Source organism: Orcinus orca, chromosome 19, assembly GCF_937001465.1.
Source record: "Orcinus orca chromosome 19, mOrcOrc1.1, whole genome shotgun sequence".
Lineage (NCBI taxonomy): Eukaryota > Metazoa > Chordata > Mammalia > Artiodactyla > Delphinidae > Orcinus > Orcinus orca.
In genome coordinates, this window is record NC_064577.1 from 47,059,144 (window position 1) to 47,168,961 (window position 109,818).

The 109,818-nt window shown below is 46.1% G+C and overlaps 4 protein-coding genes, 1 long non-coding RNA gene and 1 pseudogene across 9 annotated transcripts; 1 reads left to right on the forward strand and 5 right to left on the reverse strand.

Annotated features, from left to right (window-relative positions):
- Nucleotides 1-1,195: 1,195 nt before the first annotated feature.
- Nucleotides 1,196-14,125, reverse strand: HEATR9 (HEAT repeat containing 9). Its single transcript, XM_004271817.2, has 15 exons — nucleotides 14,038-14,125; nucleotides 12,854-12,903; nucleotides 11,081-11,262; nucleotides 10,691-10,817; nucleotides 10,408-10,464; nucleotides 10,157-10,213; nucleotides 9,412-9,469; nucleotides 8,893-9,023; nucleotides 5,047-5,229; nucleotides 4,561-4,653; nucleotides 4,353-4,472; nucleotides 3,216-3,289; nucleotides 2,689-2,740; nucleotides 2,161-2,247; nucleotides 1,196-1,935 (listed from the first exon to the last, which is right to left on the reverse strand). The coding sequence occupies exons 1-15, from the start codon at nucleotides 14,123-14,125 to the stop codon at nucleotides 1,561-1,563; spliced, it is 1,734 nt and encodes a 577-aa protein (XP_004271865.1). The 3' UTR covers nucleotides 1,196-1,560.
- Nucleotides 1,868-52,888, forward strand: LOC117202088 (uncharacterized). Of its 2 annotated transcripts, none has more exons than XR_007473575.1 (7): nucleotides 1,868-2,373; nucleotides 2,622-2,752; nucleotides 3,174-3,305; nucleotides 25,337-25,463; nucleotides 25,840-25,925; nucleotides 36,866-36,910; nucleotides 52,208-52,888. It is a non-coding gene; the product is annotated as an uncharacterized LOC117202088 (long non-coding RNA). The 2 variants fall into 2 exon arrangements; XR_004484265.2 differs by lacking the exon at nucleotides 52,208-52,888 and adding an exon at nucleotides 40,249-42,906.
- Nucleotides 16,692-101,962, reverse strand: LOC101273776 (C-C motif chemokine 5). Of its 3 annotated transcripts, XM_049702285.1 has the most exons (4): nucleotides 101,956-101,962; nucleotides 22,589-22,700; nucleotides 21,104-21,215; nucleotides 16,692-17,162 (listed from the first exon to the last, which is right to left on the reverse strand). In XM_049702285.1, exons 2-4 carry the CDS (start codon nucleotides 22,662-22,664, stop codon nucleotides 17,075-17,077), a joined length of 276 nt encoding a protein of 91 aa, XP_049558242.1. In that variant the 5' UTR covers nucleotides 22,665-22,700; nucleotides 101,956-101,962; the 3' UTR covers nucleotides 16,692-17,074. The 3 variants fall into 3 exon arrangements, with proteins under 3 accessions (XP_049558242.1, XP_004271750.1, XP_033287426.1); XM_004271702.4 differs by lacking the exon at nucleotides 101,956-101,962 and having other exon boundaries at nucleotides 22,589-22,753; XM_033431535.2 differs by lacking the exons at nucleotides 21,104-21,215; nucleotides 101,956-101,962 and having other exon boundaries at nucleotides 22,589-23,160.
- On the reverse strand, nucleotides 44,782-50,055 carry CCL16 (C-C motif chemokine ligand 16). Of its 2 annotated transcripts, XM_033431537.2 has the most exons (4): nucleotides 49,792-50,055; nucleotides 48,434-48,674; nucleotides 46,022-46,274; nucleotides 44,782-45,604 (listed from the first exon to the last, which is right to left on the reverse strand). In XM_033431537.2, exons 3-4 carry the CDS (start codon nucleotides 46,207-46,209, stop codon nucleotides 45,493-45,495), a joined length of 300 nt encoding a protein of 99 aa, XP_033287428.1. In that variant the 5' UTR covers nucleotides 46,210-46,274; nucleotides 48,434-48,674; nucleotides 49,792-50,055; the 3' UTR covers nucleotides 44,782-45,492. The 2 variants fall into 2 exon arrangements, 1 of the variants encoding a protein (XP_033287428.1); XR_007473571.1 differs by having other exon boundaries at nucleotides 46,022-46,142; nucleotides 48,434-50,055.
- Nucleotides 50,768-54,312, reverse strand: CCL14 (C-C motif chemokine ligand 14). Its single transcript, XM_004271819.3, has 3 exons — nucleotides 54,160-54,312; nucleotides 51,451-51,565; nucleotides 50,768-50,992 (listed from the first exon to the last, which is right to left on the reverse strand). The coding sequence occupies exons 1-3, from the start codon at nucleotides 54,245-54,247 to the stop codon at nucleotides 50,848-50,850; spliced, it is 348 nt and encodes a 115-aa protein (XP_004271867.1). The 5' UTR covers nucleotides 54,248-54,312; the 3' UTR covers nucleotides 50,768-50,847.
- Nucleotides 59,912-63,599, reverse strand: LOC101282980 (C-C motif chemokine 3-like 1; annotated as a pseudogene).
- Nucleotides 101,963-109,818: the final 7,856 nt, after the last annotated feature.

Below are 109,818 nucleotides of genomic sequence, written 5' to 3' on the forward strand. Positions count from 1 at the left end.
CTTAGTTCCCCGACTAGGGATTGAACCCACGTCCACTGGACCACCAGGGAAGTCCCCTTGGTGCTACCTTAAATCTTCTGGTGAGGACTGGTGAAATTATTATTGAGGTCCTACTGAGCAGAGACTGGTATCTGGCTGAGTAATGAGACATCCCCTGGAGAGACCCATAAGTATGGAAGAGGAGGGGTTGGAAATCTGTGGGCAGGACTTTGCAGGAGTTGAGAGCCTGAATTATGTAGTTAATAAGGCCTTGTTTGTATCCACAGGCTATCAAGGCCCAGGGAAATTTGGGTTAGGTTGCTCACCGGTGCAAACCTACAGAGTGGGCAAAAGAAAATAATCATTTTTCCATCTTTGGTCTTTGTGCCACACTATTAGAGGCAGTGTTGCTTATACCCCAGAATAGTGAAACTACTCTTTTGGTTTTTACTTACAACTCTGTGAAGCAAAACATGAATTTGGAAGTGGTAGGGCAGGTGGGCAGATAAATCTCATTGACATACCATGCTGGATTCAGAATAACTGGACTACTCTAGGACCTGGAATGTGGGGAAGTAGAAGAGAACATTTATGTCACTTTGGGCTTTCCTACTCGATGGGAAGAACGTGACCTCTCATTAGACCACTCAGTAAGACTGAGGAAGTAAAAGGACTTTTTAAATCTCTGGTGGTCACGGGCTCACATGGCAACACTGAAGAGAGGAAAGGAGAGAAAAGAAGTCCACATTTGAGTGCCTACTATGGAATGCCAGGCACCATTAGGCTTTATATTATTGTTTAATCTTCATAGGAGCCCTCAGAAGTAGTATGCATTGATCTGTTCATATCGTAGGTGAGGAAACAGAAAGGTTCAATAACTTGTCCAAAGTCAAAGATAAAGTGAGTAATGGACCCTAGGATTTGATTTCAGATTTGTCTGACTCTGAAGTCTGGGCTTTTCCTTTCTGATGGAGGATGTAGCTTTTTGGGATTGGTGTGATTGGTCCTATTGGCAAAGGGAAACTGAAGCCTTCAGTAAAAATAAGGGAGAATCTAAGGCAGTCTTAGAGAGTAAATAGTCTGTCAAAGGGAATGACCCTGAGGTAGGTAGAAAGCAGGTGTAAGATAAGAGACAGAAGAGAGGATGGTTCGTCTTGATTAAGCCTAATTTATCTCTTGACCACTGATAGGAAAGGGGGGGGCAAGTTACTAAGAGGAAATGATCCAATAGCCAAGCTTTCCAGGATATTCTCCCATTTTCCCCTCAGCAGCCACCTCTGGGCAGAGGCTCAGCTTTAGCTTTGTCATCAAATTCTGGGCATAGACAAGGACTTGATTTAGGAAGGCAGGCTGGCTGTCCAGAGCAGCCTTGTCTCGTGGAAAGGACATGTGGCTGAGTAGGGGAGTGACCAGCCAGGAGTGAGGTGACCTATGTTTCAGTGCAGCCCATGAGGAAGGGAACAGTAGTGGTAGGTGGAGTGATGCTCATTTATTCTTGGAAGATAAGTATAGATTATTTTCTCAGGGGAGCCTGAGAAGCATCCTTAAAGAGAGAGTGGGAACTCAGCCAAAAGAACTGACCTAATTGGAGGTCTCAGCAAGGATCCGGAGCTGTTTCCTGATCCCTCGTGTCCAGGACCCTGTGGCCTGTGACTTGTGTTTTTGTGGTTTAGAGAAACAGGATGGAAAGGCAGAGGTTCCAGACCCTTTCTGGGCATTTAACTTCTTCCGTTGGTCTGACGTGGCACTGGACTTCGTAAGAAACAAGGGGTTCAGCTGTGCAAGTTGAACGTCTTGGATATTTAACTCTTCTGGTTTCTCAGGCTCTTTCCGGAACCTCGTGAACTCTACGTTCATGCTGGTCTTAGGCACTTCATGTACAAAGAGAACCTTGTTCTTCAGCTTGTTTTGGATCCAGGGATCAGTCGAGGCCAAAAGAATTAATGTTTCTTGTAGCTGCATTGAAACAAAGGCCCTGTGGCTGGCTCACTTCAGGCCAGTGCTGGGAGGGGAGGGGGAGCTCTGTCTACAGGCCCTTCTGGTCCCAGGGAATGAGGTCAAGGGGACAGTGTCTACGGGCGTATTCCCCTCTCCTCCCCTCTGACAAAGAGCACGTGGCGTGAGGATAGGTGGGAGAGGCTTGGAGGAAGGGTTGAGAAGAGGTGGGCGGGGATGCCTTACGCTCTTTTTCACAGACGGGCTCTTTTCCACATCCAGCATGTCTAGGACCAGGTGGAACACTTGTGGGCTGCGGATCCCCAGGACACCCTGGCAGAGGCAGGATGAGGGCGCCTAAATAGCCGGCCCCAGGAAGTTGCCCTGTCTACACTCTTCCATTCTAGTGCCCTTGTAATGACCCTGTGCCTGGAGAGGAGATATGGCTTCGCAGCAGAGGTAGCACTTTCCTTGCCTTTTGGGGCCACTTCATTGGGTTCCAGTACAATTTTTTCACCAGAAGAGTCAAGATAGTTTCTACATGTAATATCTAAGCAATGCCCCTCACACCCTTCTCCTGTCCCTTATCCCACCCACCTCCAATCCTGAAGAAAATCTTTTCCTGAACTCCTGATAGGGCTGGAATTCTAAAATAAAAAAGCAAGCAAACAACCTCCCCAAACTTTACAGCCCTTTCTTCCCTTCAGTAACTGCTGGACTGCCTGCTCCCCCTGCCATCAAAACATCTGGTCAGAGTAGCAGAGCTGGCCTTACCAAAGAGATGACTGCTTCCTGGCGTGCAGTGGCATTTGAGCTCATCAGTTGCCTGGAGAAGGGAGTGAGTGTGTTGTGGTCCAGTTAAGGGGAGGGCAGGAAGGCTGGCTGCTTCTTACAGTCCAGAGTGAGTCAGGCATAAAGCTGATGTGTGATGTTAATTTTATTAACTTCCCCTTCTTATTTCTTGGGTGAGGAAAGGGGCTGGGAGGGGAAAGGTAGGTACTACAATTTTCCAGGGGGCACTAAATGATGATCAGGACTCACATCTGTCCAGAACATTACCTTTTACAAGTCCCTTTCATGTCCTCATCTTAATCGGAGCTTTATAGCAACCCTGAGTGGTAGGTATTATCAGCCCCTTTTTACAGATGAAGAAAAGCCCAGAGGTCAAAGAGTGACTTGGCCAGGGGCACAGGCAAGTGCGAGCTGAGAATGGGCCGTAGGTTCTCAGCTCTCTCTGACCCTCTGTCCCCTTCTCACAGCCTAGGATTTGGCCCTGGCAGTTCCCAGCCCAAGCCACTCACGCCTCCACCAAGTTCATCATTGTGGGCTTCATCTTGAGCTCTTCCACAGTTTCAGCAACAGCCTGCCTCATAGCCTGAAGAGGGATTAAGGTGAGACAAGGATTCAGGGGTGTACCCTTAAGTGCTTCTCAAACCTTATTGAATGTTTACTTTGTGCTACATATATGATCCTTGCCTCGAGGAGCTCATGCTCTGGTGGGGAAAGCAGACAAGTGGAACAGTCAGTCACACTCCTGAACTAAGTGTAGGGGCAATAGGAGGGTCTCCTAGCTCAGTCTGGGTACCAGGAAGACTTCCTGGAGGAAGTGATGCCTCAGCTGAAACCTGAACATGGAACATGAGTTAACCAGGTAGAGGGCTGGGGGCAGATTTCCCGGGCAACAGAGAGAGCATGTACAGAAGCCTGGAGGCAAGAGAGAGCACAGAGAGGTTAGGGAGCAGAAAACAGTTCAGTTTAGCTAGGTGACCAAATGGACTCTTCAGAGTGGGGCACTCTGAGTAATTACACTGGGACTATAGGTATAAATCAGGACGGGGTGTTCCTAAGCACAGCTGGTGTGTGGCTCTGAGCGGGAGTGTAGTGGGGCTAGAGAGGTAGGCAGGACTTGGGTGGTGAAGGGCAGTGTAAGCCCTTCTGAGGGCTTGGGGGGCGTTTGAGAAGTTCTATGCAGAGGTGAGCCGCAATCTGATTCACAGTTTAGAAAAATGTCTTCAGCAATTCTGTGGCTGGTTTTGTAGCAAGATATAACAAAGATAAAAGCAAGGGAGCACGGAGGAAGGCAGGGTGATTCTGTTGTTGGTGGTCTGGGAAAAATTCCCATAGGAGGTGTTGTTTGGACTGGCTTGAAAGGGACAATCGTATTTTAATAGGCAGAAGGAGAAATGAGTTACTTACCAGTGGGACTGAAAGCATGCGGCAGTTTTCCACCTTGCAGAGGAGGGAGAGGTGACTCAGGGCATTTTAAGCTGAGAGAACGGCCCGCATGAAGGCAAGGTGGCTTGAAAACAGGGGCTGCATTAGGGTGAATGTGATGCTTTGGGGGGCAGCGTGGTGAGAACCAAGCCAGGGGGGTCTTTAGAGAAAGGTAGAGAGACAGGTATGAGCTGCCTGGACTTGGGAGTTTTGGTCTCACTTACGAAGAAGGGTTCATTATACGTCTTCCTCCTGAGCAGGTCAAACGTGAGTCCTTCCAGGCCCTGTGCCTGGATCTGTTCCAGCCCAATGGTCTTGAGCATCTGGCTGGCTTCAAAACGGTGCTGAGGGCAGGGGTGGGGAAGGCATGAAGGATAGACTCCCTGTCCTAGTCCTGGAGAAGGCAGGGTACTAGGCAGCCCTAGAGCTTACCTCAAGGACACTGGAATAGCACAGCTGGTCTAGGATGGTCCTGATGACCGTGGCTGAGTGCACACCCATTATCTTGACCAGCATACTGAGTGCCTGTGGAGGTGGGCAGGGCGGGCTGGGGTATACCAGGCCAAGAGGCATCTGGATGGCCAAACAGGCTCAAGGGCTAGAACTTGTAGGGAATAGGTGGGGTCCTTTCTCCTCCCTCTTGGCCTCGTGAGTGAGAGCGTAAGTTCATGTGCACACACATGTACATACGTGCATGAACACCCATACACATCGAATGTACACGGACATGTGTACATTTAGCGTCCATGCAACCCTGTACTCATATGTATATACATACTGACAAAACACACAGAGACCCTGTGGTGCTCCTTGCGGGAGCTTCTTTTCTCTGGGATGAGGATGACAGGGTCCAGACCCCACCAGTCAGCAGCGGTTCCCCAGTGCTCCCCAGGGAGCTCGTCCTCCTGCCCCTGACACCTGCATCTGCTGGGTCTTCGGCCCTTGGTGCAGGCACTGCAGCAGGTACTCTCGGGCTGTGCTGCTACAGGGCCTCAGGAACCCGAAGCACAGGGCCGCCTCCACTGCTGCCTTGTTCCCTGACTTCTTTATCAGCATCTGCAGCACAGGCACCAGCTTCTCTCCATCCTCGATCTGAGTCCTCTGAGAGGGAGATGAGGGACACGGGTGGTGGGACTATGTCTTCGGCCAGGCTTTGTCAGGAAGGCAATTCATTACTGCTTCCAGACCATCCTCCCTCCTCCTTAAGGTGAATCTCACGTCATGAGATTATTTTACCCACTTCCCTTATTTTTGCTGTCATCTACTTGCCCCTATGCCGCATCCTTTCATTTCTCTATGACTTTTCTTGTGGATGGATCAATGTTACTCTCTAACACTTCTGCTGTCTTAATTCCTAATTCCACAGAGAGACTTTATCATTACCCATTACTGCAACTTCTCTATGACCCCTCCCCCCCATCTTTCTGGTTCTCCTCTGATGTCAACAACTGTTGGACTCCACAAAGACTAACGATTCACTGATCGCCTTGTCACTGCTCCTCACTTTCTTCCCTCTTTACCCAGCTTCAGTTCCACGGTCCTGCTCACTCAACTCCTTTACCCCCTCTTGCTTCATTGTACTCAGCTCTCCACCAACGCTGCGCCTGCACTTCCTGGCGGGAAACAAAGTTATGCTGACTAATCTCACTTGAAATGTATGAACACAGACCTTGTGTAGATCCTTAATGCTGCCTAGTGATTAGACTGCTTTTCCCTGGGCAATTCTCTTTCCCACCGTTCTAATTCATTCTCTTCCCTCTGGAATCTCTAATACTTCTTCTTCTATTCTCTTAAGTTGATGACCTTGCTTCCTACTTTACTGAGCAAATAAAAGCAACTAGAAAAGAAGTTCCAGAGACACTTACCACCACTTCTATCCAACTTTCAACACCTGCACCCATATGTTCTTCCTTTCCACGTGTTACAATGGACCATGACCATCTATCTAAAGTCAGTCTCTCTACTCATGTGTTCAAGCTCATCCCTTCTCATCTGCTCAAGAACATTGCTGCACAATTCTTCCCACCCTCTTCAAAATGATCATTTTCCTAATGACTGGGTCATTACACCTCAGCATTGAAGCATGCTGTTATTTTTCCTTTTTCTGGTATTTACCCCTGCTGCTGACTACAACTCTTTTCAGCAAAACTTGGAAAGTTGTCCATGCTTGCCAACTCTAACTTCTTTCCTCCCATCCTCTCTTAAACCCACCCTATTCAGGCCTTCACTCCCACCTTCCCACCAGAATGGTTCTTTTTAAAAAATATTTATTTATTTATTTGGCTGCACCGGGTCTTAGTTGTGGCATGCGGGATCTTCACTGTGGCATGTGGAATCTTTTTAGTTGCAGTGTGTGGGATCTTAGTTGCGGCATGTGGGATCTTTAGTTGTGGCATGTGGAATCTTCAGTTGCAGCATGCAGGATCTTCAGTTGCAGCACGCGGGATCTTGAGTTACAGCATGTGGGATCTAGTTCCCTGACGAGGGATTGAACCCGGGCCCCCTGCATTGGGAGTGTGGAGTCTTAGCCACTGGACCACCAGAGAAGTCCCCACAATGGTTCTTGTTAAGAAAATCAATGATTCCCACATTGTTAAATCCATTGGATCGATTCTCAGTCCTTGTATTATTTGATATGGTTGATTTATCTCCTTTCCTTGATATATGTTCTTCACTTGATTTTCAGAATGCTGCACTCTTGTCTGTCTTCCTACCTATTGGCCACTTCTCAGTATTTACTGATTCTTCCTCTTGTCTCTGACCGCTTAACATTGGGGTGCCCCAAGGCTTGACTCTTGGTTCTTAGTGATCTCATCTAGGTGAATGACATTAAATGCTACTTATATGCTGACAACTCATAGATTTCTTCCTCTAGCTGTATATCTAACTGTTTACTTGCTGTCTCCCTTGGAGGTCCGGTAGACATCTGAAACATAACTTGTCCAAAATTGGGCTTTTGATATTATAGTACCTCCAAGCCTGTTCCACCTGCAGCTTTCTCCATGTTAGTTGGTAACAACTCCATCCTTTCAGTTTCGAGGCCAAAAACCTTGACCTCATCCTTGTTTCCTCACTGTCTTTTTTTAATTTTAATTTTTAAAATTTTTGGCTGTGTTGGGTCATTGTTGCTGCACGCGGACATTCTCTAGTTGAGGTGAGCAGGGGCTACTCTTCGTTGTGGTGTGCAGGCTTCTTATTGTCGTGGCTTCTCTTGTTGTGGAGCATGGGCTCTAGGTGCATGGGCTTCAGTAGCTGTGGCACGCGGCCTTCAGTAGTTGTGGCTCGCAGGCTGTAGAGCGCAGGCTCAGTAGTTGTGGTGCACGGACTTAGTTGCTCCACGGCACGTGGGATCTTCCCGGACCAGGGCTTGAACCCGTGTCCCCTGCATTGGCAGGCGGATTCTCAACCACTGCGCCACCAGGGAAGTGCCCCTCACTGTCTTTTATAACTCACACTTAACCTGTCAGAGTTTTGCTTTAAAAATGTATCCAGAATTGAATAACTTCTTACCAACCACACTGCAACCACCGTGGTCCAAGCCACCATCGTGTCTTACCAGGATTGCTTCAGCAGCCCCTAACGGGTCTCTCTGCTCCCACTTTTGCCTCCCATCCCTGCCCATCTTTTTTCAGCATAGCAGTAAGAGTGTACCTTTTGAAACATAAGTTAGATTATATTACTGCTTTGCTCAAATACCTATTCCACTCAGAGTAAAAGCTCAAGTACTTAAAAGTCATCCAGAAGCCCACATATGGTCTAGTCTCCTTTAACATCTTTGACCCAGCTTCATTTCCTCCTGGTTTCTCTGTTCCCACTCCACTTCCTTCACATGGCCTCCTTGCTGTTCCTTGACCATGCCAAGTGTGCTCCTGCCTCGGGGCCTTTGCCTGGATTTGTCCTTCTTCCGGGATGCCTTCTCTCAGATATCTGCAAGGCTTAACCCTCGCCTTCTTGTCTGTGCTCAGATGACAACTTCCAAATGAGGCCTTCCTTGTCCTCCCTGTTTAAAAGTGCAACTCATCCCATCTCCACTCAGCATTCCTGATCACTCTCACCTTGCTACGTAATTTTTCCATTGCACTTGTCACCTCTAACATACTATATAGTTAAATTTCTTGGTTATTGCATGTCCCCCCCCACTAGAATGTAAGCTCCACGAAAGCCGGGATCTCTGCCTGTTTGGTTTGCTGACATATCCCAAGGGCTTAGGATGGTGTCTCACACACGACAGCTGTTTAATATATGTTTGTTGAGTAAATGGATGAGTGATGAATTCTGTTTCACGTGGAGCAGCAATGGGGTCAAAGTAAGAGGACCCTAAGGGGGAAAAGTCTTGAGTAGTGTCAGCAGACTCTCTGGGTCCCTGTACCCTTTTGGCAGAGGTTTTCCTTTAATAGGTTATTTTAAGGATGATAATAATGATGATGAATTATCACTTAAAGAGTACAGGCATTGAACTAGGTGCTTTACATATATTATCTCATTTAATCTTCTCAACAATGCTATAAGATAACTACTCTATCCATTTTAGAGACGGACAAATGACACCTCTGAAAGCTGGCTTTTCAGAGGTTGTATGACCAGTTAAGTGGCTATGCCAATGCTCTGTCCAGGGAACCTATTCCACAGGGGACTCCACAAGGACAACGTCCTCCACCATCAAAGCTAGGAGCTACGTTACCTTCTCCCTGGCTTAACCCCCTGCCAACACTATCAATTACCTTGTCTTACCTCGCCCCAGTGACTGACTCTCCTCCCAATCACCTGGTCTTTGGGGACAGCAGCCCAGGAGTTCAGAGCCACTCGTAGCGCTATCAGAGTATCCATCCTTTGCCCCTCATTTTGCCCCTTCAGCTGCTTGATGAGAGCTTGGATCACATGCTTATTCAGGCAACCTGGACGGGGAGGACCTCAGGTCAGGGCAGAGCCTCAGGGCTGCTCCTCTCTGCCAGAATCCATTTGACCCCTGTGCCTTCAAGACAGAAGCTCCAAGTACTAGGTCACAGGGTTGCCCGTCCCCTCAAGACACTAGAGCAGCTGGCTGAGCATGACGGCCGTTTCCAGAGCCCGTTCTCTCCCTCCCTCCAATCTCTTCTTGCTTTTCACCCCACCTTCTTCTCTCTGCCCAACAGTACATCAGACAATTCCCAGACCCTGCCAATGGCTAGGTTGCAGTGAGTGTACAGTCCACTCCCTTCTGTCCTTCCCCAAAGGGCAGTGTGGCTGCACTGCTTCCTTCCTCACCTCCCCCCTTCTCCCCACCCAGGGAGAGGACATACTCACCCAGGATGGCCAGGGTTTGACAGGCCTCATACTTCACTTTCTCTGGGCCAGTTTGGGCCTGATTTAAGAGGCGGTGGGTGGGAACATGCCATAAGGTGGTGGAATGTCAGAGCTTTCAGGATCATCTCAGCTTAACTTTTCATTTTACAAATGAGGAAACCGAGGCCTAGAGAGTGACCTGTTTATGCTCAAACACAGGGTACAGGCAGGATGGTACGATGGAAGGAACACAACTTGGGAGTAAGACTTTAGTTCACATCCCTTTCTGGTTTCTGGTAGCCACATGGCCTTGGGCCAGTCACTTGGCCTCTCAGAGCTTTCATTTTCTCGTTAGAAAAATGCAGCTACTACTACCTATTCCTAATATTGGAAGATTTAAATGAGATTCTGTGTAAGAACACAGAACCCCCCATTATAAATTGGCATATAGGCACAGGCATTGACTCAGTTAAGGTAGAGAATGAATTCAGTCCCAGTTTTCTGCTAGCTTTTTAGTTGCTCATCTTGCCTGTTAGACAAAGGGGATCTTCAGATTCCCCCTTCCCCATCCTTTTAGATCAGGCTGCCCTTTAAAGAAGCCAAGGGCATGAGATGGGGACATGCCACACAAGGCAGCTCTCTCCTCCCTGCATCTGACCCATAGTCCTTGAGCCTGGCGAGCCTTGTCAGTGCCCATGTGCCAATGCTCTACACACCTCAGGCTCTGTTTCCTCCTCTCCTGATCTCTGTGCAGCCCCAGACTCACCACCTGCCATAGTGCTTCCGTGATAAACTTGTCTCTGACGCCCAGGCACCCCAGAGCCTGCAGGAACAGGGTTAGAGGAAAGGGAAGAGACCTTGGACACCACCACCGGGAATTTCCATCCTCTGGACACAGCTGGAGTTTATTCTTGGAACATCACTCTACCCTTGCCCTCCACCTCAAGCATCTTTCTACTCCTCAGCTCAGCCAACTCCTACCTGTAACCGTGCCCCTCCACCCTTGCCACTTCTCACCTGTGCTGCATAGAGCTGCTCATCCTCTCTGGGAGATTTCAGGCTTTCTGTGAGTTCCTGCCCATCAAAGGGAGCCAGTGGAAGGGAAGAAAGGGATAAATAGAGTGCTACAACTATACTTTCAAACTGGAAGGAGCTCATCCAATCCAATCCCCTTTCCTCCTCTCCCTCCATCTTGCAGGCAGCAGGCAGGCACAGAGGGCAGAAGGATGGTGTGAGCCCCAGGTAAGGGCACCCACAGAAAGAGAGTCTCCCCATTCTCCCCCGAGCCGTGGTCCCTGACCTTTAATCTTTGCCACTTCAGCGGGTCCCCAGTAGGGTCTGAGGGCTTGGATTCCATCTGAGTTTTTATAATCAGCTTGCTCATTGGGAGATGGAGTTTTGGGATGAGGGTACCCTCTGTGAGGTACCTGTGTGAGAAATTGCACAGGCAGCCCTGGTTCCCTTGTTCCCTCCCTCCTTACTTCACAAACTCTTCTCTGCCTCTGGTCCTCAGCCCAGCTCAGAGGTGAGACCAGAGGAAGAAAGATGAGCCTCCTTCTACCCCAGGGTCTCCTCTGGGATCTGGAGGCTGACTTGCACCACGCCCAGCCCCACTCCAACCCTTTCTTCTCTTTCCTTCCTTTCCTAGAAGATGTGGAGGGCGTGGAGAACAGGAAGGGGCCCAACACACCTAGGGTGATCTCTCATTTTCCACAGTATCTTCTGGGCCTCCCGTTCCTTTTGCTGATTATACAGGGTGTGCCAGTGCGTGTAGATCTCAGGCTGCTTGGAGTAGCAGTAAGGTACGGAGTTTGGCTTGCTTGGGTGCTGCCTCCAGCACTCCGGACTTGGGGGAAACTCTTCCTTTGGCATCTGGGGGGTGTGAGTGGCAGAGCAGTCACAGGGGGCATTCCTCAGCCAGGAAAAGGGCCAGGGTGAGAAGGGACTAGACGAGGGAAACAGCCCTTCAGCCTTGTCATCTGAGCTGAAGTCACAGCCACCTCCTAACCCACTGTGTGACTCGGGCAAGTTACTTCACCCCACCAAGATCTCAGTCTTCTCCTCTGCAAATTGGAGCTAATAATCCTTGTTCTGTACCCCTCCCAGGGTGGTTGTGAAGAACAAATGACATAAAGATGGTGAAGCCATTGCTGATCTGCAAATTGATCTGAGTACAGTTGGCCCTCTGTATCCGCAGGTTCCACATCCACCGATTCAACCAACCACAGATCAAAAGTATTTGGAAAATAAAAATTCCAGGAAGTTCCAAAAAACAAAACTTGAATTTGCCACGTACCCAGCAACTCTTTACATACCATTTACATTGTAATAGGTATTATAAGTAATCTAGGGAGGATGTGTGTAGGTTACATGCAGATACCACACCACGTTATACAAGAGACTTGAATATCCATGGATTTTGGTATCTGCAGGAGTCCTGGAACCAATCCCCTGCTGATACTGAGGGACAACTGTACACAGTTTGGTTAGTTGAGCATCTCAGAGTACTTTGAAAAAGCTTTGGGCAAGGAGATGAAAAGGCAGGGGGCGAGGGAGATGTGAAGTAAAGGGGGGGGTGGAAATTCAGGCTACAGCTCCTTCATTCAGGCATTCAACAGATACTTAGTGAGCACTTACCATGTGCCAAGCACTAGGTGCTGGGGATACAGTTATCAGCCCTGCCCTCACGGAACTTAATAGTTTGGTTGGAAAAGCAGGATTTCTTCAAATAATCTATCTCTTACACAATTGTGAAACTGTAGCTCTGGTTGCAGTGGGGGGTTTTGGGTGGGTCAGGGGCTTTCTCGGAAGGTTTGGCTAGGATTCATTCCTGTCTCTTCTCAAGCCTTCCTGTCTCTACAACAGATCTCTGAGCAACAAGGAAGAGGGGCTTCAGCCAGTGGTTCCCAGTGTGGTGACTGAGAAGATCATCGTAAGAGTTCTCGGGTGATTGTCGTGACTTCAGAAAATGGGGCATTGACTCAGTCTGAGTAGGGTTGTCAGATTTAGTAAAAGCCAAGCAAATAAAAAACGGGATGTCCTGTTGAATTTTGATTCCAGGTAATGAAGGCAATATTTAGGACATATTCATACTAAAAAATATTCATTGTTTAGCTGAAATTTAGATTTAATCAGGCATCCCATTTTATCTGGCAACTCTAATGAGGAAGATCCCTGTGTTAATAAAAATGACTCATTATTAAGCCCTGCCTGCATAGCCTAAGCCTTACAGATATTGTCTCATAGCAACTTGATAAAGGGAGATGGGAAGGGGTTGGCTTGTGACAGAGGATACTCCTGAGGCTCAGGGAGGGAAAGTGACTTGTCCAAGGTCACACATAGTTAGTAGCAGCCCCAGGGGTGAGTGTCAGGGTTCTATGAACTAGCCTTAATGGGAAAGGATAGCCTCCTGCCCCTCCTACTTCAACAAAGCTCCCAGGGTGGCAGAAGTTAGGGGTCTTACCTGGTGGCAGGACAAGGGCAGGAGAACAGGAGCTGTGGCTCTTCTGAGTTCTATGGTACAAATGGGATGACAATGACAAGGGTGGATTGAAGAGTCATCCTTCCAGTCTTTCATTTATTTAGCATTAGCATTTAATGAACGCTGTATCAAGCACTGGGAGTTAAATAAGGCATAATTCCTGTTGTTCAGGGACTCATACTTTCCTGGTATCTTGGTCTGTGGAACAGTAAGATTGCCATAGCCTGGGAGCTTCTCAGAAATGCAGAGCCCCAGGCTCCACCCCAGACCTACTGAGTCAGGATCTTCATTTGAGCAGGATTCCTATGTACGTTGAAATTGGAGAAACACTGGTCTAGCAGAGTGGTTCTCAACCCTGGCTGGGTATTAGAATTATTTGAGGGAATTTTTAACATGCCTGAGTCCTACATCAGACTAACTGAATCAGATTCTCTGAGGAAGGGGCCCAGGCATTTTAGAAAGCTCCCCTGAGGATTCTAATGTGCAGCTAATGGTGAAAACCACTGGTCTCATTCAGTGGTTCTCAAACTTGAGTGTGCATTAGAAAGAACTGGAGAGCTTGTTAAAACACAGATTTCCCTATCCCCAGATGAAGATTCATCCCCAGAGTGTTGATTCAGTAAATCTGGGGTGTGGTCTGAGAATTTGCTTTTCTAACAAGATACTGATGCTGCTGGTCCTGGGAACATACTTTGGGAACCACTGGTCTAGCTGGTGAGACAGAACTGTTTACTGGTGATTAACAGAGGGAAACAAATGTGAAGATGGATAAAGGCACATGTGGTCCAGATGAGGGGTCCCTAACCTGGCTGGGAGGAGCAGGGAGGGTTTCCCAGAGGAGATTATACACAAGTCAAGTCTTCAGAGCAAGTAGGAGGTAGCCAGACAGATGAGGGGGAAGAGCAGTGGGCACGAGGAATACCTGCAAACCTTGGAGTCGTAAGCATGGGGTGCAGATGAGGGGGCAGAAGCTGGGGAGACACAAAGACATCCCATGTTAGAGGGCGCTGGAGACTTACCTTGAGGGCTGTGGGGAGCCTTGAAAGTATCCAAGGGTCTGCCCTGCCTCTTCCCACGGATCTGCTGACATCACCCAGACCCCTGCCTGGGAGCTTTCCTTTTCAGGTCGCTATCCCTGACTCCACTCCTGTCCATTTCAGCCTCACCTTTGGTCCTTTCTGGATATTCCAGCCATGGGCACTTGAACATTGACCTGTTGATGTCAGAGATGTTGACTGATTTTTCGTAGTCCATCCTCTTCTCCTGGGGGAACCAGAGAGCACCTGGGTTGGGGAGGGGACTACAGGGACTACTCCCTTGTGGGAGCAGGGTCACAGCTCAGGGAGACCTGTCCTCTGTGGCACAAGGGGGACTAGTGAGGTGTCTGGGCTTCTGGAGGTGGAAGCCTCCCAAGTGCTGGGCAACCAGATCGCCTAGGTAAATAGAACACTCCGGTTCCATTCTGGAGTCCCAGACTTGGCATCTACTTGCCTGTGGATTGAGCTAGTCCCTCTCTCTCTGGGAGCTTCATTTACCTTATCTGAAAAGTGGGAAAGCCATGCTTGTCTGGCTAGGTAGAAGGGCAGTGGTGAGGCATAAATTCAAAAGGAAAGTCGAAGCGTTTAGTGAACTTCCAGCTCACATAGCCCATGTTAGGAGCAGGGATTGTCCTTAGGATTAGTCATCAGGAAAATGGCAAAAAAAATGGGAAAGCCCTGTTCATATACACGCCTCCCTCCTTGGCAGCAAGAGGTGGAACTCTTTTTTTTCCTTTTGATCACTGAGCACATTTATTTTATTTCATTTTAGAAAAAAAAATCTGAGTTTTAAAAAATATGTGGGGATTTCCTTGGCGATCCAGTGGTTAAGACTCAGCACTTCCACTGAAGGGGGCCTGGGTTCAATCCCTGGTTGGGGAGCTAAGATCCCACATGCCGCCCACATGCTGTGAGGCACTGCCAAAACTAAAAAAAATAAAAATAAAAGAAACTCTGGAATTACTAAAATATATAAGAACAGCAATAATAAAAAAATGCAAATGTGGATAGTCACATATATTGACACTGAAAAGTAGAAATGCCATCCCTTTACAGATTTTATCTCAGAGTCTATCAGCTGTACATCAGCTTCCATTGCCACCAACAGCTGACTGTCGTAGAGTCCTCGTGCTCGCTGAGCCACTGCTTCTGTCGAAGGTTTCATGTCATTTGTACTACACAGAATTCCTTTCATTGCTTGCAGTGATTGCTACACTGCAACCTCGACACCTAGCATAGTGCCTGGCACACAGCAGGCAGCTCGCTGTAGTGAGAAAACACAGGCCACCAAGTCCTCTGACTGGACCATCGCTTGCAATAAACTGATGTGCTGCACTGAGAAAGGCAGCGTCACCATGTGGTTTTCCTGCCGAGAATGTTCATCCTGAATCTAAGTATGAGGAAACAATAGGCAAACCCACCTTAGGAAATATTCTACAAAAATCCCATCTGAACTCCTGAAGAAAATATCAATATATCTTAAGGACAAAGAAAGTCTGTTAAAGGACACTAAAAAGACCCAACAGCTAAATTCAATATGTGCCTGTCATTGGAGCCTGGATTTTAAAAAATAGCTCTAGAGGACATAATTGGGACAATTGTGGGGATTTGATCATGGACTCTATGTTAGAAAATAATATCGTGTCAGTGTTAAATGCTACTCATTCTGTGGCTACGCAGAATGTCCTTGTTATTAGGAGATACACACTAAAACTGTTGGAGGGAAGTGATATCACATCTGCAACTTTCATTTCAGAAAAAAATGTACATACCAACCATCTGTATAATATACGTGTGTGTGTATATACACACACACATACATGCACGTAGATAAAGCAAATGTGGTTAAATGTTAATATTTGAATCTAGATGAAGGGTATATGGGTGTATTCTTGCAAATTTCACTATGTTTGAAATTTTGCAGATTAAAGATGGAAAAAAAAAGCAGCAGCTTTGGCATTGGACTTTGGACCTGGTGCGTCTAAATGTTAATTGTACCACCTTCCACCCCACCTCCCCTGTTTTTTTGGTTTGTTTGTTTGTTTTTGTTTTGCTTTGGGGCTTTGGGCAAGTTATTTCCATCTCTTGCCAAGGGTTTTCCCCCACTGTAAACAGGGTTAATAATACTCCCTGCCCCAAAGGGTTATGAAGATGAAGGATGGTGGATGTAGGGAGCTGACAATGCCTGGCACAGAGTGATAGCGCAGTTAACGCCAGCTCTAATTATGTGGATATATTTGCCAAGACAGGTTCACGGGAAGGAACACATCGATGGGAAAGTTGGAATACTCCCACCTGAAAAATGCTGGTGCCGTGGTAGAAAACAACAAAATCCCTCCTTCTCTTTATTTGAAAGAACTGAGGTGTTTTGGGAGTGCCATGAAATCCCATTCCAGGGGCACGAGTGGTGTGTCAAAGAAACCCACTGCCGGTAAGGGGTAGGGTGGGCTAGGGTGGAAGCCAGCAGAGTAGGCAGAAGGGCCGACCATGGTCTGAGGAAGCAGGGAGGTGTGTGGCGGGAAGTGAGAGAAACTCTCGGGGCCTCGGGGCTGGGAGGTAGTGACTGTTGTCTCCCTTCAGAGTGGATGAGCTTCTGGTCCCTTTACCTGCTCTGTCCTGCCCAGGCCCCTTTTCAGAGAGCCTGTGCCCCCGGGGCCTGCTCACTGCATAGGGCCACAACCCCCAAATCCAGGATGGACACCAGATGTGACCAGCCCTGGATCCAGTGCTTAACGCTCACGAGGAAGGGGGGTTCCCGACAGGAAGTCAAACCAGGAGCCTGCTTTGTAATTGCGTTGAGAATTTTAATGAAACTCTGATTTCTTACATTTGCCAGTCACCCCTTCCCAGTGAGGGGCTGAGATGGGCGCTTTGGTCATGGGGCATGACAGTAGGAGCCCAGTCTCCCTCCCTCCTTCTCCTCCAGAGGTGCTGCAGAGCGGTGGCCGGGCGAGGGCTCTGAAGCTCGGAGCCTAGAGACCTCCTGTGCACAAGGCAGAGCCCCAGGAGCCCTGGGAGGCTTTTACAGCAGCTGCTGCGGGTGGTGGAATCTGTGCCCTCCAAGGAGCGGGTGGGAGGAGGGCACTGGGGGGAAACCTCCCAAGCTGGTTAGGACAAGAGCAAGAAGCAAAGTTTGCACAAGTTCAGGTTCAAGGCGTCCTTTATCCTAGCTCAACTCTAAAGCGTTGATGTACTCCTTCACCCATTTCTTCTCTGGGTTGGCGCACACCTGGCGATTCTTTCTGGTGATAAAACTGTGGAAGAGAAGAGGGTGAGACCTGGTCAGTGCTGGGAGCGCCAGTTTTGGAGATGAGGTGGATTGAGGCAGGGGGGAAATGATACTGGGTGGGTTAGTTTTGGAGCTCCATATGATTGTATTGGTGGCGTTCAAGGAAAGAACATTTTCTCTTCTGTTGGGTCAAAGGGCTCCAAGCCAGAAGCAGTCCTGTGTGCATTTTAACCTCCCGCCCCCCAAGCCGCAAAAACACATGCAGCCTGGAGATCTAAGGAGATACGGGGCCCTAGGAGCCCAGGCTTGAGCTGGTCAACCACTTCTCAGCACTTCCTGTTTCAGACCCTGTGCTGGGTGCTGAAGATGCAGAGAAAAAGAGGTGTCTTCCAGGAACTGAGTCATGGCTGAGTAAGTGGGAGATGAGGTGGTGAAACAAATGTGTGATCTGGCCTTAGATAACATAGTGCCTGGCACACATAGACACTCGACAGAGGAACCCATCTGTGTGTGCCTGGGTGAACAGAAGAAGGACATGAACTTGAGTCTTGATTTCACCACTTACTAGTTAGATCACCTTGGGCAAATCACTTAGCGCCTCTGAGTGTATACGTTTACCTCTAAAATGTGGACAGAAATAATTCCTAGTTAGCACAATTGTTGTGAAGCTCAGATGAGATAGTATATATAAATTAGTTTTGAAAAATACCATGCGTGTGTTGTTATTGGGGTGCTGCGGGACCTCTGCCTTAGGGTGGATCACAGCAACATGAGCCCAAAGGTCCCGGTACTGGACACCGTGGCTCGGAGAGGTTGAGGACCCTGCGATACTGGCAGATGTCAAAGCACTTCTACCAGTTAACTGGCCAGAATGTGGAGGCCGGTGAGGGCGGGAGGCCTTATCTCTACAGGTGTTGATGGTGTAAGTTGGAAGGCTCACAGGCCGGGGATCATGGGCTACGTCCAGCTGCCTGCCTTACCTGTTTGCTGGGAGACTGGTTCTCTCTGAGGGACACCCTGGGCCTGGCCAGCAGTGCTACCCATTAACGTGTTACTGTGGAGCTAGCCCTGCCTATGTGGACCATTCTCATTTTGGCTTCTCCTTCAGGATGCTTTCCTGCACCTTTTTGAGATGTTTCCAGACAAAGTGAAGGCTTAGGTTATCTGATGAGAATGAGAATTTCTTGGCCCCTTTTCGTGCTCTATCATGGAGAGCGTTTTTTCTCAGGGAAGCTGCTTCCCCTTCTCTGAGCCTCACTCAGAGCCACCTGACCACCTCTCTTTCTCCCCTGCCTGGCGTGCAGAGAAGAGAAAGGGAGCAGAAGGGGTGTACTGGGCTCTGGTGCCTCCTAGTATTTGTCTTCTTGTTTGGGGTGGTGAGGGAGCTTCCGATGCAGACCCTGCCCTCGGCAAGCCAGGTGTCATACAGGAGATCCTGCAGACTCACTGTCCTCTTTCCTCAGCCCCCTTGGCCTGAGGCCAGGAAGTCGAAAGGCCAGGAAACCGACATCTGGGGGGAGGGTTGCCCAGGCTTTCTGCTGCTGCTCCCTGCTGAATGTGATACTGGCTAGCAGCCCCCGTTGCCAAGCCTTCTCTCCCTGCCCGCTCTGTGGGGAGCCTCTCCTGGCCTGACTTCCCTCCGCCTTCCCCTGCCCCTTGAGAGCAGGTGTGCTCAACGTGGCTGCCCTTCTCTCCTGTGCGCTTCCTCAAGTCTCTGGCCCTGGGTCTGGCACACCGTAGGTGCTTAATGGATTTTTATTGAATGAGTTAGTGACTGAATGTTTTGCATTCACTCCTCAAGTTTCACTTGTCACTTCTATGTATATAATAATACATTTAGAGGGGGAGAAGGATGATGATATAAGTTAACAACTTATCAGGCACCTAACTGTGTGCCAGGAAATATTCTAATTTTATCTTTCTTTTTATTATCCTCACTTTGACCCAGTGAGGGAAATACCTCTATTTTACTGCACTTTGCCGATGAAGAAATTGAGGCTCAGAGAGGTTAAGTGACGGGCCCAAGCTCATGCAGCTACTAACTGGCAGAGCTGGGATTTTAATCAAGACAGACTAGCCGGAACAGCCAAGACTGCTGTATTCCTGCCACTGTGACATCGGGAGACCCCTTCCTCCTATAAAAAAAAAGTCACATCTCCGGCCCCAGCACCCTTTCCTCGGCTACAAACCCTTCATCGTACATTCCCTGCTGGACTTTCCATAGAGTTGTTGTGCTGGCACCTTGGTCCTTTCCTTTTTAAACAGCTCTTCCTCAGGACTTCAGGGGGCTCCACCTTCACCCTTCTCCAGGTCTGGGTTGAAACCTCAGCATCACACTCAACCCCTCTCTCTTCCTTGCTACCGACCTCACAGCCCCTGCCAGGGCTTGCTGATTCCGCCTCAGAAGCTTCTTCACCCCGTCTCTCCTTCGCTTCAGGTCCTGTTCAGCCTCAGTACCACTCATGTGGACAACAGCAGCCTCTCCACTGGACCTCTCTTATCTAGACTTTCCCCGTTCCAGCTCATTTCACACTTTTGCTTCATTGTGCTGACACTCAAGGCCCTCAGTGCTTTCCTATACGGAGACTCTACAAAAACCAGAGGAGAGTCTTGGCGACATCCCCTCTGCCTCATACACCCTGTCCCTCAGTACAATCCCAGGTCAAACAGCACTTTTTGCAGCAAACTTTGCCTAAATCCCTTCTCTTAGCTAAGCCCTGAATCGCGGTGTGTTCCCTCTTTCCTTTTGTAACATCTTATGCAGGGTGCCCTGGTCATTGCTACATCGGTCTTAGACTGTGAGCCCCAGAAGGGCAGGCATGGTGGTTTACTCCACGCTGCCTGCCCATAATAGGTGCTCAAAGAAGGATTTTTTTTCCTTTTGAAAAATACTTGTTTTCAGAGATAAAATTAGTAGTGCTACATTTCTTTTGGCTGTGCCACGTGACATGTAGGATCTTAGTTCCCCGACCAGGGATGGAACCCGCACTCAGAGTCTTAACCACTGGACCGCCAGGGAAGTCCCAGTAGTGCTGAATATTATTGCTATACTTCAAAAGATTCATCAGGACCAAAGGCCAAATCTGAATACCTGTAACTTTGCCAGTGTCACAGAAATTTTTGGATTAAAAAACTTCATCGTTATATGGAAAACTTCGTGATTGCCCCATTTTCATTCTTTAAGTCTCTGTCATCTTAAACTTCTTAAGCCACTATCACTAATGACCTTGCTAGAGTAGAAAGAGGAGGCTCCAGAAACAGGCTCCATCCCTCCCTCACTTACTGTACAACCTTGGGCAAGTCACCAAACCTCTCTGGGTCTCACTTTCATTATCTGAAACGTGGAGAAAATTATGCATACCTGTCAGGGATGTTATGATAAAATGTAGAGATAATGCATGTAAGACATTTGACACACAGTAGGCACTTCCTAGGTAGCAAGGATTATTATTTTTCTAAATATGGTAGCTTACATATTTAAAGGAGAATCTCATTTCATTATTTCTTCATCAATAACATTTTTTTTAACACGCTTGACTGTAACTAGGGCCTTGACCTCTGACCTCTCCACTTTAGCTCCTTTTGAAGTTGCAGGTGGATTTGATTGGGTGTCGGATATGAGGGACTGCGGGGTTCTTAACTGGAAAGAGATGACTGAGTCGATCTTCTCCACCCAGGGGCATGGCAGACCAGGTTCAAGAAACAGTCACATCCGTAAAGATCAGAGACCTAACCTAGCCCATCAGAATGGGGAGGATCCTTCAGGAACACCTTGTCTAGCCTTTTTCCACAACAGCTGGGGGACCAGAAGCTAGAGAGGGAGGAACCATGGCTGTTTGAGCAGCCGGAGGATGGGTGGGAGTGGATGGGGCACCATCTCTGAGGGCTCATGGCCGGGGGACTGGCTCTGGGGCAAAAGGTGTCCCTCCCTCACCCCCTGGAGGGTTCCACAGGGCTGAGACTCACACGACTGCTGCCATGGAGCACTTGCTGCTGGTGTAGAAATATTCCCGGAGGTGGGCGCGGGGCAGCGGGCGGGAGAGGTAGGCAAAGCAGCAGGGTGTGGTGTCCGAGGCATCTGGGAGAGGGAAGAAAGAAGACTCCTGGATTCATTGCCAGTGCACACTGGGTATTGTGCTGGATGCTTTATATGAATTATCTTTTTAAAAGCTTTTTGTTTTTAAAATATTTATTTATTTATTTGGCTGCGCCGGGTCTTAGTTGCAGCACGTGGGATCTTCGTTGCCTCATGCGAAATCTTAGTTGCGACCAGGGATCAAACCCGGGCCCCCGGCATTGGGAGCGTGGAGTCTTAGCCACCGGACCATTGGGGAAGTCCCTATATGATTTACCTTGAACAGACTATTATCCTCCTTTGGCTGAAACTGAGGCTCAGAGAGGTAAAGTCACTTGGCCATGGACACACAGTGCCAGAGTGGGGATTCCCTCACCTAATCCTTGAGCCTTCCCTCTATACCACGACCCCATGCCTTTGGCTCTGATGGCATCCTGTGTTTCGTCCGGGCTTGTCTTAGGTCTTCTGCCCTTATTCTTGCTCTCCTAGGATCCTCAGTGGGTTCAGAACTTGGTTTCTTTGAGACCTAGGGTGGGTTGCGGGGAGGCTTCCAAAACTCAGACTTCATGACTGAGCTAGGACCCCTAAGAGAGGCCTGAAGATGCATATTTTATCCTGGGACCCTCTGGCTGAGGCATACTGAGAAGGGCTCTGAACAGAGAAGGAGGACTTTTTGTTGGTCAGTTAATTCAGGATGGCCCCGGGAAGTGTCAGTTGCCATTTTCCAGCAGAGTAGTAGTGTTTCAGAGCCAAACAGAGCTGGGTTTGAACACTGCTTTCCTTACTTCCTAGTTGCGTGAACTTGGACAAGTTACTTTACCTCTCCGGGGTTCTATAAGTCGAGGACAGCTACTCAAAGAGTAGATGTGAGCATTAAATAAGGTGATATTTGCAAAGCAATCAGCACAATGCTTGACCCAGAGTGGGCATTTAATTAGATTTTGTTATCCTTTATCAAGTCCCATTTTTTTCCATCTGTGAAATGGAGGGAATATGACTGTCCCAGGAGAGTTTTACTTAAGTGCTTAGAAGCTTCTTAGAAACCCTGCTGCTGCTAGACATGAGTTAGTCATGTTTGGAGGTCAGCTCGAGCTGCCCCTGCCTGCTAGTATCCCCAGCATCAGTCCACACTCTGCGAGCTCCTGTAGGGCTTGGGGTGTAGACCTTGATGACACATACAAGTTGTTCAGAGGGTCCCTGCCATGAAGTGGCTTTGAGATCTATCAGGGACAACTGGACATCTGGGTAAAGCAGTACAGGGGAATGTAAGTCATAGGGTTCAGATCGTATAAATGCTACAGTTGAAAAGAGGGCGAGATCTGGGCCAGTCTAAGGGTTGGACCCCGGGGGGTGTGGTGGTCAGGACCTGGACTTACATGGGGAGGCAGATGCAGGAGCGCAGAGGGCAGCCATGGTGAGGATGACAGCGAGGGCGGCGGCGGAGACCTTCATGGTAGCTGTGAGCAGAGGCTGTGGGAGATCCACCTGCTGTCTCAGGATCCTCTGCAGGGATTCTCTGCAGCTCAGGCTGGCCCTTTATAGGGAGCCCGGCCAGCAGAGGGGGCGCCCTCACTAGGGGAGTTTCCAAAAGAGCAGCCACACACTGGCTGATATCATAAGTGAAATTGCACAAAACAGAAAAGAAAACTGAAATAGCCTCCGGAAATTTGAGTCTCTCTCTCTCCCTCGCTCCTCTCTTCACTGCCCTCCAGTCCATAGTGAGCTCATCACTTCCCTCTTTGCCCTTGAGAAGAACCAGCACAGGCAGTGGTGGTGGAAAAATCTCTTCCTCTGCTGGCATCTTCAGCTTCATGTGCCAGGGTGGGGGTCCTCCGAGAGGTCAGGAAGCTGCTTCCCTGGGGACAGGAGGAAGGGCAGTATGACGAGATCAGAGCCCAGGTGCCCTGGCTCTCGCTGCAGTGCTCGATCCACTAAGTACTGCTCACCATGAAAAGGTTCATGGTTGGGACATCCTTGAAACTGAATGAAGTGGTGGTCTGGATTAGAGCCAAGGTCCTTCCTCCATTCCAAAGAATTGGATACAGTCAATCTTCATCAATTCCTATTTGGATAATTCAGAATTAGTGACAGTTTGGCCTGGGTTGGGCTGAAGTTGACTTCTGAATTATCTAAAAGTGTCTATTGACAGTAACAAAGGCAAACGCATATAAAAAAGCGTAATTTAAAAAAAATGTAATCTTACACCAAGGATGTTTTTTGCTAGCTATCGTCACATATGTAACTTGGTGGCTGAGGGTGACTGAATCACCCAGAATGGGGAGAACTTGTCTCATTTCTTCCACCCGAAGACTTTGACGCAGGATGGTTATTATTCTCCCTTTATAGAAGTGGAAACCGTGCCTCAGAAGAGGTCACTAAGGTCCTCGAGGTCACACAGCAATAAATGGGATTTGAACCCAAGTATTTTTTTTTTTCAGATTGACTTAAAAAAAGAAATTGAACCATAGTTGACTTACAAATTGTGTTAGTTTTAGGTATACAGCAAAGTGATTCAGATATATGTATATGTATAGATACATATATATCTATATATATACATGTTCTTTTTCAGATTCTTTTCCATTGTAGGTTATTACAAGCTACTGAATATAGTTCCCTGTGCTATACAGTAGTTCCTTGTTGTTTATCTATTTCATATATAGTAGTGTGTATCTGTTAATCCCAAACTCCTAATTTATCCCTCCCTCTGCCCTTTCCCTTTGGTAACCATAAATTTGTTTTCTATGTCTGTCAGTCTGTTTCTGTTTTGTCAATAAGTTCATTTGTATCATTTTTTAGATTCCACATATAATTGATACCATATAGTATTTATCTTTCTCTGACTTAGTATGATAATCTATGATGTCTGACTTACTTCACTTAGTATGATAATCTTTAGGTCCATCCATATTGCTGCAAAATGACAATATTTCATTCTTTCTTATGTCTGAGTAATATTCCATTGCATATATACCACATCTTTATCCATTCATCTGTCGATGGACACTTAGGTTACTTCCATGTCTTGGCTATTGTAAATAGTGCTGTTATGAACAACAGGGTGCGTGTATCTCTTCAAATTAGAGTTTTTGTCTTTTCTGGATACATGCCCAGGAGTGAGATTGCTGGATCGTATGGTAACTCTATTTTCAGTTTTTTAAGGAACTTCCATACTGTTCTCCCTAGTGACTGTACCAATTTATGAACCCAAGTGCTTCTGATGACCAGGCTCAAGCTCTTTCCACTGACCCACATCATTCAGGCAGTTAAGCTGTTCTTCATCCTCTCTAGGTGCCAGGTGCTGTTCTCAACTTGTCATAAGAATCCTCTCATTCCCTCCTGACTCGTTAAACAATTACCAATAGAAGCACAGTTTTGGAAACCATGGCCCATCTCATTTAAAGAAATAAATTGTAAGCACTTAAGAAACATCCAGCCATCTACACAAAAATGATCTGCCTGTTTGAATTGTTCCCTTCATGTAATCCTCTTAGTCAGCAAACATGTGGGAGGCTGTGCTGCCTAGTGGTTAAGAGCAGGGGCTTTGGTGTTTCATTTACAAGCCAGGTGGCCTCCTACAAGTTACTTCATCTCTCTGGTCTCAGTTTCCTCATCTATAAATCAGCGATAATAACAGTGGCCCCTCCCACAGCTGTTGAGACAATTAAGTTGCCATAAATGTGCTCACGCTTGGAAAGCTCTTAAGTACAATGCCTGACACTGTTAAGTACTTAATAACATTAGCTACTATTATCGTGTTATTATTGAGTAAGAAAATGGCAGTCCCTTTAAGGATATTCTATACTGTAGGTTTTTTGGCAATCTAGACAGCCCCACCCCCCCACCCCAGACCCCAGTTGATGTGGATTCGTGAACCCTATTACGAAGACTATTTTTAAGCAGGTGGGTCAGTTGAGGCTTAGAGAGGTTAAATGACTTGCTTAAGGTCACATTTCCTAAAGTGATAAGAATTCAACATGGAACCCAAGTCTGTCTTGGTTCCTAGCTTCCTACCACACTGCATTGTATCTAGAGAAATCCCGAAACGTTTGCTAAGGCTGTTTTTCCCTGTGAGCTCTATTTCTGTTGCCTTTCCTTGATCTCAGTTTCCTTCTTTAAGGAAGAAAGGAAAGTACTTTTCTGGATATCAAATACGCTGAGTTGGGACACGAGCTGAGGACAGAGCTGAGGGAACCACAGACGACCAACCTCATCCCCATCTTTAAATCCCAGTGAACGATTCTGCTGTGTGTAAGTGTGTGTGCATGTCTGTGTATAAATGGTAGTGGGAATAGGGAGTGGGTAGGATGACAGGGTTGCTAAGCAGGAATAGGCAGTGGGTACATCAGGAGTATTTTTCTTCCCTTTTGGTGGTTCCAGGGGATTATGGGTGTGCAGAGGAGAGAGAAGAACCTGACTGTAATTCCATTTCTGCCACTCACTTTCTCCTGTGCAAAATCAGAGTTCAGACTCACAGAATCAGTATATTCTCTGGCTCTAAAATACTGATTCCATGAGGAAATCAGAGCACCTGTGTAAACAGTACAGTACCTGGTACAGGGTGGGTGTCCAATGAATGGCAACTGTCATTATGATTTACCTGGCATTCTGTGTTCCCGAAAACCAGGAACGCCTGCCCGTCTGACTCACCACACTGGCGGTCGAGAGGATCAAGGGAAGTGATGACAGTGGATGTGCTTAGGAGACCGTCAGGTGAGGTGCAAACGTCACGAAGCTGTCTCTGTCCTCCCTATCCCGCCAGTGTGGTTGGCCTACACCGCTCCATCCTTCCTTGCTGCCTCCGCAAATTGTCACTGAGAATTGCTGTGACCCAGGCAGCCCTCTAGGTGCTGAGGACACCATGTGAGCCAAAGACCTGCCCTCTGGAGTGTCTGTTTGTGTGTGGGGGGAGGGGAGAGCTCACCCAGAACAAGGGAAAACATACTCCTTTACTGTGAGTCAGCTTTTCACTGGTCTTGTCTTAACTCCCTGAACACAGTAACAATGTCCTATGCTTTTTTTCTATTTGTTTTTTGTATTCTCCCCCTGCATTCCAACAGATGTCTTGGACATGATAGATGCTAAATTAATGCTGCTTTAGTCTTGATAACTTCTTACAGCATCTTGATTAAGTTCATGGGCTCTCTAGCGTCTGACTCCTGGGTTCAAAATCCAGCTGTATTATTAATTCTGGCTTGGAGCAAGTTGCTTACTTTCTCTGGGACTAAGTTTCTTCATCTGTCGAGTGAGAGATTGATTCTAACCTGTTCTGGGGAATGGAGCCCTTTAAGAACCTGATGAAAGCTGTGAACACTTTCCACAAACATGTGGAGACCTACCTAAACCCTCACACATGTAATTTTTGCATAGAAGAGGTTCATAGACCCAGCAGGCTCACTGATGGGCCTCTGGAGTTCAGAGGGCTGGTTCTCATCACCCTTCCTCCGACCTGCACCTCTTTTCCTAGCACATCCCGCACTGAAGCCAGACGCACACTCCGCCCCAGCCTACTGCAGCTCCTCCCCTGCCCTCCTGGCCCAGTCTTCCTTTTTCCTCTTTCATTTCATTTCGTAAGCAAAGCTGGCTGCTTGCTCAGCCTCCCGCTGTGATGTTAGGAAAACCAAAAGCAGACAGAGAAAGCGAAACCTCATCGGATCTGGATTCTGAAGCTTTGCTCTGACCTGGAGTTCCCCCCACGACTGTGTGGGGAGCCACTCTGGCTTTTTTGGCTGCTTTAAAAAAAAAATGTCCAAAGCAGGGAAATTCCCTCCATCCTCTAGGAATCCCAGTCTGGGCCCCAGGAGAAGCCTGAGGCAAAGTCATTTCCTCCTGATGAGCCTTAATTTTCTCCATTCACAAATTGGAGATTTGCTCTCTGGTTGTGTCCCTCCTCTGCCCTTGTTAACACGTGTCCCACCTGAGCCAGTGAGCGGCCCTCTCCCGCTTCCTTGTGCCTACAGGGCCCTGCTTGGGGTAGGTGCTCCGTTAGTGCTGGCGGAGGTCTGTAGGGGGCGGCAGGGTGAAGGTGCAAGGGGAGGCCTCCCAGCAGGCTCAGGGGATCTGCCCAGGTGGGAACAGGATTTGAACCCCTCTTCAAGACTTTTCCTGCTACAGCCTGCCCTTGCCTTTTGGTCCAGCTCTGGTTGGTTCATCCTATGTCATTCTATTCTGTGCCTCCCTTCCCTTCCCCATCCCCTGCTACATTTCACTGTGTCAGGGTACCAACTGTGACGACCGTTCTCCTCTTCAAACACAGTCAGGCTGGAGGGCTGCAGCTTGGCTCCCCCCCGGCCTTTCGCACCTTCACCACACAGTTCAGGGGCTGTGTACGCCCCACTTGTTTTCTGCAGCTGGAGACCACAGGCGGTGTGTTTGCTGATGTGCTCACTTGCTTCGGGGGACTGGAGGAGCCCACTGCAACACACCCTGGCGGGGGTGGGGGGGGCAGCTGTGGGAGCGAGGCCCAGGCAGAAGCATCAATTCTTCCAAAACTGCTGGGGGCGGGGGGTGGTGGGTAAGGTGGGCAGACGATTTCAGGGCCTCTTCCTCACACTTCGGAGTCTGTTTTTTGTTTTTGTTTTCCTCTGCATGTTTGTCGGTGGCTTCCCCTTTCTCTGTGCATACATTCAGAGGACGGCAGCCCCTCCCTTCTGCTGTCCCCAGCCTCCAGGAGAAAGGCCGGTTAAGGGGGACAAACTTGGGGCTGAGATCAGACACATCACTTACTCTCTGTGTGTCTTTGGTCATGTTATTAGCTAGTCTACACTTTGGCTTCCTTTCTAGAAATAGGGCAGAGAATCCTAGCTCCTGGGACACCGCAGAGTATGAAATGAGGCAACCAGTGGACTGCTCGGCACCATTCCTGGCACAAGTACATACTCAGAAGTTGATGCCTTCTCTTTCTCTCCCCAAATGTCCAGGCTCTAGCATTTCTTCCCTCAATGTTCCCCCCTCCGCCCAGGAGAGGTGTTCATCTCAGCTCAGTGTCAGGAGGCATGAGGGCAGGCAAGGGGTGTTGACGGTGACTTTCCACTAGCTATTAGGCGCTGTGCTAGATATTTTAGGCATTATTTCACTGATTAGGAAGAAAACACATAGAAAACAATGATGACTCAGGCCTGCCTTGAGCTCTCCTGCCCTCTGTGCAGCAGGCTTCAGAGACTCAGGCCCTGTGCTCTGCCCTTCTCTGGATTTCTCTCTCTCTGAGCCTGGTCATGGGGTGAGACGTGGTCCCCTCTTCCCCCTTCCTGGCTGTCCCTGCAGGTCAGCACACAGACCCTTTTTCAAAGAGTTTCACAGACAGGCTTACAAAGGAAGTGACACACGTTTCAGGATCTTACAGGATTCCTGTGGCTGTGATCTGGATCCTGCCCCTGTTTTGAGCTGGTCCCGAGAAGCCCCCTGGATTCTTGGCTGTTACGTCCATTCCCGGGGCTGGGGGTCTGCAGTCTCTCGCCTTGCCCCCCTGTGCATCCCCCCACCGCAGATCATTCAGGCCACAACAGGATGGACCTTAGCACCTCCTGAGCCATTTGCGTTTTTTAGGACCTTCAGCCTAGGAGAGGAAGCCCCCTTGGGGAATTTCCTCAAAATGGGATTTGGAAAGTCTGCACCTTAGTCATTCCTAACAGAGGAAGCTTTGGGCAGTGACAAGAGCAAGGGACAGGGAATTAGGAGACCTGAGCTCTAGTCCCAGTTCAGCGCCAAACCTAGTTGTGAGATTTTGGCAAACCTCTTGCCTTTTGTGGCCCTCAGTTTCCTCATCTAGGAAATGGAGGTTTGACAGGATTATTTCTGAGGCCATTCTCCGTTAAAAGATACAAAACTAGAGGATCTGTAGTGTCCTGGAGGAGAGCTGGGGATAGGTGTCTTATTGCCCCTAAAATTGGTTCATATCACTCCTCCTGCAGGTAAGGCTGAGGGGTTATCATTATTACCCCTTCTTACCTCCCGTCTTTCCAAGGCTTGGGACTCACCTTACCACTTGGCTCATGAAGTCCTTCCATGGGCAGTACTGCATTCGTCCACATGCTCGCTGCTCGGCCCTTTCACTTCACTCACTCCTTCACTCCTTCCATTCCTCCACCCATCCACCCGTACCTTCATCTCTACATCTGTGTCATTTAAGATTCTTTGCTTATAAGTGCAGAAAACAACTCTGGCTAACTTAAGCAGGAGGGTAATGTACTGGGGGTAATTCTGAGTAGCTATTAGAATGCATAGAGCATTGGAGAGCCTGACTTGGAACAAGGACAGGTGAGAAACTATCCGGGTGTTTGGGCAGCAGCTACTGCTTGACAGTCTCATCAGGCCACCACTATTGAAATAAATGTACTCCAGCCACTTTTCCTATCCACATCTCAATCTATTAAGGATTCAGAGTCCTAGGGAGGGAGGATAGCCAGCCAAGCTGGTGTCATTTGCTTGCTTCTTGGCTGGGAGAGGATAGAGCACCTGATTTGCAGTACCACCGAGACTGTATATCCTGGGGGAGAAGTAATTCTACAAAAGGATGTCAAGGCAATATTTGGAAGGGGGAATGGATGCTGTGTAAGAAAATTTAAAAAAAGTACAAAATAAATAAATAAATTAAACCAATACTCCACCCACCCACCCATCCATCCATCCATCCATTCATCTATCCAGCCCCTCAGCCAACCAGGAAACACATGTTTATTGAGCACCCATCATGTTGCATAGGCCACACCAGACACTTAGGTACAGTACAAATCCACCCATCCCAAGGGTCTCCTCACAAAGGATGTATCTACAGAGCTGAAACAAAGATGAGGACCCAGAGAAAGGAATTCTCGTATAGCCATGCATTGAGGGTCCCAAACAACATTTCTAGGGACAGGGTGACTCATCCTGGATGTGGGCAGATAAGGGGGGTTTTTGTGGACATATATCACAGGAGATTGCTTACATAGGTGCACAACAGGATGTGGCCAGGATTAGGCACCAGAAACCCTACGTCTGCCTCTGGTCTCTGTTCCTCTCTAGCAATGGGCAAGTCGTACTTCATTTTTTTCTTTTTTTTTGCGAACCGCGGGCCTCTCACTGCTGTGGCCTTTCCCGTTGCGGAGCGCAGACTCAGCGGCCATGGCTCACGGGCCCAGCCGCTCCGCAGCATGTAGGATCTTCCCGGACCGGGGCACGAACCCGTGTCCCCTGCATCGACAGGCGGACTCTCAACCACTGTGCCACCAGGGAAGCCCCGTACTTCATTTTTTAAATCTATAAAACAGGGAAAATGAATATAAGAATCCCTGCCCTGTGTAACTCAGAGAACTGCTGTGGAGGTGGAATGAGTTAGTGGATGTGAAGGTACTTTCCAAGTACAAGGATAGAGAACTGTTTTCGCCATGCTTACTTGTGTTTCCAGAGTGGCTGATGAGAACACCCATGGCTCATGTGTTACTTCTTTCCTGCCCTCAATGCCCACTGCCCAGCAGTAACCATGGAGAGGGTCTGTTGAGATTTTTTGTTCTTTAGGCTGGTGGATAAATGTCCAGGGTAATCACTGCTACCCACCTCAGAGCTGTGGATGGTCAGGAATCTGTGGGCTCCAAGTAGGCTGGAAACAGCAGCTGGGTGAGTGTGTATGTGTGGGATCAGGTCCTGGTTTCTGGGTGAGGCATGGCAACTCTCAGGGCCTGTTTTCTCATCTGTGACATGGGTGGTTTGCTTGCAGGGAGCAGCCTGTTGGTGGTGCTGGCTCATCTTTGTCACTTGTCCTAGGACGAATGTCTGGCTAGGCACAGGCCTGCCTGTCTGCCCCCATCTTGTCTCTGCCAGCTGAAGGTCTTTCCTCATATAGAAAGCACTCCCTGTGCTGCCTTTCATTGTTGGTGGGCGACACGTTGCTGCAACCTCTATGGAGGGCAGTTTGGCAAAATCCATTTGAATTTTTAAAGCATATATTGTATTTAATAAGCACTAGCAATTCTACCTCTAGGAATTTATCTTACATACATATGCACACAGGCACGACCTAATATATCCAAGATATTCATGGTTTGTAATAATGAAGGCTGGAGACTGTCTCTCCGTAAGGGACTGATTAACTAATTTGGCACTTCCATGCAATGGAATGTCAGGCAGCTACTAAAAAGAATGATGTAGCTCCCTACGTGCAGATATGGAATGATCTCTAAGATACAAGAAGTAAGAAACAGAATAGGGACTTCCCTGGTGGTCCAGTGGCTAAGACTCCATGCTCCCAATGCAGGGGGCCCGGGTTCAATCCCTGGTCAGGGAACTAGATTCCACATGCTGCAACTAAGACTTTGCATGCCACAACTAAAAGATCCTGCACGCCACAATGAAGGTCTCGCGTGCTGCAGCTAAGACCCGGCGCAGCCAAGTAAATAAATATTAAAAAAAAAAAGAGAGAGAGAAACAGAATAGTCTATGTAGTGTGCTACATGTGTGGAAAAAAAAAAAAGGACTCACATGTATAGATTCTCTTTTGGAGGCTTGTAAGAAACTGGTAACAATTACCTTCCCTTCCTATTAGGAAGGGGAACAGGAGGGAGGCCTGGGAACAGGGAGGGATAGGAGGGATACTATTTCTTTAAAGCTTTTAGACATTTAAAATGTCAGTTTACTTAGGACAAAAAATATATTTTGAAAAATTGATATATATCATTCTAACCAATATAACTATTCAAAATTAGTATATATTTTCAGTTTCTGGTTAAAAAAAAAAAATATATATATATATATATTTTTTTTTATATATATATTTTTTACATGAATCCTTCACCCAGATCCCATTAGCTTGCTTGATTTTTTTTCTTTTTTGAAAATTTTTATTTTATATTGGAATATAGCTGTTTAACAATATTGTGTTAGTTTCAGGTGTACAGCAAAGTGATTCCGTTATACATACACATGTATCTATTCTTTTTCAAATTCTTTTCCTATTTAGGTTATTACAGAATATTGAGCTGAGTTCCCTGTGCTATCAGTAGGTCCTTGTTGATTTTCTATTTTAAATATAGTAGTGTGTATATGTCTGTCCCAAAGTCCCAATTTATCCCTCCTCCCCCAGAGGGATACTATTTTGCATCTTCAGAATTTGTATCATGTGCGTGTTTGGTTTATTTATGAAGAGTCACCTGCAGGATGTGCCCAGGTGTCCAGGAGGAATTCCCTTGGCGTTTCTTAGTCTCAGAACCTCTTTTATCCCTTAGTCCAGTGAGAGACCCAGGTCCTCTCAGTGGGGTTCTCTTAGGCGGGACGACTCACTCAGTGGCTCATCCTTGCTGCCGCCTCTCACCCCACCCCTCGTCCCATCAGGTGACTGGCCTTTTAGAACCACACTTTGACACCAAAAACACGGCCTTATGTGCCTTCCCCTAAAAGACTGATGGTTGGACCCAGGGAAGGAGGGGCAGATCACTATCTATCTCCTCCGACAGAGGGTGTTGAAGTGGAAACATCACAGGCTTCAGAGTTGCACAAGCTTTGGTTCAAATTTCGGCTTCTGCTGCTGAAACTGCAAAAACTCAAGAAACTGCCATGATCTTGCTAGATGGTTTGCTTATCTGTAAAATGGGCCAACTATTGTGTTGGCCAAAATGTTCGTTCGGGTTTTTCCGTAAGATGTTATGGAAAAATTCGAACAAACTTTTTGGCCAACCCAATACTACTGAGCCCTGGGACTGGAAAGACGAGAGGAGGTCATTGTGTACAATGCCTGGCACACAGCAGGCACTCAGTGAATGGTCACAGCTGTGCACATTGTCGGGAAGTCAGGGCCTCCTGCTGGGGCCCTTTTTCATGAGGCAGGGAAGAAACAGTCTTGGTTGGAAATGAGGGCCTCCTGGGCTTGGTCCCTTTCCCCAGTAGAGGTGAAAGAGGCATGGTGCCTGCCCACCAGGGGTCCACGCTGATTAGATGGTCTGGGAGAGCCTCGAGTTTGCAGCTTCCTCTCTGTAGCTCTGAGGTCTAGAGACGGTATGGTCGGCCCCAAGGTGACTGTTTGCAGGATGGGACTTGCCCTGGTGTTCACAGTGGTGACTCTCTGGCCAGGGGAGAGGCTGACTCAGGAAGTTCTGGAAGGTGCTCCGTGAAGATGGGTGGTCGGGACTGTAGGGGAGCAGCCTCCCCCAGCGTCAGGGGTTCTTATCTCCTGGCTCCACAGATGACCCTGCAGCATACTGGCCTTTCCTGCTGCGTGGGAATTGTTCTGAAAATGGGGTTCTCCTCCCAGCTGCAGAAACATAGCTCCTCCCAGGATGGGCAGTGGTGGAGAGCACGGCGTTTAGAGTAAGGCAGACCTGGGTTTGAGTTCTTGCCTGGCTGTTGGTTCACTCAGTGGCTGTATCTTTAACTTTGCTGAGCCTCGGTTTCCTTGTCTGTGAAATGGGGATAATAACATTGCCTACTTTTCACTGTGAGGATTCAAAGAAATGTATGAGGCAGTACAAAAATGTTGTTTTAGTAGAGCTGGTTAAAGTTGAGCTGACTGATCTAAAGTGAGGGCAAAAATCTTAGGGGGGGAGTTACTCTTGGGCTTAGGGGAAAAAGTGCATAATGGACATGTTCGATAATAAAGGGGGAGACCCCCTACCTTATCCCACCCCTACCTATATTGCCTAGAGAGGGCTAATTGTTCTGCAAAAGAAAGAACTAGGATTGGGAGTCTTTAATGGTCAGTGTGAGAGTTGGTGTGGGGTTGTGAGGGAGAAGAGGGCAGATGGGCAGGGGTCCCAGGTGTTGGTAAGAAAGTCAGGCCAGGGAGAGGTTAATTCCTTCTGGCAGGGAAAGGCCAGTGGATTTCTAAGGCAGGGATTTTTATGGTTAATATCCAATTTCAAGTTCTCACCCGAATCATTCTGTGCTACATTCAGAACCTATCTTATGCCCAAATTTCCAGTAAACATCTGTTAACACCCAGTAACTCACACCAAGGTTGTTTTGGGGGAATGGGGGCCCTGACCCATGGTGGGTGAAGCAGCATGTGAAGAAAGAGAGAATTCAGTAGAAGCTGGGAACTGGAGGAGACGTGCCAGGATCCAGCACCAGCCTTTAGTTCTCCTGGGGGATGTGGATGGGCTGAGACTCCTGACTGCCCGCAGTCTCTGAGATGCAGGATGGAACGAGTTTGGGGATATTTTGGTGAGGCTCCGGATGACCCCAGAGCAGAGGCTGCCAAGTGGGTGGCTTAAAAAGGAGGGAGGATGTGCTGAGACTCAGGTCAATGAGAACATGGTGGGGCAGAGGCAGCAAGTGAGGGACCAGGGGCCCTGGCCACACCAAGTGAGCAGACCATGAGTCCCCCGGCTGCAGCAGTGTGGCAGCTGGGAGGGTTCAGAGCAAGGTGAGAGGAGCCACACCTCAAAGCGGCATTAACGAGAGCCAGCAGGATGAGAGCCATGTCCCTCACCCCCAGCCAGGGCCTCGAGGCTGCTTAAGTGCCCCCTGCATCCTGAGGCCATCTTGGAGAGGGTTTCCCATCTTCTTCCATCATTGGTGGGAATGGATCTTCCAGTGTGAGACCAGTTACTGAAAGTAAAGAGAACAACCCTTTTGGGGGTATATCTAAGTGGTGTACGTTTTTAACACTGCCACATGATGCATGGTTAAGAATCACCCCCGCTGTCACAGTTGCACACAACACTTCAGCCACAAAACCACCCTCCCGTGTTGCAGACACATAGGCTGCTCTCCTTCCTCAGCGCTGCAGATGCTCAGACCACCGGCATTTCTCTCTCCAAAGCCCTGCTGGTCCTGCTGAAAGCACGAGGGTTTTTATGTCATGTGGCTGTCCTTTGACATGTAGCTTCAGTCCTCTTTCAGAGGCTTAATTCCCTAAACTCCCCGCTCCTGCCACCCCCAGGACCAGGCAGGAAATGCTCAGAAAGTAGGATGTGGAACTGTTTTGTTAAAAAATAGAAAGAAAGAAAAGAAATGGAAAACAGCAGCTGAGTCACAGGGAGGTGGGGCTGGACCCAGGCCACCGGGATGTCAGGTGGGCTGGATCGTCTCTTCACTGTTGTGTTGAGGTTGTCCTCCCCACCCCCACCCCCGCTTCTGTTAAATGGGGGATAATTTTAGACAATTCTTTCCTCAAGGCTTTTGGCAAGATGAGATGACGTAAAGAATTGAACAGGGCTTAGCACACGTGTTGTAAGTACTCACTGCAAAATAGCTGTCATTATCTTGTCTGTTCTCTCCCACCCTCCGTACTTTTGGTCTTTCTCTCTCTCTCTCTTTTCTTTCTCTCTTGCCTCCACTTTCTCCATCAGTGAAAAGGTGAATGGTAGCACCATTCAAGATCTCTACTGTGAGGAAAGGAGAACTTTCCTGTTGGGAGTGAGGGGCTGGCTAGTGGACACAGGGGTCGTCTTGATCCCATGTTCTGAGCAGCCCAGCCAAAGCAGGGTGGACTTACTCCCTCTCTCACCTCCAGATCCTTGAAAACCAGTTCCACCACTTACTAGCTGTCTGACTCTGGGCAAAGGCTTGAACTTTCCTGAGCCTGTTTGCTTACTGGTAATATGGAGACGATCCTGTACACTGCACACTGCAGCTGGGATAGTTAATCGGCAAACTCTATGTCACAGGCCCAGCGAGATGCACGTGGCAAATGCTCAGGATATGTAGCTACTTACGCTAAGATGATGAAGCTCTACTGGTCAGGCCAACAACCTAGGAGTCATCCTTGACTTTTCTTTCTCTCACACCTTTGAGGTTGGGCTCCCCTGGAAGCAGACCACGAGATAAGGATTTGAGTGCAAGTACTTCACTGGGAGGTGATCCCGAGAATTTCCAGTAGGGAAACAGAGAAATGAAGCATAAAAAAGAAGGATGGCCCTGCAGGGTTCTTTACTGAGCAGATTACCATTGTAATGGGGCACCTTGGACTCAGTTCCTCTGGGGACCTCTGGGCACTCTGAGTATTCCCCCAGGGGCGAGAAGCTGAGTGATTTGCTCACCACTGCGTGTCTATCATTGATCGAGGGCTACTTCAGGGTGAATTCCCCAGCATTCCCATCTTGCTGGGGGTGGGCTCTGGGGCAGAGTTGCAGGTGCTTGTGGTAGAGGGACTGCCCGCTGTTGTGTGGCCTGGATTAAAAGGATGAGCCGGACCGAAAAGATTCCTCTGTTGGGGCCTTGGAAATGGAGAAACAGACTGGGCAGTGGAGGCATAAGAACTTCCTCAGCTAGTACCCCTGGACGCTGAGCTGGGAGGGTGGATTCTATGACGATGGCCCGTAGAGACCACGGGGGCGGCGGGTCAGGCACTGACTGGTCCCATCTGGGAACCTTGGAGTCAGACAGACATAGATGTGAATTTTGGCTTGGTCACTGACTAGCTGTGTGAGTTGGAGCAAGTTGCTTAACTCTCTGAATTCTCCACAGTTTTCTCACATGTCCTACAGCTAATCCCCGCCCTGAAGGGTAGATATTAGGATTAAGTGACATGTGTAAAGTGCCTGAGATAAAAAGATGGCCACTGAGTGTCATTTTCCTCTTCATTTCCTACTGCCCCGCCTCTTGCTTCTTGAAGCTGGGCTGTGACAGGGTAGCAGGGTCGGAAATGGGTTTGGAAACAGATGCTTCTTAGGAAGTGACGGGGAGAACTCCAGCTAGCAAAGCAGAAGAGGAGGCACTTTCATGACGCAGAATTTCCATTTCAGGCTCCCTGGCAGGATTGGGAGGACGGTCCCCTGCCGTTGTGAGAGGTAAGCACAAGACTAAGCAAGGCCAGGGCTGCTTAGGCAGAGGGGGATTTCTGGAGCTTGGCTGGAGAGGAATGGGCCCTCCCCCTCCCCCCTCTCCCCCGGGGCTGGGGGCAGGGGTGGGGGGAAGGTGGGGCGGTGGTGCTGACAGGGACTCTGTTCTGTAGGAAAGCAGGTGGGAAGGCACCCTGCCAGTCCTGTGGCCAGGAGCCACAGGCTGCTCTTTGAGCCCAGGGGGGAGGCGGCCAGAGGTCCCACTGTGGTTCAGCCTCAGGATGAAGGGTCAAGGGAGTCTGTGGTCACACCAAAGTGGCAGGGAGGCCACAGTGGGAGCACCCTCAGCGGACTCCTTCCTTGTGGGTCTCCATGCCAGAGACACAGGGTAACAAAAGTTAATGAAAATTATGCAAGTAAAACACAAACATAGAAGAGATTCAGATCATCAAAACAGATTCAAATAATGCAGAAGTACCTAGAGTTGTAGCTGGACTCTAAGACCACGGACTCGGGTTTATAGGAAAGAAAACTTTACCACTATAACCTAGTCTGATGTGTATTTTTAGCCTGCCTTTTTGCTGGCCTGGTGGGACACTTTAACCTCAGCCTTTCTGGGGTGTTCCAGGCATTGGGGGGCCCATATGATGATCTGTCCCCACCAGGTACTGCTGAGTCATCCTCCCTGGGGTTAGTGGGGGTCTGGTGGTGTTCCGATAGTTTGGGGTCACACTTGAGGACATGGAGACCTGCCCCAGGGCTGCTGTGGCCCATCTGCCTGGATGTTCTCCACAGCCCTTCTTCTTTGGGTCTCCCTGTGTCGACTTCAAGATAAACACACAGTATCAAGTGTTGTGAGTTTGGGCTTCCCTGGTGGTGCAGTGGTTAAGAATCCGCCTGCCAATGCAGGGGACACGGGTTCGAGCCCTGGTCCGGGAAGATCCCACATGCCACGGAGCAACTAAGCCCGTGCGCCACAACTACTGAGCCTGTGCTCTAGTGCCCGTGAGCCACAACTACTGAGCCCGTGTGCCACAACTACTGAAGCCTGCGTGCCTACAGCCCATGCTCTGCAACAAGAGAAGCTACCACAATGAGAAGCCCAAGGACGGCAATGAAGAGCAGCCCCCGCTTGCTGCAACTAGAGAAAGCCTGCACACAGCAACAAAGACCCAATGCAGCAAAAATAAAAATAAATAAATCTTAAAAAAAATTAAAAAAATAATAAAATAAAATAACTTAAAAAAAAGACCCAATGCAGCCAAAAATACATAAAATAAATTTAAAAAAAGAGTTGTGAGTTCAAGTTTCATTCTGGGACTTACTGAGGACTATAGCCTGGGAGACAACCTCTCAGCCGCTCTGAGAAAACTGCTCTGAAGAGGTGGGGGAGAAACTGGTACATGTATGATTTCTGGCTAGAGAATACATATGGTCAAGGAGACATCTTTGTAAAAGATTACAGCTAGTCACAAAGAAAAGGTATCTCAAGTTAATGATTCTAGTGCTTTTCTGTGTATGGGAAGATGTGAGAATCTGGGTTCATTAAAATTCTTCCTGAGATAAATATCTAGCTAACAAAGGGGCCTGCTTGTCCGAAGCACAGAGTGCGTCATCCTGTTGTCTTAATTTCCTCTCAGAGTGTGCTGTCAGCCAGCGACTGCTGTGGGTTATGACCTAATCCTTGTAGAACTGGGTGGTGAGCAGTGCTCTTTGTTTATCTTTGTTTACACCTGCTTCCTGGCAGTGACGCTGGAATGCCCAGGCTGCACCTGCCTCCCTCCAGCCCAAACCAAGACTCTCTTTTTTTTCGGCCACTCTGCGTGTCTTGCGGCATCTTAGTTCCCTGACCAGGGATTGAACCCGGGTCGCTGGCAGTGAAAGCCTGGAATCCTAACCACTGGACCGGCAGGGAAGTCCCTGGTTTTTTTTTTTGTTTTTTTTTTAAAGAGCGTTTCATTATCTTTTTCTTTAACTTGAAATATCGTTGATTTACAACGTTGTGTTAATTTCTGCTGTACAGCAAAGTGACTCAGTTATACACATATACACATTATTTTTAATATTCTTTTCCATTATGGTTTATCCCAGGAGATTGGATATAGTTCCCTGTGCTATACAGTCGGACCTTGTTGTTTATCCATTCTATTATTTTTGACTGCTCCGCGCGGCATATGGGATCTTAGTTCCCCGACCAGGGACCAAACCTGCGTGCCCCTGCAGTGGAAGCGTGCAGTCCTAACCACTGCACAACCAGGGAAATCCCTGTTTATCCATTCTAAATGTAATAGTTTGCATCTACTAACCCCAAACTCCCAACAGGACTCTCTTTTCATCCTGGAAGAAATCCATACTCTTTAATAATTCTGGTGAAGACATTAAGGAAATATGCTTTGAATCTTGTTATTTATTTATTTATTTTTTTTTGCGGTACGCAGGCCTCTCACTGCTGTGGCCTCTCCCGTTGCGGAGCACAGGCTCCGGACGCGCAGGCTCAGCGACCATGGCTCACGGGCCCAGCCGCTCCGCGGCATGTAGGATCTTCCCGGACCGGGGCACGAACCGTGTCCCCTGCATCGGCAGGCGGACTCTCAACCACTGCGCCACCAGGGAAGCCCTGAATCTTGTTTTATTCTTTGTGCAGGGGGCTTAAGCTTTTAGAACACACAAGCCAAAGAGACCTTCAGTTTCGCTCTCTGCCCTGCCTTCTCTCTCCCCTGAGAGGGATGCAGGAGCTGCATGGTGCAGACTATCTGCTTGAATGAGGGAAGGGAAGAGGGGATAACAATAGGAAAATACCCCCAAATATCCTATCAGGATAAATAAAATGTGGAAGCCTCCCTTCCAATAGGGCTTCCTTCCCCACTGTTAACTCCTATGAGCGGTGTGTCCTGCATTTGCATGTGTGTAGATCTGGTAACCTGGGTTAGTCCCTAATGGTCATGCCCCTCTATAGCCAGGGGCATTTCTCCATCCCCTTTCCCATTTAAAAATGCCATATAAAGTACAGTGTAGAATATACTACAGGGAGTAGTAGAATATGGCCGGACAGTCACATGTGGTTACATCATGCCCTCTGCACAATCCCAGCTGTTTTTATCTTGATAGATGTGCAGCTCCCAAGGGAGCAGAGTACAAAACTGCTGTCTCTGCTTTACCACTCCCCCAACTCCTTATTAAAAAGATTATTGAGGTGTAACTTGCATAGAGCAAAGTGCATAAATCTTACAGCTTGATGAATTTTGGCACATGGATATATCAATACTTGTGTAGCCATCACCCAGCCTCATTTTCAGCATGTTCTCTCTCTCTCTCTCTCTTTTTTTTTTTTTTTGGCCACGCCACAGGGCTTGTGGGATCTTAGTTCCCTGAACTGGGCCCCAGGCAGTAGAAGTGCAGAGTCCTAACCACTGGACCACCAGGGAATTCCCTCCCTCACGTTCTCTTGTAGGGAATATGCATCCCACAAAGGTAACCACTATTTGATGTCTATGACTGTTTTGACTGTCCTTGAATTTCATGTAAATGGACACCTAGTATTTACTCTTATGGGTCTGACTCTTTTACTCCAAATCACGTCTGTGAAATCCATTCGTATTGCATTTATCAGTGGTTTGCTGTGTAGTATCCCGTTGTATGGATGCACCACAATTACTAGGGCTGGACACAAGGTTCTCTGAATTCAGGTTTCCCTCCAACCTCTGGTCTGAAGGGAGGATTTCATGACACACTGCTCTCTGGTTGTTTGTCTTGAGCTCTCACTCTCTACTCCTCTGCCACTCCTCTTGGGGTGGAAGGGGCAGGGTTTCCAGGTTCTCCGCCTGTCTCTACATCATGCCTTCCTCCTTCTGAGGAGGCACTGGCCCTGCCTTCTTTCTTGGGCAGGGAGAGAAACTGGTTTACCAAGGAGGAGATCCAGCAAGGTGATACCTGCTGCTGAGCTGGTGCGGGACTCCTGACTGGGGAGGGAGATTGGGGAGGGAGAAAACAGGCCAAAGGAGCGGAAGGAAATCTTGGCAGTGGAGTGGGGGGTCCTGGACTTCCACAAGGCTGTGGCATTGGGGTTGCACCAAGTTTAATCAGCTCTCCCAGCGACTGGGGACCTCGAGCTGGAGTCTTTTTGCGTACAAGGATGCCCAAGGACAGGGGTCACCTTGGTTCCTAGCCTGTCAAAGCAGGGCAAGGAGGATGACTCAGAAAGGACTTGGAAAAGGCTGGCAGGACTGAGCTGGGGAAGCGGGCTACGGCTGCTGGATGGGAGAACAGGTCTTCACTTGGGAGATCCCTGTCCCCAGGAGGCCCTAGCCAAAGGCTAGGATGGCCTTCTGGGGGCATTAGAGAGCTTCTGAGCAGACGACCATTTCTGGACCCCAGTGAGCTGGTTACATTTTAATTTATTACGATGTGTCAAAGCTCCAGCAGCTCCAGAGGGGAGCTGGCTGAGTGTCAACACTGGGTGTATCCACTGCGCATGCTGGTCTCCTTCTCACCCCTGTGCTCCAGCCACACTGTCCCCTGGGCCAAGCTGGCTCCTGCCTAGGGCTGTTGCACTGGTTATGCCTTCTGCCTGGAAAGTTTTCTTCCCATCAGTCCTCACATGGCTGATTTGCTCTGGTCATTTAGCTCTCAAGGAGCATGTCACCCCCAAAGTAAGGCCTTTCCTCACCACCTCACCTAAAGTAGCCATCCAGTCATGTCCCTGGATCTTGAGAGCTGCTTGGGGGTCTTTCCACTTCTCCAGTTCTTACAGTCTAGGGGAATCCAAAGCTTTCACAAGACTTCCGTGAATCCCCAGTGGCTTACTTCACATTTTCCAATCTCTGGTCTAGAGGTGCTGGCCCTGTCTCACATCTCTGGCTTTCAAAGGCAAAACAGTCACTTTTCTTGGTTCACGCAGAGCAATTTCACCCCTTCCCCTGAAATCTTGGTCCCAGTCTATGTCCTGGGAGAGGTTCCTGCCTTCACTGGGATTACAGACACATTTTCTAAACAATGGTTGTTTCCTGCACGAGAGGGATTCTTGTTCTATCTGCTAAAAGACTAACAGCATTTTACTGTCAGGGTAAGAGGCAGAGTTGGGATCTGAACCTGGATTTGTCTGCTGAGTGTGGAGCCAGTGCTTTTAAACCGTTGCATCAACTGTGTCCCCCATATCCTCATTGAGGCTGCTGGTGACTTTCAGTAGTTACTCACATACAGGTGCAGGCACACGTGTATTTTCTACAGGGGAAATGCTTGCTCATCTGGCCCGTCTCAGGAGGCTGCTCCGAAGGCCGAATAGCATTTCTTACAGGCCAGCCAGAGCTAGCCGCAGGACATCTGGTTGTCCCATGCAAATCCTCACTTGCACTAGATGGATGCCCGAGAGGGGGCGTGCGGCCAGACCTCTCGGTGCCAGGTAAGATGCTCTTTGTACTGCCCAGAGCTGCTTCCTCACTTTCTTCCCTTCCTGTCCCACGCACTGGTTCCTCATGTTGCTGTGTGTGGCCTTCACCCCTTACTACCCCTTTCTCTGACAAAGGAGTGGAAACCCCTCTATTCCAGGCCTTATTGTTCACCCCCTTCCAGTCGATCGCCTTCATCCACAAGGCTGACAGTCATGTAAGCTGTCTGGACATAGGTTAATGTGGGTGAGGTCTTCAATGTAGGGTGATCAGGGCTGGGAGACCCCTATGTGTCAGAATGAGGAGGTCCTTCCTGTGTGTGTGTCTGTGTTCATGCACGCGAATGTTTAAAGCCAGGCATTTATCTACCTTGAAAAGCCTAGGAATAGCCCTCTTTAAAAACAATTGAGGGACTTCCCTGGTGGTCCGGTGGTTGAGACTCTGTGCTTCCACTGCAGGGGGCACAGCTTCGATCCCTGGTGGGAACTAAGATCCCACATTCAGAGCGGAGCGGCCAAAAAATAAAAACAAACAAAAAAACCCAACAAAAGACAATTGAATGCACCTGAGATAAGTACTTTTGGTCCTGAACTATTAGGAGTTTCTGGCAAGCTTTATATTATGTGCTAGGGTAAGAATTTGACTTTGTATATAGATTTTCAATTAGGTTTTTGGACTGACATCTCAACCCTGAACTCCTCTGATAGACCAAAAGAAAAAAAAAAAAGAAAAAAGACAAATAATGACATTTCCGTTCCAGCTTTTGCCAGAATCCTGATCCTGGCCTTTGCTTCTTGTTTGCAGCCTCAGTTTGTCCCTAAGGCCTTTGAACTCGGGTTCCCTGATTTGACCCTCACGCTGGCTAAGGACTCTGAAACCTCCTGCTTGGGTGTACACACTGAACTTAGTCTGGCTCCTGTGTCAGTCCAAGCCCTGCCACCCCTCTATGTTCACTCTGGCCCCTGTGAGCAAAGGTTCAGCCTGGCTATGTTGTATTTGTTGGTGATTCTGTCATCCCTGGGATGTGAGCTCCTGGAGGAGGATGTTTGGTCACAGTCAGCTGTAAGCTCTCAGCTTTGATCGCAGGGAGGGTGGAGAGAAATCCCTGGATACAGGAGCAGCTCACAGCCTGGGGGGGGATTAGAGCAGGTAGCAGTGACCCCTGTGGGGGAACAAGGGGAAGGCCAGAGCCTTGGTCCCTTACCTGCCCCGAGCCCCTGCCCAGCCAGCGTGGTGATTGACAGGTAACTGCACAAGTTAAAGTGATTTTGGCACAAGTAACAGAACCCAAGACCTGCTAACTCTGGCTCATGTAAAGAAAAGCGGGTACTCAGATACCTGTGGACAGATTAATGAATGAACAAAACAGGGTAGATACATACAATGAAATATTATTCAGGCCTAGAAAGGAATGAAATCCTGACAACATGGATACATTTGGAAAACATTACGCTCAGTGAAATGAGCCAGTCACAAAACGTCAAATACTGTATGATTCCACTTATATGAGGTACCTAGAGGAGTCAAGTTCATAGAGACGGAAAGTAGAATAGTGGTTCCTGAGGGCTGTGGGGAGGGAGGAGTGGGAAGCTGTTGTTTACCGGTACAGAGTTTCAGCTTGGGGTGATGAAAACCTTCTGGAGATGGGTAGTGGTGATGGTTGCACAGCAGTGTGAAAGTACTTAGTGCCACTGAATTGTACACTTAAACATGGTAAAAATGTTGCGAATGTTTTAACACACACAAACCAGAACTGACCTAAACCAACGAAAAGTTATTCTGGAGGTGCTAAATGCCACCATGGTCCTTTAGGAGTTAAAACAAAACAGGAATAGTGGGAGGAATGCTGGGGCATCTCATGGAATTGAGATTCACCAAACCTCCAAGCCTGGAGTTGGGGACAGGAAGTAGGGCAGCTCCAGGGGCTTCAGTGGATGAGTTCATAGGGACAATGAACTTCCTTCGGGACGATGCTCGAACAGCAACCAGTACTCGTTTCTCTGGTCCAAATTTCATCTTTCTAAGAGAGAGTCTCATTGGCCATCTGGAGTCAGGTGGCCATCTGGATCGATTAGCTTCAGTTGTGGTGGGGTGGCAGGGAGGCAGGATGATGCAGTACCACTGGGGGCCACTGGGGGCAGGCATGGGTCAGTTTATCAGAATCCAAGTCTTTGGATGGCCAGTCTTCAGAATGATCACTTCAGCAAATTTATTTGTTTCTCTAATTAAGTAGCTTTAGTTGCCTGATTTTGCTTTGCCTGCATAACACCATTTTGCAGGAATGTTGGATTTTGTCTGAGTCCACTCCCTGTTGTTGAGCTGGGGACAGAGGGGTAGGGAGAAGGGGAGATTGGGTATATATGTCTGGGCTTGGTACCGTGTAAACTTTCCAGTCCCCCAAATTGACAAATTTCTCAGGGGAATGTGGAGAAGCCCCTGCAAAAACTTTGATTAAGTTTCTGCCACCCTAGCAGAAAGCAGGCAGGAAATTAGAAATCAAGTTGGCAATAAAGCAAATTTTATTTATTGAATGGTTGCATTTTAGATCAAGATTTTTATCCCCAACCTGGTCTAATGCCCTTCCCTTGCCATGCAAAGCTTAGAGTGGGAGCTAGGGATTCACACCTCCTTTTCTGTTTTGGCACTGTCTGTACACACGTCACCCTGGGGAGGACCCGATATCAGGGGATCCAGCAAAACCTCTGCAACAGGGACAAAAATCACTAGTATTTGAATATTCCCACCCTGGCCTGCTAAGAAAAAAGTTATTTTTTAAAAGAAAAGATAATAGAAGAAAAAAGAGACCTAGAAAAGGGATAAGGAAAAGTCTTGAGTCCTCTGGGTCTCAGTGAGTGAGAGGCCAGAGGTGGTCTGATCATTTAGAACGGCTGGAGTGATGTGAGGATCTGAAAGCAGAGCAAGGAGGAGGATGTGAAAGATGCCTTTCTGTGCATTAAGAATGTATCCCTGCTCTCCTCCCTTAACTTTGGCATGTCCTCCAGAGATTGAGAATATGTTTGAAACTTTACTTTGTGGGATCACTGGCCTGCTTCTCTGAATGTAACTCTGTCATTCAGACCACAAGGCTGCCTGCATTTTCACAGGGTTGCACCATTTTTCCCCCAAACTTGGGCTCCCACTGAGGCCTGACCACCATGGGCAGTTGAGGATCTGGGGCTGACCTTTCTCAGATCGAATAATGTTAACCTAGACCAACTTCCTGGAAGGATGCAAAGGTAGTCTGGGATCCTTGATGTATTCTTGGACCCATTCGTTATTGGGGTTGGTACAGATCTCTCGTTTCCTTCTGGTGATGACGCTGTGGAGGCAGAGTTAGACTGTCACGGGTCATAGAGTATGTTGGGGGTCCAGTCGACACTTCTAGCTCACAGCGGGCTTGCCTCATGCCCTGTACCACCTCCCTAGGCCTCCCCCACCTGGGTCCCCTCAGAAGGCCTCCCTCTCTGGCCTCTAGACCTCATCTCTTCATTCAGCCCCTTCCCCACTCAGCCTAGACCCTCAGGCTTGGGTTTCATTATGGCCACCATTTCTTGGGCCACACAACTATAAGTGGCAAAAATCAGGAACGAAACCCAGGCCTGTCCTGTGAGAGTCAAAGCCCAGGCCCTTAACCACTGTTCCCCTGTTCTAGCATGGAGACTTGGTTCTGTGCACCCCATTCCAGCCTTGGGCTCCCCTTCCCTCTCCATAGAAATGTCTGCAGAGCGGTGCTTACATGATTGCTGGCAGGTAGCAGTTGAGGGCCTTTCTGTATCTCACCACCACTTTTCTTGGCAATACTTTCTCATGATACTTCAGGCAGCAGGCGGGTGGAGGGTTCACCGACTCAGGAATTTCTGAGGGAATGACGTTGAATGCTGAGCCAAGGAGGTAGAGAGGGAGCCCATGGCTGCCCACTTCCATGTCCCATCTCTTGCATTCCGCTTTTCTGATGGCAAAGCCATTTATCAGCAGGGACTGATGGTAGCCTGATGGATAATGGAGAAAGTGAAAAAGCTGAACCTTCTGTAGAACCTTCAGCCTCTGGACTGAGTGTCACCAAGTACAGAGGACTGGGGTAATCACATTTGCTGATGAACTTGACTTGGCAAATACATATTGAGCTTCTATTACATGCCAGGCTCTATGGGGTTCAGAACATGAGGAAGACACAGTCACTGCTCTTGCGTACCTTACAGACCAGTCTGGGTAAAAAGGGAAAGTGAAAAGATAAACGCTACAATAGAACGTGGTCTGGGATAGAGTAGAATTTGACACAAGATGCTATGGGAACAGAATGAGGGGTACCTAACCCAGCCTGGGTGGTTGAGGAAGAAGTCCTACAGCAGGTGGTGCCTGAGTTGATTCCTGAAGGATGAGTAGGATTTAGGCAGACAGAGGGGTTGTGGGATCTGGAAAAAAGAAATGTATGGAGGCCTGAGGTGGGGGAAGCCCAGTGTGTCTGGGGGGATGGAACAGTTCCAGGAGGCTGCAATGCAAGGTGGGAAGGAAGATGTAGGAAGGGAGGATATTGACGAGGGAGGGGAGGGCCACACCTCTTCTGAGCTGTGATAGGGAGCCTGGATTCTGTGCTAGAGGCACCAGAGAGGCTGAGGTCAGGGAGGAGGCTGAGATGGGGAGATGAGCAGAAGTCAGGGCAGGAGGAAAAGGCTTATATTTAGGCTTCAGAGTCAGACAGCTTGGGCTGGAGTCTCGACTTAGTGACTTGAATCATGGGCAAATTTCTTAATCTCTGGGTGTCTTTAGCCGTTAAACGAGGGTAAAAAATTACGTCCTAGGATCGTGGTGAGGATTAGTTGAGAGAATGCTTGTAAAGCCCTTAACTCAGAGTCTGGCACAGAAAGACTCAGCGCTTGCTGTGATGAAGAGCTAAGGGTTGTAATGGCCACTCTTCTGGCCTGGAAATGGCTCTTTCCCCCTCTTTGACACTCGCAGGATACGAGACTCGGCTGGGTTATCACTGTGTCTCCCTTGGGCTCCCCTGACTGCTCATCAGTTGGGGATATCACCTCACCCGGCCCCCAAACCTGCAGAGTGCAAATCCCTGACCCTCGCTTCCAGCTGGTGGCAAAGCCTGAGACTTCTCGAGAGAATCATTTGCCTGACCCGTGCTTTGGGTGGGCCATTTTCTCTTCCTGCTTGACCTTCCCGAAGGGCACTGTTGCCCCGTCCCACCCACCAGAGGCACCTCTACCCACAGTGGCCCTGGTTCTCAAGGCAACGTTTACAAAGACCAGGGGCACCCTGAGAGCGTGTGGGCAGATTACATGGTGTGTGTGACCCTCGCTCCCCTGAGTGTTTACACAGGCAGAATCTGGCCAGACTATATGCCAAGGGCAGCCTTAGGGACAAAGGAAGGGCTGGGGCAGTTGGAGGCGGGTATGTAGAAGGCCTGAGTGCCTTGGTCCCGTCCCTGTCACCAGCCCTCATAAATGATGGTAGAGGCAGGGTTAGGGGGTGGGCAAAACAAGCCCCATTCTCCATAGGTCCCAAGCATCCCATAGTTCCAAAACCTCTCAACTTCCTTCAACCCCTTTTCTCTTTTCTCCAGACTTTATTTAGTCCTAGGCTGGAGGATGGAGATAGGGGCCCAGAAACCCACAAATGGTACACGTGGGCATCCCACCAGGACTTCTTTTGGCTGCCGTGGTAGTCCCAGCAAACTACAACAGACACTGCGAGCAAGGGGTGTCTAGGTTCAGACTCCCCGTTCCTGGGCTTAGCCTCAAACATCACTCATCCCTGACCCTTCATCCTGCCCTCCCAGAGGATCTATGGCTTTTTTCATCCACTTGCCTTGCCTCCCTCCTCATTGCGTACATTTATTATTATCTCTTCTGCTTCTTCCTTGGCTTTTCCTCCTAAATGATCGTTCCTGCTGTCTATCTTTGGGATTCCTGATGTAACCTTGACCCAGCTTCCTGAAACTGCCCAACCCCAGAAGGATCTGGACCACAGCTCAGCTCTACTTACAAAGCGAAGAGTTTGAAGGCAGCAGCTCTGTGTGCAGGAGGGGAGAGGCCCCAGGGCTGGTGACAGAGACCTGACAGCACTCTTAGCATCACCTCGCTGCCCGCTGCCCCGTTCCCTTTTCTCAGTGCCGCCCTTCAGGGACAGGTGGACTCACTTGCCTGGCTGTGAATGGCAGAAGTAATGGTGAGCTGAGGAGAGAGAGGGCAGCCGTGGAGACCTTCATCCTCTCAGTGGGGCAGTTGGGCTTCGGAGGCTGAACGGAGACAGTCTCCTTCCTGGTCATCCACGCTGGGCCCTCAGCTCTCTGGACTCTGACCACTTTAGCGGGCGGAGGAGGAGAGACAACGGCCCCTCCCTCGGTGTTTGCTGAAGGGGAGGGCGGTGGAGGGCGGGGTCTGGAGCAGAGTTGAATTCGGTAAGGTTTGAATCCGTGTGAAGGAAAAAAGAGAGAAAGGGAAAGTGTGGAGAACGTGCCATGTGTCAGCACCTGGCATGCCCCACTTCACTTAATCCTCCCAGCGGGGAGTAGAGATTTTCACTCCCATTTTGCAAATGAGGCCACTGAGGCTTAGAGAGGTTAAATAAATTGTCCAAGGTCACATGGGTAGGAAACAGATAGGCAGTCCTGAAAACCAGATCCGTGCGGTTTCACCATGTTCCCTGCCCCCATCTCCATGTTGGGGAAGGAGGAGGGAGGAGGGTTGAACTGACTATTTCCCCAGGTGATCGGTCTTTGGGAGGGCAAACAGAAAGCCGGATTAGAGAGAACACAGACCGAGGCAAGGGTAGGGTTAGTGCCCTCGGAAAAGGATGTGTGTCCACCCCCACCAAGGACACATGATTGAGCTCACACTCTTTCTTGTCACAGATTATGCTACAAATACCACCCCCCAGCCCCCACAGTGCCTGATCCTTGGGCCCCTGTTTGTTGCTGAAATGTTTGGCTTATTTATCAATGTTCTCATTTATCTCTTTGGACCTTGGACTCGGAACCAGTTTTACGTCTAATTAGCTGATCCCTTCTGAGTGCCCTCAGTGTGGGTTAATCCAATCTGCCACCATGGCCAATCATGGCCAGCAGAGGGCACCCCAACCTCATGAACCTGACAACCTGCTTCTGGGTCCGGAGTTCCAGCTGCGGCCCACCCCCACCTTTGTCTAAGCCTGGACCTGCCCCTCAGCATCTTAGCTCTTCAGACTGCCTCAGAGCCCTGTTCCAGGCTGAAGGCAGCGTGCAGAGAAGAAATGAAAGATACAGGGGATTTTGCCTTTGATGCACTGTGAGTTTTAGAGATGTGAGGGAGTGTTTCAGGAGATGGGAGTAGAGGGAGGCAGGGGAAAAACAAGGACTATGAAGATACCTGTGGGGCTTGTTGTTTGGCATGACTGCTTATAAACAGGAAAAAAACATACAATGCAGTTAGTCCTGGTGTGTTCAAGACAGTCAGTGGTGGTGAAGCTGTGGCTTTTTATGAAGCTAGGGAGGGTACGTGTGTGAGATACCCCATTGACCTCTGTTTATGGAGGAGAGAAGGTCTGAGGAAGTCTGCTATACCTTCAGTGTGCAGGCACCCTCCTGGCCCTTGTCTGTGGAGGGCTGGAGGCCAGGAAGGGTGGTCATAGTGCCTACACTGGATGTGCTCTTCCTCTTTGTATGCAGAGCTCCTTCTTGAACCTGGAAGATGGGGGCATCCCCCCCTTTGGGGGCAGTTGAGTGTTATTCCTGGAGCATAAGCTTCCTCTTGACTCCTGAATCATTCCATCTATCCACGCATCCATCCATCTACCCATCCATCCACCCATCCATCCACCATCCATTCATCCATCCATCTACCCATCCATCCACCCATCCATCCACCATCCATCCATCCATCCATCTACCCATCTGACTATCCATCCACCATCCATCCATCTATCCATTTCCTGAGCACCTGGTGTGGGTCAGGCTTTTTGCTATGCCTTGTGCAGGACACAAAACTGAGTAAAACAATAGAGTGCAACCTGATGTATGTAAGTGGATGGGCAAGAATTGGATAAAATATTTCCATGAGTCATTCCTATCCCAGTCAGCAGGGAACAGAGGCCTTGAGACCAGCCCAGAAAAAGACTATGGAGTTTGCTATAGAGAGGCCTTTATGAAGATTTACCTGCAAAATCAGGTGATAATTCTTAGCTTTACACTTGTGAAGCTTAAATAAGATAATGCACACAAACTGCTTAGCAGAGTGCTTAGAATATAGACGGCGCTACAAAAATGGAATCTGTTATGATTGTGGTTGTTATTGTGTAAAGATAGCTTTTACACTGTCTTCCTCATTTTCTGCTCAGTTTTCCTCTACCTCCATCGGAGACCTGACCCATTTTTTGGCACCAGGCTCTGGCCAAACTTTTGCAGAGTGATGCTTGAGGCTGAGAGTGCCACTCTTAGCTGGGCTCACCAGTGTCCTCAAGTCTACTGCCAATGGGCAATTTAGTAGAAATGAACGAGTGCAGGGAAGGGCATGATGGTCTTTAATTCAAGGCAGGGCAGCTCCCAGGAGGTGTCTGGGGCTAAATTGGGAGTGGAGTTCAGCCCCATCTCTTTAAATTCTGAGCTGTGTCCTTCTCCGCTACTTCTGGGTCACTCAGATCTCCTCCAGCTCCTTTGATATAGTCCTGGACCCAGTCATCGCTGGGGTTGGCACACAATTGACGGCCATTTTTGGTGATGAAGCTGTGGAACAAGAGGGGAGAAGGATGACAAACCAAGGGTCCAGCAGCCAGGAAGCAAGAGCCCATCCTCCCTTCCTCACAAATTCCTCATCCAACCCAGACTGGTTCTCCTTCCTCAGTGAGAGGTAGCCCAGGGCCAGCGTCCTTTCTGAGGCATGCCCTTCAGCCCCTCAGGGCCCCTGGGCCCATCTAGTCTCGGTGTCCCCACCCAGGAAGTGCCCCTTGCCTCCCTTCCCCTCCCCCACACCTCCCCATCCATGGCACCAGCTTCCTCCTGGCCCCAGCGGGCCCCAGACAGCCCAGAAGCCCCCAGGTTCCCTCCCGACTGCCTCTCCCTGCGTGGACATTCCTGAGAAGCACCCTGGGGAGCACCCATTCTGTGTTCTCCCTGCCCTCCTCTCCCCTACCCGGGCCCTGCTGGCTCCCCCTCCCCCAGTGTGGTGTATGGATGCCACCTACACAATTCCAGGCTTGGAGCACAGGCCGCTGGTCTCATAATAGCGTGAAATCCAGTGCTTCCTGATTGGCCGGGTCAGGTAGCTGTAGCAGCAGTCGGTGGGGTGGTAAGGTCCTCCTGAGGAGAAAGCATGGAGGGAAGCTGAGATCAGGGCACTTGTTTGTTTGGTTTTTTTAAATAAACTTATTCATTTTATTTGTTTATTTTTTGTTGCGTTGGGTCTTCGCAACGCGAAGAAAGAAAGACTAGAGAAAGCTGCGCGCGGGCTGTCTCTAGTTGCGGCGAGCGGGGGCTACTCTTGGCTGCGGTGCGCGGGCTTCTCATTGCGGTGGCTGCTCTTGTTGCGGAGCACAGGCTCTAGGCGCACGGGCTTCAGTAGTTGTGGCTCACGGGCTCTAGAGCACAGGCTCAGTAGTTGTGGCGCACGGGCTTTTTTCTCCACGTCATGTGGGATCCTCCCGGGCCAGGGCTCGAATCCGTGTCCCCTGCATTGGCAGACGGATTCTTAACCACTTCGCCACCAGGGAAGTCCCAGATCGGGACATTTGTTAAAGGTGACAGCTGCTGGCTGCCTCTGCCCCCAAGCAGGTGGAAGAGGGAAGGAAGGAGGGGACAGCCCCCAGAATTCCAAGAGAGGGCTGTAGAAAAAACTCAGTCCTCTGGTCTCCCCTTCAGACTCTTCCCGGGGCTCCCCTTTCCCTCTTCCTTCATTAGTGATCACTCTGCTTTCCATTCTCCACCCCCACATCCCCACCCCAGAAGGACTGGCTGATGACTTTGAACTCCAGATGGAAGAGCAGCAAAGCCCAGATCTCAGCGAGCCCACGCCATCCCTGGGGGCAGCTGGCAGAGATGCTCCAAAAAGGAGGGATGTGGGAAGAAATCCCAACAGGGATTGGGATACATGCCATTTGGGAATGCAGACCCTGCCCCTCCCAGTGTCCCCATCCTGCCCGTTCCCTGCAAAGAGGGCAGGATGCCCATACCAAGCCCCAAAGACAATGGCCCGGGGGCCAGGACACCCAGATCTGCAGGACACCCCACCTCACCTCTGCTGGCTTTGCGCCCCTCACCCCTCATTCCCCCCTCAGTCTCCCCATCTGTGAAGAGGCGGTTAACTGGATTGGTGGTCTTTACATGAAGTTTCCTGGAGGCACTGATGCACTTGGGAGTTCAGTCTTGGGTATAAGACCCCATCAGCCTTTTTGTCTGTTTTCCATTTCGGGCCTCCTGTGTAAGATTTTGCTTGAAGAGAAGGTTTCCTGATCTAAAACACTTTCTAAAAAATCACTATTTTTCAGTTATTTTTTGATTCTGAAATTTCATGGCTCTTACAGGAGGTGCAAGGGGGTGACAGCAAAGTCACACCAAGATTGAATTATGGGGGTAGCAGGAAGGGCGTTTCAGATCAAGGACCCTGCAGTTAGCAGGTGCAGTGATTGGGGCTGTGCATGTTATGTGACCAACCTGGACAGAAATGTGGGTGTGAACAGCGATGACCTCGGGGTCACCGACAGTGACCGGGTGCTTGGGTGGAAAGGGAAGGGCTGGTCCTCTTATCCAGCACCATTGCCAGCAGCATCCTCACTCCCCAAAGAGTGAAATAAGGGACCCGCTGGTCCCCGGGAACCACTGCCACTGCATTCCTCTGAGCTGTCTGAGTGAATTCTCAGAGAGGCAAATCAAACTGTCCAGATTCCGTCAACTTTAGTCTAGTTTTATTTCAACAGCCTTCTATGTTTCCCTTCAGTTTCTGAAAAGGAAATAAAGTAAAATTGCAGAGTGAGGAATAGTTTTGGCTGCTGTAAAGGCAGCTCATCTTAAGAAATAAGCTGAAAAAAGGTGGCCTGGGGACACCCCCAACTGTTGCATTTCCCCCTACCACATAACTAAAAGATGCTGCACTTGTGGGGTAGGGAGGACCCTGGAAGCAGCCTGGGTGCAAATCCCAGGAGGTAAATGGACATAGTGGCCTCGACAGGCTCCAAATACTGTTCCTCAGTCTCCCTGGGGATAATGACCCCAAATGGGATGAGCCAGTCTTTTGCTTAATGGCAAAGAGAGGTGAATTGAGGGAGTGAAGAGATAGCCTGGCCTCACTGCCAGGCACATGGCATTGACAGGAAGGGGACTCATCCCGCACAGGGTGAGGAAGACACAAGACCTTATATACATACAACGGAATACTACTCAGCCATGAAAAAGAATGAAAATTTGCCCTTTGCAGCAGCATGGATGGACTTGGAGGGCATTACGCTACGTGAAATAAGTCAGACAGAGACAGACACACGCTGTAGGATCTCCCTCATATGTGGACTCTAAAAATACAACCCACTAGTGGGTATAACAAAAAAGAAGCAGACACAGATATAGAGAGAAAACTAGTGGTTACCAGTGGGGAGGGGAAAAGTAGAGGTAGGGGGTTAAGAGGTACAAACTATTAGGTATAAGAGAAGCTACAAGGATATATTGCACACCATGGGGAATACAGTCAATATTTTATAACTATAAATGAAGTATAACCTTTAAAAATTGTGAATCACTCTATCGTACACCTGTAAGTTATATAACATTGTACAGCAACTATACTTCAATAACACAAAAAAGAAGACACCAGACCTCCTTCTAGAGCCCCTTTCTCCTTGTATCCCCAGCAACCCTACTCGTGCTTGTTAACCCACAAGAACCAGGTTGGAAGGTATTGCACTCACTTGAATCAGATTCAGTCTTGGACCCCAGGGCGACGGTGATGAGGACAAGGAGGAGGGGGAGGGATGTGGCTGCCATGCAGACCCTCATCCTCCTGTGAAGGGAGTGGCTGCGGGAGGAGAGCTGGCCTGGTAGGGGCTTCGGAGGCTCCTGGGCTGAGGAAGTTTTGAGAAATGTTCATTGAGGCAACATATATTTTTTTAAATAGGGGAACTAAGATTTCAAAATAGACTTCTCAGCAATTTCATATCCTGCGCGTTTGTTGACGGTAGAGTGAAGGAAGCACAGAGAGCTAAGTTTCAGGGAGGAAATTGACCTCCATCCCCAGTGGGAGTACGTTTAACCCTTTGATATAAGCTCTTCCTTAGTTGTAGGGCGACCATGAGCACAGTGGTAGAGGAGACTGTCTCAGATTCAGTGAAAGATCTCAAAGGCTGGGATGTGTCCTGTGCCCAGTTCTGGTTCCTGGCCTCAGAACAAGGCTGTTTGGGGGCTGGAGATTGGAGGGGATTTGGGGCAACAGGATGAGGTCTGGAGCCCCCACATCAGGTCTAAGAAATCCTCACTTAAGCTCTTCAACAGAACCTTTGTCTCTCTACCTCCTCCCCAGCCTTTCACTGTCCCCTGGGGTGAAGAAGTGTCACGGTGCTCAGCAGATCATTTATTTAACAAGCATTATACTTTAAGGGTTGCTATACGCAATAGCTGCTGTCCCAAACGCTTCATGACAATTAGCCCTTTTAAGCCTTTTATCAGTAGTTGAGGAAACTGAGGCACAAAAAGCATCCATTACTCCCCCGAGATTTGACAGTTGATAAGTGGAATGGGCTTCAAACTCAGGCAGTCTGGCTCCCAAGTCTGTGTCCTTAATCACTCCGCCGTGGAGAAGAAACGCAGGAGCCCCCAACGAGCTGTCTCTAAAACTGTCCTGCCTGGCTTGGCTTCTCTAGAAAACCTTTATTCTGAGACCTTTCTGAGTTCAGAGAGTGGATCCCTTTGGGACCTTCTCCCAGTTTCTGACTTTCATTACAGAAAAGGTTGATGGGAACCTAGAAAATGCTTCATTCAGGGATGGCTAGCAGGTTTCACTGATTAGTGGTGGACTGGCGCTCAGTGTTGGAAATGGTTCTGAGGCCGTGTCCGTGCATCATGTGACTGAGGTGCTTTCTGTGAAGGTGCACCTTGTGTCATCCTTAGATTTGTCTAAACAGGCTATTTACTGAGGAGGAACTGGAGCTCAGGAAGGGCCAGAGACTTGCTCATGTTCACGAAATGATTTGGATGCAGGACAGACCCACCTCTTCACGCTCTCCGTCCAGTGGCCTTGACCGTGCTCTTCCTGGGGGAACTTGCCCTATTCTTGCTGTTGTGGTTAGAAGGCTGTTTCCATCTTCTCTCCTCCACTCGTCAGGGCAGGGCAGGCCTAGCAGATAGCAAGTGATCTGTAAGTATATGTTTTAGAAGAAGGATGAATTGAGCTGGTCTAAGTATGTATATCTCACAGGAAACAGCTGAATTCTCATGCTTAGGAGCCAAGACAGTAATTTATTCAAAATGTTCTGTATTTGTTATCAACAATAACACTATTTAAACTCCTCAAGTCAAGTGATAACAGTTGTCGTTAGGAACAATCTAAGGAAACAAGATGTTTCTGGGAAGAATATGAGTTGGGAAGAAATAATGATTACTTTGTTTTTGTGGAGACTAGCCTACTTGCCAAGTTGTTGCTAGGATCTCTACAGGAAAGTCCTTTATTTTTCAAGCAGTTATTGAATTCCTACCCACATTAGTCTGGTTACGCTCATTGCTATAATGAACAACCCCTAAATCTCAGGGGATTCATTACATGAAGGTTTATTTCTGGCTCATGTCACAGTCCAGTGTGGGCCAGCAGTGGGATGAGTGTGAATGTGTTGGAGAAGGCTGTTTCATGCACCCATTCAGGGACCAAGTCTTCTTCTATCTTGTAATGCCGCCATTTTCCACAAGAGGCCTCCAAGTTTACTACAAAAGGGGAGAAGCAGAGAGGGATGGGCAGATTTTTATGGCCCAGTTCTGGAAATAGTATAAATTACTTTCACTTACACTCTATGGACAAAATGAAGTCACCTGGCTCCAACTTAATGACAAAGGTAAGGAAAATATAGATCATCTGTGTGCCCAGGGACAAGAGAGAATGGTAGTGACCACATCACTTCTTTGCCATAATATCATGGGCTAGGCTTGGAGGTGACCCTGACTTCAGAGGACTCATAGCGTGAAGAGGGACTCAAAAAAGTAAATGAAAATTGCAAAACAGTGGGATGAATGGACTTCAGTGGCAACATAATCAGAGACCTTAAAGGTTCTCCTGCTGCTCACTGGTGAGTATGCAGTGCCTGTTTAAAAAATGTTTAAAATATCGGACTTCTCTGGTGGCACAGTGGTTAAGATTCTGCCTGCCAATGCAGGGGACACGGGTTCAAGCCCTGGTCCGTGAAGATCCCACATGCCGCGGAGCAACTAAGCCCGTGCGCCGCAGCTACTGAGCCTGTGCTGTAGAGCCCGCGAGCCACAACTACTGAGCCCACATGCCACAACTACTGAAGCCCGTGTGTCCAGAACCCGTTCTCCACAACAAGAGAAGCCACTGCAATGAGAAGCCCGCGCACTGCAATGAAGAGTAGCCCGCGCAGAGCAACCCAGACCCAATGCAGCCAAAAATAAATAAATAAAATTATTTTAAAAAATGTTAAAAATGTTTTTCAAAGCAACACATATGCACTGATTAAAAAAAAATTGAATAATATAGAAAGGGTGGGTGGGACCCTTAATATGTTTACTTCTTTGCTTCATTGCCTGTGTGTGAGAAGTCTTCCAGCTCCACCGGCCTCAACCAAGTGGGTCATGCCCTCTGTCCAAGCACTGGCTCACACCAAGAGAAAAGGGAATGAGCTATATTACTTTTAAAATCTTTTTTTTCCTTTACTTTAAAAGTCTTGTCTGTGGTTCTAAAAGTGAAATAGTAAAAATATGGATTTTTCTTTTTACAGCTTTAAAGCACATATTTTTCTAGTTATTTTGCCCTTCTAAGATTTTTACTTTTAAAAATTCAAAATTGGTTGTCAGACTTATTTAGCCATATTTAAACTTTTCCCAATTGTATATTTCTTTTATAATTAAGTAGCTTTGATAAGCTTCATCATGAAAACAATCAAGAATTAACACAAGTCAAAAGCTGGCCCATTTTGTTGTTTGTCCTTGAAAAGACAATGAAGATTCTTTTTTTTTCAATTCTTTGAAATTAGTTTTTGGTTACTAAAGAAATATGTGCTTTATATAAAAGTTGCAAACAATGCTGAAGTTACAGTGTTGAGAGTGAGAGTTGCTCTTCAAATTTCCACTCCACCCTGCAGCATCAGCATTACCTGGGAACTTGGTGGAAATGCTGATTCTTTGCCCCACCTAGTCCTACTGAATCAGAATTTCTGTGGTTTTTTGTTTGTTTGTTTTTTTGTTTTTTTGCGGTACGCCGGCCTCTCACTGTTGTGGCCTCTCCCATTACGGAGCACAGGCTCCGGACGCGTAGGCTCAGCAGCCATGGCTCACGGGCCTAGCCGCTCCGTGGCATGTGGGATCTTCCCGGACCGGGGCACGAACCCGTGTCCCCTGCATCGGCAGGCAGACTCTCAACCACTGTGCCACCAGGGAAGCCCGACTTCTCACTTCTTGCTCTGTGCATCCATTTTTCTCCCAAGTTCTTTGGTCACCTTTACAGTTGCTACCCTGAACTCTTTCTTGGGTAGATTGCCTATCTCCACTTCACTTAGTTCTTCTTCTGAGATTTATTTAATCTTGTTGCTTTGTCTGGTGCATCTTCCTCAGTCACCTCATTTTGCCTAAGTTGCTGTTTGTATTTTTAGGTATCTGGTACATGAATTATATTTCTTAACCTTGGAGAAGTGGCCTTCCGCAGGAGACGTCCTGTGCATCCCAGCCGTACATGCCCCTCTCATCATCCAAGCTGTGTGCTTTAGGGGTTCCCCCTGTGGGGGCTGTGTGGTTCCTTCTGTTGTGGCGGGCTATGTGGGTGTCTGATAGGCTTAGTTGGCTCTGGTCTCTTTGTTTGCCAGGTTCTGCCTTGTATGGAGCTGTTGGCTGCTGGTTAGTAGGGCCTGGTCACAAGGCTGCTGACTGCAGAACTCCAGGGAGCCCCAGGGCTAGTGCTGGCTCACTGGTGGGCAGAGTCAGGATCTAGAAGACTCCAGGGTGTTATCTGCCTACTGGTGGGCGAAGCCAGGTCTTGGGGTTAGTGCCAGACTACTGGCAGGCAGAGCCGGATCCTGGAGTCTGGTTTCAGGGCTCAGGGGTCCCAGAGCTGGTGTCAGATCACTGGTGGTGGGGGTGAGCAGGTCCTGATAAATTGGCTGTGATGATGTCCGGGTTGTCCCAAAGCTTGTGTTGGCCTGCTAGTGGGCAAGATTGAGGCCCAGCTGGTCCCAAGGTAGGATCTGGCCTGCTGGTGGGCAGGCTGGTTTTGTAGGCTGTGGGATTGTGGTTTTCTTGCATGTGGTGTCTGCCCCCTGGTGGGTGAGGCTTGTCCAGAGGCTAAAGCAGGCTTCCTGTAGGGCAGAGCTGGGGCCCTGAGGATTCTGGGGCTGGTGCCTGCCCCCCGGTAAGTGGAGCTGGGTTCTGGAACTCTGGTGGGTGAGGCCATGTCCAGAGGCGGTTGTAGGCTCAGGGGGTCTTAAGGCAGCCTGTCTGCTGATGGTGAGGCTGTGTTCCCACCCAGTGACTTGCTTGGCCTGAGGTGTCCCAGCAGTGGTGCCTACAAGCTGTTGGGCCAGAGCAGGGCTGGATCCTGGAGCAATAAGCTAGAGGGAAGATTCCACAGAGGTGCCCCCCAGCGCCAGTGTCCACATGGTAGGAGGAGCTCCCAAGGATACCTACTGCCAGTGTCTATGTCCCCAGGGTGAGCTGCGGTTGCCTCCTGCCTCTCTGGGAGACTCCCCAAGATCAGCAGGTAGGTCTGACCGAGGCTCCTATCAAATGTTTGCTTTTGCTCTGGGTCCCAAGGCCTGTGAGATTTTGTGTGTGCCCTTAAAGAGTAAGGTCTCTATTTCCCCCAGTTCTCTGGGACTGCCAAAATTAAGCCCTGCTGGCCTTCAAAGCCAAATGCTCTGGGGGCTTGTCTTCCTGGTTCAGGACCCCTGGGCTGGGGAGCCTGATGTGGGGCTCAGACCTCTCACTCTTGTGGGAGAACCTCTGCAATGGAGTTATTCTCCAGTCTGTGGGTCACCTACCAGGGAGTATGGGACTTGACTACATCATAAGTCTGCCCCCCTACATGTCTTATTGTGGTTCCTTCTCTATGTCTTGTAACTTGTAGCTTTTTACCAAGCACAGATGCAAGGGATTTTTGTCTAGTAGAAAAGATAATCCCCAAAGTTACAGATTTATTGCCCTATAGCAGCGGTCCCCAACCTTTTTGGCACCAGGGACCGGTTTTGTGGAAGACAGTTTTTCCACAGATGGGGTGCAGGGGAGATGGTTCAGGTGGCAATGCGAGCACTGGGGAGTGGCAGAAGCTTTGCTCTCTCGCTCACCCGCCACTTGCCTCCTGCTGTGCAGCCAGGCTCCTAACAGGCTGCGGACTGGTACCGGTCCACGGCCCAGGAGTTGGGGACCCCTGCCCTATAGGATATTAATTTGTTTTTCTCTAACAACATTTCAGAATGCCATCCCCGATAACTATATAAACCTCTGTTCCTCAGATGATCTTTGAATCAGTTTAATTGTTCCTTCATTAATGGGTTAAATACATCTTCGACACATATTCAATCTATACTTGAATGTCATGTTTTTAGCTTTTAAAAAACTCTACTATGATGTCTTGTTTTGACAAAAACGCAAATCCAAAGTTCAGCAATTCCGACAGATTCTTTTTCCTCTTGAAGTTAAAGTTAAATTGGATACTCTTTATTAATGCACTGCTTTTGTAACCAGAACAGAACAGTAATTGTTGCTTTTTAAAAAATAATTCAGGCCAGGGCCCACCTAGGAGGTAGTCTGGGCTAGAGAGATGGAGGTGAGGGGGCCTACTCCAAGTATCTCTTCTCAAGAGATAGTGTTCTCAGGTCCTTGGTCACTGATCTTAGCTTCAGGTCCAACATGCATTTCTGAACATTCTCATCTTTGGGGTTAGCACAGACATGCTGCTCCCTTTTGGTGATGAAGCTGGGGAGCAAAGGGGGGAAAGATTACAAACAGAGGAGGGTTCAGCAAATGGGAATGGGGAGGCCCATCCTCCCTGCCCCTCAGATTCCCACTCGGCCCAGCCTGTTCTTTCCTTTCTCTGCTGCAGGAGCTCAGTGGCCCCTCTCTGAGACCCTCCCTCAGGCTCCGAGACTCCCTTAGTGACTCATGGAGTTTCCTTGGGCAGCGTCCCTCCTGCTCTCTCCTTCCTTCCCTAGCTTCCCTCTTCCCTGGGAACATCTCATACCTGATGGATCCTAATGAGGACATAAGCCTCAACTGACCTGGCAGGATCCAGAGGGTGGGACTTTTCTGGACATCCATCCATCAGGTGCCTCCCCCCACACCCCCAGACATGGCCAGTGAGCTTGGCACTTACATGACAGCAGGCCGGGAACATGCACTGGTTGTTTCTACATAATCTTTCATGAATACACATCAGATTTTTACTTGGGTGTAAGAGAAGCAGCAGTCAGTGGGACGGTGAAAGCCTACTGCAAGAGAAAGGGTCACGTAAGGACTGAGTCTGAGGAAAACTAGATCCTTTCCCCCTTTCCTCCTGAGTACTGGGAAGGGTAAGAAGGTGCAAGACTCGAAAGTGATGTTTTCCTTCTCTGCCAGCACTTGCTGGTGTCTCCTTGCTTCACTCTCCCCAGGATTGAGCTGTGTGTCGGAGGGCATCCAGGCGGGGCCACAACAGAGCAGGACCATTCCTCCCAGAAGAGGAAGGGTCTGAGGCCTGCAGGGGCATCAGAGAACACCCCTCCCCCCTCCCCCAGATGAGCCAGCTCTTGGGACAGCCAGGTGGAATAGAAGTCATCTACGGAAGAGGCCACCTGTAGACCCATGGCCCATCCTGAAATTCCTTGGAGATGTTCACCACCCATAGGACCCTCCTCTCCCCCCAGGCCCTGTAAACGAGGTAGACCGAAGCCATTGAGCAGATATATATATACCATAACAAAACTTTACCTCCGTGAGACATGACGTATTCGTTCTTCAGGTTCGGCATCAGGTGTTCTATTTGAGAGAAACAGTAGAGAAGGGAAGAAAAATTACTGGGAAGCAGTTGTTTCAACATCTCCATCTATCTCATTCCTCAACCCCATCCCCTGGTAGGGAGGCAAGGATGCTGGACCACTGGACCAGACCTGCCTCCAGACCCATTTTCTCTACCAAGGCCCTGAGACTTTTCAGGGAACGTTTGAAGAAGTTTGAGACATGAAAACATTCTATTGACTTGAATACAAAAAGCAAATTGCAAATCCAACACAAATAAATCAGTTGACTAGCTACATAATGTGATACGGTCCACAATGCTTTCTACACATTTTTGGAATTCACAGGACTCTGGAAGCAGACAAATGTTTCATTAAATGATTTGGTGGTACAATGTCACCCAAAGTGAAGTGAGGCTATCTACAGGCTTTATTTACTCCTTTAACATAGGAGTAAATGTGTTTGCTGCAGAAATATTACTGTGTTTGGTTAATGTGTCTCTCAGACTCTGTCAGGGATGTTAAGTAACGTCCAGGTATGTGTTACCTTTTAAAATATATATATTTTTAGAATGTGATAAAATGTACATAATATAAAGTATACAATTTTAATCATCTCTAAGTGTACAGTTCAGTAACATTAAGTACAGTCACATATTGTGCAACTCATCACAATCCATCCATGGAAATTTTTTCTTGCAAAACTGAAACTCTGTACCCGTTAAACAATAACTCCCCATTTCCCCCTACCCCATCCCCTGGGCCACCGCCATTCTACTGTCTGTCTCTGAATTTAACTACTTGAAGTACCACATATGAGTGGAATTATACTATTTGTCCTTTTGTGACTGGCTTGTCTCACTTATCATTATGTCTTCAATATTCATCCATGTTGTAGCATGTATCAGAATTTCCTTATTTTTTCAGGCGGAATAATATTCCATTGTATGTATATACCCTGTTTTTCAATCCATTTGTTTGTCAGTGGACACTTGGGTTGCCTCCCCCTTTTGGAGATTAAAATTCATGCTGCTGTTAGCACGGTTGTACAGGTATCTCTTCATGTATCTGCTTTCAATTTTTTTGGGTATATCAAGAAAAGGAATTGCTGGGTCATATTTTATTATCTTTTTAAAACCTGAAAAATTCTGCATTCCAAAATACATCTAGCCCCAGAGATTTTGATAAGGGGTTGTAGACCTGTACTATGCTAATTACGCAAACACAACTAAACTTTTAGTTCATTTCTTATATAGTTACATATGAATTATATTAAATGAGGCATGTGCACACACTTCAACACGCTTGGTATGATGTGAGTGGGGCTTGCAAAATAAAGTCTTAAATGACATGTCTTTCCATAACAGCTTGCTAACTAGCTTGTATCCTAATGCCACCGCTTATGGCTGTGTGATCTCGAGCAAATTACCTACGGTTTCTATGCCTCAGCTTTCTCATTTGTAAAATGAGAATAATAATAAGCAAAACCATATAATTTGCTGATAGTCTACCCCACAGCATTGTTAGGAGGATCCAATGTATTAATATCTGTAAGACACTTAGAACGGTGCCTGCTTTCACACAGAAAGGACTAGATATTTATTTGTTAAATAAATAAATAAATGTGGTTAAGTAGACTTGGGTGAGTCACTCGCCCGGCTTGTCCAATTTCCTCCCTGAAATGATAGTTTTACACCAGAGGGTATATAATAACTCTAACATCATAGAATTCTATACCTCTTTCTACAGATTTACAATTTTACTACAGTTCTCTTGATGTAGCTGATAATAGTCCTATATCAGCTAAGAGAAAGTGTCATATAATTCTGGCCATGAAAGGGAGAGAATTGTTTCCCCAGGTGGGACCAGTCACCTGTATACAGTTTTCCCCAGGGACCGAAGGCTGCAGGGAGAGGTCTATACCTACTGCTGCTGCTTTTAACCAAGTATCACATCCCTATTGGGACAAAGGTGTCCCTCTGCGTCTCCTCCCTGGACTGAGGGTCACCATCCACCTGCCCACCTGTGAGAAGGCTCACTGAACTCACCAACTGCAGCCTGGGCAGCAAGGATGAGGCAGGAGAGGGCAGCTATTGAGGTCTTCATCTTCCCCGTGCACAGCCAGTACCAGCCTGAGGACTCCTGGGCTCTCTGCTCTCTGACTCCCCCAGACCCCAGCTCTGCCCTTGTATTTATAAGAAGAGGGGGACCAGGAAGTCACAAGGCGGAGGTCAGAATGCTGTTCTTTGGCTGAATAACAGACAACACACTATTTCTAAAAAAGGGAACAAGGCTGGGAAGGTAACAGGAAGTAGAGGGCAAGGATGACTTGAGGCTTTCCCAACTGCCCAATGGATACAGGCAAAGGGAGGGACTAGTTTATGAAGGATACTTCCTCTAGGAGGTTCACTGAATACTTTAACCAGAATTTTTTCCTCGGGAGTTAACCCCATTCAAGGGCATGAGCAGCCTGTCATCAGGGGTGACCAGAGAGGATGCTCTAACGTGTGAACCCGGTCATGTTATCCCTCTCTTTGTTTCACCCCCACATCCAATCCATTAATAAATACTTTTGGGTCTACTTTCAAAAATGTGTCCAGAATCTTATTATTTTTCACCACATCTACCCTCTCCATCTTGTCCAAGCCAACCTTATCTCTCACCAGGATTCTTGCAAAAACCTCCTAATTTGTCTCCTTCCTCTGCCCTTGCCCTGTTTCACTTCATTCTCAACATTGCAGCCAGAGCGATCCTGTTAAAATGTAAATCAGATCAAGTCAATCCTGTTTAAACCCCGCCCATGGCTTTTTAATCTCCCCAGTGTAAAGCCCAATCCTTCTAAGAGCCTACAAGCCCCTTTGTGCTCTGGTCCCTGTTTTCTCTCTGTTTTCAGACCCTATTACTTCCCCTCACTCATTCTGCTTCAGTTATACAGGCTGGTTCAGAGACCTTTGTTCCCTCTGCCTTCGTTACTCTTCCCTTAAATTACTGTATTACTTTCTCCCTAACTTCCTTCAGCTCCTTACTCAAATGTTATTTTTCTGGTTAGTCTTTCTGGGACACTCTATCTAAAATTATAATCTCCCTCTGCCCAAATTTCTTGTCTTAATTTTTTCTCCTGTGCACTTAACACTATCTAATATACTATATACCTTACTTGTAAATCTTTTAATATCTGTCTCTTTTTCTAGAACATAAACTCCATGAAAGCAGGGATTTTTGTATCTTTGTTCCTAGTTTAGATTCCCCTGAAAGCAGAGCATGAGAACTATGGGGTGAGGCTCGATAATTTGGGAAGTATTCCTAGGAGCAGGAATGAGAGCCTGGACCAGTTGGTGGGGATTAGTGTTTGATTCTGCTGGGACTTTTTGAAGTGCCTTATGAATGCATTGCAGAATATTTTGCCTGGAGGAAGAAAGGAGAAACATTTAGCTCCTGGCTTTCATCCCTGTGGCATTTTAAAATATGGCCACAAATTCGTTGACGTGCTTTTCTCTTCAAACAGTGGGGTCTCTGTTTTCTCGTCTTGAAGCAGAGAGGGCTTGTGACTGGTTCCATCAATGGAGCATGCCATGTGACCTCTGAAGCTAGGGTGTGAAGAACCATGGGGCTTGAACCTTGATCACTGGGGACACTTGGTCTTGGAGCCCTGAGCCACCATTTAAGAAGAGTGACTAACTTGAGGCTGCCATGCTGTGAGGAAGCCCAAACTACGTGCAGGTGTTCTGGTTGACAGTCCCAAATGAGCATAGCCTTCAAGTCGTCCCAGCCTAAGTGCCAGACATGGGAGTGAGGAAGCCTGTAGATCTGCACTGCCCAATATAGCAACTACTAGCCACATGTGGCTACTGAGCACTTTAAATGGGGCTAATCTAAATTGAGATATTCTGAAAGTATAAACTATACACTGGGTTGCAAAGACTTAGTACCCCCCCAAAATGTAAAAGCATCTCAATAATTTTTTATATCGATTACATGTGGAAATGATAAGGTTTGGATATATTGGATTAAAGAAAATACATTATGAAAATTATTTCATCTGTTTTACTTTTTTTTTTTTTTTTTTTTAAAGCCATGCCACGTAGCTTGTGGGATCTTAATACCCAAACCAGGGATTGAACCTGGGCCAAGGCAGTGAAAGTGCCGAGTCCTAACCACTGGACTGCCAGGGAACTCCCCTGTTTTACTTTTTTAATACGGCTATTAAAAAATTTAAAATTCCATATGTGACTTGCATTGTATTTTTATTGGACAACACTGCTCTAGATGGTTGCCCATCCCTTTGAGTCATTTCTTGCTAATTGTGTCCTCCCAAGCATGCCCCAGGCATCATCAGCAGAGATGAGCCATCTGGGCTGTGCCCCGTATGAATTTCTGACCCATAGAATTTGTCAGTAGAATACAATCGTGGTCATTTTATACCACTAAGCTTTGGGTGGTTTGTTACACAGCAATAGATGGTGGGGACAACCCTTCACTGGCCAGTGGTGGATCACAAATATTAAATTCCTCACATTTCTGGTTTGCTAATGCATGTGTGTTATGTTCTATCATGATTTCCACAGCTCAGGATCAGAGAAAGCCCCAGGGCAGGAAGCTATAGAGTTATGAGGCAAGAGACCTGCATGAAGCTTGTGTAAATCTAAGGAAGTGATGGCTGAGCAGTGGCTGAGTTAAAGGGTGAGTTTGCAAGGATGTGAAGTAATACACAATACGGTCCACCCTTTGCTTCCCTCCAATGTGTTTGTGCCTTTATTACGTCTAATCCATCACAAAGCCTCCTTCAAGATGGTTGTATTAGTTCTTCCAGGTTCAAAAGAACCCATACTGTGTACTCATACTAGCACATCTCTACTACCCACCCCTGCCTTCTCCCCAGGAATCCAGCAGAGCCTAATGTTGCAGGGATGGGAACCACAAATAGATGACTGGGAATTATGGAGAGGGGCCAACTCCTTGGTTCCTGAGTGTTTTAGCCACTGGCGACATAGCATCATCTGACAACTTTTGATTCAGTGCATATACTGAACTCTGGGAAGGTCCCAACCCTGAAGTTTGTTATTGCCTCAGCTAAATTATTAACAGCCCACCATTCTCTTGATCTGGGTGATTAAGTATATGCTAATACCAGTGGATCCCATATACCCACTGACTCACACCATTTGCTATAAAATGGATCCCCTGACTTGAACCATCTTGTACAAACACCATACTGAGTGATCAGACATTCTGTAAGTCCTTGGACCATTGGCAGAGGTACTGCTGGTAGGGAAAAAAACCCCACATCTGGAGTACGTGTCAGTCTTGCAAAGGTTGGATTGTTCTCCCTTGCAGGGTGGCAGAGGTCCAAGATAATCAACAGGTCACCATATGGCTGTATTTTCTCCTTGGAGCTGGGCGCCATATTGAGACTTGACATCTACTTCTGCTGCTGGAAGGTTAGGCATTCAGCAGTGGCAATAGTTAAAGGGGCCTTGATGAGAGAGAGTCCACACTGTTGGGCCCACGCATAGCCGCCGTCCTTGCCACCATAGCCAAGAGCTTGCTGCACTAGCACTGTCGTGACTGAGGGAAGAGGCTGGCTGGCTTCCATGGGACAAGTCATTCTATCCACTCGCTGACTTTCTCCTTTGTTGTGGATGCTACCCAGTGACTTCCAAGTCCCTGTAGTCATGAGTCCTTGTCCAATACCTCCAAGTTGCACGTGCCTGAGTACCGAACAGATTCCTTCAGGTCCTTTATGTCAGCATCAGAGAGTCCCTGATACAGGAAAAGAGGGGTATGCATGATGGCAAGGTGAGGTGCTGTCAGATTATACCTATGTGGAGCTGGACAAGGCCTGTGCAGGACTGGTTGCTGTAGTGGTGGCCAGAGTAAGAGATGGCACTGACAGACTAGAAGTGGTGTGTACAGAGGTGTCTGACACAGTACCGAACGAATGTTGGTTCAGCAAAAGAAACAGTGAAGGCGCAAATGTCCAATTTCACAATATACTGCCGTTTCTTGACCTCTCTGGTATAGAAAACATTTTGTGAGTAGTTTTTGTGTACTTCCTGAGTCTTTTATTGATTTTCCTCTCCTCCACCACCAAGCAGCATTGGTGACATTTAAGAATCACATCAGCTCTGTTTGCTACTTAGCTTGGCATAACCGAGGGAGCAGGCTGTGCATCTCCACATCAGCTGCTCCAGCCTCAGCGGTCTTCCAGAGCTGATGATAACAACAGCCAATGCTTCTTGAACACTTACTACGCTCCAGGAACTGTGCTTTGGGCAGTTCCTTTGAGACGAGGTGTTTGCTACGTGAAGCACTCACTATAATAATTTCACAATACTGCTTAGGACACCTGCTAGCTTCTTCCCTTAGAGATACCAGATATCTTGTCATCTCTGCCTGTAAACACTGCTCTTGCCACACTCCAGTATCTGGGCTTGCACAACACGTTTATCTAGCATAAGCTGAGCTGCCCTATCCTATTACAAAGTTAGCATATTTGAGCTAAGATGTCCCCTCGCTGGGGTAGCTCATCTTTTTTCTCAGACCTGCACTTAGTCTACGGGAATTTTCTGCTGTTACTTTCAACTTTGCCCTCCCTCCTTTCTCATCACTCCATGTGTTATGTGTCTGCATGCTGGGCAGGTCTTGAAATCTGGATGGTGTTCCATGCACAAGTCCCTTTTCAGGAGAGAGGCCTGAAGTTGTGGTTCTTCCCTGCATTGGTTGCTGTTCCTTGAGTTTCCACGTGAAACCATCCCGGGTGTCTGGCCTCATCTGATGGATGTGTGGTGAGCAAGAAAGGTCCTTTGAGTTCAGGTTGTTGTCCCAAGCAAAGGTGAGGTAGTGATCTAGTTCTCTCTCAGGCCAGGTGCGCATCCCACTGGGAAAGGCATTCTGGGGTATGTGATCTTTCAACCCCTTCAGGGCCACAGAAGAGAGGCCTTGGGGCTGGAACACTTCCTTCCCAAGAGATAAAGCGCTGCACAGCTGTGCTGGGTTTATTGCCTCATGTGGGATTATCTTTCTGTGTTCTGGACTCAACGCGTGCACCTTTGTTTTGCCTAAGCTTGTACGACATAGGGCACCAGGCCAACCCTCCCTCCACCTGTTCCCAGTGGGGAGGGAATGGGACCCTTCACTTGTAGCCCAAGAGGGGTTGCAGATCATTCTCCTAAGTTGGCTGCAAGATGGTACCCACTGCCTGTGGGGAGGAACGACACTCACTGTTGAAGCTCATCTTGCTCTGTCTCTTCTCTACGTGAGTAAAGTATTCCATCCAGCGCCTGTGTAAGTTGTGTCCTTTGTGGCAACTCTGGCACAAACCATGCCGTAGGTTGACACCCTGGGACAGCTGCTTCTGGTGGCAGACAACAGTTATCACCTACCTAACACGTCCCAACTTTCAAAGTGCCCGGACTGGTACTCCTTTAAGACCCAGACAGGAGGGGACTATGCCTGGACCCCATGCTTTGGAGCATTCTTCATGTCGCAAACACACAATAAATTCATCAGAGAACACAAAGGAACCTCTGTCTCTCGGGATGTGGTACTCAGGGCTGGCCTGGCATGACCTTCAATACTAAACATCCACTCTTGTGACAAACACAGTTCATGACTCAAGGGAAAATGCTTTCCCACCTCTCCTGCCCTGTGTCTTTGAAAGGCTGTGCGTCCAAAGGCTGTGAAGGCTGATGGGTTGCCACTGCCAGCACTGGAGGCCGACACCCCTTTGGACCGCGGGGAAGATTTGAACCACAGAAGCCTTTAGGTGAGAGAAAAGGTAAGCCAGCTAGCTTGTCAAAATCTTTCCTCGCAGATGGTATGAACGCCATACGTTCTTGAAAAACAAGCAGTTCTTCCCCGGCGGTGCTCCATGTTCATTTTCTTGCTTGTTTTTGTGCTCCGGTCTGTGGCGATGCACTCCCAAACTGGGGCTGTATATGCAGTAGCTTCACAGGGCTGCAATATTAAGCAATTCGTTGTACTTTTAAATCTGTTTGTTCGCTCTTTTATAAAGTTCAAATATTGGCACACCTGACATAGAGGCCTCCTTATGGATTCTTACCCTGGGTCCTGTAAATGTTAGGGCAGGCCTGACCAAGACCCACAGAGACAGGTAGCTGGTGAGGTGACTCCTGGTCTACACCACTTCCTCCGTGTCCTTACTGTAAATATCTGTGTTTGGAAATAATCCGTGTGTACCTCTTCCACCCTTGTGTATGATCTTAAACAGCCTCACTATTGTACATGGGAAAGCCTTTCTTTTTAAGTACTAAGGGGAATAAAAGATCCAACCCACACGTCTTCTTGTTTCTCGTGATGTCTACAAGACTGGGCCCACGCCCTCCTTAGAGAAACACAACAAATCTGAAGAATAGCATTCCATTCAAGAGTCCACAGCTTGGGCTTCCCTGGTGGCACAGTGATTGGGAATCCGCCTGCCAATGCAGGGGACACGGGTTCAATCCCTGATCCGGGAAGATCCCACATGCCGCGGAGCAGCTAAGCCCGTGTGCCACAACAACTGAGCCTGCGCTCTAGAGCCCGTGAGCCACAACTAATGAGCCCGTGTGCCACAACTACAGAAGCCCGTGTGCCTAGAGCCCGTGCTCCGCAACAAGAGAAGCCACCGCAATGAGAAGCCTGCGCACCGCAATGAAGAGTAGCCCCTGCTTGCTGCAACTAGAGAAAGCCCATGCACAGCAATGAAGACCCAATGCAGCCAAAAATAAATTTAAAAAAAAATGAGAAAAAAAAAAAAAGAGTCCACAGCTGAAGTCTGTTTTATAATGTAGAACTGAAACTGCTCTGTGGTCACACATGGATGGGGGTCCTCAGATATCTTCTGACCATTTCCTGTATGCCTTGGTGATATCAACTCAAATAAAGAGATTTCTGTTTTGTACAAAGCACTTCTCCTAACTCTAGCTTGGCTATTAGAGATTAGGTCTTGGTTTAAATACTTGACTTCTTCCTTCCTTTGGTAGCTTATGTACAAAAATGACTGCAATAAATCCCCCCACCCCGTATGCATACCCTTGGGAAGTTGTTTCCGATACTGACTCTGGTCTTGGCTATGTGACTTACTTTGGCAAATGAGACAGTAGAATGTGTGATGCAAACAGAGACTTGAAGAGTGCTGGCCCATTGAGACTTGTGCTAGTTTTCTGCTGGGAACCTTTATGCAATTATGTGTACCAGCCCATAGTAGCCTCTTGAAGGTTAAGCAACCACATGGAGAGCTGTCCCAGCTGAGAGGTCATCCTAGACCACTGAACCCCAGCTGAGTTGCCTCAGACCAGGAGAACCATCCGTCCAACCCACAGAATTGTGAGAAATAATAAATGCTGGCACTTAAAAGCAGTTTTAGATTCATAGCAAAACTGAGGGGGGGTATAGGGGTTTCCCTCATACCCCATACCCCCAAAAGGCACAGCCTCCGCCATTATCAATAGTCCCCACCAGAGTGGTACATTTGATACAATTGGTGAACCTAACAGTGACACATCATAATCACCCAAAGACCATAGTTTACATTACAGTTCACTCTTGGTGGTGTACATTCTATGGGTTTGGACAAATGTATAGTTATGTGTATCCATCATTATGGTGTCATAGACTATTTTCACTGTCCTAAACATCCTCTGTGCTCTGCCTCCTCATCTCCCCTACCGCCCACCTACCCCCAACCCGGCAATCACTGAGTTTTTGCTGTCTCCATAGTGTTGCCTTTTCCAGAATGTCATATAGTGGGAATCATGCAGTATGCAACATTTTCACATTGGCTTCTTTCACTTACTAATATGCTTGTAAGCTTCCTCCCTGTCTTTTCACGGCTTGATACCTCATTTGCTTTAGGGCTGTCTGGAGGTACCACAGTTTATTTACCTGTTCACCTACTAAGGGACATCTTGGTTGCTTCTAAGTTTTGGCAATTATGAATAAAGCTACTATAAACATCTGTGCGCTGGTTTCTGTGTGGACATAAGTTTTCATCTCCTTTGGGTAAATACCAAGGGGCATGATTGCTGGATCATTTGGTAAGAGTATGTTTAGTTTCGTAAGAAACCTCCAAGTTGTCTTCCAAAGTGGCTGTGCCATTTTGCATCCCCACCAGCAATGAATGGGAGTTTCTGCTGTTCCACATCCTTGCCAGCCTTTGATGTTGTTATTTTTCCAGATTTTGGCCATTCTAGTAGGTGTGCAGAGGTATCTTGTTGTTAATGCTTGGTTTTTTTTTCTGTAAAGATTTTTTTGATGTGGACCATTTTTTTAAAAGTCTTTATTGAATTTGTTACAATATTGCTGCTGTTTTATGATTTGGTGGGGTTTTTTTTTTTTGGCTGTGAGGCATGTGGGATCTAAGCTCCCTCACCAGGGATTGAACCCACACCCCCTGCACTGGAAGGTGAAGTCTCAACCACTGGACCGCCAGGGATGTCCCAATGCTTGTTTTAATCTACTAAATTTGAGGGTGATTTGTTATGAGTAAAAGCTAACTGATAATTTCCTCTTTGGGCAATGGAGATTGACTAATCTGTATAAGTTTCCTGAAAGTAAAAGTAATACTTCCTCATTCAAGAGGAGGCTTATTGCTTTTTGTTGTTACAGAGGTAAAACAAATAATATTAACTGTTAATCCTTTTTAAAGTGTGCAATTTAGTGGCATTTAATACATTCACAGTTTGTGTAAGCATCACCTCTGTCTACTTCCAGAAGATTTTCACCACCCCAAAAGGTATTTCCTACAGCCAGTAAATAGTCACTTTCTTTCTCTCCTCCCCCAGCCCCTGGCAACCACTAGTCTGCATTCTGTCTCTGTGGATTTGCCTATTCTGGATGCTTCGTATATAAATGGAATAATATTATATGCTGCCTTTTGTGTTTGGATCCTTTCATTTAATGTTTAATTTCATGTTTTTAAGGTTCATCCAGGTTGTAACAGGGATCAGTACTTAATTTTTTATGACTGAATAATATTCCATTGTATGGCTCTATCTCATATATTTATTTATTTATTTATTTTATTTTATTTTATTTTATTTTATTTTATTTATTTATTTTTGGCTGCATTGGGTCTTTGCTGCTGCACTCGGGCTTTCTCTAGTTGCAGTGAGTGGGGGCTACTCTTCATTGTGGTGCGTGGGCTTTTCATTGTGGTGGCTTCTCTTGTTGCGGAGCACAGGCTCTAGGCATGGAGGCTTCAGTAGTTGCAGCACACGGGCTCAGTAGTTGTGGCTCGCGGGCCCTAGAGTGCAGGCTCAGTAGTTGTGGCACACGGGCTTAGTTGCTCTGCGGCATGTGGGATCTTCCGGGCCAGGGATCCAACCCGTGTCCCCTGCATTGGCAGGAGGATTCTTAACCACTGCGCCACCAGAGAAGTCTCTCGTGTTGTTTATCCATTCATCATTTGATGGACATTTGGGTTGTTTCATAATTTGTGGATATTATGAATAGTGCTGCTATAAACATTATGTACACATATTTATATGAAAATATGTTCATAGATCAGGGTAATGCTGACTTCATGGAGTGAGTTAGGAAGTATTCCTTCCTCTTTTATTTTTTGGAAGAGTTTGACATGTTAATTCTTCTTTCAGTGTTTGGTGGATTTCACCAGTGAAGATATGTGGTCCAGAGTTTTTCTTTGTTGGGAGATTTAGGCTTATTTCTTTTAATTAAGCTAGTACTTGTTAAGAAGGCCTACTGTAAGTGTGAGTAAAGATGGTTTTATTCTAGTTGGGGTGGAGATGAAGAGGACTTAGAAAGTCCCTGCCATCTAGAGCTGTGAGGCCTTAGGGCCCAGTGAGGATTTCAGAGGAAGGCAAGAGAGATCCCTTGATTAGAAGGAGGAGAAAAATGCATGAAAGGGATGGCATTTGAACTGGGTCTCAAAAATTGGACTGAGACTGTATCCAATTTTAAAAGGCAAAGAAAGAAGGAAGAACGTTCTAGTCAGAGGTAACTGCAAATAGTGGTAATAACAAAGAGTTGTAATAGGACACAAACCACTTACTGTTTTGAAAATATTTTATCATTATATCCTCATTACAACCCTGTATAATAGGTACAATCATCATCCCCTTTTAGGGATGAGGATACGCAGGCACAGAGTAGTGAAGTAATTTGCTCACACGGCTAGAAAGGGGCAAAGCTGGGCTTCAAAACAAGGTCTCCTGATATGAGAGCTCACTCTTTCAGGCAAAGGCATGGAAATGATAAAATGTGACGCACGTTTTGGGTGTGTGCACACCACGCACATAATGTAGAAATGAGCACAAACATTTAACGTGGTAATACTTTAAGACAATGCCTTAAAGTAGATCAATACTTTAAGACCAAGAGGTGTTTTTTGTTTGTTTGTTTTTTAGAAAAAATAAAGTAGGGAGATTTACATCTGTTTATTTCTTTCCAGCACCCTTCTTTCTTCTGGAAGCTCTGCCCTCCTTCTCTGAGGGAACTTCTCTGCCCATGCAGCTGTTAGTCCCACGGGGCTCTTGTCAATCCTTTGTCTCAGGTGGGGACCCACCTCCCAAACCCAGCAGCTGTGGTCCTTCCTCAGTAGTTCTCAGCTTATAAGGAAGCGGGGAGGCAGCTCCGTTGGCGGGGAGGGGGTCCTGTGGTGGTCTTGGGGCATCTGCAGAAGAGCAAGTGGAGTCAACCCCACAGTGCTGAGGAGTCCTTTGCCCTGGGACTCGTTTTCCCTGAGCCACCCTGGCATTTGCTCTTTTTGAGTATTTGGGGACATAAGCCAATAAGCTATTTTTGTTTTTCTCTAGGACATTTAATGTGGGCTTTCTGTCACACGGGACTAAAAGTAAAGGAGCTTCCATCCCCCACTCCTGGACTCCTTCTTGTGTCCTGCTCAGGGTTCTGACCTGCCCGGCTTCACTTCTAAGCTCCTGACCTGTCAGAGGCCCAAATGAAACCACACAAATTCTTGACGTGTCCAGCACAGTTTTGATGGAATGGCCCTTTGCGCTTCCTGCAAGGCTCCGCTACCAAATAGACCCTAAGGCCTGGAGCCCCCTGGCTTCTTGGGGCCCTGGAGGGCTGGGAGTCAGGGCAAAGTTTTGGAAGAGAACAGAATCCAGCACAGTGAGTGAGAGCTGAAAGAAAGTGATATTGGGGTTAAATCCAGAGTAGGACAATTCCCAAGCTCTGGCTGAGGTGAGGGGGGTGGGGTAGTATAATAGGGAAGAACAAATCTGACTCCATATTTGTACTGTTTCTTTTACTTTGACCTTTGTATTCTATTGTTTTTGCTACAAGTTAAGAATGTTGCCTATAGCCTGAAATATACAGGATAGCCCATTCTCAAGGCTCTGACCTTTAAGGGTGTAACACTTTTCCATTCATATAGAGATAAAAATTTGCAGAACAAAGAATAACGTTTGTCCTGTTGACGGTTTACCTGACCTATGTGGACAGCCACAAGAACAAAGGATTTCAACCCCCGGAAGTTGGCAACAACCAACCACACCCCCTCCCCTTTTACTAAAAAAGAAGCCTGAATTCTAACTTAGGTAAGATGGTTCTTTGAGACATTAGTCCACCATCTTCTTGGTCTGCTGGATTTCCAAATAAAGTCACTATTCCTTGCCCCAACACCTCATCTCTAGATTTATTGGTCTGTCGTGTGGTGAGCAGTACAAGCTTGGACTCGGTAACAGTAGGAGGGGCCTCGGGCATCTGCTTTTCCTGCACCCTGAGCTGGGATGCCCCAATTGCTTTGGGGCAGAGGATAGAAGTCTTAAAAGAGTTTGGCACAAACTGTGTGGGATTTTTTGAGAGATGGAAGAGAGAGAGTATGGTCAGGTCAGCCACTGGTTCTGCCCTGAGAAGGGTGGTATGAGGCTGAGCTGTGTCCACTAGGACACTGAGACCTGCTTCTCTGTCCCTGGGAATGTTGGGGAAAGGAAGGAGGAGGAGGTGGCAAGACCCTGGAGGGGGTATGGCCTGGCCCCTTTTCTGGATGCCTCTTCCTCCTCCTCTTTTAATTTATTCTTTTCCTCCTCTGCTAACTCCTCTTTCTTTCAGACCCTCCCCAAGGCTGGACTATGCCCAGGATGGGCCACAACAGGGCAAGACTGTCCTCCCTGCAAAAGGGATGGGTCACCACCATTTCCCAGTCCTCGAGATCTCAGGAAGATGCTGGGACAGGAAGGGGAGATCTGTCTGTATGCAGCAGAGCCTTGATCATGAAGCAGGAAAACTAGATTTGCCCTTGTTTCTGCTTCTGAAGGCTGTGTGACCCCAGACAGGACACTTACCTTTTCTGGGCCTCTTCCTTGAAACTGCAAATAATACCAGATGGGGCACTGTATTGGGATATGGGTTCATGTCTATTGACATAGCTGATTGCTAAAATTCCCAACCTTTGGGCAATACAGGCAGATGATATTATTGTTATTGTTGTTGTTATTGTTATTATTCTGTTACAGATTAAGAACCTGAGACTCAGGAAGCCTAATGACTCACAGAAGGTCACAAGCTGGTCAGCAGCAGAGCTTCTAGACTGGAAGCTCCCTGAGGGCAGAGGCTGTGTTTCTGTCACACTGTATCCCAGCATGTTGAGAGATAGGTGGCACAGAGCGGGGTCTCAAAAAATCATTGAGCACGTTTAAGTAAATGGATGATTGATGAATGAATGTGCCAGGTTGAAACCTAAGTTTGTCTGATTCTAAAGCCTATGATTGTTCTATTATGTCTTATCTATATGATAATAATTATTTTAGCAATAGTTATTATTAATTCCTTACTGTGGGCAGGGCTGGAACTTGGGAATGGTTAGTGAGGTACTGACCTTGAGCACAAAATTTAAGGGGGCACCAAAAAAAAAAAAAACCTCAGTAATCAACATAAATAACATTTTAATAAAATGTCAAAATTTTAAATAAAGACAGGATCAGTAACAGTACTATGCCAAGCCATATTGGAGCCTGAGGCAAAAGGAAAAATCAGCGTGAGCTTTCGGTAAGAACATCTACTTGTTTGTCTGTCCATCTATCCATCTATATAATACATATTTACCAAGTGCCTACCATTTGCCAGGCCTTCTGCTTGGCACCAAGAATACCACAAAGAATCAAAAGATCGTGGTCCCTGTTCTCCTGGAGACAAACATTAAATAAATAATCACAAAAGTAGCTAGATACTTATACATTGGAATAAACAACACAATGGAAAGGAATATATTGGGAGCTCAGAGAATGCCTCTCTGATAAGAGAACATCTGAGCAGTGTTAGGTAGGTTGAAAAGCAAGGAAGACAGGAATAAAGGTAAGGGAAATAGCTTGTGCAAAGGTCCTGAGGCAGGAAGTCCTAGCACATATCAGGAACTGAGTGTGGCTGGAACCCTGAGAGCAGGGGAAGGGAGTTCCCGATGGGGCTGGAGAGAGGGCAGGAGTCAGATTGCACAGGCAACACCAGGCCTTGTTATGGAGATGGGGTTTATCCTGAGGACAACACAAAGCCTTTGGTGTGTTTTATTTTTATTTTTTATTTATTTATTTATTTTAACATCTTTATTGGGGTATAATTGCTTTACAATGGTGTGTTAGTTTCTGTTTTATAACAAAGTGAATCAGTTATACATATACATATGTTCCCATATCTCTTCCCTCTTGCGTCTCCCTCCCTCCCACCCTCCCTATCCCACCCCTCCAGGCAGTCACAAAGCACCGAGCTGATATCCCTGTGCCATGCTGCGAGAGAGTCATGGACATATATACACTAACAAACGTAAGGTAGATAGCTAGTGGGAAGCAGTCGCATGGCACAGGGATATTGGTGTGTTTTAAACAGGGAAAGCGTGATCAGTTTTACATTTTGGGAGCTCACTCTGAGTGGTTTGTGAAGAATGGATTCAGGGAGGCCAACGGTGGAGACACCAGTTAGGAGGCTGCTGCAGTCCTCCAGGTGAAAATGATCAGGCTGGACTCAGCCATGGCCATGGGAAGGAGGATCTTGATGATGGCAGTGATTGGCTGGGACGCCCAGCTCATCTGCCTAAGTGGGGTGGGGTCGGGTCTCGGGACCAAGGGCTGCTTACTGTGGTGAGGAAGCCTGGAGGAGCAGCAGGTCTGCGTTGCCAGGTAGGCAAGACCCATGACTCAGTTCCCTCAGAGTGGGTCACTCAGATACCAGATGGGCATAGCCACCCACAGCAGTGGCTTTGTGTTAACTGGGCAGGCCCATCCTCTTAGAGTTTGTCCAATAAGACACATTACTTCAAAGACCTAGCCTTGGGTTCGTGCCCCGGTCCAGGAAGAGCCCACATGCCGCGGAGCGGCTAGGCCCGTGAGCCATGGCCGCTGAGCCTGCGCGTCCGGAGCCTGTGCTCCGCAACAGGAGAGGCCACAACAGTGAGAGGCCCGCGTACCGCAAAAAAAAAAAAAAAAAAAAAAAAAGACCTAGCCTCACTGGGTCTCAGTACCCTCATCCAGAAATGGGAACCTATGTCAAGGGTTGGGGCGGGGGTGTCAACTGAGGTGTCAGCCATAGAGCACCTCACACAATACCTGGCACAGAGTAGGTGCTCTGCAAATCTAAGCCCTTTTTCTCCCTCCTGTGACCAGGTGTCTCCCCTTCCTGGTGGGCCAGGTGGCAATGGGCTGTCTGTAGGATTACAGGTCTCGGGTTTTGTTAGCACCCCTGGATGCCTTCTTCCCTTGCTAAGCCCAATCTACCTGTTGGCCCTGCAACATCAGACCTTTCCCTGTGCCCAAGAGTTCCCACCCCATTCTCCCCTGCCCTCCCTTCCATCCTTCCTGGAAGGCTCAGGTGGCCCCAAAGCCTGGAAGCTACCAGATGTTCTCACTTCATGGATGATTCCTGACTTTTGGTTTTGGCCTTTCAACCCCTGTTAAAATGCTCTGGTTAGTTACTCCCACTTTAGTAAGAAAAGAGGCTCAGAGACCTGATTTCAGGATGGCCTCTGAGTGAGAAAAAAATTAAAGGCACTGGGCAACTAAGGATTAGGGCTGTGGAGATGCCCTAAAAGGGCCTAAAGGAGAAAGCTGAGGACAATAGAGGCAGACTTTGCTCATTTCCTGATTTTCCCCTTTTTCAGATTGGGCAACCTCCTTCCTCTCCCCAAAGACATGTCAAAAAAGATGGTAAATACTACTCATACCGGCATGATACCACCTTGATACAGATTCACAAAGAAGGTACTTTGTAATTTTTAAATCCCTGAATTCACATTGAAGGTATTCAAGGTGGGGATTCGTTACTAAATTGTTTTGTTTTCATCATTTGACAGATGATTAAAATAACCTGCTGGGTTGCAAACTTCTCTGGAGCCTCCAGGGTGTAATCTGAAACTGGCCCCTATACTTGGAGGGCAGGGAGAGAATGAAGAGAGAGGCGGCTGCTCCAGATTGGTTGATGGCAGGTTTAAAAAGCAAGGGAGGGACTTCCCTGGCGGTCCAGTGGTTAGGACTCCGGGCTTCCACTGCGGGGGGCGCGGGTTCATCCCTTGTCAGGGAACTAGGATCCCGCATACCATGAGGGGTGACCAATAAAATAAAATAAAACTCAATAAAAAGCAAGAGAATTTATGCATGAGGCTCGTCTTGGACGCTGCAAGATAGTAGATCTCTGCACCTGCCTGGCCAGAATCTTAGAAGTTTTATATAGAGGCCGTAACTGGGCTCAGGCACAGACACCATGCAGATGGTCTTAACACCACCTTAGTCTCTCAAGGCTGCATCCTTGGGGAGCTTCTGGGAGCAAGGAAGTGAAGCTGAATGCACATTCCAAGGACAGAGGAAGGGGGTGAGCAGCCTCTGATCACCCAGGTCCAGCTCGCAGGTCAAACTCAAGGTCACATCCTCTCAATGACCTCCCCCTACACTCCACCCCTAGTGACCATGACCAGCTCTGACAATCTCACATGCCCCCCTTCTTCCTCAAGGGTCCTGAGAACCAAACCAAGGGGTTTCACTAGCACGGAAGTGGATCCTTCTTGGCCGCTATCAGGCTACATTGGAGGCAGATGCCTCAGCAACAATACAGGCACATGCAAGAGAAGCACAGGTTAAGACAATAATTCCCCAAATCAGTGGCAGCTCTTCCCACCAAGAGCCGCCTGTTCAGAACCACTGATTTATAAGTCCCCTAGGCTGGGGGTGGGATCACTCAGGGCATTACTGTGTCCTCATGTGATTTAATAAAGACAACACAGTAGCAGACAGAAGACTCACCAGGTATGAACACACAACATTCTGCTTGGCTAATGGCACAGGTGCCTCCTGGCGAGGCAGTGATGATGTCCAGGGCCATCCTATGTTGGAAGACAGCTTTTCTCATTAGAGACATGTCAGTGTTCAGTAAGGACAGGCTTTGTGGGCCTTCATTCAGGGCTTGCTGGGGGATTTAATAAGGGCCTCCGTGTGTGCTACAGTGTCCTCCAGGCTGATGGAGGGGACAAAGATGGTGGCCAAATGATGGTACTGGTGGGAAACAGAATGTGTGTCCCCGGCCTCGAGGAGAGGGAGGTGGCAGCTTTAGGAACTTGACCTGGTTGTGCGCACCATTCATCTTGGCCAGGGGAGGCAGCACTGTCAGGTGTGAGGAGATGGACTGGGGGCAGGACAGGCCAGACCAGGACCCCAGGCTAGGGCATCAGCTTCCTGATTGCCAGGGGGTGTCAGTGCCTTCTGAGTTGGAACATGGAAACAGTGAGGACTGCCTCAGGTCTTGCAGGTGAACCCAAATGTCTTTCCACCTATCCTGACCCCACAAGGGCTTGTTCATGATCATCTACCCCTTGGCTTCCCTTTGTCCAAGCCTTAGGGTTAATCCCTTTAGAACAGCCGGTCAGTGCAAAGGGTTAACAGCCAGGGCTCATGAGTGCTCACCAGCCAAACTGCTCTGAGTGCAGCCCACTGGCTGCTGTGGTTCATTTCTCCCTGAGAGGCTCTCTGTGGACGAGGGCTGTGTACACCACTAAGAGCTGTTGCTCTGTGGGGTTATTGGCTTTTTTTTCCTCTTAGCGTAAAGCCTTTGAGCTCCATCCAAGTTGTTGCGTGTATTAATTATTTGTTTCTTTTATGGCTGTGGCTGGTAGTATTCCACGGTATGGATGTACTAGTCTGTTTAAGCATTCACCCATTGAAGGACATTTGGACTGTTTCCAGTTTTGGGTTATTACAAGTAAAGCTGCTCTGAATAATTGTGTAGTTTTTAAGACTGATTTTAGCCTCATCAGTAGGCTTGTCTCTCCCTATAAAAATAACTTGGCCTAAAATGTCCCACAGAGAAAAAGAGCCAACCCCCCCAAAAAAACCCCAAAAAAACAAAGCCCTAGGAAAATCAACCTTCTGTCCTCTGCTAATAATAAAGTTAAATATATCAAATCAAAATCTTCAAGAAAAGTATATAAGCTCTTGATCTTTTCTTATGAGTCAGATATTCAACTTTCCATTAGGCAAAATTTAGGGTGAAACCCAAACTGAAAACCTATTTTTTTCTCTCAAAATTGTGATTTACAAATGAGGTTGACAACCAGGTGCTGGGGTAGCATTTACCATCAGTTGATTTATTTGTGGATTGATTGACCAGCTGACTAACAAGTGGTTACTGAGAGCCTACGAAAGCCCAGGGCAAGACAATTAGGAATAGTGGTAAGCAAAATGGAGATGTGTTCTCATGGCAGCTAGATAGTGAAGACATAACCACACAAATAATCTCAAATTATAAAATGTGATAAGTGATCTGAAGAAAAAGCCCAGGATGGTCTATAAGAGAATAGGAAATCCTAAATTGGGTTTGGGGGCAAGGGAGTTCCCTCCTAGGTATTGCCATTTTGGCTACGATCTGCATAGTGAGAGTGAGCTAGGGACAGAATAGGAGGAAAGCACTCAAGAAGAATGTTGAGAAAAACTGAAGGAGTTTGAAATGAACTGCCTTCTTCCAAAAAAATAAAATAAAAGGTTGCTGGGTGTCTTCTCTAGGGTCCTCTTCTGGATGATCTGATTTTGAAAGGGCTTGTACCTTTCATTGTCTTTGCATTGTTTTAGGACCTAGTAAATTGTAGAAAACTTATAGCCACGCATATAATCCTTATCTACAGAACTGCAAATGAATTTTCTCTGGTGGAATACCATTGATTATTGCCCTGTGTATATTGACCAAATTTGCATCTATTTGTAAATTTATTTCAGCTTTCCTCATTACTAATAAATGTGTACGTTGTTTGCATTCTCCATTAAGTTACTTTTCATGCGTGGTATAAGGAAAGGTCCAGCCTCATTCTTTTGCATATGGGTATACGGTTGTTCCAACACTATTTGTTGACAAGACTATCCTTTCCCCATCGAGTTGATCTGGCACTGTAAATGAATTAAAGAAGGAGGCCATTAGACTGAGGTAGTTCTAATATCTTAGCTGCCTATATAAGCAAACCAAATCTAAGCCTATAAGTGCTTCAAGGTTAAGAAATTGAAACTTAAGGAAAACCAATCACAAACAGCCAGCTAGGTTTCCCAAATAAGGCAATGGCTTAAGCTATAGCCAATCAAATAATTTCCTCGTTTTGCGTTTGCCTTTTCCCTATAAAAGCCTTTCCCCCAGTTCCTGCTGGTGGAGCGCTGCTAACCACTTGTGGTTTGGTGCTGCCCGCTTCTAGTTGGTTTTTGCTCAAGTAACTCCTAAAATGTTTAATATGACTCAGTTTACCTTTTAACAGCACCCTTGTCAATAATCATTTGGCCATAAACGTAAGGGTTTATTTCTAGACTCTCAGTTCCATTTTATTTATCCATATGTTTATCCTAATACCAGTACCATACTGTCTTGATTAGCTCTGTAGTTTGTTTTGAAGTCAAGAATTGTGAGCGCTCCAACTTTGTTTTTCTTTTTCAAGATTTTTTTTTCTTTTGCTATTCTTGGTCTCTTGTATTTCCATACAAATTTTATGATCAACTTGTTATTTTCTGCAATATAACTACCTCAGATTTCGATAGCAATTACACAGAATCTATAGATGAATTGGGGGAGTATTACTAACTTAACAATATTAAATCTTCCAATCCGTGAACATGGGATATCTTTCCATTTATTCAGCTTATTTCTAATTTCTTTCAATGATGTTTCGTAGTTTTCAGTGTACAAGTCTTGCATTTGTTTTGTTAAATTTATTCCTAAGTATTTTATTCTTTTTGAGGCTATTGTAAATGCAATTGTTTTCTTTCTTTCTTTTTTTAACATCTTTATTGGAGTATAATTGCTTTACAATGGTGTGTTAGTTTCTGCTTTATAACAAAGTGAATCAGCTATACGTATACATATATCCCCATATCTCCTCCCTCTTGCGTCTCCCTCCCACCCACCCTATCCCACCCCTCTAGGTGGACACAAAGCACTGAGCTGATCTCCCTGTGCCATGTGGCTGCTTCCCACTAGCTATCTATTTTACGTTTGGTAGTGTATATATGTCCATGCCACTTTCTCACTTTGTCCCAGCTTACCCTTCCCCCTCCCCGTGTCCTCAAGTCCATTCTCTACGTCTGCGTCTTTATTCCTGTCCTGCCCCTAGGTTCTTCAGAACCATTTTTTTTTTTTAGATTCCATATATATGTGTTAGCATCCGGTATTTGTTTTTCTCTTTCTGACTTACTTCACTCTGTATGACAGTCTCTAGGTCCATCCACCTCGCTACAAATAACTCAATTTCATTTCTTTTTATTGTTGAGTAATATTCCATTGTATATATATGTCACATCTTCTTTATCCATTCATCTGTCGATGGACACTTAAGTTGCTTCCATGTACTGGCTATTGCATATAGAGCTGCAGTGAACATTGTGGTACATTACTCTTTTTGAATTATGGTTTTCTCAGGGTATATGCCCAGTAGTGGGATTGCTAGGTCATATGGTAGTTCTATTTGTAGTTTTTTAAGGGACCTCCTTACTGTTCTCCATAGTAGCTGTATCAATTTACATTCCCACCAACAGTGCAAGAGTGTTCCCTTTTCTCAACACCCTCTCCAGCATTTATTGTTTGTAGATTTTTTGATGATGGCCATTCTGACTGGTGTGAGGTGAGTCCTCACTGTAGTTTTAATTTGCATTACTCTAATAATTAGTGATGTTGAGCATCTTTTCATGTGTTTGTTGGCCATCTATATGTCTTTGGAGAAATTTCTATTTAGGTCTTCCACCCATTTTTTGATTGGGCTGTTTGTTTTTTGGCTGTGTTGGGTTTCATTGCTGTACGTGGGCTTTCTCTAGTTGTGGTGAGCAGGGGCTACTCTTTGTTGTGGTGTGCAGGCTTCTTATTTGCGGTGGCTTCTCTTGTTGCAGAGCAGGGGCCCTAGAGTGCTCAGGCTTCAGTAGTTGAAGTGCATGGGCTCTAGGGCGTGTGGGCTTCAGTAGTTGTGGCTCAAAGGCTCTAGAGTGCAGGCTCAGTAGTTGCGGTGCATGGGCTTAGTTACTCCACAGCATGTGGGATTTTCCCAGACCGGGGATCAAACCTGTGTCTCCTGCATTGGCAGGCGGATTCTTAACCACTGTGCCACCAGGGAATTCCGGGTTGTTTGTTTTTTTAATATTGAGCTGCATAAGCTGTTTGTACATTTTGGAGATTAATCCCTATCAGTTGCTTCATTTGCAAATATTTTCTTCCATTCTGAGGGTTGTCTTTTTGTCTTTTTTTAAAAAAAATTTATTTATTTATTTATTTGGCTGCATTGGGTCTCAGTTGTGGCAGGATCTTCATTGCAGCACGTGGGATCTTCTTTGTAGCCTGTGGGCTCAGTTGCGGTGTGTGGGCTGTCTAGTTGTGGCACATGGGCTCTAGAGCGCATGGGCTCAGTAGTTGCAGTGCTCAGGCTTAGTTACCCTGCGGCATGTGGCATCTTAGTCCCCAACTATGGATCGAACCTGTGTCCCCTGCATTGGAAGGCAGATTCTTAACCACTGGACCACCAGGGACGTCCCTGTCTTTCTGTCTCGTTTATGGTTTCCTTTGCTGTGCAAAAGCTTTTCAGTTTAATTAGGTCCCATTTGTTTATTTTTGTTTTTATTCTCATTACTCTAGGAGGTGAGTCAAAAAAGATCTTGCTGCAATTTATGATAAAGAGGGTTCTGCCTATGTTTTCCTCTAAGAGTTTTATAGTGTCTGGCCTTACATTTAGGTCTTTAATCCATTTTGAGTTTATTTTTGTGTATGGTGTTAGGGAGTATTCTAATTTTATTCTTTTACATGTAGATGTCCCGTTTTCCCAGCACCACTTATTGACGAGGCTGTATATTCTGGCCTCTTTTATCATAGATTAAGTGACCATAGGTGTGTGGGTTTACCTCTGGGCTTTCTATCTTGTTCTATTGATCTTTATTTCTGTTTTTGTGCCAGTACCATACTGTCCTGATTACTGTAGCCCTGTAGTATAGTTTGAAGTCAGAGAGCCTGATTCCTCCAGCTCCGTTTTTTTCCCTCAAGATTGCTTTTGTTATTCGAGGTCTTTTGTGTTTCCGTACAAATTGTAAAATTTTTGTTCTAGTTCTGTGAAAAATGCCATTGATAATTTGATAGGGATTGCATTGACTCTGTAGATTGCTTTGGGTAGTATAGTCATTTTCACAATCTTGATTCTTCCAATCCCAGAACATGGTATATCTCTCCATCTGTTTGTGTTATCTTTGACTTCCTTCATCAGTATCTTATAGTTTTCTGTGTACAGGTCTTTTGCCTTCTTAGATAGGTTTATTCCTAGGTATTTTATTCGTTTTGTTGCAGTGGTGAATGAATGGCATCGTTTCCTTAATTTCTCTTTCTGATCTTTCATTGTTAGTGCATAGGAATGCAAGAGATTTCTGTGCATTAATTTTGTATCCTGCAACTTTACCAAATTCATTGATTAGCTCTAGTAGTTTTCTGGTGGCATCTTTAGGATTTTCTGTGTATAGTATCATGTCATCTCCAAACAGTGACAGTTTTACTTCTTCTTTTCCAATTTAGATTCCTTTTATTTCTTTTTCTTCTCTGAGTGCTGTGGCTAGGACTTCCAAAACTATTGCAAATAAGAGTGGCAAGAGTGGACATCCTTGTTTTGTTCCTGATTTTAGAGGAAATGTTTTCAGTTTTTCACCATTGAGAATAATGTTTGCTGTGGGTTTGCCATGTACAGCCTTTATTATGTTGAAGTAGGTTCCCTCTATGTCCCTTTCTGGAGAGTTTTTGTCATAAATTCATGCTGAATTTTGTTGAAAGCTTTTTCTGCATCTATTGAGATGATCATATGTTTTTTATTCTTCAATTTGCTATATTGAAGAATCCTTGCATCCCTGGGCTAAATCCCACTTGATCATGGTGTATGATCCTTTTAGTGTGTTGTTGGATTTGGTTTGCTAGTATTTTCTTGAGGATTTTGGAGTCTATGTTCATCAGTGATATTGGCCTGTAATTTTCTTTTTTTGTGATATCTTTGTCTGGTTTGGTATCAGGGTGATAGTGGCCTTGAAGAATGAGTTTGGGAGTGTTCCTCCCTCTGCAATTTTTTGGAAGAGTTTGAGAAGGGTAAGTGTTAGCTCTTCTCTAAATGTTTGATAGAATTCACCTGTGAAGCCATCTGGTCCTGGATTTTTGTTTGTTGAAAGATTTTTAATGACAGTTTCAATTTCATTACTTGAGTTTGGTCTCTTCACATTTTCTATTTCTTCCTGGCTCAGTCTTGGAAGGTTGTACCTTTCTAGGAATTTGTCCATTTCTTCCAGGTTGTCCATTTTATTGGCATGGAGTTGCTTGTAGTAGTCTCTTAGGATGTTTTGTATTTCTGTGATGTCAGTTGTAACTTCTCCTTTTTCATTTCTAATTTTATTGATTTGAGTCCTCTCCCTTTTTTCTTGATGAGTCTGGCTAAATGTTTATTAATTTTGTTTATCTTCCCAAAGAACCAGCTTTTAGTTTTATTGATCTTTGCTATTATTTTTGTTTGTTTGTTTCTATTTCATTTATTTCTGCTCTGATCTTTATGATTTCTTTCCTTCTATTAACTTTGGGTTTTGTTTGTATTTCTTTCTCTAGTTGCTTTAGGTGTAAGGTTCGGCTGTTTTTTGAGATTTTTTGTTTGTTTCCTGAGGTAGAATTATATTGCTATAAATTTCCCTCTTAGTACTGCTTTTGCTGCATCCCATAAGTTTTGTGTTTTTGTGTTTTCATTGTCATTTTTTTCTAGGTCTTTTTTGATTTCCTCTGATTTCTTCAGTGATCTCTTGGTTATTTAGTAGCATATTGTTTAGCCTCCATGTGTTTGCGATTTTTACAGGGTTTTTTTTTCCCGGTAATTAATTTCTAATCTCTTAGCATTGTGGTCGCAAAAGATGCTTGATACGACTTCAATTTTCTTAAATTTTCTGAGGCCTGATTTGTGACCCAAGATGTGATCTATCCTGGAGAATGCTCTGTGTGCACTTGAGAAGAAAGTGTATTCTGCTGCTTTCAGATGGAATGTCCTATAAATATCAGTTAGGTCTATCTAGTCTAGTGTGTCATTTAAGGATTGTGTTTCCCTTATTAATTTTCTGTCTGGATGCTCTATCCATTGGTGTAAGTGGAGTGTTAAAGTCCCGCCCTATTACTGTGTTACTGTTGATTTCCCCTTTTATGGATGTTTGCATTTGCCTTACGTATTGAGGTGCTCCTATGTTGGGTGCATAAATATTTACAATTATTTTACCTTCTTCTTGGATTGATCCCTTGATCATTATGTAGTGTCCTTCCTTGTCTCTTGTAACAGTCTATTTTAAAGTCTGTTTTGTCTGATATGAGTATTGCTACTCCAGGTTTCTTTTGATTTCCATTTGCATGGAGTATCTTTTTCCATCCTCTCACTTTCAGTCTGTATGTGTCCCTAGGTCTGAAGTGGGTCTCTTGTAGACAACATATATATGGGTCTTATTTTTGTATCCATTCAGTCAGTCTGTGTCTTTTGGTTGACGCATTCAATCCATTTTCATTTAAGGTAATTATTGATATGTATTTTCCTATTACCATTTTCTTAATTGTTTCAGGTTTATTTTTGTAGGTCTTTTTCTTCTCTTGTTTTTCCTGCCTAGAGAAGTTCCTTTAGCATTTGTTGCAAAGCTGGCTTTGTGGTGCTGATTTCTCTTAGCTTTCCTTGTCTGTAAAGTTTTTGATTTCTCCATCAAATCTGAATGAGAGCCATGCTGGGTAGAGTAATCTTGATTGTAGGTTTTTCCCTTTCATCACTTTAAATATATCCTACCACTCCCTTCTGGCCTGTGGAGTTTCTGCTGAAAAATCAGCTGATAACTTTATGGGGATTCCCTTGTATGTTATTTGTTGCTTTTCTCTTGCTGTTTTTAATATTTTTTCTTTGTATTTAATTTTGATTAGTTTGATTAATATGTGTCTTGATATGTTTCTCCTAGGTTTATACCATATGGGACTCTCTTCCTGGAGTTGATTGACTATTTCTTTTACCATGTTAGGGAAGTTTTCAACTATAATCTCTTCAAATATTTTCTCAGACCCTTTCTCTTTCTCTTCTTCTTCTGAGACCCCTATAATTTGCATGTTTGTACGTTTAATGTTGTCCCAGAGGTCTCTGAGATTGTCCTCAATTCTTTTCATTCTTTTTTTCTTTATTCTGCTCTGCGGTAGTTATTTCCACCATTCATTCTTCCAGCTCACTTATCCGTTTTTCTGCCTCAGTTATTCTGCTACTGATTCCTTCTAGTACATTTTTAATTTCAGTTATTGTGCTGTTCAACACTGTTTGTTTGTTCTTTAGTTCTTCTAGGTCCTTGTTAAATGTTTCTCGTGTTTTCTCCATTCTATTTCCAAGATTTTGCATCATCTTTACTATAATTACTCTGAATTCTTTTTCAGGTAGATTGCCTGTTTCCTCTTCATTTATTTGGTCTTGTTGGTTTTTACCTTGCTCCTTCATCTGCAACATATTTCTCTGTCTTCTCATTTTGTCTAACTTACTGTGTTTGAGGTCTCCTTTCTGCAGGCTGTAGGGTCATAGTTCCTCTTGCTTCTGTGTCTACCCCCAGTGGGTGAGGTTGGTTTAGTGGCTTGCCTAGGCTTACTGGTGGGAGGGACTGGTATCTGCATTCTGGTGGGTGAAGCTGGATCTTTTCCCTTTGCTGGGCAGGGATGCATCAGGTGGTGAGTATTGGGGTGTCTGTGGGATTAGTCTGACTTTAGGCAGACTGTCTGATGAGTGTGGGTTTGTGTTGCTGTCTTGCTTGTTGTTTGGCATGGGCCATTCAGCACTGGAGCCTGCAGGCAGTCGGGTGGAACTGGGTCTTGGAGTTGAGATGGAGACCTCCGGGAGAGCTCTCGCCAGCTAACATTCCCTGGGGCTGGGAATTCTCTGGCATTCCAGCATCTTGGACTCGGTGCTCCCACCCCAGAGGCTCAGGCCTGACCTCTGGCCTGGGAACCAAGACCCTGCAAGTCACACGGCTCAGCAAAAAAGGGGGAAAAAAATAAAAGAAAAAGAAGGGCAGGAAGAAAACAAATGAAAACAAACAGACAAACGAAACACAAGACAAATAGCAAAGACAAAAACAAGCATACAACAACAGCAATAATTAAAAACAAACAAACAAACAAAACCCCACAGAAATGGTAAAAGCAAAACCATACAGATAAAAACAAACAAACAAAACACACACATACAAAATAAGGAACAGAAACAAAAACAGAGAAAACAAAAAACAAGCGAACAACCAGACAAACAAAAGAATCACAAAATGAAATCGAACAATTAAAAGCAAAACTAAGAAACACAAGAAATAAAATGGAAAACAAAAGCAGAATGCAAACTGAAGGAAAAAACAAAACAAACACAAAATGATAAAAAGTGATAAGAAAAGAACAAAGAAAAAAAGCAAACTAAAAAAAAGGAAAAAGAAGAACAAGGAAAAAACACAGAACAACAAAAAAGTAACATAGAAATAGAAATATAAAAAAACTAAACAAAAATAAAAACAAATAATAATAGGGCTTCCCTGGTGGCGCAGTGGTTGGGAGTCCGCCTGCCGATGCAGGGGATGCCCCGGTCCAGGAAGATCCCACATGCCGCGGAGCGGCTGGGCCCGTGAGCCATGGCCGATGAGCCTGCGCGTCCGGAGGCTGTGCTCCGCAACGGGAGAGGCCACAACAGTGAGAGGCCCGCATACCACAAAAAACAAACAAACAAAAAAAAACAAATAATAATAAAAACAGCAACAGAACAAAACAAAATATGAAAAAATAGTAATAATTATATTTTCCTGGGGTCTCAGCTCTCAGTGTCCTTGCCTCTACTGTGAGTCACAGCCAACTTCTTCTCCCCCAGGAGGCCATCCAAAACCTGTAGGTAGGTCTCTGGTCCCTCTGTGGGCACTGTGGGGGCAGCTCAGACTCTGATCTGTCATAACTCCTGAATGTACTAGTCCTGAAAGTTCACAGCTGCTGGAGCTAGATGGGTTTCATTTGTGGGAACACTCATACATTCAGATATTCCATAGATACAGGGTTTACCAAGCCAATCGCAGTGATTTAATCTGTGTTTTGTGCAGCTGCATGGAAAGATTTTTGTTCCTCTTCCTTAATCACCCCATTGTTACCGAAACAGGAGTCTGCTCCTGAGGCTGCCCTGGAGCAATTGGGTCTGCCCTGGTGAGTACAGGACACGGAGGTGGCACGACTGCCTGGGTTATGGGGGCCCCAGCGGTGACAGGTGCGCAGGAAAGCTGGCAGCCACGGGCACGAGAGATCCGGCCCTAGTGGGAGCCTTTCTTAGCACCTGGCAGCTGGCATGAGAAGGTCAGCCCTGGTGGGGGCTTTTCCTCGTGCCTGGCGGGGCAGAGGGCTGGCATGTGGGGAGAGAGAGGCTGCAATGGTGGCTCCACCCCCTGCACGTCACTCAACAGTGGTGCCTTGCTTCTATGGCAGTCTGGGTCTCCTCCACAAGCATTCCTGTTTGCGGATTTCCTCCCTCCCATCCCCTCAGGCTGTCTCCTCACATCCAACAGCAGTCTTCCACCCAGGTTTGTGCTCAAAGCCCCACATTCCAGCTCTCAGCCACCGTGTGCACCGGCAGACACATGTCCCAGTCTGGGGCACACAGGGCTGTGGCACGGACCACTTGGATACGTCTCACTCTGTCCTGTCTGCCACAAACCGGCCATTTCACCCTCCTCCAACAGCCTCAGATGCTCCCCTTCTGTCCCAACTGATTTCCCCGTCGGTGAGGGAGATTCCCAGGATGGAGGAACCTCTCCTCTGCTTCATCTCCCTACCAGGGACTCAGATCCCATCCCGCTTCCTCTTCTCTTCTTTTTCCCTTCTTTCTTTCATCCTACCCAGTTATGTGGGCATCTTTCTTGTCCTTTCTGGTGTTCAAGGTCTTCTGCTAGTGTTCAGCCAGTATTCTGTGAGAATTGTTCCATGTGTAGATGTATTCTTGATGCATTTGTGAAGAGAGATGAACTCCACATCCTCCTACTCCTCCGCCATCTTGGTTTCTTCTCATAAATGATGTTTCTATGTGTAGTGACAAGATTATAGACTCAATAACACATTGAATGTTCTCTAGCACATACAGATGGTTGATAATAGAACACATGAAAAGAAGAGAACATTAACACAAAGTAAAGAGCCAATGAAAATCATTTAAAAATGGAAAAAAATGCTACAACTATTTAATATTTAAAAGTTATCATTCAAAACTAGAAATCTGGGGCTTCCCTGGTGGTGCAGTGGTTGAGAGTCCGCCTGCCGATGCAGGGGACCACAGGTTCGTGCCCTGGTCCGGGAAGATCCCACATGCTGCGGAGCAGCTGGGCCTGTGAGCCAAGGCTGCTGAGCCTGCGCATCCGGAGCCTGTGCTCCACAACGGGAGAGGCCATGACAGTGAGCGGACCACATACCGCAAAAAAAAAAAAAAAAAAGTTAGCCAATGTTTCTGGTTTCATGTCCTAGTATTCCATGACATTTATGCATTTTCTCTTTGTATTTCTTCTATTAAAGCATTTATAAAGAACTATAGCCTTTAGCAATTATTCAAACACTGGGCAATGTCAGCAGACATTATTATTCAATAACATAATATCCACATCTTCTAGCAAGAAACATAGTTGAAGTTGCCCATTTAAGGATATATTTTGTTTCCCGAGCTTGTTATTTCTTGAAATACTACTTATATGAGTTGTGAAAATTTATTAGTTTTACAAACTGATTAGCATTTCTTAGCAGCAGAGCTATGAACTTGTACCATGGCAACAGTCTCAAGCTGTTGGATGGAGACCACCTCTCCCATACATGCTCCTGCCCTGATCTCCACACATGCTGATCTTAACCTTGAACTCCAGGTGCCAAGTGTTTCCTGCTGTTGCTCCTGATGTCAGCAAATTCCTTTAAGTCAGTAACTTCTCTCTGTTGAGTGTTAAGCTTTATACTTTCAGGAGAATTATAATACTTTTTTCCATTTTCCCAATTGCTCAACTGAGTTTTCTCGGGACTTGGAATTTAGAAAAACATATAATTTCCTGAGAAATGCTGAGAAGGAATTCCCACATGAAAATGCTAGTAGATGCCCAAGGTGGGCCACAGCAGGGTGGGACTGTTGCCCTGCATCTGAGAGGACCCTCTCTCACAGGTCTCAGGGAGGAGGGGGGGATGCTAGAAGAGGGGAGTTTGCTTGGCCCAGAGGAGCAGGGCCTTGGCTAGGAGGCAGGAAAGTTTGACTTGTCCTTGTTTCTGCTCCTGAGAGCTGTGTGACTCCAGGCAGGACACTCACCCTTTCTGAAACTTTGTCCTTAAAATGGCAAACAGTAGTAATGGGGCAAGTACTGTGCAAGTTGATTTTTATACTGATGATTGTTTTGTGCAATAAAGGCCTTACTACCCCTGTGGAACAGACGCGGAAGCTGAGGTCAGCAAGGCTAAACGAGGCACAGAAGGTCACAAGCTGACCAATGCGGAGCTTCCAGACTGAGGCTTCCTAGGAACAGATGTGTCTGCTTCTGCCCACTGCTGCGTTCCAGGATGTTGCCTGAGTGAGTGGCACAGAGTAGGCGTTTAATGTATATATATATATATATATATATATATATATATATATACACTTATTGAATGAATGAATGAATTCAATTTGAATCTATGTTTTCCTGACTGTAAAGCCAGTTAATTTCTCCATTCTGTTTTGCTGTTCTCTGAAGACAAAAAAGCTTGTACTTACAGACGGTCCCTGATTTAGGATATTTTGACTTTATGATGGTGTGAAAGTGATACACATTCAGTAGAAACTGTACTTTGAATTTTGAATTGTGATCTTGTCCTGAGCTGGTGATAGGTGATAGATCCTCTCTTGTGATGCTGGGCAAAACAGCTGCAGCTCTGGGTCGGACATGGGATCACCAGACTCAACCCCGACACACTTATAACCACTCTGTACCCAGACAACCATTCTGGTGTTCATTTCAGTGCAGTGTTAAAAAAATTACATGAGCTAGTCAACATTCTATCATAAAATATGCTTTGTATTGGATGATTTTGCCCAACTGTAGCCTAAGGTAAGTGTCCTGAGTACATTTAAGGTGGGCAAAGCTAAGCCATGGTGTTTGGTAGGTTAGGTGTATTAAATGCATTTTTGACTTCTGGTATTTTCAGTTTCCAATGGATTTATTGGGAGGTAACTCCATCGTAAATTGAGGAAAGTCTGTACTAAGCCTCTACTACAGGCCAGGTGCCTGGCTTAGTTCCTGATGTGACTTATCTCCCTTCCTCACACAACCGTTTGAGAAATTACTACTTATCCCATTTCCAGATGAGAAGTCATACAATGAGAACTGAAATTATGGGAGAGCAGTAAAAAGCCCTTTTGCAGTCAAAGTTCCTGGAAAATAGCCATCATCCCTTGAACTGGCAGGATGTCACACGGTAGTCCTAGCATGGAGTGTTTTCTGTCTCTGATTTTGGTTGCAACTCAGCTTGGGAGAGTGGTTTCCTGGGAAACCTCCTCCCAGGGCCCCGGCTCTGCCACCTTCTCCCCTAGCTCTAACCCACAGCAGAGAGGCAACCGGGCCTGTTTAGGGCAGTAAGCTGGGAGTCAGGACACCTGGGGTCCAGCCCTGCCTCTTTCAGAGTCACCTGCTGCTTCCTCTTCCTGTATTCTACTGATATTTATTGAGAGACTACTACATGCCAGGAGCGACTGTGCTGTATACACAATGAGACAAGTCTTATAGGGAGAGGAGGGAAGTTGACACGGGTGTCTCAGGCTCAAATGCCCCCGCAGGCCTGTCAGAGAGAGCAGCTGGGTATGGCCTGGAAGTGGGGACCCCTGAGGCCTGGGCAGCACCCCTAAGGGGACAGCATCACCACCTCAGTTCCAGTTGGAGGTTAGCTCGTGGAAACTTGGGCTCAGGTCTGCTTGGTCTTCCATATTTGCGAAAGAAACGGGCAATATAGATTTTTTTTTTCTATTTTTATTTTTTTTAACATCTTTATTGGAGTATAATTGCTTTACAATGGTGTGTTAGTTTCTGCTTTACAACAAAATGAATCAGTCATATATATATACATATGTTCCCATATCTCCTCCCTCCTGTGTCTCCCTCCCTCCCACCCTCCCCACCCCACCCCACCCCACCCCACCCCTGCAGGTGATCACAAAGCACCAAGCTGATCTCCCTGTGCTTTGCGGCTGCTTCCCACTAGCTATCTACCTTACGTTTGGTAGTGTATATATGTCCATGCCTCTCTCTCGCTTTGTCACAGCTTACCCTTCCCCCTTCTCATATCCTCAAGTCCATTCTCTAGTAGGTCTGTGTCTTTATTCCTGTCTTACCCCTAGGTTCTTCATGACATTTTTTTTTCTTAAATTCCATATATATGTGTTAGCATATGGTAATTGTCTCTCTCTTTCTGACTTACTTCACTCTGTATGACAGACTCTAGGTCTATCCACCTCATTACAAATAGCTCAATTTTGTTTCTTTTTATGGCTGAGTAATATTCCATTGTATATATGTGCCACATCTTCTTTATCCATTCATCCGACGATGGACACTTAGGTTGTTTCCATCTCCGGGCTATTGTAAATAGAGCTGCAATGAACATTTTGGTACATGACTCTTTTTGAATTATGGTTTTCTCAGGGTATATGCCCAGTAGTGGGATTGCTAGGTCATATGGTAGTTCTATTTGTAGTTTTTAAAGGAACCTCCATACTGTTCTCCACAGTGGCTGTATCAATTTACATTCCCACCAACAGTGCAAGAGGGTTCCCTTTTCTCCACACCCTCTCCAGCATTTATTGTTTCTAGATTTTTTGATGATGCCCATTCTGACTTGTGTGAGATGATATCTCATTATAGTTTTTATTTGCATTTCTCTAATGATTAGTGATGTTGAGCATTCTTTCATGTGTTTGTTGGCAGTCTGTATATCTTCTTTGGAGAAATGTCTATTTAGGTCTTCTGCCCATTTTTGGATTGGGTTGTTTGTTTTTTTGTTATTAAGCTGCATGAGCTGCTTATAAATTTTGGAGATTAATCCTTTGTCAGTTGCTTCATTTGCAAATATTTTCTCCCATTCTGAGGGTTGTCTTTTGGTCTTGTTTATGGTTTCCTTTGCTGTGCAAAAGCTTTTAAGTTTCATTAGGTCCCATTTGTTTATTTTTGTTTTTATTTCCATTTCTCTAGGAGGTGGGTAAAAAGGATCTTGCTGTGATTTCTGTCATAGAGTGTTCTGCCTATGTTTTCCTCTAAGAGTTTGATATTTTCTGGCCTTACATTTAGGTCTTTAATCCATTTTGAGCTTATTTTTGTGTATGGTGTTAGGGAATGATCTAATCTCATACTTTTTCATGTACCTGTCCAGTTTTCCCAGCACCACTTATTGAAGAGGCTGTCCTTTCTCCACTGTACATTCCTGCCTCCTTTATCAAAGATAAGGTGACCGTATGTGTGTGGGTTTATCTCTGGGCTTTCTATCCTGTTCCATTGACCTATCTTTCTGTTTTTGTGCCAGTACCATACTGTCTTGATTACTGTAGCTTTGTGTATAGTCTGAAGTCAGGGAGCCTGATTCCTCCAGCTCCGTTTTTCGTTCTCAAGATTGCTTTGGCTATTTGGGGTCTTTTGTGTTTCCATACAAACTGTGAAATTTTTTATTCTAGTTCTGTGAAAAATGCCAGTGGTAGCTTAATATGGATTGCATTGAATCTGTAGATTGCTTTGGGTAGTAGAGTCATTTTCACAATGTTGATTCTTCCAATCCAAGAACATGGTATATCTCTCCACCTATTTGTATCATCTTTAATTTCTTTCATCAGTGTCTTATAATTTTCTGCATACAGGTCTTTTGTCTCCTTAGGTAGGTTTATTCCTAGATATTTTATTCTTTGTGTTGCAATGGTAAATGGGAGTGTTTTCTTGATTTCACTTTCAGATATTTCATCATTAGTGTATAAGAATGCCAGAGATTTCTGTGCATTAATTTTGTATCCTGCTACTTTACCAAATTCATTGATTAGCTCTAGTAGTTTTCTGGTAGCATCTTTAGGATTCTCTATGTATAGTATCATGTCATCTACAAACAGTGACAGCTTTACTTCTTCTTTTCCGATTTGGATTTCTTTTATTTCCTTTTCTTCTCTGATTGCTGTGGCTAAAACTTCCAAAACTATGTTGAATAAGAGTGGTGAGAGTGGGCAACCTTGTCTTGTTCTTGATCTTAGTGGAAATGCTTTCAGTTTTTCAGCATTGAGGATGATGTTGGCTGTGGGTTTGTCATATATGGTCTTTATTATGTTGAGGAAAGTTCCCTCTATGCCTACTTTCTGCAGGGTTTTTATCATAAATGGGTGGCAAATTTTGTCGAAAGCTTTCTCTGCATCTATTGAGATGATCATATGGTTTTTCTCCTTCAATTTGTTAATTTGGTGTGTCATGTTGATTGATTTGCATATATTGAAGAATCCTTGCATTCCTGGAATAAACCCCACTTGATCATGGTGTATGATCCGTTTAATGTGCTGTTGGATTCTGTCTGCTAGTATTTTGTTGAGGATTTTTGCATCTGTGTTCATCAGTGATATTGGCCTGTAGTTTTCTTTCTTTGTGACATCTTTGTCTGGTTTTGGTATCAGGGTGATGGTGGCCTCGTAGAATGAGTTTGGGAGTGTTCCCCCCTCTGCTATATTTTGGAAGAGTCTGAGAAGGATAGGTGTTAGCTCTTCTCTAAATGTTTGATAGAATTCGCCTGTGAAGCCATCTGGTCCTGGGCTTTTGTTTCTTGGAAGATTTTTAATCACAGTTTCAATTTCAGTGCCTGTGATTGGTCTGTTCATATTTTCTATTTCTTCCTGATTCAGTCTTGGCAGGTTGTGCATTTCTAAGAATTTGTCCATTTCTTCCAGGTTGTCCATTTTATTGGCATAGAATTGCTTGTAGTAATCTCTTATGATCTTTTGTATTTCTGGAGTGTCAGTTGTTACTTCTCCTTTTTCATTTCTAATTCTATTGATTTGAGTCTTCTCCCTTTTTTTCTTGATGAGTCTGGCTAATGGTTTATCAATTTTGTTTATCTTCTCAAAGAACCAGCTTTTAGTTTTATTGATCTTGGCTATCATTTCCTTCATTTCTTTTTCATTTATTTCTGATCTGATTTTTATGATTTCTTTCCTTCTGCTAACTTTGGGGTTTTTTTGTTCTTCTTTCTCTAATTACTTTAGGTGCAAGGTTAGGTTGTTTATTCGAGATGTTTCCTGTTTCTTAAGGTAGGATTTTATTGCTATAAACTTCCCTCTTAGAACTGCTTTTGCTGCATCCCATAGATTTTGCGTCGTCGTGTCTCCATTGTCATTTGTTTCTAGGTATTTTTAAATTTCCTCTTTGATTTCTTCAGTGATCACTTCGTTATTAAGTAGTGTATTGTTTAGCCTCCATATGTTTGTATTTTTTACAGATCTTTTCCGGTAGTTGATATCTAGTCTCATAGCGTTATGGTCGGAAAAGATACTTGATACAATTTCAATTTTCTTAAATTTACCAAGGCTTGATTTGTGACCCAAGATATGATCTATCCTGGAGAATGTGTCATGAGCACTAGAGAAAAATGTGTATTCTGTTGATTTTGGATGGAATGTCCTATAAATATCAATTAAGTCCATCTTGTTTAATGTATCATTTAAAGGTTGTGTTTCCTTATTTATTTTCATTTTGGATGATCTGTCCATTGGTGAAAGTGGGGTGTTAAAGTCCCCTACTATGAATGTGTTACTGTCGATTTCCCCTTTTATGGCTGTTAGTATTTGCCTTATGTATTGAGGTGCTCCTATGTTGGATGCGTAAATATTTACAATTGTTATATCTTCTTCTTGGATCGATCCCTTGATCATTATGTAGTGTCCTTCTTTGTCTCTTCTAATAGTCTTTATTTTAAAGTCTATTTTGTCTGATATGAGAACTGCTACTCCAGCTTTCTTTTGGTTTCCATTTGAATGAAATATCTTTTTCCATCCCCTTACTTTCAGTCTGTATGTGTCTCTAGGTCTGAAGTGGGTCTCTTGTAGACAGCAAATGTATGGGTCTTGTTTTTGTATCCATCAGCCAATCTGTGTCTTTTGGTGGGAGCATTTAGTCCATTTACATTTAAGGTAATTATCGATATGTATGTTCCTATTCCCATTTTATTAATTGTTTTGGGTTCATTATTGTAGGTCTTTTCCTTCTCTTGTGTTTCTTGCCTAGAGAACTTCCTTTAGCAGTTGTTGTAGAGCTGGTTTGGTGGTGCTGAACTCTCTCAGCTTTTGCTTGTCTGTAAAGGTTTTAATTTCTCCATCAAATCTGAATGAGATCCTTGCTGGGTAGAGTAATCTTGGTTGCAGGTTTTTCTCCTTCATCACTTTCAATATGTCCTGCCAATCCCTTCTGGCTTGCAGAGTTTCTGCTGAAAGATCAGCTGTTAACCTTATGGGGATTCCCTTGTGTGTTATTTGTTGTTTTTCCCTTGCTGCTTTTAATATGTTTTCTTTGTATTTAATTTTTGACAGTTTGATTAATATGTGTCTTGGTGTGTTTCTCCTTGGATTTATCCTGTATGGGACTCTCTGTGCTTCCTGGACTTGATTAACTATTTCCTTTCCCATATTAGGGAAGTTTTCAACTATAATCTCTTCAAATATTTTCTCAGTCCCTTTCTTTTTCTCTTCTTCTTCTGGAACCCCTATAATTCGAATGTTGGTGCGTTTAATGTTGTCCCAGAGGTCTCTGAGACTCTCCTCAGTTCTTTTCATTCTTTTTTCTTTATTCTGCTCTACAGTAGTTATTTCCACTATTTTATCTTCCAGGTCACTTATCCGTTCTTCTGCCTCAGTTATTCTGCTATTGATCCCATCTAGAGTATTTTTCATTTCATTTATTGTGTTGTTCATCATTGTTTGTTTCATCTTTAGTTCTTCTAGGTCCTTGTTAAATGTTCCTTGCATTTTGTCTATTCTACTTCCAAGATTTTGGATCATCTTTACTATCATTATTCTGAATTCTTTTTCAGATAGACTGCCTATTTCCTTTTCATTTGTTAGGTCTGGTGGGTTTTTATCTTGCTCCTTCATCTGCTGTGTGTTTTTCTGTCTTCTCATTTTGCTTATCTTACTGTGTTTGGTTTCTCCTTTTTGCAGCCTGCTGGTTCGTAGTTCTCGTTGTTTTTGGTGTCTGTCCCCAGTGGCTAAAGTTGGTTCAGTGGGTTGTGTAGGCTTCCTAGTGGAGGGGACTAGTACCTGTGTTCTGGTGGATGAGGCTGGATCTTGTCTTTCTGGTGGGCAGGTCCACGTCTGGTGGTGTGTTTTGGGGTGTCTGTGGACTTATTATGATTTTAGGCAGCCTCTCTGGTAATGAGTGGGGTTGTGTTCCTGTCTTGCTAGTTGTTTGGCATAGGATGTTCAGCACTGTAGCTTGCTGGTCATTGAGTGAAGCTGGGTGCTGGTGTTGAGATGGAGATCTCTGGGAGATTTTTGCCGTTTGATATTATGTGGAGCTGGGAGGTCTCTTTTGGGCCAGTGTCCTGAAGTTGGCTCTCCCACTTCAGAGGCACAGCAGTGACTCCTGGCTGCAGCACCAAGAGCCTTTCATCCACACGGCTCAGAATAAAAGGGAGAAAAAGTAGAAAGAAAGAATTAGTAGAAGTAGAAAGAAAGAAAGGAGGGAGGGAGGGAGGAAGGAAGGAGGGAAGGAAGGAAAAAAAGAAAGAAGATAAAATAATGTAAGATAAAATAAAATAAAGTTATTAAAATAAAAAAATAATTATTAAGAGAAAAACAAACAAAAAAAAAAACGGACGGATAGAGCCCTAGGACAAATGGTGGAAGCAAAGCTATACAGACAAAATCTCACACAGAAGCATACACATACACACTCACAAAAAAAGGAAAAGGGGAAAAAATCATAAATCTTGCTCTCAAAGTCCACCTCCTCAATTTGGGATGATTCGTTGTCTATTCATGTATTCCACAGATGCAGGGTACATCAAGTTGATTGTGGAGCTTTAATCCGCTGCTTCTGAGGCTGCTGGGAGAGATTTCCCTTTCTCTTCTTTGTTCTCACAGCTCCCAGAGGCTCAGCTTTGGATTTGGCCCTGCCTGTGCATGTAGGTCGCCGGAGGGCGTCTGTTCTTCGCTGAGACAGGACGGGGTTAAAGGAGCAGCTGATTGGGGGCTCTGGCTCACTCAGGCCGGGGGGAGGGAGGGGCACGGAGTGCGGGGCGAGCCTGCGGCGGCAGAGGCCGGCGTGACGTTGCACCAGCCTGAGGCGCGCCGTGCGTTCTCCTGGGGGAGTTGTCCCTGGATCCTGGGACCCTGGCAGTGGCGGGCTGCACAGGCTCCCCGGAAGTGGGGTGTGGAGAGTGACCTGTGCTCGCACACAGGTTTCTTGGTGGCGGCAGCAGCAGCCTCAGCATCTCATGCCCGTCTCTGGGGTCCGCGCTTTTAGCCGCGGCTCGCGCCCATCTCTGGAGCTCCTTTAAGCAGCGCTCTTAATCCCCTCTCCTCGCGCACCAGGAAACAAAGAGGTAAGAAAAAGTCTCTTGCCTTTTCGGCAGGTCCAGACTTTTCCCCGGACTCCCTCCCGGCCAGCCGTGGCACACTAAACCCCTGCGGGCTGTGTTCACGCCGCCAACCCCAGTCCTCTCCCTGCGCTCGGACCGAAGCCTGAGCCTCAGCTCCCAGCCCCGCCCGCCCCGGCGGGGAGCAGACAAGCCTCTCGGGCTGGTGAGTGCCGGCCGACCCGATCCTCTGTGCGGGAATCTCTCCGCTTTGCCCTCTGCACCCGTGTAGCTGCGCTGTCCTCCGTGGCTCCGAAGCTTTCCCCCTGTGCCACCCGCCACCTCCACCCGCAAAAGGGCTTCCTAGTGTGTGGGAACATTTCCTCCTTCACAGCTCCCTCCCACTGGTGCAGGTCCCGTCCGTATCCTTTTGTCTCTGTTTATTCTTTTTTCTTTTGCCCTACCCAGGTACGTGGGGGGTTTCTTGCCTTTTGGGAGGTCTGAGGTCTTCTGCCAGCGTTCAGTAGGTGTTCTGTAGGAGTTGTTCCACGTGTAGATGTATTTCTGGTGTATCTGTGGGGAGGAAGGTGATCTCTGCGTCTTACTCTTCCGCCATCTTCCCGGAAGCCACGTCAGTCCTTGATTTTCTAAACTCCCCGGGCAATACAGATTTTTAAGTGTTTCCAGTTTTTCAATGTTGGCAACCAATCCAAATATGATAAAACCCCATTAAACCATGAAGACAGTTTCATCCTTGGTGGTTTCCTCTCTCCCCGTTTATGCTCATGCCTGGCTCCTGTGTGTCCTCAGGAAGCAGCTGAGCGGATAGCCTGGAGGGCTCTGGATCAGCTTCTCTAAGTTGGGGACCAGAGGCCAGGAAGGCTGTATTGAGGCAGGTTTTCCCCGCCCCAGGGGAGGCAGAAGTGAGTCCCAACCAGAAATGGGGAGATATCCTTGGTAAAGATGCTGTTTTGCAGTAACTTCCAGGTTGCTTTTTCTAGGCCACCCTCATCTCTCCCTGCAGCCCCTCTTCCACCCCCTCCAGCCACAGTGTTCTTTTTGTTCAGAGCAATGAGACTAACAGGTCTCACCTTTATTGGCCTCGGAGTGGAGGGCAGCAGGAGTGAGGAGGAAGGCCAGGGTAGCCAGGCTGACCCTCATCCTTCCGGTGGCCAACCAGCTACAGGAACAGGGGTTCTCTGGCTCCTTTAAATCTAGGCTCTGAGCTTCATTTATAAGAGGTTGCTGCTCAGGAAGTCACAAGATAGAAAAATCCAAGATTGCACGGGAGTTTTGATTCTTTGGAATTGTGACCAGCGAAGTATCTAAAATATGAGAACTAAGTCAATTCAGCTGAAGAAAAGCGAAAGGCAGAGAACGACCCCAGGTTTCGCAGTTGCTTTATATCTTGAAGGTGGTGGTAGGAGAGGCCCAGAGACCAACGGCTTTGTTGGAAACTGCCCTCCTCTCCTGCCTGTCCCCAGGGAGCCTGGCTGAGCCCCCTGGGTGAGCCCAGCCTCAGGTGTGGACCATGAACTCAGAGGCCTGGATGACTGTCTCAGGATCAGAAACTACAGGGCCCACCAGGATGGGGATGTGAGGGTACAGTGCTGTGTCCACCCTGAGCACAAGACTCAGGCCTGATGGGGGTTGGCAGTGGGGAGCTGGGTCCAGAGAGGATCCTGGGATGGCTGGGCCTCACCAGCCAGGATTGGACTGGAACCCCTCACTTAGGCTGAGCTTAAAGCCCTTGCCCCCTGCCCAGCATAGGGGGCTTGATCGGATCCTTGGCAACCAAGACAGGGGCACGGGGCTCTCTGCTCAGCCAGGACTGAGGGACATGTTTCTTCTGGATTGAACTGGGGGAGCCAGAGGCAGGGCAGTGTATTCCATAGAATAGAGTTGTAACTTGTCACCCTCAAGTTTGTGCTGCAGGGTCCCTGCAAAGGACACCACAATGACTTAGTAACCGAGAGGTAGGGTACCAACCATCTTGGTTTGCCTGGGGCTCAGGGGGTTCCTGGAATGTGGGACTTTTAGTGCTGACACAGGTATGTGTTGGTCACCCCCCTGGAGGTCAGGCAGAGGTGACTGTCCCCATCTCCACTCCCACCAAATTCAGATCAGGCACGTGTGTGGTTTTTAAATTTCTCTTCATTGTGGTAAAATACATATAGCATAACATTTTCCATCATAAACATTTTTAAGGGTACAGTTCAATGGTATTAAGTACATTCATACATTGTGCGACCATCACCACCATCCATCCACAGAACTTCTTTCATCTTGCAAAACTGAAACTCTATCCCATTAAACAATAACTCCTCATTCTCCCCTCCCCCAGCCACTGGAAATCACCAGTCTGCTTTCTGTCTCTATGAATTGGACTACTCTAGGTACCTCGTACGTAAGTGGAATCATACTAGGTACCTCGTATATAAGTGGAATCATACAGAGTTTGTCTTTTGGTGACTGGCTTATTTCTCTTAGTATAATGTCTTCAGGGTTCATCTGTTTTGTAGCATATGTCAGAATATCCTTTCTAAGGCTGAATAATATTCCATCGTATGCATATACCACATTTTGCTTGTCCATCCGTGCATGGACACTTGGGCAGCTTCCACATTTTAGCTATTGTGAATAAATGTTGCTATGAATGTGGCCATACAAATACCTCTTTAAGAACCTGTTTTTGATTTTTTTTTTTTTTTTTTTTGCCTGTGTACCCAGCACTGGGATTGCTGGGTCATATGGCAAATCTATGTTTAATTTTTTCAGCAACTCTCACATTGTTCCACAGCCATTGTACCATTTTATATTCCCATCAACAGTGCACAACAGATCCAATTTCTCCACATCCTCACCAACATTTGTTATTTTCTGTATCTTTGAGAGTAGCCATTCTAATGGTGCGGGGTGATATCTCATTGTGGTTTTAAGCACTTGTGTTTTTATCAGTTTTATATAATAGGGTTCCAGTGTGTTTGCAAAGAAAATGACCCCTACTAAAAGGAAAAATTTAATGCCCTGTTCTAATGGAAAGAGCAGGAACTTTTGATCTAGTCAGAGGGAGGCATTGTTTTGTCCTGGAGTCCACTGCTTACAAGCTATGGGAACTTTTGAGTAATTTCATTAAGTTTTTAAAGCTTTGCATGGTTACTGAAAGGTGTATGTAACATAATCTAAGTGAGTGAAATCTTCCTTATATGTCCATATTTAGACCTTCCTTAGGGCTGAAGTTCATTCAGTAGATTTGCAACTTTTTTTTTACTTTTTAAATTTTTTATTTATTTTAAAAATTATTTTTAAAATTTAATTTTTTCTACTCATGTTTATTGAACCTCTCCTGTGTGCCAGGCACTTTCTAGGCCCTTGGGATACAGAGGCAGACCAAAAAAAGCAAGGCTTCTGCTCTTCAGGTGCTCAAATTATAGTGGGGAATCAGACAAAAAGGGAGTAGGAGATGGAGTTAGGAAGAGAATAAACCAAGGTTGTGATAGAGGCTGAGGGTTGAGTGGAGGTTGCTTAACAAGCCAGTGAGGGGAGCCTCTTCAGAGGGGGTGTCATTTCAGTTGGGACTGGCTTGTTGAGGAGGAACCGGACTTGCAAAGATCAGGGGAGGTTCGTCCTGGGAGGGGGAACATCAAGGGCAAAGACCTGGAGTGGGGAATGGAGTTGGGGCATTTGAGGAATAGACAGAAGAACAGGTGACTGGAGAGAAGGGAGGTGAGGTCCATCGTCCAGGTCCTTTGGGCCTGGTCGCTCAACAGCTTGCATCCCATTTCATCCATGTGGGCCCTGAAGGTAGCTGTATCCTGCAGAACAGGTGGGTGGATGTAACAGGAACACTTGTCATTTGCTTTAAGGGAAAACAAGGAAGAGAAGACCACAGAATCATCCACCTTAGACTTCGGTCTCCCTCCTGTAGGTAGATGGAGAGGGTCTGAGCTGCCTGATTTCTCCCAACGAACAAAAGCCTAAGTGGGGATCAGTGCCTTTCCCCATTCTCTATAAGTTCAGAGAGATGGAGAGGCATGTAGTGGATGCCTCTGATGGCTGCCTTTCTCCTCCCTGCTGACTGTGGGTGACTGGGTATGCAAAGGACGGGACGGGTGGCAGACAGTGGCCTTTGTCCCTTGGTTAGCAGAACATCAGATGTGGGGGAGGTGTGGGACACGCAGGGGCAGAAGGATGAAAGAAGCTGACTCATACCAGAACTTGGGTCCCTGTGCCAACTCCTGGGTTCTCGAATCTAAGTTCCTGGTGACACTGAGTTATCTGCCTTCCATGCTTTTGTAAGCGACATGCACCCTCCACCCTCTTGCCTAACTGACTCTACTTCTCTATTCAAAAAAGGAGGGCTGGAGTGGGGGAGGGGGCTTGGGGTAGATTAAGCCTCCAAGAGGTTTTTTTTGGGTAAAGGTGCTGTTTTTGTTTTTGTACTGGCAATACGATAATGTGTCAGCCTGCAATAGATTGTATATTAGCTTCCTGAATTTTATTGTTTTCCCAGCTGGTTCCAGGTACTTTTATTAAATGCTGGAGATCAGAGCCTTTGTTTACAGCTCTTTCCAGCCCACTGTTCCTCAGATAACTGCTGCTGCCAGAGAAGGAAGTGGAGTTGCTCCCGCCACACTTGCTCTAGCTGCACCCATGCTGACTTGCAGTGAACACTTCCTTTTTAAGTTGCCAACAAAGGATTTCTTATCAAGAATTGCTTAGATATGGAGTCTTGTCCATAACAGAGGTGGCTGACCACTCTCAAGTTCATGGAATCCATCTTCTTTCCTATTCCTTCTTTGGAAAGTCAACTGCTCTATGCTCATCTTATATTCTACAACCTCTTTGCCTCCCCCAAATCCACAAAGATGATCAGTATCTACTGTAAGTTGTCTGGGCTGCTAGAAGGGACTTCATCCGAGCCAAGAAATGAAATGTCATACAATCTACCTACCCATCTTGGGCTTCAGTTTCTTCTTATCCATGGGAATTATGCCCGTTTAGACTGTAATGGACAGAAAAGGGTCAAATAAAAATTAGAGACCAAGTGCCCTGCTTTATCTCTTCCACCTGTTTAGTTAACACTCACTGTTCATTCATTAATTCACTCATTTACCCTTTCATTTATTCTATAAAGAATTACTGAATGCATACAATGAGCTGAGCATTGTCCAGGCACCAGAGATTCAGCCATGAGCAAGATGCTTGGGGTCTTCTGCAAGTTTAAGTAAGCAGTAGGCCTTTGGCACGTTCTTCTTAAAATGAGGCAAAAGAAAAACATTCATCATGATTCATTATTAAGAAAGCAACAATATGGAGAAGTTTAGAAAATACTTAAGTAAAAAGAAGTAAGCAGAAATATGCTGTGGTCCCACAGTGACACTTTTAGATGTATCTTTTCCCTCTGCATGCTTTCTCCTCAGCTGGGATCATACACAAAAAAATCAGTTTCATAGCCCATGCTTTGACAAATTGTGAATAATACAATTTATTTATTATTCTAATTTATAATATAATAAATATTATATAAAATAAAATATAAATATATTTATTATAATAAATATATTATAATAAATATTATAATATAAATATGATATAATATGAATATATTATAATATATTAAATATTATATTTAATATTATATTATTATAAATATATTATTATATATAATATATTATAAATATAATATATTATTATATTAATATAATTACAATAAATATAAATATATTATTTATTATAATACAATTTATTTCATTATAAAATTCTATATGTGACTTAAAATAATTTTTTAACAAAAATGGTGCATACTTCTTATAGAATTTTTTTTTTTTTTAATTTGTTATTTTATTTTATTTTTGGCTGCGTTGCGTCTTCGTTGCTGCGCGTGGGCTTGCTCTAGTTGTGGTGATCGGGGGGCTACTCTTCATTGTGGTTCGCGGGCTTCTCATTGCAGTGGCTTCTCTTGTTGCTAGAGCATGGGCTCTAGGCGCACGGGGTTCAGTAGTTGCAGCACGCGGGCTCAGTAGTTGTGGCTCGCGGGCTCTAGAGTGCAGGCTCAGTAGCTGTGGTGCACGGGCTTAGTTGCTCCACGGTATGTGGGATCTTCCCGGACCAGGGCTTGAACCCGTGTCCCCTGCATTGGCAGGCGGATTCTCAGCCACTGCGCCACCAGGGAAGCCCCTTATAGAATTTTTAAGAAAATCAGAGAAGAGGAAAAAACTCACTGTTTACCACTATTCACATTTTGATGTGTAATTTTCTAGTCATTTTCCTATATATAATCATTATGCATATTAAATACATATACCATTAAACAAAAAATAGGGCCATACTAAATCTTCTTTTCTATAATTTGATTGTTATAGTTTTATAATTTTTCTTTTAGTATTGAGTAGGCATAAAATATAGATTGAAAATAAAGAGAAACAACACAACAAACATCCCTGCACCCATCACCTCATGTGGCCTTCCTCAATTCTGTCCCTTTTCCATTTTTCCTCTGAGCAATCTCTCTTCCAAATATTGTTTATGCTATACTTTTTCTTTTCTTGTAGTTTTATTACCGACTCCAAGCTTGTACTGCTCACTGCAAAACAGGCCAATAAATCGAGAGAGAAGTTTTTGGGGCAAGGAATAGTGACCCTATTCAGAAAACCAGCAGCCAGAGAAGATGGTGACCTGAGTTAGAATTCAGGTTTTTTTTTTTTTTTTTTAACATCTTTATTGGAGTATAATTGCTTTACAATGGTGTGTTGTTAGTTTCTGCTTTATAACAAAGTGAATCAGTTATACATATACATGTGTTCCCATATCTCTTCCCTCTTGCATCTCCCTCCCTCCCTCCCACCCTCCCTATCCCACCCCTCTAGGTGGTCACAAACCACCGAGCTGATCTCCCTGTGCTATGCGGCTACTTCCCACTAGCTATCTATTTTACATTTGGTAGTATATATATGTCAATGCTACTCTCTCACTTCATCCCAGCTTACCCTTCCCTTTCCCTGTGTCCTCAAGTCCATTCTCTATGTCTGCATCTTTATTCCTGTCCTAACCCTAGGTTCATCAGAACCAGTTTTTTCTTTTTAGATTCCACATATATGTGTTAGCATATGGTATTTGTTTTTCTCTTTCTGACTTACTTCACTCTGTATGACAGTCTCTAGGTCCATCCACCTCACTACAAACAGTTCAATTTCATTTCTTTTTATGGCTGAGTAATATTCCATTGTATATATGTGCCACATCTTCTTTGTCTAGTCATCCGTCGATGGACACTTAGGTTGCTTCCATGTCTTGGCTATTGTAAATAGTGCTGCAATGAACATTGTGGTACATGTCTCTTTTTGAATTATGGTTTTCTCTGGGTATATGCCCAGTAGTGGGCTTACTGGGTCTTATGGTAATTCTATTTTTAGGTTTTGAAGGAATCTCCATACTGTTCTCCACAGTGGCTGTATCAATTTACATTCCCACCAACAGTGCAAGAAGGTTCCCTTTTCTCCACACCCTCTCCAGCATTTACTGTTTTGTAGATTTTTTGCTGATGGCCATTCTGACTGGTGTGAGATGATACCTCACTGTAGTTTTGATTTGCATTTCTCTAATGATTAGTGATGTTGAGCATTCTTTCATGTGTTTGTTGGCAGTCTGTATATCTTCTTTGGAGAAATGTCTATTTAGGTCTTCTCCCCATTTTTGGATTGGGTTGTTTGTTTTTTTGTTATTAAGCTGCATGAGCTGCTTATAAATTTTGGAGATTAATCCTTTGTCAGTTGCTTCATTTGCAAATATTTTCTCCCATTCTGAGGGTTGTCTTTTGGTCTTGTTTATGGTTTCCTTTGCTGTGCAAAAGCTTTTAAGTTTCATTAGGTCCCATTTGTTTATTTTTGTTTCTATTTCCATTTCTCTAGGAGGTGGGTCAAAAAGGATCTTGCTGTGATTTCTGTCATAGAGTGTTCTGCCTATGTTTTCCTCTAACAGTTTTATAGTGTCTGGCCTTACATTTAGGTCTTTAATCCATTTTGAGTTTATTTTTGTGTGTGGTATTAGGGAGTGTTCTAATTTCATTCTTTTACATGTAGATGTCCAGTTTTCCCAGCACCACTTATTGAAGAGACTGTCTTTTCTCCATTGTATATCCTTGCCTCCTTTGTCATAGATTAGTTGACCTTATGTACGTGGGTTTATCTCTGTGCTTTCTGTCCTGTTCCGTTGATCTATATTTCTGTTTTTGTGCCAGTACCATACTGTCTTGATTACTGTAGATTTGTAGTATAGTCTGAAGTTAGAGAGCCTGATTCCTCCATCTCCATTTTTCTTTCTCAATATTGCTTTGGCTATTTGGGGTCTTTTGTGTTTCCATACAAAGTGTGAAATTTTTTATTCTAGTTCTGTGAAAAATGCCATTGGTAGTTTGATAGGGGTTACATTTAATCTGTAGATTGCTTTGGGTAGTATAGTCATTTTCACAATGTTGTTTCTCCAATCCAAGAACATGGTATATCTCTCCCTCTCTTTGTATTGTCTTTAATTTCTTTCATCAGTATCTTATAGTTTTCTGCATACAGGTCTTTTGTCTCTTTAGGTAGGTTTAATCCCAGGTATTTTATTCTTTTTGTTGCAGCGGTATATGGGAGCGTTTCCTTAATTTCTCTTTCAGATTTTTCATAATTAGTGTATAGGAATGCCAGAGATTTCTGTGCATTAATTTTGTATCCTGCAACTTTACCAAATTCATTGATTAGCTCTAGTAGTTTACTGATAGCTTCTTTAGGATTTTCTATGTATAGTATTGTGTCATCTGCAAACAGTGACAGTTTTACTTCTTCTCTTCCAATTGTATTCCTTTTATTTCTTTTTCTTCTCTGATTGCTGTGGCTAAAACTCCCAAAACTCTGTTGAATAATAGCGGTGAGAGTGGACATCCATGTCTTATTCCTGATCTTAAAGGAAATGCTTTCAGTTTTTCACCATTGAGAATGATGTTTGCTGTGGGTTTGTCATATATGACCTTTATTATGTTGAGGTAGGTTCCCTCTGTGCCCACTTTCTGGAGAGTTTTTTATCAAAAATGGGTGTTGAATTTTGTCAAAATCTTTTTCTGCATCTACTGAGATGATCATGTGGTTTTTATTCTTCAGTTTGTTAATATGGCGTATCACATTGGTTGATTTGCGTGTATTGAAGAATCCTTGCATTCCTTGGATAAACCCCACTTGATCATGGTTTATGATCCTTTTCATGTGCCGTTGGATTCTGTTTGCTAGCATTTGGTTGAGGATTTTTGCATCATGTTCGTCAGTGATATTGGCCTGTAGTTTTTCTTTCTTTGTGACAACTTTGTCTGGTTTTGGTATCAGGGTGATGGTGGCATCGTAGAATGAGTTTGGGAGTGTTTCTCCCTCTGCTATATTTTGG

Bases quoted from the DNA above. Each gene is read 5' to 3' on its own strand.
- HEATR9 (XM_004271817.2), bottom strand. From the start codon at position 14,125: ATGGACTACGAAAAATCAGTCAACATCTCTGACATCAACAGGTCAATG. The intron at 4,473-4,560 runs GTAAGCTCTAGG...CCCTGCCCTCAG, and splicing joins GCTATTCCAGTGTCCTTGAG to CACCGTTTTGAAGCCAGCCA. The intron at 3,290-4,352 runs GTAAGTGAGACC...ATCCCTCTTCAG, and splicing joins CGTATAATGAACCCTTCTTC to GCTATGAGGCAGGCTGTTGC.
- LOC101273776 (XM_033431535.2), bottom strand. From the start codon at position 23,025: ATGAAGCTGAAGATGCCAGCAGAGGAAGAGATTTTTCCACCACCACTG. The intron at 17,163-22,588 runs GTAAGTCCAGGT...TCTCTTCCACAG, and splicing joins TCCTGCATCTGCCTCCCCAT to TTTTATCACCAGAAAGAATC.
- CCL16 (XM_033431537.2), bottom strand. From the start codon at position 46,209: ATGGAAGTGGGCAGCCATGGGCTCCCTCTCTACCTCCTTGGCTCAGCA. The intron at 45,605-46,021 runs GTAAGCACCGCT...CTGCCTCCACAG, and splicing joins TGCTACCTGCCAGCAATCAT to CGTCATCACCAGAAGGAAAC.
- CCL14 (XM_004271819.3), bottom strand. From the start codon at position 54,247: ATGAGGGTCTGCATGGCAGCCACATCCCTCCCCCTCCTCCTTGTCCTC. The intron at 51,566-54,159 runs GTGAGTGCAATA...CTTTCTCCTCAG, and splicing joins CAAGACTGAATCTGATTCAA to GAGGACCTTACCACCCCACC. The intron at 50,993-51,450 runs GTAGGTGGCATC...CTTGTTCCACAG, and splicing joins TGCTCCAAGCCTGGAATTGT to CTTCATCACCAAAAATGGCC.